This window comes from Copadichromis virginalis, linkage group LG1, assembly GCF_057382275.1.
Source record: "Copadichromis virginalis isolate Kocher_CV1m ecotype Utaka linkage group LG1, C_Virginalis_male_GT1.1, whole genome shotgun sequence".
NCBI lineage: Eukaryota > Metazoa > Chordata > Actinopteri > Cichliformes > Cichlidae > Copadichromis > Copadichromis virginalis.
The window spans coordinates 28,782,266-28,926,444 of NC_140618.1; the positions used below are offsets into that span (position 1 = coordinate 28,782,266).

Here is a 144,179-nt window from a genome sequence, read left to right on the forward strand (position 1 = left end):
GCTGATTTCTTTAATTATTGTTTTGTTTAGTTTTTAAGAGCTAATTCTCATTTCTAAAGACTAGCTACCCTTAAGAGGGAAGTAAAAAATAGACCCTATAAATAAAAGTTTTAATAACTTCTTAAAGAAAAACAATTGAGGGGGGATTTCTCTAAAAGTTATCAGTACTATAAAAAAGTTTTTGCAGTTCCTGCTGATGGTGATGTACAATGACTCAACTAGGCCCGTGCATGAGGATGTGATAATTAAAACACCATTACACCCTGAGGCTACTTTACACTGGCTGTTAACACATTTGTCAAAAGCTGCTGGAAATTGAATGTATACAGATCTTTATTTTAAATTATAATTTAAATTCTTGCATGCTGCTCGATAATCTGTCTGTTCAGGCTTTGTTCTCTTTTAACATAAATCTAAGATAGATAAACACGGCTCGCCTTAAGGGTTTTTGAACTGTGAAAAAAAATTGACAGATGAGCAGCAGGTTGCATGTGAAAAAACCTCAAGAACAGCAGCTTCAGTGTATTTTTAGCTTGATGTTTGTCAGTATTCACTCATTTACATCCATCTTAATAACTTAATTCTCTCTAGCTCTTCTTAATGTTATTAAGCTCACAGATGTCATGGAGATTATTATGACGAAACATTTTTTCCTCGCAAATTTGCAAGATCTCATAAAGATCTGTCTGGGCTGCATGTAAAATGTTTTCCATCCTGATCGAGGGCAGAAATGAGATTGGGGTTGATGAGACTATTATGATTCATTTGCTATATCCCACAACACCTGCAAGGAACAGCCTGTGATCTGTGATGCACACACACACACACACACACACGCACTGAAAACAATATTACAGAGAGAAAGACACAGTCTCTCTACAGTAACAAACACACACACAGTCACACAGACAGTGACTTTGCTTCTTGCAGAGGTGCCGAAATGATTTGTTGCAGGTACTGATTAGCCTACCAAGCAGCTGTGTGCGTGCTACCCTTCCTTTACAGTTTTTTCTGAATGCTTAAACCCTAACTGTGATTCCTGTAGCACAATCTCTAAAACTATTCAGACTTATAGCAAAACCACTCACTGAGTTTGCAAAACTAAAAGCACAAAAACTGCTTTGCACTCAGTTTGCAATTTTGTAACACACACTTTGCAAAGCTGTAGGCACAATTCACTGCACAACACTCAATTACCAAATTTCCAACACACTCCTAGCAAAAGTATACACATGTATGGCTATCATTAACACTAATTTGCCAACTGTCTGGCACACTTTCACATGTCAAAACTTTCTTAGATAATTAGTTCACTTTGCAATCAGCCTAAGCACTATAATACAGGTAAGCTGTGTGTGCGGAGTACAATGGAGGGAGCAGAAAGAGTGAGAAGTAGAGGAGGCCGAGGAAGAGGACGTGGAGGTGAAGAAGTAGGATGAAGAGGACGACAAGGACAAGGAGGAGCAAGAGGAAGACGAGGAGGGGGGAGAGGAAGGGTAGGAAGAGTAAGAAATAGAATTACTGATGACATCAGAGCTACAATAGTGGACCATGTAATCAACCGTGGAATGACCCTGAGGGTAGCTGGCCAACGGGTCCAGCCTAACTCGAGCCGCTACACTGTAGCAAGTACCATAAGGACATCTTGAAATGAGAATCGGTTAGCACAGTCACTCCGCACAAAGATTTGTAGCACTGCCATATGCCAATGAGAAACACACCAATACCATTGATGTAAAAATACTGAAATTGTTACTTTACAGAATTGCTAGATGACCAGATGCTGGGGGCAGAGGAAGCATGTTCACTGCAGACCAAGTAACCCATATAGTCATTATGGCGATTGCAAATAATCCTATACTTGGAAATGAACACTTGTGTTTGTTTTGATGTGTTTGACTAAACACCAGTACTTGAAGTTTGGATCCCTCTATGCTTATGGATCTATGACAGAAGTATGAGCTCAAACTGACATAGCCTACCTTGTGCACAGAGAAAGCAAAAGCCAGATGTGTTTTGTATTCATACCATCAGTGTGCAGTTGGCGCATTGTGTGCTTAGTAGATGATGGCTTGTGTGTACTGTTTGATACGGAAACACCATTTTTACGAAGGTGTGAAGAGTTAATCTAGCTGTGTTTGCTTTTGCAAGAGAACTACAATGTTTTGATGATTGGGTGACAGGTTTTCTTATTTGTGTGAAGAGTTTTGCAAAATTAGCCAATAGTTACAAAAAATGTGCTTAAGCAATCAGAAAAAACTGTAATACCCTCCCATCTCACTGTGATCAGCACCATAAGGCCCCAAGAGGTCGCATCAGTCAAGCTGAGACAGATACTCTTATTTTGATCGTGTCACTCTCTTGTATCACTGACACACAGCTGACTGTTGACATGCAGAAACTGCACTGCGCAGCTGAAACTCTGCACACACTGCCTGTTTGAACACAGTTTCTTTCTCAGCCCTTTTTCTTTCAAACATTGAACAGTGATTGTTCAGCGTGTTTGTTGATTGCTTCTAGCAAAGCAATACAAGCTGAAGCATCTCAGTATGAAATGTATTAGCCACTTTTGCCCAAAGGCAGAGCAACTGAACATAATGAAAAGACTAGACGCTGAAGATAAAGATCAAATCACTGTATTAGGTGTTACTGCGCCCTCTCCTGACCAATGTTAGTGTTACATAATTGCAACAAGAGATGCCTTTTTTTTTCTTTTTGTGGCTGTCGAAGGGCAGTTTTATCACCCACTCAGAACAATTTCGAGACTAACGATGCCTTATAGATCATAAAGTCACACATGTTAGATCTATTGAAAAGCACCATAATGCACCGTTTACTGGAGTAAGTGAATCATCTCTTGCTTGTTTTGCAATTAGACAAAAGAGATCTGGTTACTTTGGTGTTATCAGACTTGCATTGGTTGTCTGTGGATTATAAAATGGCACTGTTTGTGACGACATGACTTCCTGATACTGTTTATCTGCTGTACATAGTTGTTGGTTTTTTTCAAGCCTGACACAGCGTGCTGAAATATGACAAGTCTTTGCCTTATAGCTCTTTGGGAATCACCTTGTTGGTGCAAAAATACTATTTCATGCCTGTCAAACTGTGTTATCGTTTGCATTTTTCAGAGATTCACAAAAGAAAAGAGAACAATGAGTGAAAAAGAAGTGTCCAAAGAAAAGCATTCAAAGACTTTCAGAAGGTCTGGAAAACTATTCCTCAAGAGCACTTTAAAAATTACAAAAAATTTGGCTTTTTGGAAGAAATAATATTTAAAGAAATAAAGGCTCGCTGAAGACTTTTGCACAGAACAGTAGGGGAGTTAGCTGTTGTGTCATTGTTTGGAATTAAAGTGTGTGGGTGCAGAGGAACTCTGGGAAAATGCCTGGTTTTCTCTCGCTTTTTTTCATGTGCAATAAAAATTTAAATGAACTTACTTCTCAGAGTTGGAGTAGACTTAGAATGCATCGCTTTCTTCTACTTATTCTCTGTGTAATAACTTGTATTTACATTCCCCTTTGCTTCCATTGGACTTTGCCTTTGCTTTTGTTTTTTTGTAATAAAAGGACAAATTTGAAATCCTTTTTCATTTTCTGTGTTCTTAAATGACAAACGCACATTTATACCACATTTAATAAATTATTAATCGTGTGATTAGTTCAATTTAGGTGTAAGATATTTAAAAAAGGAGAATGAGAAAAATGTGGGGTCAAATAAAAAAAATACAAAAACAAAAAACTGTGAACTAAATATGTATGACATGCAGACAAAATGATGAGACGACAACACACATTTGTGACACAATAATCTACATTTATTTCAGTGTTAGCAGGTTTAAATGTACATTTCACATCATGCATACAGTTTGAGTACAATTACAATCTTTGCGTATATCAAAATATAAAGGCTAGCTTTGTGTCGTTATAAGATTATACAAATTAAGTATACAAAAGTACAGGTACAGCTAAAGGTTCGGGTCTCGGAGGGTTTGACAGTTGCTTCTCTGCCTGGGTAAGAACCTCATGTGGAGATGATCAGCCTCTACAGGCTGCTGGGAAAGGTTGTTGGTTTGTGTGAGGCAGTCCAGGGTCGGGCCCTCGTGAGTACAAACAGAGTACTGAGACAGCAGTGTCACCAAAATGGATTTCATCATCAGCATGGCGATGTGCTTGCCAATGCACGAGCGAGGGCCTGAACCGAACGGCTGAAAGTAGCGCCGAGGAACCTGGAGGCAGAACAAGAGGACCGATGAGAAAAAAAGTAAAAGGAAAGATGTATTTTCAAGAACACGAAGCTCAGATGATCTGTGTGGGTGTGGCTTCATCGGGCTGGACTGAAAGATTCTGATTGACGTGTTTCTAATTGCTGACTGGTGCAACTGGAACAAGTGCCAGACAAGAACAAATAAGTGTGACATCATCTTTTTCAACCAAGTTCCACCTCTTTCTAACCAGGAGAAAAAGTAAAGCAATGAAAGCACTACTCACATTCTTTTCAAAGTTTTCCAGATTAAATTGATTGCCTTTGAGGAAAAACTCGGTGCGGTGCATTCGGCTTGTGTTCAGAATGATGTTTGTGCCCTTCGGTATCCTGTAGCCTTCCATGATGTCATCAGACAGGGCTCGACGCATGGTGCATTCCACCACTGGGTGGAAGCGCAAGGATTCATTGATGAAGCTCTCAAGCACCTGCAGCTTGTGAAGATCCTGGTTCTGAAGCTGTCTCTCACCTGTAGCAGCAACAGACTGTTGTGAATTCAAGTTTTTCAGCCTGGAGCAAATGCAGTGAAATGCAATACTCCTGAGTTAATGAAGGTTATTGTGGCCAGGTTTTGTGGTTTTGGTGATATAGTTGGACTTATTCTTTTAAATGGGGTGTGTAAGCGTAATAGTAAGAGCTGTCAGTGTAGAGTGAAACAGTGCCAAGTGTCAAAATGTATCTTTGATGTGCAGCAAATCAGTTATAATTGCATTTTTTCTTAACTGCTGCAGCCTCTTACCCACAACAGCGTCTATCTCCTGTAGCAGCTGCAGCTCCACGTGTGGGTTTTGTTTGAGGAGCAGAAGCATGAAGAAGAGACTGACGGACAGAGTGTCCGGAGCTGCGATCACCATCTCCAGCACGCACTGCGTCACATCGTCAGCAGACAGCTCGCCGTGGTTCTGAAAACACAGTTGAATGCAAATATGCTGTCTGACCTTACTTGGTAGGCGGAAAAGAAATCCAGCATTTCACATGCAAAGAGGAACTGCTGAGACAGCTTGAAAATGAAAAAACACAAGTACCACAAGTGAAAGGTTTTACTTTAAATGAAAGTATATTTGCAGAAGGAGAATACTTCGTAGACTGACTTGTGCAAATATGAGCTCTGCCGTGAAGTTGATGTCGTCCAGCTTATCTGCCTGCTCCATATTTTTCCTCTTTTGATCTACAAGATGTTTAATGGCATCGTGTAACTCCTGGCTGTGAGATAACAGATAACACATATTTAAAAAGATGAAACTAAAGGTGGGCTTATGTATGAGACTGAGTGACTCACGCTGCTGTCTTGTGCCTGTGGTGAATCCAGCCGAACTTGAAGTAGATGTCAGGTTTGATAAGCACATCCTGCCATGTGTGAAAATACTTTAGAATCTTCAGCAGCAGCTCTTTCTCTGGATGCAAGGTAACATAAATATATTAGCATGCTAAAATCGTTCCCATATCTTTTTGATCCACTTCTGGAGACAAGAAATTCTTTATGTACAGCTTGCATGATAACGCAAGTAACATATTCATGCATCCTATTCACCATTGAGAGGTACGCCCAGGAAGAGTCTGTTAGAGATGTCCACCACGGTGCAGCGCATCAAACTGAGGATATCAACGAGTCCCAGGGTGTCCAGGTGGTCCAGGTGAGCCTTTGTGGAAGAGATGCAAACATCCACCGTCTGCTGCAAATTTGGGCCTGACAGAGCTGACAACATGAGATGGTTTTATGATTTCGTTTAGACAAATATTTGCTGTTTAAAAATCACATTTGAATAGCTGACTTTGTTTTGAAGTTCATGAAAGAGTTCCAGTTTTACCTTTAGCAAAATAGGTGCGTATCTTTTTCCACAGAGTTACGTTGTTGTTGAATATGATGCCTCTCTCGTTCATGCCGATGCAGCTGAGTCCCTGAATGCTCCCAAAACGTGAATTGTAGTTTCCGTTCTTCAGCACATGCTGCACTGCTGAAGCTCTGGTTTAAAAAAAAAAAAAAAACAATAACAAAAAATCCACTGAAGCTTTTCATTTTACTTCTTGACTGGCTTGTTTGGTAGCATCAGCACTGACAGATTGAATGCAACTAACCTGCTTAGTATGAGCGTCTCTTCTCCGTTGATCCAGACTCTAACAATGTCTCCATACTTGTTATTGTAGTAGTTGCTGGCTCTGCCTATGCCAGTCCAGATAAATCTCAGATATGACAGAAGTGGGCCCAAACCCAAACAGAAAGAAGGACCTGTTGTATTAAAAAAGCAGAAAATATATTTCAGCTCTCACAACATTCTGTTGTAAAAACAAACAAACTCCTAATTAGAGCAACCTGAACCAACCTGGCGCAATTTTCTTGTCCGTGTGACTCCAGGCAACCAACAGCAGACAGACGAGCAGTATCAGCGTTCTGGTTGCCATTGATATTCCATGCGATTGGATGGCATTTGAGGTCACGGACAGATCTGCCACCACGGCGTCTAAGCCTACAGGACCCATCGCCTGTTCACAAGTAGAGATCAGATCCACGAGAAGGGTGATGATGTAGAGCAGCCTGCACAGACCTGAAGGGTCCGAATGCTCACATCTGCCTTTTTATAGGCGGTCTGAGCTGGTTACGTGCCAGGTCAGGGTAATGCAAAAGCCACAACACTGCAGGAAAAAGGTAAACAATACTGTGGCAACCTTGAGGGATTGGGTTTGTGCTTGTGCCCTTGGGTTTACAGGACCTAGTTCAGCGGTTGCATGTTGGCAAATATGAGCTCATATTTGGCATTTTGTTGATGAGAAGGTTTTCACCTCCTTTAAACTTTAAAAGAAGTTGCTTTGCCTGTGAGAACTTGAGAACATCAGTGTTATTTGCTCTAGCTGCCTATTAAAAATCAGCTTTTCAATAAATGCACATTTTTCATCTGTTTTTATTAAACAAGCGAGACAAGGGAATGGATTAAATGTTAATATTGACATATGTAATTGCATTTGAATTATATTCTTCATTACATTGATTCTAGATTTATGTTCAAAAGCTGACTTGGATTTTAGGTGATACATTTTCATTCAAAATCAGAGCTATTTGTTTTAATCAGAGCTGCTATGTATTCATATTGTACTCACACATGTGATCATATTACAGTAAAGTCTAAAAAATAGGAAAATGCTATCCATTTAATCCTGGCTTCCTGTGTTTTAATTTATTTGGCGTTGCTCTCAGATCCAGTGAAGCCAGGAAATAAGTTACACATAATACCAGTGTTAAATGCAGATACCATATTGTATTTGTTTATTTGTTTATCAGATGAATAAATGAAGATGATATGCTCTATGTACTACAGTAAAGCTAGACTGATCTGTTCATCTCCAGCCCCCAGACAGTTTGAAGAAAGAGTGGATAGCTGTAGCTAATGGAGAGACTGGTGGAAGAATTTTCCTCGCCAGAAAACAAAGTGGAGAAAAAAAAAAAGGTCATCAGTATTAAAGCTGGTCTGTGAACTAAAAACATGGAACAACTCGGTGAATATTGACATTATCTGTGACTTTTAGCCACTTTCAGTTCTCCGCTGAGCATTATAAATTCTAAAAATCCTCAACATAACCCATGCTGTCTGCTCTTGTGCCTGCCTTTGTTTCCTTGGCTCATTCTGCATAAAGAACCCTGCAAACTCACCGCCCACACTCCAGTCCAAGAATGTGCACACTTCAAATGACTGACTGTGTGCTGTGCCCCTGCCTCGATAACGATGCCCTGTGTGATGGCGTAGACCTAGATTGTTCTGCATGATTAAGCGACGACAGCCCCCTTTGTTTCTCCTAAAAAGTAGAAGTGTGCGTAACCTCGTCTCTGGGCTTTGAGTTGTGGTCAACCGCATCTTTATCACTAGTATATGTTTAGGGAGTTATTCAGAAACGAGCTGTTGAAAAGGTTTTTGACATGTCAGAATATGTGTTATATGTAGGATTATATTATTACATCACATATTTAGATAAACATAAAAAATTAAGTACACCCTCTTTCAGCTCTAATGCTTTACATACTGCACAAGGGTTACACACAATTTACACAACCTATAATTTATCACCATCCACAGTCATTGCAGGAGTGGACGTCCCAGCAAATTCAGACTGTGCAGTGCTCAGAAAAACTGAAAACCTCAGCTAGCATCTTAAACATCAAAGTTCAAGACAGTACAATTAGAAATAGACTGAAAAGGTATGGCTAGTTGTTTTGTCCACAGGTGAAAGGCTGTTCTCTCTGAAAGATCACTGGCACATCTAGAACAGTCTCCCTGAAAGAGAGATGTCCTCAAACCTCAATGAACTCAAACACTGCTTTAAAAAAAGAGTGTGCTGATTTATACCACGTGTTGTTGTTCTTCTGAGGTTATATTTAAATAGCCTGCTAAAATCATATATATATTTTTAATCACGTGTAAAACCTCAGAAGTTAAAGAGGGTGAAGTTTCACTTTCAAACTAACAGAACAGAAGGAGAGACTGATGATTTTGACCAGCAGCGAAAGAAAGCAGACTCTCAGCTTTGTGCTGCCCGAGCAACCTTGGGGAATTTATCACATGATTCACATTTAAAGCAGCACTGGAGAGTTGGTCATGAGATATGATAACACTGTGAAGCTGAACTTGCCTTCCCCACCAGCTCCGCCGCTGCACATTACAAGCTACATGCAACAGAAAGTGTTGCCTTTACTGTTTGACATTACACGCTGAACTCCACTTTATTCTTTTCTGTTGACACTATGAGAGGACTTACCTGCAGTACAAGTAATCCCTCACTTTTATTTCTGTAGTAGTCCTAATAAATTTTAAATTTCTGAGCAGGAAGAAGTGGGAGGGTGGATGAAGTCTTCAGGAAGGCTGGCCATCTGTCTGTCCTTGGGCAGGAGTCCGAATTCGAACATGGACCTGTGGGAAGAACAGAGATAAAGCTGCTTTCCCAGCAGCTGCAGCTTAGGAAGGAGAAAAGGCTACAGGAGGGAATGTCAAAATATAGATTTAGTATGAAATAATTAATAAGCCTTTGCAAAAAAATATATCTGGAATGCAAAGAAAAGAAAAGAAAAGAAAAGAAAAGAAAAGAAAAGAAAAGAAAAGAAAAGAAAAGAAAAGAAAAGAAAAGAAAAGAAAATTATTATAAAAACTCATATGTACATGTCTGGCTGGAGCAGTTCAAGCTGTCCAACCACTGGCCATCAGTGACCCACACTACAGGGTGAGCTCAGGGCTTGAATCTATGTTGCTTGGCTGATTTCTTCCTCTACCTCCTCCTATGCTGAACCCATGTGTGTGTGTTTGTGTAAAAGGGCTTTAACGCGGCTGCAAGAGCATGTAGGTCAGCGACATGAAGTGAGCAGTGCTCTAAAACACCACAGATGCCAATTAACTTCCTCATTAAAGCACTATTAAGGTAGTCACATCTTTGTTTAAGCCAAAGCAGGCTGTACCAGCTACCTTTTGCAGGGAGAAAAGCTTCAAATGCCTTAATTTCTTTTCTGCTGAATTGTCACCTTTCCAGTTAAATGTCATTTTTCAGTTCTAAATCAAAGCTGTGGAAATGGGCCATTGTTGCGCCTGGTGAATGGAAGCTGTGAGGATGTGACAAGGACGAGAGCCGGGGGGAGAAATTCAAGGATACAGGAGGTGGGAAAAAGGAGAGAACTCAGTGGAGCTATAGTGGTAATATGTAATGATGTAATGTATTTTCTTTTAATGCCATATAGGCCTAACAACAACAACAACAACAACAACAATAATAATAATAATAATGTAATTGTGTAATAATGTAAATGTACCAGTGAACAGTTGTTTTTTTTTCTGGTGTATTCGTGCTTTCTTGTAATGTGTTTGAGTCCTCTTGTGTGTTCATCATATATGTGCGCGTGCATGTGTGTGTGTGAGAGAGATGTCAGTCTGCCCACGGCGGTGCAGTAGAATGGGTTCAGATGAATATAAATCAGGTGACTGAACAGGCGGGGGTTTCTCCCCAGACAAGCTCAGAAGATTGTGTAATGCCCACTCCTACATCACTGGTTTGCATGTACACACACACACACACACACACACACACACACTCACACACATACATAACCCCATCTCCACTTGGTGAACAGCCACTGTATTTACCAGTCTGCCTTCAGACAGACCACCAGTGTTGAGCTCAGATACTGAAGCTGACTAGATTTTATTTAGAGATTTCAAACAAGCTGAACGAGAGCTTAAATTTCCGCTAAAGTCTTCCTGTCTCTTGGATTACTTTGAATTTTAGATGTTTTGATTTTTGTTGGGAGCACCTTGTTCCATAAGGTCATAGAGCTAACACATCCTCTGTGCTGTTTCACTGTTCTTTCATTCTCTTTGAATGCTGAGGTCAGTGGTTGACCCCCAGAAGAGAGGAGGTGAAGTGGTGACAATGTGGATTCCCACACCCAGCATGACTCTCCCTCAGCGGATGGTGCTGTACGGGACGTGTGTCGTGGCACTGATGAACTCTATAGGCCTTCTGGTGCTCTTGGTCCAGCAGAATCAGCAGTGTGCCAGGCTGGAGCAGACAGAGGCACGGCTGATGGAGGTGGAGCAGAGCTCTGTGGTGGAGTTTCTTCAAGAGGTGCCCAGAGGAGCATCAGGGCTGCGGGCGAGCGTGGGGGAACAGCCACAATATCAGTACCAATACTCCAGGAACAAGAGGAGCAAAGAAGAGGAAAAGGAGCTACAGCAGGAGCTGCAGGAGATTCGCCAGGAGGAGGGAAAGGAGATCAGTGAGCAGGAGGCCAGCCAGGAGGTCGGAGAGGAAACCGACAAGAGGACGAAGCACGAGAAGCACAAGCAGCGGCACAGCCAGCACTACCACAAGGCGCAGGTGCAGGACGACATGATGATGATGATGACATACTCCATGGTCCCGGTGAGTCTAGATCCTTGAATGAGAGAGAGAGAGAGAGAGAGAGAGAAGGCAAGCCAGGACATTTAGAGCAGCTCAGCCTGCTTCCTTGTTTTGTGATTGCTTAATAATGCTGTCGCTAATGGTTCACTGGACTAATGGCTGAAAGTCGTAACGCTCATGGAGCCTGACGAGCTGGCAGCGCCGAAGGCTCCAGATCCTGTTTGTGGTAATATGATTACAGGAATTTTAGTTTAGATGTCCTAATCAAACTCCAACAGAATATTTCCATTTATCAAACTACTTTTTTGTAAACACACTTGAAGTTTAATTTTGTACCATTTTAAGCTTCTACTCAGCTACATTTCACAGAAAAACTGTAGTTATTTAACATACTGAGATTCTGCATTCAAATCATGCTCGTCTTATTGAATATGACTTACTCTAGTCACTGCCACAAAGTAAATATTATTACATATCAAATAATAATAATAATAATATTCCTCGCAGATAATTATGTATATATCTTAAATATTATTCTATAGATAGTGACTTAAAAGCACTATACAAAAGAATTTCAACCAATGTGAATGACTGAATTTGAGCCAATGAATGTTAATGTAACTTAAAAAAGGAAACATTCCTGACATTCTCAGTAACATTGAACAGTCTGATTTCTTTGGAAACACTCTGTGAAACTCATTAACTAGCTTCTGATGACTCAGAGGGTAACGGTAAGGGTTTGGGGGCATTATGTGTAGCTGGCGGATTTCAAGATGCATAATGGATGAAGTTAGAGCCACAAATTCAACTGTGAGACAACAGCAAATCAGATTTCAAGCTAGCACTTCAGTCAGTGCAGTCCCCTTTTGCTCTGAACATGAACCCTTTACCCTTCTGCAATCAAAGCCTAGACGAGTAAAACTAGTCAGTAGTTTTTGAACTACAAAACAGAAACTGGATGTTCTATTCTAGAGACTATCATATAAAAAGACTGGAGTTAGATTTACCCCATACATCCAAAGAAAGCGACATTTAATCTTCCTTTAGAGCACCTTGCCTCAGAGCAAAAGTGTGCAGCAGTCAGAGTTATTCTACCTGCACTTTAAAAAGGTGATGCCCGCTTTGCATGAACTAGGGTCAGCATCAACAAGCTCTTAATCTCCATGCAATATTTTAGCTCCTCTTGCTCTTTTCTCTATAATAACCAAGCTCAGAGTCAAATGTAAAACATTTAATACTCAGACTGTAGTAACATTTCTCATCTACCAAAATGATCAGTCAGTTTAATGTGTATGTCAGGCTCATGTTCTGGCCTGTGCACAGAATGCTGACTCATACCTACTGAGTGTGAACACCACACAATTAACACGATGCTAACTGCAGTTTCCTTAATGGCCGCTGGTGTCTTTTAACATGAAGGGGTTTCTGAAGTCTACACAGATAATCTTTAACTGGCACGTTAAAAGGTGCAGGGTTTTTATTTTTAATAGAGTAATTTTAGGTAAAGTATGCTGCTAAATTTACTGCATTAATATTTTTTCTATTTCCTCTTTTACTTCAGATCAAAGTGCTGATTGATATTTGCAACAGCACCAGGGGAGTCTGCATAGCTGGTATGTTTTACTCGTATGAATCATGTGATCATGTTCAGAATATTACTTTTAAAAAATTCTCTAACATTTCTAAACTTTCGTTTACAGGCCCTCCAGGTCCGCCGGGTAAGTCAACCCACAATTCCTAATCCAAATTTAAAACCTGCTGTAGGGTATGTCTCCTTTGTGGTTTAGTGACCCATATTCTTGATAAGTCTTTTTTTAATGTTTATTCTTTCGTTGAGTCCACAGTAAAGATTTTTTTGTGTTACTCTAGGTTTGCCTGGTGCAGATGGCCTGCCTGGACACAATGGGACTGATGGCATCCCAGGACTGAATGGACTTCCTGGGGCTGATGGGAAAAGAGGAAGAAAAGGTAAGGAATTAGTGCTTTCACTCGGCATCCATCCTTATTTTGTCCTCAGGCAATCTTGGCCATTTAAGCATAGAAGTACTGGCACAATGTAAAAGTCAAAAGGTTGAGTATAACCTGCAGAGAAAAGTATTAAAATAGCAAAAAAGAAGAAACAGCCACTTAAACTCCTTGGCATGCACACACACACACACACACACACACGCACAGACTTCTTTCTGTCCATGTATCACAATGCAAGCAGAATTTATTCACATTTTTGCTTCATGAATGAGTGAAGAGTTTGAAACAGCTTTCTTCCCTTGCCGATATTATTCATCTCTGTGGCTTTGGGCTTCAGCTGAATGAACTGGAAAACTGTCTTCCAGTATTCTCCCACTTCACTCTGCTCTCCTCCACAGTGGATGGCATGATTCATGCCAGCAATTCAATGGGACAATTCATTTCAACAATGGGGCAAAGTGTATTGAGGTTACGAATACAATGTTCTAGCTATTTTGCACGGTGTTCTCCGCAGGGCCACCAGGTGAGAAAGGAGAACCAGGAGAAAGAGGGGAGCGAGGAGAGCTGGGCCCACCCGGAGAGAAGATCCAACCATCCAATGATGCCATTATTGAGGGTGAGTAGAACTTTATTGACTTGAACCATTTTGCAGATGACCTGAAATAAAAATAAATTTAAATGGATAACATTTAGACATTCTCTCCATTTGAGCAGGTCCACCTGGGCCTCCAGGACCACCTGGGCCTATGGGTCCTCCTGGCCCGCCGGGGCCTCAGGGGCCTCCCAGAACAGGGCACCGCAGAGCTCACCTCCAAGCTTCTCATAATCAGGGTGAGAGATCAGTCATAGTTTGCAGGTGACATTTGTGTTCCTAAAAACAGTTGTTGACAAAATAATTTTCAATGCAATCAAAGCTCTCGGGAAGAAGGTTCAAATTCTCTCTCTCTTTTTAAATTCAAAGACCCCCCCCCCCCCCCTCCCCATAAAGTGTCTAATTGAAACCTTCTGACAAACTAGTCCATCAATGACATGACTAAAACAGGATGAAACTGCTTCTAACAGGGCTACATGCCATTCCAAATGATGAAACCTCACCTGTAAAGGAGACAGAAAAACTACACGAGAAGACTGCCAAAAGGAACGGTACGTTTCCAGAGGAGGTTGTGTTCATGTGCAGTCATGTGACCTGTGAGTAAATCCCCTGAGATTTTTTGTTTTTCCCCACAGACTGCCTGATTAAGTCTCTGATCAACCCCAGAAATGTGACAAAGATGAAAACCACATTTGGCACATGGATGAAGGACACCGCTCAGCTGAACGATGAGCGAATATGGGTGGCGGATCACTTTTCTGGTAGGCTGGTTACAGAGTGTCGCGCATGTGCTCCTGTCCCCACTTTTATAATCTCCACGTCTTTTAGCAGTAAAGATTTTGCTTGTTCTTCCCCAGGTCGCATGCTGAAGGAGTACAAAAGCATTTCCTTTTTCCAGAAGAACAGCAGCGACACCATAGACGTTATAAAGTACTATCAAGGCTGCGGCCACATCGTTCACAATGGCTTCTTTTATTATCATGCTGCTGGCACTCCCAGCATTGCCAAGTAAGCCTTAAAGCCACTCGATGCACATCAAGGTGATTTTTTATGACTTCCACATCCTTCATTTAGCAGCTTCCTGCTTGTGTGTTCACAGATTTGACTTCAGCACCAAAAGACTTCAGACTCTCACTATTGAAAACTCTTTGTACAACAACCTCGCCTACCTGCTCCCCAACTCTAAGACCTACTTCAAGCTGGCAGCAGATGAGAACGGCCTGTGGCTGATCTTTGCATCCAATGTTGACGAGAGCATCATGGTGGCCCAGCTGGACCAGAAGACCTTCTCCGTCACATCCTACGTGAACACCACCTATCCTCGCATCAAAGCCGGCAACGCCTTCATCGCCTGTGGCGTCCTGTATGTCACCGACACCAAAGACACCAGAGTCACCTTTGCGTTTGACCTGCTGAAGGGAAAGCCGGTCAATGTGACCTTTGACCTGAGGTCTGCTGGTGAAGTGCTGGCAATGCTCTCCTACAGCCCAAAGGACAGACACCTGTATGTTTGGGACCACAGCTACGTCAGGCTGTATGTGGTCCACTTCATCTCTGATGAGTGAGAAACATGATGTCCGAACACGACCGTTACAGTAAATACTGAGAGCAAAACGCCTGCAGACTTTCATCTATTCACTGCATCTGAAAACTGATAACACAAGAGTGACATACACTGTGTGTGTCGCTGTTTTAAATATATTGTCCCGTGTTACTTTTGTGTTAAGTGAAATTGTAATTGACCGTCAAACTATTTCACTAAAGTAAATATGGTTTTGGTTAACAAGACGTTTGCGCTGTTGCCTCACAGCTAGAAGGTCCTGGGTTTGAATCCGCCACCTGGCCAGGGCCTTTCTGTATGGAATTTGCATGTTTCCCCCGTGTAGTCCAGCTTCCTCCCACAGTCCAAAGACATCCAGTTAGTGGGGTGAGCTCAACTGGCAATTATAAATTGCCCATAGGTGTGAATGTTTGTCTGACTATCTGTTAGCCCTGCAGCGACTGCTGACCTGTCCAGGGTGTATCCATCCTTTCGCGGAAGAAAATGTATGAATGGATGGATGAAGGAAGTGCTGTATTTACTGTACATGGAGTTTTCAAAGGACACAAGATTTACTAATAGTGTGAAAACTTATCATTTTGTATAAGCTGGCAGTTTATGCCAATCAAACCTATAACTCAACTTTTGTTGCCATTTGCGTTTTTGCATGGTGGGTCACCACTGCTTGATTTTTATACAGATGTAACTCGTGATGTCCCTTCCCCCTCTTTTTGTACATATAGACAAACCTGCCTTTGTAAGGAAGCAGCACAGCTGTCTGGCTGCAAAGGATAATAAAAATAAAAATTAAAAAAAAGAAGAAAAAAAAAAAGCGCCAAATCATCCTGATGAAATAAAAAGAATTTATTCACTTTACAAAAGGTAAAACTGACCATGACCTGTTCTCTTACACACCTTCAGGCTCAAGTACCCTAATAGGCCTCTACTCATAATAATGGCTTCTTTTCGACTGTTTGATGTGCACGTACGCACACGAACGCGCACACACACACACACGACACCAGTGGGACCATTGGGGAAACACTTAAGATGCATACAGTACACACAGAGGGCAGAAAGAGAGGGAGAGAAACACAAATCTCTTTAATAAATACCATACATACACTTAACAAAAGTTACAACTAATCCAACTGGTATGATACAAACCAAAAATAAAGAAATGCCTTCATGTTTGTACAAGGTTGTTGTGATAGTTCATATATATATATATATTTATATAATTTATATAATAAAACTATTTCAAATGTTGTACTAGTAGGCCAAATAAAGCCAGACATTCATTTGTATATAATCGTTTCCTCTTTAATAACCTATTTATTTGAAATAAACTTTTAGTGTCTCCAGAATTTGAGTGCAAATATCTATTCCTTATGGATGAAACAGTAAAAACAACTAGTGAGGTAAACACACTTACAGTAGACTGTTGCACATCTCCCAGTCAGATTACAGTAAAACCCCTTACATTCCTAAAATAAAAGGCAATAAGATAAATAGTTTTAGAAAGGAATGGTCAACCAAATGAACACAAACATAAATAACTTAAATAAGAAAATCAACTCAATTAAAAAAAACAACAAATAAAATAAAATCTTTGTGATAAAACCAGAAGTGAACCTTTGTGTTTCTGCTCTGGGGTGAGTGGGTGGGTGGATCTTTAGCGTTGTACCAGACAGATGGAAACACTGAAATCACAGTCACAGGAGTAAAACACACAGTCTTCCAAACAGGAATGTTCTAGCAGTGAGTCTGCCGCACAAACAGGCATTTGAGGGCAGGTGGGCGCGCAGACGTACAGATGGCAGACACAGCAGAGTGAACACGCACGCAGAGGGCCAAACTGGAGCGGGCTGAACCCAAACCATTATAGGCCAAGTGAGTGATGGGCAGCCAGTGGAAAAAGAGAAGGGGGGGGGATACAGACAGGTGTCACTATCAGGACCAAATGCACCATCAACTCTTCCACGGAGCTGAGAAAGCTGGGCAAATAAAAGGCAGGAGGGTGGGGGGCAAAAACCATCGAAACAAAATGCAGATTCCAACAACTCGATTCACACTGGAAACCACTGACTTAATAACAAACCACGGTGCTGGTTACAGTAGATGCTAAGAGATTTCAGCTGTGGGCACAAAATGACAACAGTTACACACTTTTAAAATTTTTGCTTGAGCACTTTTACAGAGCACTATCAATAGACCTGTGATTGCACCGCATAACGAGAACAGGACATGCATAGCTTCCCTATGGACACACTCTAAGAGTAGAGATTCTTCGATAAAATTACAATAAAACTAGCTTTAAAATCAAGTATGATACCATTTGCTTGTAACTTTGTTTTCAGCCTTTGGGAAAATAAAATGTTTGCAGCTCCGTTTTTAATCGTTCTGGATACGGCCAACAGTAAACTCATGAACACCGTTCATGCTGAAAGTTGCCAACAGCGTGGTAATCTTTTGACTAACTCTTCCCCCAGCAGCGTTTCTATTAATGCCTACAGAGTGTTACAGAAGCATTTCGGTTTTTTCCTCCACTTTCTGACCCTTTCCTCTTAGGACCCTCAGAATTACAAAAAGCATTACAGGGCATCAACCAAGCTGCTGGGGATATTGTAGCGGTCTGGGAGGACCCTCATCTTTAGGGTGCCGTCTGCTCCGCAGGTGAAGATTCGGTTTCCGGGTCGCGTCTCCACCTGCATGACACCTGCGCCGATGTTCCGGAAGATGGACTGCTTGGCGTGCTCTATGCTAAAAGAGTGCATGAGCCCGTGGCCGGCTAGCTTCCACACCTGGGTACAAAGGAAGAGAGAGCGAGAACAGAGTATATAATTAGTTTCTCTTCCCAGGGTTTTCTGGATGGAAAAAAAAAAAAACAAACCCAAACAGATCATTTTTTAAATAATGAAACTGGAGAAATTAAAAACTATTTGGCTGGGGACACCACTTGTTTGGCATTTGTGATCAATTAGCATTTTTCCATGTTGTTTCTACAAAGAGACAAATGTGCTTTAAGGATCCAGACAACCCCCCCCCAAAAAGGTGGTTGCTGGAGGTTGATGGCAGTAGCAGGAAAAGAGAAAGAGGTTGGACATGGGTATAGAGTGCTAATCTGTGTTTGCTTTTGTTTCTAGCAGGTTGACGCAGTTGCCGGTAGTTTGCATACCTTGACTTGTCTGTAAACACTCGCCAAGCAGAAGTGAAATGATTGAAAGTCTGATGCAAACAAAAAACAGAAAACAGACACAGTCTGCGCCCTTTCAAATGTGTCAGTTACAGCGATCAGGCACAAATTTTACTTTGAAGGTGAGCAGCCTTAATTTCTGGTTTCCTTAAATGTTTTTACATTTCACAACATGTAGAGTAAATGGCGAGTATTTCCAGACAAGTTGGTGTCTTCCATGAAAACTACAGGTGATCACAGCAATTTTTATTAGCCAATCAACTAAGTCAGAATACAGAGAACACATTTATCAGTAATAAAAATAATTCTCAAATATTTCAGGACAGTAATTTCAACCAGTACTCCATGTGATTGTGCCAAACATTAACACACTGCTGCTTTGACTGTCACTGATAAATCCGAAGTCAGATTTGAATATATAACATACAGTAGTCTGTGTTTTAGTTAGTTCAGCCAAAGTCATAACAAACTATTTTTAGTGACAAGAAGAACAAGGCTTCCTGCAGCAGACAGTATGGCACCCACAGAGGCTTTATCATCAAATCAGTCTGAGTTTACATTAAAAGATAAAAGAATCTGAGTTGATTAAAAGCAGCATGAAAGACTCACTTCTCTAAATCTTTTGCCTTTAACATTTTCTTGTTCCTGCTTATAACATCTAAAACAAGAACGCAGTCATCCCGGCAGTGCAGTGTTGACCTTTAGACCGTATCACCTCTGTGTTTTAAGTCTTTGATCTCATCACCTTATACTGGAATACTTAATAAACAAACCACAACAGCAAAGCCTGAAAAACTAGACCTGGAATCTTAAATCCAGGGACAAAAGTGTTGTTTGAAGGCTAGAGAGCTGCACCAAATACTCCTCCAGTTTATGGATTAAAAAAAACAAACTTGGAATGAATATAAAATAATTCTCAGTAGTTTTGATGCTGAATGCTTTATACAGTGCTTATGTTTAATAACATTCACTGACACAAAAGGATATTATTCCTCAGCACACAATGTGAGCGTGTATCAGCAAGGAAGTGAGTGAGAGAAAGAGCATGCGTCACCTTCATGTTGCCCTCTGCAGAGCCAGTGACGAAGAAGTCCTCAAAGGCATCCAATGCGAGGGCCTTGATGGCTGAATCATGGGCCTGGAAAGTGTGGAGCAGCTGCCGCTGTCGGATGTCAAACACGCACACAAAGCCTTTTCTGCCTCCAGTAATCAGCAGCTGCTGTTTAGGAGCATACTGAAGCACAGTGGCCCCGTTCTCATGGCAGGGAAAAGCTGAAGGGGGAGGTAGGAAGTAAAAGTGGATAAACTTGAAATATAGGGAAAAAGAAAATCACTGAAACTCACTTATTAGAATAAATATGGATTTCTCACCATGCACCATAGTATTGTTAGGTGAAATCAGAGTGTCCCACAGGCAAACATTTCTATAAATAACATAAAGCAAAATATTATGCAGCTGGAAAAAATAAACAAAAAGAAAGAGAGCAGTGTTTGATTAGTCGTCCAAATCTGACCTGTTATCATTGGACTGTCCGGCCGTGGCGATGAGACTGGAGGATGTGATGAAAGCAAAATCCCCGCAGGTCTTAGTGTGGCATTGCCAACTCTGAGAGCAAGAACAGGAAAATAAAAGCACATTTTCATTTGAATTATACAGACCACTCATATTGTGTGTGTGCTGCGACTGTGAATAAGGAGGTGGGAGGGAACCTTACCAGGTACGGTTTAGGGTTGGACGATGTCTGGTTAACCTGCCAGAGACTGAGGAAGCCCTCTCCATCAGCGACTCCACACTACAAGAATGTTTCAGAGGAATCAGAACAATGGCACCGTACACACAAAACACAGTTGCTACTTTGTGTGTGTACCTTGTTGCCCTGGGAGTTGAAATAGAGACGGGTGACTCGAGCGTTGCCTGCTTGTCTGAAGCAAATGAGTTGCTGAGGTCTGTTCCATTCAAACATCCTCACGCTACCATCCTGAGCCCCAGTCATGTCTGATACACAGCCCCACACACACACAAACCAGGAAAAGAAAGGGAGAGAGATGTTGGGGAAAGAACAGGAATACAAAGCAGGAGAAGCTATATAATTTACTTATACGTGTTAAACGTGTATACTGGTGAATCCTCTCAAAGTAGCACTCACAGTACTGATATATGGGATGGGATGTCATTCTCTTCACATTGTTTAGATTCCTCTTCATAATCTGAAAGACATCAATATAAACATACATTTATCTTGTAATTAGCTTAAATTAATTGGGCAAACAATTAAGTTAACTATCTGAAAACGTCAGGCCTGAAGATCAGCCTAGTGAGTGGTTGACGACCCCCTGAGCAATAACTGTTGCCCGTTTGGGTTCCACTCTTCACAGTGTCACTACCACTTAGCGTGCATTTAGCAAGTTTTTGCAGACAAATTGGTTTACACATTAATCAAAGGCGACCATATCAATCTGCTACCAGCCAAAGCAATCGCAAACAGCTATTCAGTGCAGCGCCGATCATCAGTGGTCATCAAGCAGTCTTTAGGCATTTTTAAGTGGAGCCTTGGGCTAACCTAAGCAGTAACGTGATTGGATGATGGGCTGACTGAGGCACCGTCTATGTGCGCAAGAGTTTAAATCACTTTTATCGAATCTTCTTCTCAGACACACATGACACTCGTTCAGGTGTGCACTCGTTCAGACTTATACGTGACTATGGTAAATTACACATCACTTCAAACATCAAGCAAATTTCTGCAGATCGCCTCAATATTCCAGCTCTTTTAGTTAAAACTCATTCCTGCACTTTCATGACTTCTTCAGCATCAACAATATCTTTAAAGTATTTTACATGCATGTAATTTCACATTTTGGTCATGAAAAAACTTTTTTTCTGACCACTGCTGTAAAGACTAATTCTAAAACTGGACAGATAGTAGCTTTTAGACAGATGAAACAGCAAACTAATTTACATGAAATACAAGTGCAACTAATTTTGCTGCACATCAGAATATGATAATTGAATATGTTAAGAGAGCCCTCCTCAACCTTCACATTTAACAAAACCCCTTCCACAGTCGTTTGAACCTCTATGACACCCTCGGTCTTGTCCTCCTTTGTGTATCACACTAAACATTTATCACCGTGGCTGGGACACTGAGAACCTATCTGCGTGTTAGTCTGACGCAAATCTGTACCTTGGCTAGCCGTCTGAAAGGGCTTCTGATATCTGTGTTTATATTTGGCCATCACTGCCATGCAGACACACCCCCAGTCTGTATCTGCATCTACAGACTCAGCAGGCCAGCTGTTTAGTCGGCGTGGTTCAGCAGCGATAACAATAAAAAACAAACTTTGCCTGAAAACGTGCAAGCCCGGCAGACTGCTGAATAAAATCCCCAAATTAAATTGATTTTTTTCCAGAAGCAGAAGTTTTAAATGAAGCGTTTTCATTTTGTAAAAATACATCTAAATCTTTACTAATGAATATTATGAAATGAAACGACTGCAGAGTCATGCCACCCTTTCTATGAGCCCTGAAACAGAACTTAATCACCCCCTACTGGTTATCGCTAAATACTGCATATGTACTGCTGCCTGGTTTTGCTGGATTCAGGTTGCACAGCTGTGTAGATTTGCAGTGAAGAATCGCGTACCACACTGGCTCCCATACTGGTCTGACCACTACCGAGCCACGGCATGGATGCAGAGACTGGCATCTGCGGTGGTGCAAAGGGGACGGAGCTAGCCTGGGCAATATTGGTGTGCGAAGAACGATGATCTACATCATCAGAGCTGTAAAACAAACAAACAAAAAAACACAAGCTATCATTTAATCGGAGAGGAGACAGGGAGTGTGCAGTCCAGGCTCGGTGAGATTTGAAGGAAATCATATGATCTGCTGCTAGTCTGACCTGCGAGACTCCTTATCAAAGTCCTCCCCAATCCACGTGTAGGGCTGGACAGCTACTAGACTGGACACATCAACCTCTTGGACATCATGGGTGGAAGCCAACACTATTTCATTAGAGTTAGCCTAGGAAAGTAAGGAAGCACGGTGGATAAGGCGAGACAACACATATCACTAGCTTCTCTGAATTCCCAGAAAGTAACTGCCATGTATTTGCTACTTAAAAAAGATTTCTAGAAACCTTCATTCAATATAAATCTATCTAATAATCCTGTCTCCATGTACAGTGTCCTCAGAATCAAAGGAAATTATGAACCACAAGTTTTCCCCAGTATTTTACACAAGTTAACACCCACAACTGACCTTATTTATGGCAAATGCCATGATTATATCAGACTCCTTGTGGATGATTTTAGCTTTTCCTCCAGGGTAGCCCAAATCAGCCTCCACCTGGAAAAGACAAAAAGAAAAGGAAAACATCAAAGCTGAAGAGAGAAACACTAAAATAAGGTTCTCCTGGGTCAGATTAATGGTATGAAGGAGATTTTTTTTTTTAAATAAATAGACTTTAATTTCCTTCTAGTAGGATAGAAAACAGAAAATATTGACAAGTATGACTACTGAGCTTCTGGGCTGACACCCTCCAGTTAGAAAGCCTCGCCACCACACCCTGACAGTGAGCATGCAAGTTAGTAGGTTTAAAGTGTGTGCCATCTCATTTATGTGATTTTGAGTCCTGCAGAATCAGTCCAGCTAGAAAGGATGTGAGCTACACAGGGAGATGAGTTATTGATAGGTTTGGATATGAGGTTATGTGAGTGGATAAGTGTCCCAGTGAGAGGAAGAGATTAGACATTAGATCTAAGCCATAGAGCTTCGAGTAGATTTTATGCCAAAAAATTACCAGAGCAGTCACTATCAGGCCAAGCTAGAGAGGAGACATGCAGTGCTTTACCCCAGCATGGCGGGATCTCAAAACAAACTGCAAACCAAACCCTGTGCAACTGGTGCAAGATTTCTTTTAGTGTTTAATGCACTTGCTCCTTCAAGCTTGGCTTCGCAATGACTCTCCCAGACAGAAAAGATAGACAGATGCTCAGACAGAGCCAGGGCCTGGGCTGGTACAGTAAATGATACTACCTTATAGGAACTGCTAGCTCCTGCTTTGCAGTGTGGGCTTATACGGTCCGTATGGTTCTCTACAGACTACACACACACAGAGGCAATATAGACACAGGACACACCAACACAGCACGACACAACACACATGCACAAACAGAAAAATAAATCATGAAATGAAAATGAAAAAAATTAACAAAGCTGACAGGATATTGTATACTTGGTGATAAAATGGGAGTAAGTCAGACATGTTGCAGCAGGTATGGAGACATCTTACTATTACAGCTGAATTTGACATGATGTTATTCCAGTTAGCGAAAAAGGTTTTAATTATTAACTAGGCATGAGGACAAGAATCTATAGGAGGTTTTTTTTTTTAAGTTCGAGCTGCATTGGCAGTCTGTCATAAAAGTGACTGATTCAGACATCACAGAAGGCAGTGAACCATCTTATACTTGATTATATGTTAAAGGAGTCAAAGCAAAGATAAGAAAAATATTAATAGTGATAAAAATGCTCACTCGGTGCTTTAAAAAAAAAAAATCAAGGGATGAATTTAGATACATGACTAAAAAAAATTACCAAATTGCCATTTCCAACTAATAGACTGCAAAAATATTCCAAAGAAAAGATCTGGGAAAAAAATAAAAAATATCTGGACAACCGAGCATCTGGATACCGTTTTCCATTTTTAAGGGAAAACCTACTGTGGACATGCGGCACACTAAGAACTAAAGTTAAATTAAAAGGCATATAAAATATGTTATTTTTGTAAAAACTGTTCGGATACTTCACTTTGGTAGGGCTAGTTGTTTGATGCCTACAAGGATCATAAATCTCTGTTTATAGGCGTCGTGTCTTTACGTGTGGTTAACCTGGGCTAATGTCAGCAAATCCACTTCAGAAATTTTCTATGACAATCATGTGTTACACTAAGATGAGGAGGAAAAAAAAGAATAAAAGAAAAAACCAACATAATATAGTTGCTGACTAATGTGATGTTCAAGTACTTAAAATTCATAAAAGAAATTATAAACTTCATCTAAGGAAAAAACAAAAATTAAATGCCATGTGCCGACCTCGCTCTGCTTCCTTTTCTTTGTGAAGATGTAACGGATTAATGTCTCCTGAAGAACTTCCTGTTTGACCAGGAAATGCCACAGACGTCGGGCTGGAAAGGACTGGTGGTTCCTTGTCCTAAAGAAAAAAAAAGTGGATGAAAACAAGGTGATCACAAACAGGCTGTTTGTGACTGTCACTTTGAAAAATCAGAAGCAAAGAAACTAACAGAGTAACACAAATTCCTGTAGTCTGCATGGAAGAAAACTGTCTTGTCTGCAAACACTTGCCAGCAATCTTTAGCAAGTAAAGCCTGAAAAAACACAAAAGCTTGAAGAAATGTGATGTGAATCTGGAAAGAAAGAACAGCCATTTTCAAAATTCAAGTTATGCCTTCTGGCTGAAACCAATATGTTTCTAAGGGTGGAACTTGTTTTCCATTTCCAGTCGATTTACACTTATTTCACTACCACTTGTGAGCAGTTAGCGAGTTGTTCGGAGAGAATACTGTTTTTTCCCCCCAGCAACCTTTGGTCACTAACTGGTGTCTACATCTGTGCTACTGAGGCCTTATCTATTTATCTGCTGTAAGTACAAAGACAAAAATTACATATAGATGATGTAATACTCACTTGAAGGGTGTGTTGTCAGGCTCCAGCATGGCCTTATGTCGCAGTATTGCAGGGCCACCTCCTGTGCTGAGGTCAGTAGGGTAAGTGTTGATGTAGTTGGGAGGTGGGCCATCAAACGTATTCATTCGCTCCAACAGAAGCTGCTCCCAGGTCTCCAAAGTCTTCAAGGCAGCATTGCTCAGAGGGGACGTGACTGGCAGCTCTGTGACACAAACACATATACAAATTTGATATTCAGAAGCAAAAAGCTATGAAGCGTTTATCTGTGGATTCCATATGATTAACAAATTATTGTTGAAATGTCCTAAAATATTTCCATGCACCTTCATAAAGAATGCATCGCTTACGTTTAGAGAGGCGTTTAGGATCGGTCTTTTGGCGAGCATGTACCTGTAAAGTCCAGGCCAGTGAGAGGAATGAAGTTCTTGACATTGTGATAAGCCAGTTTCACCATGACCAGGCGGATCAGAAACCAGCTACATAACCCACAAACACACAAATAATTAAAATATGAACCTCAATGAGTCTCAGAGGAAATAAAGAGAAAGAAGCATGGCTGGCTGTACCTGTAAGAGTTGGGGTCAGAGTGCTCAGTCATCTGTGTGTCAGATAGGAAGGCGTCATCATCATCTTCGTCATCCTCGGCACCGCTTTCGTCTGAGTCATACAGGGCGTTGCTGTCTGACAGCGGCAGGAAAGGCTGAGAGGGGAAATGATCAGCAAAGAGTAAATGAAAGGCTTAAATATGTATATTGTTTTGTTTTGTTTTTTTAAACCTTAAATCTGAAGCAAAGATTCAGTTTGACAGCTTTACTCTCTTACTTTGGCCACAAAATAGTCCCACATGCTCAGCTCTGGGGGAATGAACTTCTCCCTGTAGGTGGGTCTTTCAACGGGAACAGGAGGTGGCGTGGCAGGTGTCTCCTTTACAGGGCGTCCAGGAACCAGCATCCTCATGTTGAATCTGCGTCTGTATCGGTCCACATCCTCTGCTGGGGGCTGAGGGGGAGCCACTGTAGCAGAAGAAGAATGAAGAAATGGTATATTTCAAACACAAGACAATTTGAAAAGAGGTCTGCAGTGTGCTGCATTTTATACAAAGGCTGAAGATCAGCTGAAACTCAGCATCACTTTAAATCCAAAAAAGAAGAAAGAAATAGATCCGGAGGAAAAGTACTGCATCCACATCCTACATAAAACACATAATACCTGAGAAAGGAGGCTCCTGTCTGCACCTAACTTCAGTCACAAATGACACGTCATACACTTTTGGAAAGGAGAAATACAAAAAGGCACAAAAAGCACACGTTTGGGATGTAAGCACAGGGCAAGAAACACTCGCTAGTACACAAACCTGCACCATTATCCAGGATGACCATCTCTGGTATCGCACCAGACAAAACAAGACAAGACACAAACCAGAGTAGACAGTGCAGTTAGACACACAGATACTGCACAGTCCATTACATAACAGAATCAGTGAATATTTCATGTGTGGGCACAAAGAACACATCAAACGATGGCAAATTTCTTCAGCGATCATGTGCTAAGCATTTCCTCATATCCACAGCACTTAATAGGCAAACAGGATGAGACTGGCAACTACAGTATGTTAAGGTTAAAATGAGTTAATTAGAACATGACAGTTGGGCATCAGCATGTACCTTTTCTCTAAAGCTGTGTGACTGTGGCATGCATGCAGGTTTGCCGCGGCCCTCAAAAGGACAATTTTAACAAGTGATTTTTATCAACAGGCTGGCATTTAAGATGGCCTGTCCTCTAAAGGAGCTCTTCAAAAGGCCCCTGGCCTTGCTCAGAGCTGCCTCAAGCTCTAGAGATGTGGAGTCTAAATGCCAGTCCCCATCTTCCTCCCTCACAAACACAATGTGAGCACGGTATACTCTGGCCTGATGAATATGGATGAACAGTGTCAATTTCAGCCAACAGTGACACAGTAGAGCTGTGAGCACTTTGGGAATGGCTTAGTTTTTGAAATAAACAGACAAACACCTGAATCATGTCACACAAGCGCTAGTATAAATCTATAATGCAGTAACTAACTCAACTGCAAATTACTTACGTACACCAACTCCATTTGCATTACTTCAAAATACAATCCCAGTTTCAAGAGAGTTGGGATGCCGTGTAAAATGCAAATTAAAAACAAAATGCAATTTTTGCTAATCTGTTTTCATCACAGTAGATCATAGAAACCATATCAAACATTTGAAGGGAGATTAAGTACCATTTTAAGAAGGATATTAACTCGTTCCCAATTTGATAGCAGCAACATGTCTCAAAACAGTTGGGGCAGGGCCATGTTTACCCACTGTGCAGGATCCAACCTTATTTTAATCTGTACAGTCAGGACTGTCTGAGCAGAGCAGCTGCTGGACTTTTGGGAGAGGAATGCTGTCCCATTCTTATCTGATATGGGAATGCAGCTGCTGAAATCTGCAAAGCTTTCCCTGAAAAACTAATCTGAATGGGAGCACATGTTCCTCTAAAACCTGTACATACCAGTCAGCACTGATGGTGTAATTCCAGATGTGCAAGCTGCTAGTTCCATAGGTACTAATACAGTTCCATATCATTTCTGAACGGAGCGCTCTCCTCTTTAGTCTGGAGGATGGTGCGTCCATGTTTTAACAAAAAAAAGAATTTCATCTGACCACAGATCAGTTTTTCTAGTTTGTCTGAGTCCATTTGAAATTAAGTTTGATCCAGAGAAGAAAATGGTGTTGCATTCTCTGGCAACGGCCTTGTCCTTTGTGCACAGGGAAGATTTCTCCAGGTTCCTTGAATCTATGAATTTTCTTGAATTTATGGACAGTAGATGATGAGATTTTAAAAGTTTTACACTGAAGAGGACCGATGATCTTCAGCTCTTGGAGATGCTCTTTTTTTTTTTTTTTTTACAAAGCAATCATGTTAGTGACATGTTGTAAATGAACCTGATTAATTGCAAAATGTTACTTTTCAGGCCTTTTGTCACCCTGTTTCAACTTTTGGTATTTGTTGCTGTCATCAAATTCAAAGTGAGCAAATATTTTTCATGAAAGAGTAAAATATCTCAATTTAAACATCTGGTAGGGTTTTTGTGTTTTATTGTAAATAAAATATAGGTTTAAGAAATGTGTAAATTATTACATTCTGTTTTTGTTTAGATTTAACACAGCACCGTAGTGGTTTTCTTGAATTGTGGTTGTATTTCATTCTAAAATCTGGACAACACACAAGTAGATATTTAGCCTGAACGCTACAGGAAGCCTCTGAAAGTGTACCTGGTTTAGTCTCAGATTCACATATAGTGGGCTGCTCAGCATTGGCCTCTGAATACTCGTTGCTAGGCCCAGCTGGTGCTTCAGTGACACAAAATGAGCACAGAGGACGTTACAACATGTACATGCAATGCAGTATACACACACACAAACACACACACAGCTGTTGGCTTGTCATAACAGTAGTGGATTTTTTTTTTGTTTTGTTTGTAATGCTCATTCAGCAGTAGCTTCACGATAGAGTGGTGGGTCATTCAAGCAGCTGCAACAATGCAAACCTTTACAATTACCATGCACTGCAATTCTGCAAACCAGCACTGCAATCCACCAGCCCAGTTACTCACAGCTGGTGTTAGCTGCAGATACCACAGTGCCCACCCCCTCGTCCCTTAAAACAGGAGGAGGGGGACGTTTAGGGCGCTGGGTTTCAGTAGGGGTGACAGTGGGGTTTGAGGTGAAGTTGCTCTGCTCTGGTCTTCCTGTCTCTTGAGACTCCTCTGGCCTGGCTGCCTCAAAATCAGCTGGCGCTGGGACACAGGGCAGAGGGCACACTCACACAAGACGCTACACACGAGTAGCAGCAGCATGTTAGGAGCATCAACAGGACAGTGCTAAGTAAATATCTATGCGATAATACCAAAAGTGGAAGTGATCAGAGATGTTAAAGGGAAAACAGACGTGGGAGGAAAAAGGTCAACTTCATGTGCTGAATCAAGGGATAAAGGCAAATAATTACAACCATGAACAATGTTGACATGGTAAAGATAAAGCTTTTAGATCGCCAACTACCAAATTGTCCTTTTACCTGGTGGAGCCTCAGGCCTCTTTGGCTTAATGACGACTTTGGCCCCTCCTCCGAAGACTGCGGCCCACACCCGGTTATTGAGGGGATGTGCTGCCAGGCGGAAGAGTTCATTGCTGCTGTGAGTGCCCAGGCCATGGATTAGCAGGGAAAGATAAACTGCCACAACAGCTTCACACAGGAGCACACTGAGCTTTGGCTGGTCCTCGTCCCTCGCAGATGTCAACAATGAAATCAGGGACGACACACCTGCATAGAGGGGAAGCACATCCAACGTGATAAATGTGCAACAGATTACCCCCTAATTTACACAAATAACTTCCACAGGCAAACAAAAACACCATCTCAGCACCATCGAGAACCCATTTATGAAACCTTTTCAGGATGGCGTGATCAGTCTCTTTCTTTCCATTTCCTTCCCAGAGGCCACTGAGCTCCTATTATAGAACACCATCTGCCCCTCTGCATAAACACAGACTGCCTGCTTTGCTCTGCTCTCTCTCGCCCTGCTCTTCACATTTTCACAAAATACTGTCCTTGATGTTTACACAGAAAGCCATTTTCCCCATCCTATGCATCTGTGAGGATCCTCAAATATGACTTCAGTTTCATTTTGTAAAACTACAAATTAGAGCAAATGTGTTATTATATTCTAATCCAAATCCTCTCTTCAGTCAGAATCAAACCAACTCCCCAAATACACCACTGGGTAGCAAAGTAAGAGGTCTTATTACCTGGCCACTGTGCAGGTGCAGAGGTGGGAGTAATATGCTCTTCAATGCTTTCTGTGCGGAGTCGTTTCCTCTCACTGAGCAAAAGGCCCTGGTAAACCATCCCTGTAAACTGGTTGGCCTCTGTTTGACTGCTGCAACGCAACCAAAACATTAAACGATAAAATCACAACAGCCCAAAACATGCATGTTCAACATTTTGTTAAATATATTTATTCTTCTTTCATAGTGTGAAACTCAAAGATACAAATGTCTGAACAGACCTGGAGTCAGACTAAGCTACACAAGCACAGCATCAAAAACAATAGTTCTCAACTACTAAATAGCAATGAGCGCATACTTTGAGCACAAGGGTAATGTGAAGCCAGTTTTGGTTTCTGGATCTGTTGCAATGCACGTGTTTACCTGTAGCTGTGACTGTCACAGAGTGCTTGATAGATGCAAGCAGACAGAGATGCTGCTAGCGTGTGCAGAGCGTTCACCTAAAAACATGAACATCACTTTTCATTATTCATCCCCAAACTGAACAACCAGACAGTAAGACTTTCAGTCATCTTAAAATGAAGTTAGAGATTTGTTTTTAAAGTACTGACCCGATCGTCCATGATGTCCGGATGTGGTGGGGTCTCCATGAGTGTGATGGTGTAGAGGATGTCGTGTATGTGATTGCTGAGGTGGAGAACAGGGTTGGCTATGACTGTCTTGGTGGGGGCAATGTAAGCAGATAACAGGGGCAGTGTAGTAGGCAGAGGCAAAGGGGACTGCAGCTGCTTCACTGTGGTCTCCTACAGAGTATGACAAAAAGTGAATTTGCCTTCTCTGTAAACTGTTTTGTACTAATAAAAAACAAACATATATAATGACATATGTATAAAGGTGCATGCATACCTGCTGGCTCTCCTGCAGGAGGAACAGAAGCTCCATGCGAACAGAGGTGACTCCGCCTCCCTTGGCTCCATGAAGGCTGCAGTAGGATAGAAACACTCTGAGCAGGGCCTGGTTCTTCCTCAGCCATGCCTTGCGCCTCTCAGAGTGCTGCTGTTTGGCCTGAAGCCGGCGGCGCTCCATCTGATGACGCTCATAGGCTCCGGCGTCTGTTCGCTCCAATACGTCATCTGATATGTCCACCGATGTTGAGCGTTCTCCCCAACGCTCCACCTCTGACTCTTCCTCCTTTCCTTCCACCTGAGTTGATAACGTTTATGGTAAAAAAAATAAAATAAAATAAATTACAATGAACCAGAACTGAAAAACATTTATAGAAACATTCAGCAGTTTTTAAAATAGGCTAAAACAACATCAAATAATATTAAAGTCGACCTTGTAGTTGCAGATTTTATGCATGGCTGCTATCTCCTTCTCCAGCCAGTTGTAGAGCTGAAAGCGGAGCTTCCCTCCGTCCACCTCAAAGCCTGTAGCCAATGTACGCAGCTCTGTCATGAGGATCTTCAGACAGGCACGGAACTTCAGCTGCTCTGCTATCACGTCGACCTCCGACTCGCCCTGAAATACATGCGAGTGACTTAAAGGACAAAGACCGTGCTTTGTAGCCTTGAATTTTATATTTGGGGCCGACCCAATTTGCAAATCAAGCCCAAAAACACTCTCTGACACCTTTGCTGCAAGTTTCCACCTTTTGGAGAAGACCCCACCAGAAAAAACATGTTTTTCTTTTCTCATTCAAGAACACTACATCTGAATGAGAGTCGAACCCTCACAATTGTTTTTTATTATAATAACGATTAAATTACATATCCTAATAAACATTATTCTCTCCCTGCTGAGTGTTCAGGCAGGTCTTCTTTGATGTGTTAACTCCAAATAAAAATCCTTTAAATGTAACATTTTGGTTTGTATCTGTCGTCTCCTATATGCCAGATAAGACAGTAAAGAAACTAGACAAGGATGTGCCTTCATACAACATCAAAATGAAGTTATTTTTTTTTCCTGTTTTGGTATTTTAACTGTGCAACCAAAGGAAAAAAACACAATAAAATAAAATCTGAGATCTCCACAATTACTCAAGGAGATTCTAGATATTATTGCTACCTGTGAGTCCTCTCTTTGCAGTTTCTGGCTGCCTTTTCCTGAACCTTCCTCTCCTTCGGTTTCCAGCTCTGGTTTCTTCATGGTCAGACCACCATCGTCCTCATCCTCATCATCTTCCTTGACATCTCCCCAGTCCAGCTTCAGCTCATCTTCCTCTACCTTCACCATAGGCTGGCTCCAGTCCAACCCACCAGTGCCATCATTTCCTCCCCAGGCCTGTGTCGGTGCTGCTGGAGAGCCCCAGTCCAAACCTCCCTGAGTGCCATTTTCCAAGGGTTGGCTTGTGTTTAAATTGGCCTTGGATGAAGCCTTGCTGAGAGGCGATGAGCCAGACTTCTTGCAAACCTTGGGGATCTTGGAAAGTACTTCCAGAGCTAAAACTGGGCAGCCCACCTACAAGATTCAGAGATTATATAATATGTATATGAACTTTTGTTATATAATCTCGGCATGCATGCTTTTGTAGTTATCAGAATGATACATAGGGGGATGGAAGTGATAAATTACAATTATCTTTCTTATTGTAACAAAGTGGATTTTTTTGTCTACAATGATGATTATGTAAAAGGTATGACATCAAACAGCAACAGCTAAGGCCTAAATCTGAATCCTAAATTCACAAACTGGTGGGTCAAGCAAAAATGTTAGTTTCTTAGTTACAGCTTATCTAATTTCCTTCATTTCACACTCAATGACATCCTGGCTGGGTTAATGCAACATGTAATTGAGAGCCTCCAAGTATAGTTTTTATTCCAGTCTATTTTTTCCTGTTATAACACTGCTACATTTCATTTCCCTTTAGAGGAGTAGAAAGAGAGCAAATTCAGCAGATCTTCATGGAGCAAAAATACAATAATGTTCTGTGATCGAGCCCAACAACAATATCATGACTTATTACTGCATTTCTGCTAAACTACAAGGCAAAAATATTCTTTCTCTTTCCCTGCAAAATTGTATGCGACTGCAGTAAACTGCGTGTAACAAATTTTGCATCCTTTGATAGTGGAAGTTGATTCTTGTGTAAAGCTGTTTGCTGTGTTTGTGATTTATTTATGAAGCTCATGAACATCACGGTTTCACCCTATCCTGTTTACCCTAGTCCTGCGATTTCAGAGGAAGCAGTCTGGACATTAAAAATTGATCATCAGTTACAGGCACAAGCAACAAAGTGCACTTGAATTTATAGGCTAAAAATGTTCTTTGCTAGTTGTGTCAGAAGGCGATGATTTCACTAATCTTTTACTCTTGTCCTTACCATTTTAAAGTTTACTTCAATTGTAACTGCCTCACTTTATACTACATATTTATACTTACACATATAATGTACAAGTTCCCAACTCCATCAAGAGAACTGGATTGGAGTAAATAGCTAGATTAGTATGGACTCACCTTGAAGTGTGCATTGGCCGTAGTGAAGAACAGTTTGCGCTCTATGAGGTTGATCTCATCTGCGCTGCTCTTTTCAGCAGTGAGGCCTACTGTTGTTGCTGTGCCCGCTGGATTTGCAAAGTGGCGGCGAATGATCAAAGGGTGTGTCCTTAAGTAGTTATAGAAGCTAAACACCACAGGGTTGCAAGCCTTAACCATCACATCTGATGCACAAAAATGGAAAGAAAAGGGAGAAAATATTTATTTCAGGTGAAAACAACATGAATAATGCACAATGGAACGTGCCGTTTAAAAATCACTAAAATGTCTTCAACCAACTAACCAGGGTTCTCATCGTCCTCTTTTGGGATTCGCTCCAATAATGTGTCCAAGGCTCGCGTGTAGTCTTTCATGATCCAGTAGGCTATGCTGCGGAGGAACGGATCGGGGTGCAACCTGGAACAGTGGTAACCACTCCCGTCCCTATTGCAGCCCAAGACCTTCTCATAAAGGAGGCCTTGGCAGGTGGATGAATTCTCAAAATCAGCCTCATACAGCCTTGCTACTATCATGGCTAACTGGAGATCCTCCATCTTCTCCAGCAATACCTAAACACCATGAAACAGCGTGATGAGTTAACGGTGCAGGTTTTTTTCTTTAAAGAAATAACAAGCCAAGTGCAAAAAGTTAAAGATTTCTGCAAGGTACAAACAGAAACTCACACTTCCTTTTCTGCCCATCTGTATATTTTGACTGTGTGTTGAGAAAAATCTAGGCCAACAAAGACTATGTGCTACTGTTATGCATCTTATTATTTATATAATTTAGGCTTCTCTTTTGTGATTTAAAGGCTGAAGACCCACTCTGTCATCAACATATTTCTGTACCAATATCACCTTAAAGAGAGACGACTTTATGATATTGCTGCTGCAAGTTACGCTGAAATATGCTACTGGAGTAAACACAGCGTCAGTAAGTTGTCTGTGCACTATTAAAAGTCCTCAAACCTCTATGGCATCTTTGAGGGAACCAGCCAACAGGAAGAAGGCAGCCGACTGTTCAAAGCGCTGCTTTCCCAGTAGGGAGAAAGCATTTTTGAGAGCTGCCTTTCGCCAGCGGTCTTCACTGAAGTTGTTTTTGAAGAACTGAGTCATCTTCTCGTCATGCTGAGACCTGAAAGAACAAAGCCACAGAGTTTGGTATCCATTCTGCTTTAGCAAGAAAATTCACTTAAAACCTCTTGTTCTGAACATTGGAAAAATTATTCAAATTAATGTGTTTAGAGAAAATGTCCAACCTGAAGAGTCCCCACAGGACAGCTTTCTTCTTCATGGCCAAGTAGAACAGGGCAGCATCTAAAGGGTCATTTTGCCTCTGGAATGCAGCTTTTCCCAACTGATTATAAACAAGCAATAGTCGTTATTTAGTTATTTCTAAAGAGTTATCAATATTTACCAATTGCTTTGATTCATAAAGTCTTTACAGTAACTCCTAGCTGTTCCTAGCTCCTATTTACTAGAAATGGAAAACTCCTGTAGGAAATTAATTACATTACAGAGTAAACTGGATGGTAAGTTTCCTTTTCTAGTTCATATACTCACCTAGAAACTGAGGCAGATATTGCCATAATCAGAATCAGAATCAGAATGGGTTTATTGCCAAATGTTGAGCAGGTTTACAACAATCAGCATTGTAATCAGCATTACATTTTGATTTTTATGTATATAAATACGCATATTTATTCTGGTACCTTCTCCACCATTTTCCTCAGAGTGTTGATGTTTCTTATCCACCAACCCACACCCACGGCCCGGAGCTCAGACCACTGTGGGTCGCCTCTCTGCATTGCTGGGATCATGTTCAGCATCTCTTCCTCTGCCTCTGAGTGGAACGCCCATGCAAAGTGACACGTTGAGAGGCCTGCAATAGAAGCAGATAGTTGGATCGGGATAGTGAATAATAGGGATAGTGAAAGGAGCAATATACCCCATAACTGTCATACAAAACGTTTTGTATACTCGTCTCACAGCAGCAGCACCATGAGCAGAGTACTTTACCTTGGTGGAGCAGCTGCATGCGGTAGAGTGGGGGCAGAGAGGTGAGCAGGCAGGTATGAAGACGCATGGCGAGCAGGTACCTTAGTCCACACTCATCAAGAGCCTCGCCACCTACACAAATACCAGCAGTTGATCAGTTTTCCCCCCAAAGACCACTCAACAAGAGGGCAAAGACCTTTAAACTCAAGTATCACTTGAGTTCATGTGATCCTGTCACACAATAGGTCTCCAGTCCTTGAACCTTCTTACCCTCTTCTCTGCTTACTTAGCACAGGAACAACCTGCTAATGTCTTCCTCACAAAAGACTAAATAAAAAGAACGAAAAACCGAAGTAAAAAAAGGCAAAAGATACTGAAAAAGAGAAAGGAGCAGTTTAACCACCAAGATTTGATAGCTGGCGAATGACTCAAGAAAAGTATTCCTTTCCTGTTTGTTAAAAACATTTATTTAACTTTAATGCAATATTGGACCGATTTGCTAGGTTTCAATTAAATACCAAGACTTAGAACCAATCTGCTTGCTAAAAATATGTAATCAACCTTTACTGCAGCAGTGCAATATCAGTAAGGATGCTGTTATGACTTCTTTTTAAGGAATACAGTGTTTATGCCAAATGTCAGATGTATTATATTGTACACAGTCTCCTGTACATATCATAAGTACGACTGGAACACACACAAACTAGACAGACCTGTGTACTGTTGATCAGTGGAGCTTGCGACCTCAGCACTTGTGGTTGCAACAGTATCAGCCAAGGCCACCAAGAACATCTGCTCTAGGCGGGTCAGGCCTGGAAGGCTGGAGTGCATGAGGTGACTGGACAGCACCTGGACACAATTGAGAAGAAAGCAAGTGAAGCAGAGAACTGATAAACAAATATTACTTCTCCATAAGTAGATTTTTATGTAAAGGGAAGCCTATTTTTTATTTCATTTTTACCTGAGCATGTTCTGGTCCAAAATAGGTAGGCCCATATTGAGAGAGGTTAATAACTCGGGATTTTTTCTCTGGTTTATCTGTGGCAAAGTTTACAAAGTCATCCGTGGTAACTGTTGGCACCTGTTAATGCAGGAAGAGAAGAGTTTAAAGTCCTTACGTGCAGGTAAACCTTTAACAACAAAATCTGTTCAAGTCTCAACTCTTCCTACCTGGAAGAGGTCAGCATACTGGTCCTCTGTGGACTTTTGGGCTGCCTCACCATCAGTCCCTTTAGTTCCCTTAGCATTCTCTTCAGGTCCTTTATAAGAGGTGTCTAGATCAGCCAACATGAGGGAGTACAGAGGCAAGGGAGGGATGGAGTTGATCTCTGTGTAGTCCCTGCCTCCGTCACGGCCCGACACTATGGTGTCTTTTGCTGTGCTGCCAGTAACGCTGATTGTCCGAGACAGATGTCTCCTGGCTCCGCCCTCACCTGCCTCCACATCCCTAACCACAGCGACTTCTCCAGCAATACATTTTACCAGGTGGGCGAGGATGGCCTGACACACACAAAAAAAGACCAAGACTTTATTAAAATCAGCTAATCTGCATCAAATCGTGTAAAAAACACTGAATAAAAACTCACTAGATTTCACTTGGATGTTTTCACTACTGAATGAGGTAGAAATGGACTCACCTTGGCACGCCGAACTCTGCCCAGGTCCATGAGTTCCAGCAGCTGGGTTGGATGGTACTGAGGAAGAGTTGGGGACAGCGAGTGAGCTGCTTCAAAGAGTCCTCCTTCTTGAAGTCCTGCCGGGGCACGAAGGGCCTCATCTACTGCAGTACTCCCCTCAAACACACTCTTTGACCTGGCCCTCCCTTCAAAGATCGAGGAGGACACTGTGCTTTGACCTCCGGCTATGTCTGCTGATGAAAGGTTGCCTTCTTCTCCCTCACCGGGCTTCTTGTCCTGATGCCACTGTGCATACACATGCATTTCACAGTCCATGCCCACCACTAGGATGCCATCCCTTACCCAGGAAAGGGAGACCGGCAGCGATGGGGTGCCATCCACAGATGACAGGAGGTCAATGGTCCGAAGCAAAATCCAGCGTGAGCGGATCCCCTGTTTGATACTGCCCCCTAGAGGAAGGGTGATAACAGCCACACCCTCCTTGCTGCTCGTCTGCTCATTGACCACACCAGAGATACGGCCATACATAAGAATGTTGGAGCCCACTCCCACAGTGAGGATGTGCGATCCATCCTCCTTTGACAGCCAGTCCAAGTGCACGTAGTGCTTAATGTTGGGTGAGCTATGGTCTCTGCTCATGTACAAGTCAGACCTGAGGTGAAGAAAATGAATAACCTATCAGACATACAAGCAAAACACTTACTCTGACAGAATATGATAAACGTAATAGTTCCTGACCTGCTGTAGACAAAGAGATTTGAGTCCACACTGACTCTTGGATCCAGGGTGGAAGAGGGTCTGGCGAAATCATCCAGGTGGACAGTTTGCTCTAAAACCCACTCTGAGCCACCAGTAGACTCACACTCGTAGATGGACACATGCATAGAGAAGTCTTCTATGGAACTTAGACTCTGAGGACAACAGAAGACCGTTTGATTTAACATGACTGCTGTGACAAATCAGTAAGACAGTAAGGCTCTTAATACTTTTTACATGCACCTTAACACTAAATACACGGACTTGCTTATAAGCCAGACTGCTGATGTTAAACCTGAACTTATTTTCACTTCAGTGACATCTAGCTAGTTTTTAATCCCTTCTCACTAATGCTTATCATTTGTAGATGCAGCCCAAATGCAAAACTTGATCATTCTCCACTTTACATAAAAGTAAAATAATATGCTGACACAGGGCATTAGTATGCATTAATGGGAGAGTCCAGGGTCCAGCCAAATGATGTTTCTTTGCCCAATTTACATTTTTATTGCATTTTTCTTACACTTCAAGGTAATTTACACAATTTCTATGCTGCTAGTTTTTTTTGTGGTATAATACATTCACAATACAAATACAAAGCCAAATTCTAATTTCCTACCTGTCCTTGTCGTGGCTGTTTGAAAGCCACAGCCAGCCTGCCAATGTAAGAACACGACACAGCTACAGGCCGGCCTGACACACACACAGCACTGTTGTTGTCCTCCTCTTCATTCATCAGAGCCCAGGGCTCCCAGCGGTACACCCGGTTGTCCTCGCCATCCATACCATTCCCATCATCACCCTCCACAGCACAGTGCCAGAACCGCACTCGGGAATCAGAGCAGGTTGTAACAATCAAGTATGGAGCCAGGCACACGGGGTAAATAGAGGAGGAACTCAGATGTCCTGGTAGAAAGAGGAGACAAAATGAAATTTAGGAAGATTTTTCTTTAGCATATTCTTTCATTTAAACCCACCAGGAAACTAATTTCCTCAAAACTGAATGATAAAGACACACAACCTATTGAATATACTGTGTCGACAGGCATTGAATTATTACAGTAAGTAAGGACAGGTGAAATGATGCATTAATTTATGTGTAAAAAGAAAAAAGAAAGAGTTTTTACTAGTGCTGTCAGCGTTAATCTGTCAGCTGCACGGCGTCAACGCGTTAGCGAGGTTAGCTCGTTAATGCGTTAGCGCTGTGCAGCCCCACGCATAGGGCGACCCGCGCTAACTCGCTAACGGAGATTTACCGCGTTAATGCGGTTATGGCGTTAACGTCATTTTAACGAGATTAACGCTGACAGCACTAGTTTTTACACATCAGCAACAACAGCATGGTTATACTCATAAGTTTATATTCCAACCTGCAGATGGGGTCGCCCTAGTAACCTCCACCCCATGAGGAAGGTCAAGGCGTTTGCTGTAAACCAGCTTCGAGCTGAGGATCAGTTTGCTAGCAGATTGCAAGTTAGCTGTTGAAGTTGACCGTGGCAAGGGTCTGACAGGAGACGTCTCTGGAGATGAGTCAGCATTCACAACTTGATTGGGAACCATCAGCTGGCTCTGGAAGCTGTAATCTGGGCTTGGCTCATCTGCACACAGAGGCAACACATCAGAAGAGACAAGTTAATCTAAATTTAAAAAAGCAGACTTCACATTATTTTTCATTTTCACCTATAAATGCTTTGCTTCACGCACCAAAACACTTACCCACACAGGCCTGCACAGACTTAAGATGTAGATGCCACATCTGCAGAACAGAGTTCCTGTTGAGATCCTTTTCGATCACCACCAGGAAAAACTTCTCAGAGAAGGGAGGAGGTTGGTAATCTGGATAGAGTAAAATGCAGTATTATCGTCATCTAATGACAACTGGGCTGTAAAATAGGAATAAACAGACCGACACAGAGTTTAACAGAGTGCTATACCTCCCCCAGGTGGAAAGGCTGGTGTGTTTGCTTCTGGTTCTTTCTGGGGCTTGTAACCTAGAATGAAGTCCTCTTGGAAGACATGTAGCAGCTGTGTACTGGCTCCACACTGGAGGCACATGGACATAGCATCACACAGTTTACTATATCTATTGATCAGGAGGTTTCAGTAGTTCATGCCAAGAATTTTGGTCTGTCATTGATCTGAAGTGGGTGAGAAAAAATACAGAGCAGCTGCTAACCTGGTTTGTAATAGCATCCAACTCTATGATACAGCCGGGTCTGGCTGTGGACTGCTGGCTGACGATATTGAACACTTCGCCCACGAGTTTCTAAGAAGAGATATACAAGGAAAAAATAAAAACACAAAAAACACATAATTTACTTTGTATTTCATCATACTGCATTTCATTTAAAACCATTGGAGTGGTAGAAAGTGTTGCATAATATTTTTTATATTGTACAGAGGAATGAAGTCTGGAAATTGTTATAAGGGCATGAGGAAAACACATATTTTGCTTCAAAAACAACATGGCCACATGTCCTATAAATTCAGGATCTGTGTGACTGATGTAATAGTTGTTAGGTTATTTAAAAGCTGGCCTATAGCAAAAGTTAACATCTGTGAATAATGTGCGTATTTGACAGCTGCTGTTTTATGGTTGGTGTACACCTTTAAGCCAAACAAAGCCAACAAAGCAACACATAAGCCTGATTTTAACTCAGTTCTTGGTCCCTCATGACAAATTCTAAAGTTCCGCAGTGTGAGTAATGAAAACCCAGATAGGTCTGTGAAGGTTCTCAGTCATCCAGGTCATCGTAGTCAAAGGAGCTTGCAAAGAAAAGCATCTGGACTTCTTTAAGTTACTTGAAGACGTTTCACCTCTCATCCGAGAAGCTTCTTCAGTTCTAAGGTCAAATGGTGGAGAGTCCCAGATATAAACCTAGTGGGAGTTTCCCCCCACAGAGGGACAAAAGGACCCCCTGATGAGCCAAGGTGTGAAAACGGCTGTGGGTCCCAATCAGCCAGGGTTTCGGGTGAGCTCATTGTGAAATCTGGCCCCACCTTATCATGCGAATTCCTGAGGTCAGATGGCCCAGGATGTGAGTGGGCGTTAAGGCGTCTGGGAAGGGATCTCAAAACTGGATTATAGATGGCAGACAGTTGGTGTCGTAAACCACCGCCTCTGTTCAAAGACGGTCGCTCACAGTGGACATAAATGGCTTCTTTCACTCCTCTTTCAAACCATCTGTCCTCTCTGTCCAAAATGTGAACATTGGCATCCTCAAAAGAGTGTCCTTTATCCTTAAGATGCAGATGGACTGCTGAGTCTTGTCCTGTGGAGGTGGCTCTTCTGTGTTGTGCCATGCGCTTGTGAAGTGGCTGTTTGGTCTCTCCAATGTAGAGGTCTGGGCATTCCTCGCTGCACTGTACAGCATACACCACATTGTTAAGTCTGTGTTTTGGCGTTTTGTCTTTCGGGTGAACCAGTTTTTGTCTGAGTGTGTTGCTGGGTCTGAAATGCATCCAAGGATGTTATGCTTGGAGAAAAACTGGTTCACATTTTGGACAGAGAGGACAGATGGTTTGAAAGAGGAGTAAAAGAAGCCATTTATGTCCACTGTGAGCGACCATCTTTGAACAGAGGCGGTGGTTTACGACACCGTCTGCCATCTATAATCCAGTTTTGAGATCCCTTCCCAGACGCCTTAACGCCCACTCACATCCTGGGCCATCTGACCTCAGGAAATCGCATGATAGGGTGGGGCCAGATTTCACAATGAGCTCACCCGAAACTCTGGCTGATTGGGACCCACAGCCGTTTTCACACCTTGGCTCAGGCGATTAGAGGATCATAAGGGGATCCTTTGTCCCTCTGTGGGGGGTTACTCCCACTAGGTTTATATCTGGGACTCTCCACCATTTGACCTTAGAACTGAAGAAGCTTCTCGGATGAGAGGTGAAACGTCTTCAAGCAACTTAAAGAAGTCCAGACGCTTTTCTTTGCAAGCTCCTTTGAAAACCCAGATACATTCACATAAACCTTAAACGAAAACTATCACATTGCAGTGAGCAATAACAAAACAGTGCATATATACTCACAGATGTTTCAGGATCTGACAGCTCATCCAGTAGTTTCCTGGCATCCACAACAGCTTGATAGAGACGCAGGTTTTTACCATCTGATGCCACGAAGCAGGCACTGGCACTGTTACAGTAAGTTCCTGTTAGACACAACACAAAGATTGCAGGCTTAATATTGGGCAATGCACATAACTCTGAAGGACACTCATAAATGGAGCCATCCAAGAAAACTTCTTCAAAGAGCAATAATCGGGACAAACTAGATTGAGAATGGGTTTGAATTAGAAAGGGTATATTTTTTTTTCCTTTCAAGACTTATGGCATCAGTATCAATAAGACAGAAGAACACTGCATTTTGACCGCAAAGCTGGAACATACTGCTGATTCGTTTGCTACTGCTGGAACTGAGTAGCTGTGACAGTTGTTCAGTATTTCCTGAGAAATTCCGAGAGAATATCCTCCTGCCACCTGGACAAAAAAAATAACTAAGTGCAGCAAGAGTCTCAGCAAGAGTGAAAATGTCCCTCTTAATCAAAATTCTTGTTATTAAGCTGCTGCTGCTGCTGCGCCGCCGCCACCGCCACCACCACCACAACAACAACAACAACAACTCAAAAATCAGCTTTATATAAAAATGTACGGTATATTTACCAAGTACAGTGCTGGGTACTAGCGTGGGTAGCCAAGCAACATTGCTGAAGGCAGAGGTGTGCAGAGAGTTGATACGGGCCAATTCTGAGACGCCTCCAGTGCAGGACAGGGGTCCAATGTGGTCCACTCGCCACAAAATCAGCTCACTGTAGATGGCGTTGGGGTCATGGAAGGTCCTTGTAGCTGCATTACGAAGCTGCTTCCTTAATAATGGATAACAGTTACAATTACTAGCCTATCACCAGCAAACTAAACCCATTATTGACGGCTTCAGTTCTCTACCTCTACTTCATGCTATACCTGGGAAGACCCTTTGGTAGGGGAAAGGTAGGAGGCTGCTCTCCTTCCAAACTTCCAGGGGCTGAGGGAGGGGTGAGCAGGGCATTGTGGTGAGAGGAGGTCAGCAGCAGCGGCAGCACTGTGTGACAAGCTTGGTCATTCAGATGGAAACGATGGCCGCAGTACCGAAACTTATGAGATACTGTCAGTACATTGGAGAAGTCAGAACGCTCTGCAAATGTCACAGCCCACTGCAGACAGAGGAATCAAAGCTTTTTGTGAGGGAAACAGAATATGCAAAAAAACATCAAATTATAGTGTGAACTGCAAAATGATAGATTGTCTGAGAATTGCGTCAAGCCTGTGGAAACATCTTGGGCTAAAGTGGCAATTTATCAAAACATGTGAGCAAAGCCCTCAGAAAGAAGAGCGAGGTTAACCTCAACCTCGTACCTGGTTAAGAGATCCATCAACATGCTTGGAGACCATCATGACAGCTGGACTAATGTGAGGGTTGGGAGGGGAGGTCACAGCAGCAGAACTAAGGCCAGCTGAGGCTGAAGCAGAGTGGGACACATGTTGGACTATCCTTCCCTGCTTGCCTACTCCAGCGCTTACACCCTCAGTCAAAGTGCAGGCATACATGAGGATGTTTTTACTCAGTGAGTTGGCATCTCCTGTGGGAAACGCCACCGGAATACGGGAGGAGAAGGACACCTGGAGGAAAATAAAAAACAGTTGCGAATATTTTCTTAGTGTCTTAACCCTTAAATCAACATAATAATTCAGCTTCCTAATGATATTCCTTTTGGATTACTCATCTGTGCTAAACCAACTCAAACACGTATTTAACTTGTATTGTGTAGATATGTTTTAATATTAGAGCATTAAAGTCTTTTCATACTCTACTGTATTTTTGCAGTCAATGCAAAAGGGATATTTTCGAACAAATGTAAACATCTGTGCAGCTGAAGCCCAAAATTCAGTCCTTTTAAATTTAATATCCTGTTTGGTCCTCCTTAGAGGAGTGCTGAAGTGCTGCTCTTTCTAGGACAGCCGGATGCTACAGTGCAAGCTTCTCGCTGCATATCAAAGTGAAAATTAGGTGAAAAATTACTTGGGCTCTAACTTTATTAAAATGACAAAGACTTCCTTCAGTAAGTTATAACAGCTTTTGCTAATTAACATTAATTCTGTGGGTAACTTGATAAAGCGCAGAGTACTCTCCATAATTCTCTATTGGAGAAAATGAAAAAAATATATTCTGAATGTCAAATACAGCTGGAGGAATGCTGAGTCAATTTATATTTGAGAAAAAACAGTCACACAGTTTGTGCTGTGAGCAAGGTGTGTACGAGCAAGTAAACGACTGAATTCAATTTAAAACAGAAAAGTTACAATTTAGGAAAAGAGATTATGATTTGCTTGAAAAATGTTTTTCATATTCTGAATTTTTGTGCACACCTGAACCTGTCTGAAGATGCCCTGGTTGAATTCGTCCAAGTATTTTACATGCCAAACCAGGAAAGATCCATCCAATGGATGGATGGTAAACAGCATGTCTGGGCTCTTGTTCCACTCTGTGATCAGAGTCTCCATCTTCCTCTCTAGCAGCATGGAAGGCAGAGGCATGCTAGAGCTGGATCCTGGGGAGGATGCCTTGGTGCTTCCCTGCTCCCCTGACTCACCCTCTTCTCCTTGCTCTGAGGATGCTTTGTCAGACATCTCATCCAGGTCTGGAAAAAACAAACAAAAACAAAAAATTATTTAGTCTTACACGTGCCCTTTAACATGGTAGGTTTTAAGCAGCCTTATATATTGTTAGCCTGGTCATACCAAAGTCAAACTTCATAGGGGATCCTTCAGGATCCAAGGGGTCCTCAGTAGTTTGGTCCAGCTGTTGTTCAGAGAATTTACGGAGTTGCAGCATAAAAAGGTCCATGGATGAAGTGAAGCTAAGATCCTTATTATTGAGCCAGTGAACCACAAAGCCTCCGCCACCTGTGCCATCGTCTGGGTTAAACACTGCAGAGTCAGCTAGCACTGATGGGATATCTGACAGACAGAAACATGGCAGGAGCACAAATATTACACAAGCTTAGATTAAGTTTACAGCTCCATTCAATGTGCACATTGATTCATTTTAAAACCCAGTCCAACAAAAAACACTACCTGTGTTGGGATTAATACTGGCCGAGATATGGAAGTGACACAGGGCATTGGCATGATGAGTGATGTGGCGGTGAGTGTGTGCATCCTGTGTGCCCAGCTGAGAGGGCAGCAGCTCACTGTGTGCCACTAAAGCAGAGGACCGTCGCCGGCCACGGCGCAGATGTTTTAGGTGGTGGATTGACTAATTAGAGAGGGAGCACAGGAATAAAGGCAAGAGAACAGGTCTGTGTTATTCCTTTCTGAGAAATATTCCATTTTTTGGTCATTTATGAATTATTTCTGCTGAGATTGAACTAAGTGTACCTCCAAAGCATGTTGGATCTTGTCCTTATTGCCTGCCAGGCCTGGCAGGCTAGAGCTGAAGGACTGTGTGTTCTCAGTGATCTGTCCACCAAGCAGACTGTCTTCAGGTAACAGGGTCTCCGACCATAATCTACACACTCCATCCTCACAAGATGTCAGCAACACATTGCACACTGAACCCCTAGAAAATAACACAAGAATGTAATCGTCCTTCAGTAGTTCTTTTTTTGATTCATTTTGCCTTTATTAAAAATGTTCAGTCAAAACACATTTTAGGGACACAACAACAATTTCTTAGAACAAGAGTTAAGTATGCATACCCCATGACTAAAATAAAATTATTGCTGGATGCCCAGTTATTGAACCACGTTTTTAACCAAGTGCGCTGAATATCGTTCTGGCCTAGTAACGCATCACTCAAAGGAGGCAAAACCTCATTTTATAGCCAAAACATTATGTCTGGCTTTAAAAGACAACAAGCACGCACAACAAAAGTGGACAAATAAACACGTTTACAGCATATTATGTGTGTGATCATGTGTGCTTTCTTACTTGGGCATGTACTTGCTGGTCTTCCTCCAGGACACACCAGTGACCGAGCGAGGATGAGCCAAGTAAACAAAGGAGAAGTGAACAGGAAGAGGCTTTTTATCAGACGGGTCCTGGACCACCACTGCGGATCTCCAGCCAGTAGTGGGATACCAAACCTTGAGTAAACAGTCATCCTGTACATGTGCAGAAAATCATTATATAGGCAAACTGAGGTACAAAAAAATGTTTCAACAATTTGCCATTTATAAAAAAATGTTAACATGAATCTTTAACCTTTCCAATTGTGGCAAAATACTCTCCATCAGGAGACCACTTGGCTGCGTGGACAGACGCAGCGGTCCTAAAAGAAAAGGAAAAAGAAACAAAAACAATATCAGCTATTAAGGTTTCTCATGTGATGCCAAACACATTCCTCAAGAGCTGTTCACCACGTTGGACATAATGCAATCAATGGTTGTTAGGCAATAAGATTCTCAACTGGCAGGAAATAGAAGCTCCATCAGATTGAAAGCTCTCGTTGAGTGAAATCCGTCACAAAGAAAGTGCTATAGCAAAACGTCACTGAGCAGTCTATAGCAGCGGTCCCCAACCTTTTTTGCGCCACGGGCCAGTTTATGCCCGAAAATATTTTCACGGACTTGCCTTTAAGGTGTTGTGGATAAATACAACAAAATAAAACTAATACCAGTACCGAAAAAAATATTTATTCATAACACACGTGAAAAGACCCAGGAAAACAGAGTTAACGATGAAAACGATAACAAAATAACGCTGAAAACCGATAAAAACCCTGAAAACCTGAGCCTCAACTCTCGCGGCCCGGTACCAAACGACTCACAGACCGGTACCGGTCCGAGGCCCGGGGGTTGGGGGACCGCTGGTCTATAGGACTGCAACTGTAACTGAGAGCTTCAGCCATTATTTTCCCCAGCAACCACTTCCAACCTTCTGGGAAATACTCGTTTCCCCCCCTTTGCACAGGTGTTTGCCAGATGGTCAAGGATCGATCTCTATTCCTGTGTGAGTGGGGTTTTATTCACCTGCTCCTACACTGTCACCATAATTTTCACACGTTCAACGCAGCAAAAAGTTAACCTCACATGGTTAGTGGTCAAGCGTCAGCAAAACCCTTAACATCCACTTCTCCATGGAAACAGTCTGTTTCTTTGTGCACAAGGTACTGTTGGTCGCAACCATTTCGTAGTTTTCTGTTAGTCATCATATGACAGTAACAGATGTGGTTTCATATGTCTGTGTCTACTCACACAGCTTAAGGCGTGAGAGCGGCACTGCCTGCTGACTCAGAAGACTAGTCTTCGTGTAAGGCCAGATGTGTTTGATAATCAGTAACTGACTGTAGGTTTTATGAGGGAAAGGGAAGATTACAGAATGTATTCTGCACAATGAAGTGATTAACTCTTCACTGCATAAGAGAAAATGACCAAAAAACGTTTACTTCCAAAGTAATAGTGAAAAAATAATGTATGCAAAATATTCAGCTGTTGCCTCAAAGGTACACAAACTAGAATAACTGCCTTGTTGCAGCCGACATCCATGTCTGGGCATGCTCATCATATTACACTGTGTGTTGTAAAGTGTTTTTGAAGAACATGATGGTCTGTGAACATTTGTGTGTGTGTTTTTTTATATATATATATATATATATATATATATATTTTTTTTTTTTTTTTTTTAAATTTTATTTCTGTTTAATGTTATCATCGATGACGATTTAATTCAGTTACGACCAGAAAGGGTTTTTTTTGTGACCTTTGACAAACAAAATCTAATCAGTTCCTTCCTGTTTAGATTGGTGCCAAATTTGAAGAAAATCCCTTTCTGCATTTCAGTTAGAGCTGGGCGATATGAGATTTTTTCATATCACGATATGTTTTTTTCATTTCAGGCGATAACGATATCTATCACGATATAAGCCAAATAACTATATTTGTAAGATTTAAATGTGCCGTTGCTCACAAGTAAAATGTGAAATAATCAGCAGCTTGTTTTTATTTAAATATTTATTTCCCATAATAAGTTCAACAGGGTAGATGTACTTAAGGAACATGAGACTTTTTCAGATAAATAAAGGCAAATATTGCAAACTACACAAAAGGCAGCCGCTAAAGCGTTTAAGTTTCAAAATAGAACAAACGAAACAGACTAAATTGTCAATTCCACTTAGAAACAAAATATTAATTCTAAAAATAAATCTTAGCTTGTTTTACAGAAGAACAGACAAAATTGACTAACTTTTGTCAATATCAAATAAACTGAGAACTAAAAGGAAATTCTCAATCTCTCCTTGTTGTATAGCTGAGCTTTTCAAACAGTTTTAACAGTTACTTTAGTCTGACAAAAGCCGAATGACGAATTAGCGCTTCCAGTCAGAGACTGAGGCTACGTCCACACGTACACGGGTATTTTTGAAAACGGAGATTTTCCGTTTTCGTTTTAAAAAATAATCCCGTCCACACATAAAGGCAGAAATGAAGGAAAACGCTGCTATGAACATGCCAAAGCAGCAGGTGGCGCTAGATTCCTAACCGTGCAGAAAGGTTGGCCAATCAGAAGTCTAGAAGCCTCGGTGGGAAAAAGTAAACAAAGCTGGGGCATAGAAGCAGAACCGAGTCGTATGTGTGGAGGGACAGTAACTGTGTGTATATGTAAGCATTTAAACACTGCAGAGAGTAGAATTAACAGTATTGTAGAAATTCATTTCACTGAAACAATAACGTGGCGCACAGTGTGACGCATGCACCAGTTTATTGTATTTCCAGACTTGCTTTCGGCACAATTTACAGTGCACGCTACTCTGTTTTTTGTCAGACTTGAAATAGCCGAAATACCTTCACACTACGGAACTTCTATGGCTCTTCCGTTCGACAATCTCTCCGGCATTGGAACCACCATCTGTTTTCTCTTCGGTCACGCTCGGTTGATTTTTCTAGTCGGCACACTCATTTCCTCCATTACGCGCTGGCTCCATTACCCGCTGGCTGCTTCCCAAACAAACACACGTGCGGCTTGGCACTTGTGCTGTACGTAACAAGTCACGCGACGTGACGCTGCGGCTGTGATTGGTTCGGCTCTGCGCTACTTAATTTGGATTGGCTGACCTTTTTTTTTTTTTTTTTTTTTTTTTTTTTTTAAGAGGACAAGAGCGGAGAGGTCTATCGCGATAGCTTAATTTCTCTATCGAGTAAAAGTTATATCGCGATACATATCGTTATCGTTCTATCGCCCAGCTCTAATTTCAGTGTTATCATGTTTAAAAGGATGGGGCAGGTAGACAGACACAGAACCCAAAAATATAATACCTTTTCAGTGCAGAGGTCTAAAAATCCACCTCAACTTTCTCAAAACGGATTTTAAATAATTTCTAGATTCCACTTAAAATTAGACAAACTTGGCTGAAGAAAACATCTTCAATTCCACAAAAAGAGATAAGAGGAGGTGGGGAAAAAGTAGCTTTGTAAGGCGCATCACCCTGACGCAGCGAGTTTTGTTTTTTAATAAAACAGTATATAGAATGTAAGCCAAAACGCACTTGCACTGCCAGACACAGTTCCAGTCACTGAGGACAGGGTGGGGCTTGTCGTCAATCATCTGCCCATCCTCCTCCTCAATCAGGGCATCCGTCAGTGGAGGTGCCCACAGCTGGAGTCGCTCGGTTGCTGCTAGGATACGGTTCCCTGAGGACACAAAAGCACTGTGTTACACACCTCATGTCCCACGTTGACTACTACACTACGCAGAGCCACATACAAACTGTGACTCTTACATAATGCACATGCTGTTTCAGCCAAATCAAAGGGTGGTAGGAGAAGGAGCTGCCTTTATCTGGTAATCATAGAAAGCATTTGTGTACCTTGTGGGTCCCAGGCCAGGTTGTAGGTGATGGCATCAAGGAAGAACTGTCCTGTCTTTTGCCACTGATAGTTAAGCTGCTGTTAGTGGTGGGAGAGCGACACACACCATGCAGTGTTAGTGGAACAAAGGTGTAATTAAATCTGCTACAAACTGATTTAAATCCTTAAATCTGCCTAAAAAGCTGGCGCTGGTACTCACCTTGTGGCGTTTATTTGGGTTGATAGAAAGAGGTTCAAAGATGCAGACTGTGTTTCCGTAGGATGCAGCAATCTAAAAATAAAGAGCTGTGTTCATCATCACAACATTACTCACCCCATCAGTGCTTTTGCACAGTCACTCCCACAGGAAAAAGGAAGGTGTGGTGTGGTGCAGGAGAGCGAAATGGCAAAGGAAGACGAGAAGTTGAAGACAAATGCAAACGAGGAAAAATTTACCTCTTTCCGCTCAGCATAATTGATAAAATCTTTTAGCCACAGGACAAAAAAAACTAAAGCTGTGTGTGGGAGTGTGTCTCTGTGAGCATTTAACACTTACCCTGCCAAGCTGGTGGGAGCACTCCACACAGCCCACCTGTATGTTTCCATTTTGAGCTCCCGGGATAATCTGAACACACTCAAAGTCACTAGCCAAGATCACTACGTCGCATCCTGAGCCATAGGCCTGAAAATACCAGAGTATAGGAAAAACAAAATCACATTTTAAGTCATTCAACAAATGTAATCAAGACACTGAGATTTAAAATTACAATAATTGCAAAATGTGTCTGGAAGCTGGAGATCATTCTATATGCAAATCTTTTCACTATGCTATTTTTACTACTTCAAATATTTATATGACTTGATTTTAACTACATGGACAATATATAGCCAAGCATATACAATATCTGCAAAAGCTGTGTCAATCACATGAGGCATGAAAGAACAGCTCAACAATTGGAAAGAGGCATCTACAGGAAATTACATTCGTAGCTGAATGGTGGGGAGAAAGAATAACAACAGCGTGACTCTGCAGTCGCTGAAACAACCTCCTGATCTGTTTCTATTACACGCCGATATTGGTCATTTTTGGTTTTACCATTTATCACACTGAAAAAAAATTATTTTCCTGAAAATAAAGTGCATACACAGGACTGATCAGCCACTGCAATCATAATATCATTTAATGCACATATGTGGTGATTTTATAGCACTATAGCATGATTTCACATGATTTATTGAAAACAGCATTTGTGAACATCATTCTCATGTGGCACTGAATGAAAAACTGAGCCTTTAACAGCACATGTGACACTGCATCTGAACGACCTGAGCCTTGCCAATGCAGGATTTTTAAGACCAATGTTTGGGGATTTAAAAAGCTAATATTTTGGTACTGGTCAACATTTTGTTTTGCTTTTTAGATACATGAAACATATTCCCGACATTTGTTGGCTAGTTATTTACTAGTTTATGCTCTGCCTGACTGCGCTTAGAACAGCTGCTTGTTGTTTTTGTTGCATTCAGCACTGTTGCAAACAGGAAGGTTGCAGAGTGCCCTCTGGTGGACAAATCTCCACATATTCGAAGGGTGTTTCTCCCATCTCTCATTTAATTTTCATTTGTCAGCAGCTATAAATGCCAATACTGATTGAACTGAAAGTAGCTAATATCATCCCGCCAATAAATCAATCAGGCTCTAAAACAGAAAAGCATATGAGGCACATATCCCCAGCATCTAAGATAGTCTAAGACACATTTTGTGGATCATATTTCACACAATATTTAAAGAAAACTGATAAACATTGATGAGACAAAAATTTCACTGATCACATTCACCATTATATGCATGCTATCGCACTGCCGAATAACTGCTGTAAGACTAGTTTTAGTTACTTCTCATACAAATCAAATAAAACCAATTCCAGACAAGTTCCTTTCCACCTGCAATACTTAACCATGGGAGGATATCCATGGTGTAAAGTCCATACAGTGTGCATTTTTTGTTTCCTTTTCAGTTTTGCTGAACAGACAAACGTTCATAAACAAAACTTCTGCTTTTGCTCTCATCTTGGCAGATGAACAAGGGCGAGCCACAAAACTAAGTAATATTACATTGTAACTGTCACACTTTCAGTCTCATTCATAAATAAAACCAAAGAGGAGCTTAAAAAGTTAAATTAAATGTTCAAAATATTTACATTTTGTGTTTTAGACAGTGCATGAGCAACAGTCTAGCAGCAAGGATTTTTATACACTTGTGCAGACCCGGTGTAATACCTACAATATAAAGATTTGGAACATCGACTGGAAGGTAAATTGATATGATGCTGATTGCCAGCAGCTGGCATACATGAGCAGAATGACAGCGGCACCTAGGACACCAGCAAACTGGTCTCACAGCAGCAGTACAGTCAGGATGACGGCTTGTGTCTTTCATTATTCAGGAGAACAGGAGGAGACGCTGAGAACCACTAGGTCACACAAAACACGCTATAGCTAGTTATATAACACTGAGTGACGATCAGGGGATGAAGTTATAGTGAAAACTGTCATAGGACCATACTTGAAATACTATAATTTAAAATGTGAGTGACACGTAGAAAGGAATAAGGGAGGTGCAGTGTGTACTTCATTCTTACTGCGACACTTCCCTCTGAACATTACAGCTGGAATTAAAAGCGGTCACCGTCACACGCTGTCTAGGACTGCTTTGCACCCTCACATTCACATTTAGACACAACAGGACCTGGAGCTAGTGAGCTTAAATATACCCAAGTTAAAGAGGGTGACCCATCGTTGTTGTTTTTTTAAATCATCCTCAAATCCACATAGAGGGTTGGCATACAAAGGACTGCATTTTTTAGTAATAGAAATTTAATTCTGATATTCATGGTAAAAAAGCCAACACTTGATGCATTTTAATATAGAGTACTAAGCAAATAATATTTTTGTTATATATGGTGCTTTGTACTGCTTTGTGATTGTGTAGTGTGATAGTCTGTGTGGAAAGACACTATTAAAACATGGCGTTAGCACATCATACAAGATTAATAATCATCGCAGTGTGTGCTCAGCTTTCAAAGCTTATCCACATGCTATTGCTAACTGACAACTGATGCACTGCCAAATATGATCCAGGTGGAACTTGGCTCTAGAGTATATAGAGCCAAATAGATGGTGTACCGAACAAAGGAATCATTCTGAATTGAATGTCCCACACTGGTTTGGGACAAATACATGTATCGTTACCCTATGACAAAGACTGGCACCGTGTAACAAACAGAGAGAAGATTTAAATGGATAAAAAACATAAAAATACAACAGTGTCACCATCATCAGGTAAGAGATTCTCGGTCAAATTATACCTCAGGTTTGTCTTTTATTTTGGTGTTTTTAAAGACTGAGATATTCCACGGTCACATCTAGACAATCACGTCTCCTGTCTATAGCATCTTTGGCCTCTGACAAGCATTACCTCTGATCTGTCTGCACGGCATTATTCGTGTGCAGAAGGGAAAGGATATTAGAGAGGCAGGGAGACAGATTCTAAGATTAAAGTAGATCAACTAAGAGATGTGAAACACTATGACTTAGTCAACAGTACATTTATTTAAATGGCAGTCTATTGCAAACACCACCGTTTGCTGAAAAGTCTAATCAATGTAATGCCCAGCTAACTTTTAGGATAGTAATTTGATTCAGTAAAAGATTAAATTAGGCGGCCACTGATTGTGTCTGAATATATTTGGATCATCACACTCAAGTATCTACAGCTTCTAAATCCACCGACTTAACGAGTGTGACCCTGATGGAGCTGCATTTCTTCCCTGTCAGACATATAAGCTGCTTATATGAAGAATGTTGCCGCCAATGGATAAATATCGTCTGTCTACTGACAAAAGAGCTGCAATCAAGCAAAGAAACAATAAACTGTCAGTTTTCTGTTAAATACAAACTAGAGCTGGGCGATATAAGATTTTTTCATATCACGATATGTTTTTTTTTTCATTTCAGGCGATAACGATATCTATCACGATATAAGCCAAATAACTATATTTGTAAGATTTAAATGTGCCGTTGCTCACAAGTAAAATGTGAAATAATCAGCAGCTTGTTTTTATTTAAATATTTATTTCCCATAATACGTTCAACAGGGTAGATGTACTTAAGGAACATGAGACTTTTTCAGATAAATAAAGGCAAATATTGCAAACTACACAAAAGGCAGCCGCTAAAGCGTTTAAGTTTCAAAATAGAACAAACAAAACAGACTAAATTGTCAATTCCACTTAGAAACAAAATATTAATTCTAAAAATAAATCTTAGTTTGTTTTACAGAAGAACAGACAAAACTGACTAACTTTTGTCAATATCAAATAAACTGAGAACTAAAAGGAAATTCTCAATCTCTCCTTGTTGTATAGCTGAGCTTTTCAAACAGTTTTAACAGTTACTTTAGTCTGACAAAAGCCGAATGACGAATTAGCGCTTCCAGTCAGAGACTGAGGCTACGTCCACACGTACACGGGTATTTTTGAAAACGGAGATTTTCCGTTTCCGTTTTAAAAAATAATCCCGTCCACACATAAAGGCAGAAATGAAGGAAAACGCTGCTATGAACATGCCAAAGCAGCAGGTGGCGCTAGATTCCTAACCGTGCAGAAAGGTTGGCCAATCAGAAGTCTAGAAGCCTCGGTGGGAAAAAGTAAACAAAGCTGGGGCATAGAAGCAGAACCGAGTCGTATGTGTGGAGGGACAGTAACTGTGTGTATATGTAAGCATTTAAACACTGCAGAGAGTAGAATTAACAGTAACAGTATTGTAGAAATTCATTTCACCGAAACAATAACGTGGCGCACAGTGTGACGTCAAAAAATGCGCACACCTTTGACGCTGCGTTTTCTCCGTTTTTCTAGCCCACACGTAAATGCAAAAACTGAGTTTTTAAAAATCTTCGTTTTCAGTGACGAAAAACGCCGTTTACGTGTGGACGAAAGGTGCAAACGCATAGAAAAATCTGCGTTTTCAAAAATACCCGGGTACGTGTGGACGTAGCGCATGCACCAGTTTATTGTATTTCCAGACTTGCTTTCGGCACAATTTACAGTGCACGCTACTCTGTTTTTTGTCAGACTTGAAATAGCCGAAATAACTTCACACTACGGAACTTCTTTGGCTCTTCCGTTCGACAATCTCTCCGGCGTTGGAACCATCATCTGTTTTCTCTTCGGTCACGCTCGGTTGATTTTTCTAGTCGGCACACTCATTTCCTCCATTACGCGCTGGCTCCATTACCCGCTGGCTGCTTCCCAAACAAATACACATGTGCGGCTTGGCACTTGTGCTGTACGTAACAAGTCACGTGACGTGACGCTGCGGCTGTGATTGGTTCGGCTCTGCGCTACTTAATTTGGATTGGTTGTTTTTTTTTTGTTTGTTTGTTTTTTTTTTTTAAAGAGGACAAGAGTGGCGAGGTCTATCGCGATAGTTTAATTTTTCTATCGAGAAAAAGTTATACCGCGATACATATCGTTATCGTTCTATCGCCCAGCTCTAATACAAACTATGTATTTTTGAGCACTATCTACTTGAGAGTAGGGCTGCACGATTAATCGTTAGAAAATCGCGATGTCGATTCATACTTATGTGCGATCTCATTTCCAAATGACAACGATTTAAAAAAGAAAAAAAAAGAAAAAAAAATGACGAAGATGCCGATTGTACCGAATTTTGATCCGGGACGTAATCTGCATGAAAACAAGCGCTCACTCTTCCTGCTCAACAAATGACAAGGGCGGAGCCTTATACCACGTGATACAGAAGCTGTGCCATGTGATGCTAAAATTAGCAGGGAAAAAAATAACGGAGAGCACGTCAGGGATGACGAGAAAGTGACAGGAGAAAATCCGTCCCGGTCAACCACCCAAACATCAATAACGGGACCCTTATACAGTGCTTCCCTATACCCGTCGAACTCCCGCAGGCACAAAGAAATTACAGAGGCTATCACTTATCACCTGACCAAAGATATGGCTCCCATCAACACTGTGCAAAACGAGGGATTTAGGAAAATGATCAACACCCTAGACAAACGCTACACAGTGCTGTCCCGCAACTATTTTTCTATTGTTGCACTACCTGCTCTATACACGCAGTGTCGAGCAACGGTGGAGACGGAATTTCAAGCAGTACAACATTTTGCGGCAACAACAAAACGTGAGACATTAGTTGTTTTTATGTTTATTTATTGTTTTTATGTTCACTTTCAACTGTTACGAAGTTGATGTGCAGTTAATAAGTGCAATAAATATTTATACTGGAAAAGAAAATCGTGAGAGAATCGTGATCTCAATTCTAAGCCAAAAAATCGTGATTCTCATGAAAGACAGCGCAGGTATCTATAACATGTGTTATTACTGATAAGAGCTAAAGAAACGAGGGACATTTTGCCAGTCTCATTTTAAATGCTATTTGCATAATGACAGAGAGGTATTTGTTAATGTCTTTTAAAATAAAGGAGTGAATGTAATTGTGTTCTGTGGTAATGAAAGTAGATATGAGGAACAAAGTGAGAGATCACTTCTGCCTTCATTACATCAAATGCCACTTTTACATAATCACGTGATCATGTTCCAAAGCCCCAGCTGCTACCATCTGTGGCATATTTGTGCAAGCTAGCAGGACTTACAGTAAACATAAAAAGCTTTTGGTGCATTGTTTTCTTTAAAGGATTGATCAATTCTGACTTGCAGTAACCTGGTAAGTCTATCAGTCTGTAAGATGTTAACCCTTGCGAATTGTATGGCACAGACCTGTACTTTGACTCTTCCACTTATAGTCACATGGCATGGTCTTTACTGTTCTCTGCAGCAAGATTGCAAGAAAACAATGAATGTTTTAATGCCAAATACAACATCTAGATTCAATCATTCTTCATTCTCTCAGGTAGTCATAGCATATTCAACTGAATCAATGTAGCCAGCCAGGCAGGTTGCTTTTAGAACAACAGGGGACCTGTTTTAGTGACACTTTTTCTTCATAGATACATAATTAACAAACATTTTTTGGCCAAGATTTATGTAATCTTAGACAATCCTATCCATCTTTGATCAATGTGCAGCACCTTCTTCTATTGCAGTAACTATAAGAACATTTTCAGAAATATGGAGCTTTGGGAGGGAGTACGTGCTCCTCCTCTCCTTGTGCTTAGTTTACAGATGTATTCTATTTTTAGCAGATCACACATCTGCAGATCTGCATATCAAACCCACTAGGCTTTTTACAGATATTAAGACACCGACTAAGGCTTAAGAATCACTTTAATAGACATGAAAATGATCTTTCTAACCAAACTTTACAGCTGTGTGTTAGCCACAGTTAACGACAGAAAAAACAACACGTGATTATTAAAAATCTGCCAATATTATATTTTTAAATATGTACTGTTCCCTTTAATTCCGACTTATAGATCAAACTGTTCTGGTTTCTCAGCACATAACCACCATCTATCAGGCCACTGCACAGAGAGAAGGCAACATCTCTGTTTTTCACTTTCCAACTCTATTTAAAAATATCTCTTCTGATTTCTGTCAATATGTCAATGCTGATAGTTTAGAATGAAACACTGCAGACGCCATGCTGAAGCTGGTGCCCTCATGGCTGCTCTAGATTAGATATGTACGTATGTGTTCGTGCGTTTTGTCAGGATCTGGCCTCCGAGCCCTAAGGGTCAGTGGGAGTGTAAATGTGTTTGCTGGACATGAAGCCCAGTGCTCTTCAAATACCCTCTCAGACACTGAAAGAAAACACCAGGCACAGAAACTGGGCCCTTTCGGCAAAGCGATATGCAATGCTTTAGCTTCAAAATCATCTTTGTCCTTTGCTGTAGCGCATATTTGAGGATACTGAAAGACGCAATGACAAAACACCACCTCATTAATAGGCAACAGGAACAAGCCCAGATCTGGCAGCTGTAATAAGCCAAAATAAAGTACATTCATCAGGCTATCAGTAAAGTCATCATTCCTCTTCTGCTATCGATTCAACACCAACACAGAGAGCAACAGTTTTGGATTCTGCTGCACGTTTACTTCAGCCTGTCAATTTGTTGGGGGTGAAAGATGACTGTGTACTGTGACATTACAGATTCTTGCCATGTCCTGTAGCACAAAGCGAAATATTGACTTGTCTATGTATTCGGGGTCGACTTGAGATAGATCTTAACATATCTTTAACACACAACACGCAACAGAGGCAGACTCAGCTCAAGATAATAGCGTTTGATCAAGATGCCTAAAAACCCATCAAGTCTATGTGACTGATGTCCGACTGCCCCATCTAAAACTGTAAACCTCTAAAGAACATCAAACACTTGGTCATGAAAAATGTAACTCATTTATAAGTCAAAGCAATGGCAAATGTCTTCTGATTATGCTCTTCCCCAGTGACAAAACACGGCCATTCAGCCGCCTAACTCATGTATCCATATAAGGCTCTCTACGTCACGGCTGGCGCAGCTGATGCCAGGATGACAGCGAGCTAACGATCTGTGAGGAGGATTTAACGCCAAATGGGAGCAAGCTAAGCTAGTTCTGCAAACACACCAAACACAGCGTTTTCCTTCTGTGAAGGTGCGCAACGTCGTCAAACCCTGACACACAAGTCGCCCCTAATCTGCACTGCAAACGAATTTCACCGGCGCGTATCCCACTGCAAATATTTGCCAATAAATGTTATGGCTGCGCAAAGGGATTCCCTTGCAGTAATTCTAATGTTACGAGATGCAGCTAAAGGTCATTTGAGTGGCTGTTTTAAAATTTCTTGGGGAGAATAATGTCAAAAACCTTCACGTAAATAGCTAATGCAAACACCGCAGCGGATCATGTACTCGTGGGGTCCTGCTTATCGGTGACTGACTGTCACGGTAAATTAAAAAAGGAGCTCGTGACACGGATGCCCCGCGTAGTCTCAACCCACTGTTTGTGAATCACTCGGTGCGGCAGTTTGGCTAGCACACTACCCGGCTAGCCAGTGCTTTAGCTCGCTAGCCAGCCCGTTTACAGCCAATATAACGCTGGTTAGCTAACTACCCAGCTAGCTAACTTAGTCGCTAGCTTCAATGGGTGTCATCTTTGAGCAAACAATATCAAAATAAAATCTTACCGTGAACTGAATGTCGTTCACACTTCCCACCGAATAGCAGCAATCTCCTGGGTTCACAGCTCCCGTCAGCACCTGGTGCAGATGCATTTTCCTTTTATTTTAGCAGCAGACGGGCTCTCTTTTTTCTAATTATTTATAACGAGTCCACCCTTTCGGTTTCTCCATCTAGCAGCAGAGACTGGGAATTCCATCATTAACATTAACGTCGTCCTCCACAAACGGTGTTGTTGCGGAGAACCTGACTTGGACTTGAATAAATAAATTTTATCAGGTCCTGACATTTATTTAAACGTGTAAAAACGGCCGCCTGCTGCCTCTCGCTGTCAACACCATCCCGACGATTAATCGTGAGAGCCGAGGCAGCGGGATCTCTGCAGCGATCCTGACATGCGCATTCACAGCGTTGTCCAGGCACGACTGAAAAGCCCTAGATAGCTCAACCTAGACTGGAAATCTTTACTGCTGGATATGTGTGCGAGGCATCACTGGGCGTATTTCTCACTGAGAAAGGTGTGTGCTTAAGCCCTCCTATCTATGTTATAGAATGACATAAAGTTCATATCAGTAATCAACTGTACTTTTATCTGTCATGTTGTTCAGCTGTTCTAGTAGCACTCTTCTGTATTTAAGGGACTCCATCTTTGTGGATTTCAATTTATTGCTTGTAAATGTAGGGTCCGGGGTCTAATTGAACGGGTTAAATCAAAAGTGGGTTTTAATTTAGACAATATGATGTGTATACTGCGGACAGAAAACATTTAAAATACAACAGTGAGGGCATTTTATAACTGATCAGACACACATTCATAGAGCTCTGTGGCTCTTCTCCTTTGTGGTTCGCCACTGCCAGCTGAAAGAAGGTGGCTAAGATTGCAGACATACTGGTTACGGTTAGTTAGTTAGTTAGTTAGTTAGTTTCTTTTAGGATGCATGTGGCACAATGTTTCAGTGAAACTCCTGCTTTTTCTTTAGAGAAAAGCTAATAAATCTAGAGATGATCCAAACGGAGACTTTTCCTGTTTAATTTCACTTCAGTTTTGTAAAATAATGTATTTGTCTTTTGGTCTCAATGTCACAAACAATTTCTTTAACATTAGAATTTCCAGTGTTGTACAAAAGTCTTGAGTCACACTTTATTTCATGATATTTTGCTTCCAATGAGCACACATCTTGCAATTTTCAAAGTGGTTTTGAGCAATAGTTCTTCACGTTTTCTCAAGGCCTTTCAATTTTTTTCTTTAGACTGCCTTTTCATGCATTTTCAGTCCAGTTTTTGTACCTGGGGTGTTAAACGCATGTTTGTTTGTTTGTTAAGCCACTGACCAATGGATCATTCAAGCATAAAAGAAGCACATAACCCACGGGATGAACCACTTTTGTGTTTGTTAAGAACCCATTTTAAATTGTATATTTAAGCAATTTGTTACTAGCAGCCTGTTGCAAAAGCTTCCAATTTTTTAGTTAAAGCTATGAAAAATACAACAGTTTGATATTATTTTGCACCAACAAGGTGATATTAACTGAAAAGCTGATAGTATGTATATGAACGAAGAAAAAACAGAATAAAATTTGCGCTGCCATTCAATGCCATCTGTAGGCATCTGATTGGCAGCACCTTCCTTTTTCAGCATATCAATGATCCCAAACACACCGCTGGTGCATTAAAATCATGCACACACAGAGAAACACTATCGGTTATGGATTTGCCTTCCCAGAGCGCAGACCTCAACATTATGAAGCAGTGTGGGATCATCTTGACAGAGAACAAAACAAAAGGCAGCCAACATCCAAAGAAGAGATTTGAATGTCCTTCAAAAAGCCTGGAGAACTACTCCTGAACACTAAAGAAATGACACAAAGGCTCGCCTGAGAGAGTTCAGGCTGTGCTGAAAAATAAAGGTGGTCCAATAACACTGTGGAAGCATAATATAAAATCAGTGAAGAAATGTTCTAATGAATAAAAAGATCACATGCAACTGTCCTGCCTCTTGTTTGTACTTTTTGGATTTTGAGACTCACTCAGGCACCATTTAACAGAGAACAAAGGGAGGTGAGCAAGACCTGACTGAGCTTCAGTGTAACTGTTCCACATCTGTTTATCTGCTCTAATTCATCTCACTGATGAGATTTAACAGAACGCATCAGCATAATGCTGTTTATCCTCTTTCCCCCTTAAACTCCCTTTTACATATCGGCTGTAACACTCTCCTTCATTGTTTGTAGAAAAATGATGTGAACGATCTGTGGGGGATGATATGCAACCTACCATCATGGCACTGGCCTAGTTATTTAAGCCACACTGACATCATCAAGCACGGCCTGCCTGCCAGCCACCATGACACACAGGACATCAGAACAGAATATTGTGAGGCAGAAGCCCAGAGAGAATGTGACACATACGCATAAACAGTGTCAACAACAATGGCGGGGCACACTCATTGTGTCGTATGTGTCTATCCATTTAGCATTTGGTGACTACCATTTTTTAAACTTCAAGTGTCAGACTTTACAGCTGTTCTGCGTTCATGGACTGGTCATAATGACTGATGATTAGCAATAGGTCCTACAAAGAACATAAGTCCTCCATCAAAAGAGTTACATTTACAGTTTAACCTTCAACATCAGGTTATAATTTACGCTGTCGTAATCTTGTGTAAATTAGAAACAAATTCACCAATTACATAACCCAGAGTGCCATCCACGAGCTTTAAATCCTGTGAGACTTTACCAAAAATGCTCTCTTTTGTTTGTTTTTGAAATTTTTTAAGATTGCAGAGAGGAAGTGTGACTAAAACCTTGAGTGCATTCCTTCAGGATGAAGTCTCGATGAGTGACTGAAAAAGCAGTCTAACCTGTTTATACTAATGCACGTGTTTGCATCTTATTTTGAGATAATGGAAGATATCTGCTTTAGATTATTAGGAAAAAGGGAATTGGTACCAGATATGTTGTTCAGTGACTTTGGTTTGCAGGCCAAGAATACTGAGGTCTCTGAGACTCCACTGCTGCAGCACACTATGTGTGAAGATAAGAATGTATTTAGAGCAAAAAAGAAGGAATTGTGCAAGAATGTGTATAGTAGGTGTTTGACAGGGTGAGTAATAGGTACTGTATGTCTGAATATTGCAGGAGGGTTTGATGAAGGTTGATGCAGTGTTTCTAGTCCCTCCAGTACCACTAAGAGACACTACCTTGATCTACAGAGATGAAAATTAAGTGCATTATAGATTTTCTCATTTCATGGATGGCTGCTAGCTGGAGGGAGTTCCAATCTGGGTCTGAGGTGCAAGACATTCTGCTTCCCAGCACAAACATGTAATGGGGTTTCATCACCATTATATGTGATGGGAAATAATAAAGAAAGAGTGTTCGATACATACTGTTAAAATAGCATGTGAATGTCTCAGCATTGCATCAAGAGGTGTGCAAATAATAACACTTTGTGTAGTTGTGAAGAACTAGCAGGTAGTAAATGGTTACAGAAATAAAGATTCACTGGATCTCGGAAATTGTGTTAATTCTGAATAAAACTTCAAGATACAAGATATAAAAAAGCAGCCAAGCCTGGACGCTGAGCCAGTCAACCTTCTGCATCCTTTGGTTCTATAGTCTGAGCTTCATCTGTGCTGCAATGAGACAAATATAGTGTGTTTACATGACCGCACAAAGTTATAATTTTTCTTTATTGAACCTGTTATACATTTACAACATATCCATTGGCAAGCTTTAAACTTTTTTTTTTTGGAGGGCAGTGACCTCATCCATGGTGTACTGGCCATGAATATCATATGCTTTACAACTGCAAACCGTAATATGGAACTCTCATGAAGATGTCACAGAGGATACCTATACTAATTTACAACTTCTTTTACAATGTTTATTCTTGAACTCTGCTAAAGCAGCTTTTCATGATTCACAGTTCAGAAATGATCCTTATTCACCTTTTACTAGGCCTCGGCACAGCCTCTCAGTTCATCATCTGCCTGAGACAAGCTATTCATTTCAGCCACCTTCCGCTTCCCTTTATGTCTGTTTCTTCTGATTTTCTCACCTCACTAGAATAGATTTGGACAGCAGTCAGGTTTGGCTTTTGTATTTTATTCTGATCTGGCTGTGAGGTGACCATACATCTGCTATCACTGACATCACACAGAGCCAAGGCCAGATAAATATAAAAAAGAAGAAAAAAACTGAGTCAGAGACAGATCAGAGATTTCTGAACTATGACTTTTTGGCTCACAGGAATTGCTTGGCACTCATTGACGGATTATTAGAAACCACGTGTGTATGAGCATATATGTAACAGAGCATGCATATGACATATAATTGGTAAAAACATAGCAGACTCATTCAATATGCTCCAGTGGTTACTTTAAGCCTTTAAATGTTACTTTAACCTCATTAAGGCTGCCTTTGGATTCATCTTCTGATGTGCGCCCACCATATTAATACCCTATTTTTAGATAATTTGTCAAAAGTTTGATTAAGCTCTCTTTTAGAGTACTTAAGAGTCCTGAAAATGAATTAATATTACACTCAAAATAAGTGATGGTGTTCTCCCGAATATGGATTAAAAAAAAAGAAAAGAAAACAGTCATTAGATCAACCTGTTTAACTGCTTTTTAAACTTAAATAGCCAATCAGGTGGCATCGCATGGCAGAAACTCAGTGCATTTATTCATAAGATAAGATAACCTTTGTTAGTCCCACGTGTGGGAAATTTGTTAATGAAGACTGTTCTCCAGGTAAAATGCTTTGAATGCACATTTACACAACTAAATGGCTGGAAGATTCAACAAATCCCTTTAGTACGTGACACAAACAAAAGGAAGCATTTCTATAGACAAAGAAACCCCTCCACTTGGTTCGACCTGCTGATGTCATGTGTGACTTCATCAGGACTTTAAAATGAGTAAATGCTAGGCAGGCGTTTCCCCACACCTGACCCACATGAAGACTGAAAAGACAGAACAAAGTAAATATGAACAAATGACTTAATCTGTAACATAATAAAATATAAAGAAACATGTAACTGAGTATTTGCCTGAATTTGCAGAATGTTTGATTTGCCGGCAACAGAACGCTTACAAACCCGAGACAGTGAGTGCAACAATGTTACTCCACAAATAGTAAATCACAGCAAATAAATAGAAACAAAATAATGTGTATAATGTGCAAAAAAAAAAAAAAAAGGTCAACACATGGGACAAATGGAGAGCCTTGCAACTGCTCATCCACTTTGTCACACCTGCCCATCCCTTTATGACCACAATGTAAGCCATCTTCTGATGGCTGTTTTCAGCAGGTTAGTGCTCCATGTAAAGCTAACTTGTATTTGGTACATGGTGTCATACCTGGGGAATATTGTAAGTTGATAAAATTGTTTCCCTTACTCAAGTTTTAGTATTTGTAAAGAAATTCACCTGCTTTGGACTTTTAAAAAGACTATTATGTGTCTGGTATATGAGGAGCTTTAAATAAAATATCAGTTCCCTGTAAAACTGTGGGTTCTACAGGCCTCCAAGTCTGTTTTCAAAGATCAAACATGCAAATATTCGAGGAACTTAAAGCATCCATCATTCTATCTTAACTTGAGCTCCGCGTCTTAGAGTGCATATTGACAGAGCACAAGGGCCACATATTTGATGTGAAAAAACTGAAGGTCCCAGCTCAAACATGCTCAAATGTTGAGCAGAAAGTATTTTTTCTCTCCAAGAAGAGAAGTGTCGAAAAACTCTCCTACTTTTATTTATTGTTCTTCTTTTTTTTGGGAATAAAAAGTATAATAGTCACAAACCCATTACACCATATTTGTTTTCCAGCCTGCATTGTGAAAAAGATTTTTTTTTAAATCATCTATTGATCTATTATCTGTTAATATTTAGTATTTTTGTCCTTAGTTGGTGGTGACAGATTGTTTGAGCTTGAGACTGAAGGCTGAAAGTCAGGCTGTCTGACACTGGAGTGAGTTGAGTAGGCTGGAAGATGCAGAGCTCTGCTGTAGTGAGCTGGCAGGTGAGCCAATGGATTGTTGTCCTGAAACACAAAGAAGAAAATTACTTTGGATTTATGCAAAAATTACTGAAGACCAGAGAGTAGAAGGTCACCATCCTTAGCTGTACACAAATTTCCACACAGATATGACAAACTGGCAAGGGGTGGACAACCAGCTTGGGTTCAAGTGCTGCAGACCTTAATTGTGGATGGGTTTTACATGTGTAGACCAAATACACAGCAGATCAAGGTTGACTGCCACGCCCAGACCTATACACACAAATACATTCACAGGAGAAAATGGAAACACAAGGAAACAAAAGAACACTCAAGAGGAAAGAGTACTGTAAAAAAAGTAAACAATGTTTGAAAGTAGCACAAGACTCACTTCTTTTAGCTGAAGAAATAATTGATAAAATCATATGGTACATGAGCAACATGTGTGCAGGTCTGCTCTTTATGTTTTTCACATTAGAAGACCTGGTGAACTTGTACTATTGTCTCCATCATATCTGCTTCAAATTGAGATTAAATCTAATTTAATGATTCGATTTAATGGCTGAAAATCAATGCTGCGTTCAAAAGGACAAGCTTCTTGTCAGCCCGCTCAGCACGAGCGCTAAAGGATACAGAATAAAGGAAAGATTTGGAATCAGGTCCTTAAAAGTTCAAATATCTAAGCTAGTCATGAACAGACATGTCCTACATACCTGCAGTCACAGATCCAGACATGCAATCTCTAAATTTCTGGCTTTCTCAACAGTTTCATTTACTGTAGCTGATGGTGTTCAGCACAACACGTTGCCAGTGACAACAGCTTTTAGTGATAAATTGTCAGGTAAAAGAAATTAAACACAGAATTTTAGAAAATTCAAAGAGCAAATGAAACGCTAGGAAACATTTATAGCACAGGAACTGAAGCAGTGGCAAAAACAACACAGAGTGACATCTTTTTGTTCTTAATCTGTCAGAGGGATTAATCCTATTGCAGATTTTTGTTTGTTGACATCAGTCAAAACTAAACAGTGAGGTAAGACAGTCTATTCACTGTAAGAAGATGTTCAAACAGCATACTGCAACATAAGACTAACTAAGAAAAACACGTTAAACCTTGATGTTAAGTACAGTTTTCTTGAAACCTGGACTCCTGATGGGGTCGGAGCCTTTTTTGTCCACTTTTTCAGAACCTTTCATGTGTGTGTGGGTGCATGGGTAACACGCACCCACACACACATTCAGTAGATTTTGAATCCCACATTGACATGTAAGATATCATATCAATCAACGTGGTACAAAAACTTTAGGTTTTTTTCAGGAAATTCTGAATTTTATGAAAACTGGAAACAAATGATTTGGTTGCTGAAAAACAATAAAAAATAAGATAGAAAAATAAAACTACTGTAATACTACACTTATTACTCTGCATACCTTTGTAGATGCTGAATTGAGTGTTATATAAGATAAATGCTGCCCTCCTATAGCAGCAACATCTGTATTCATTTCTATGCTGTTTTCATTTTATTCTTGTGAAATGTGTTTGGTTTGTGTTGGACCTTGTAATGACAGGATAGCTTAGATTGTTAATGTTTCTTAAAAAACAGAAATATGCACTGCCACAGAAAGGTGGAAAATCCTGACGGATCCTCCTTAATCTCAGTGTTTGGTAACAGCACCACTCAATAAGGCAAAACTGCCACAGCAGCCATGGATTCTGGGTGAATAGATGACAATTTATTTTCTTTCTTTAGGGACAAATTAAAACCACACACAACAGTGTAATGTGGTTTTGTATTAGTGCTTCCTCATGCCCCTAGCCTCAGTAATTTTGTACTCCATATTTGATTTTGGAGTTACGCAGCTACACTGTAAGTGTCATTGCTTTCTATCTTCTGCTCCTCCTCTATCTCTTTCTCACACATGTCTTCGGCTCTCTGAGATTTCTGTGTCTGTAGCGATACTGAAGATTGATGACAGCTATTTCAGAGTATCGTCTATGTCTTTGACACCATCCCTGATTCTCTCTCTCGCTTTCTCTCCACACTTGTCTCACTCTCCCCTCCTCTTCCCACTCTTTAGAAGGTCAGCCTCTCTTACTGTGGTTAAACTAGTCCATCTGTCTCTCCTGCATTCCTGTCCAGGCAGCCTTGAGCCAACTGATGGATCTCTCGCAATTGCAGTTGTTTCAGGGATGAATCACTGTCTGTGCCAGTGTGTGTGTGTGTGTGTGTGTGTGTGTGTGTGTGTGTGTGTGTATAGACATAAAATTAATTATTTCCTTTCCTATTCACTGGTTTGAAATTCTGTCGAGGTCCTCCTGTGTTCAGTAGTATAAGTAAATGTGTGTACGTGTGGGTACACTCATCAGAGCATTTGTGTTATGAACTAACCTTTTTTCTCTAACAGGATTATCTGTTCCTTCATTTTAATGTCAATGAGCTTTACTTGGTCTTGCTATGTCTTTCTCTTTCATTCATGTCTGACTGTCTGCCGTTCCATTCTATTCTCAGCAAGCAAGCAATTAATTAATTATACACTTAATTATCTTATTTTACAGCTACTTATATGATAGATTTCAGAATGCATTCGTTTTTCAGACATGTTCTTCTATGCGACGCACAGCATATGACCAGAGCAGACCGGACTAGAGCAGATGGTGGGTGTGAGCAGCTTTGTGAGGTCACTCTTGAGTGTGAGGAGAAGATCAAGGGCTTGGCACACAAACACCCATGTGCACACAAACCCACACAATAGCAGACCATACTAATGTGTGTAATCTCAACAGAGTCGCAACAGGTTTGCAAATGACTGTGATAAACACTGATTAGTGAGGAGGAGAGAGGGTATGTGGAGAATGTCTTCATTACTATTTGTTTACACTGTCCATTTTACTTAATTAATGCATGTGCTTGAGATTGGTTTTACTGGAATATACTGGTACATGCCAATCTGCTAAGCTGCCCATCATACCTTATTTTTTGCATTTGGAAGCTTGCATATTATAATTTATTACATGTATTCAGAATGGTCTCTATATTTCAAAACTGTTCTAAATCCCTGGCTAGATCATAAAAAAGAGTGGCATGCATGTCTGGGATGTTGACAAAATCAGTGTGTAGTCACTTATTGGTATTCAGTTTGCATAGCAGGGTCAAAGGTTGGAGTCAAGCTGTGGCCACTGTGCATGAAGCTGGCTACCTATCAGCAAGCATGATTGAATCACAGAATGGGAAATGTGCATACGTGCGATCTGTAAGTGTCCTTTAACAGAGCTGTTTTTGTTAAACACCAGAGAAGTACACTGTGCAGCAATCAGAATTTTATTCAGTTTTGTTAGATCGCTCGAAATACTTTCAAATTGGGTTTCATAAAAAAGGGTCAGTGGCATTAATGGCCTACTGTGCATATAAAAGATTACTTTCCATTTCTGTAAATAGTGTACTCTCCCCTTTACAAAGGGAAACATTTTGTTAGTTTTAAAAAGATGCTTATTGGATGTCACCCAACAAGTATCATTCATATACGCTAAAGTGTTAATGTAACAGGATGGGTCAGAAGCAGAGGCATTCTAGTCTTCCAGCCAATGTTGTTGCAATCAAATGAAAACCTATAAAATCCAGTGAAAATGGACTTTAAACCTTTTGCCTCTGTAGAAATCAAAATCATTTTTATTTGTTGTTTCTGTCATGTTTAGATGAGATTATGTCAATGGACTGGTACTTGTATATGGTGCCTTTATACTCCATACGAGCATCAGTCACAAACACACAAGTGATTATTTTATATGCTCTGTTGTCTCTGCTCACACTCACACTCACATTCAGTATCTTGTTTGACATGCAGGTTTGCTGGGATTTTGCCACCAGCCTTTCAATTAACAGTCACCTTGCTGTTCTTCTGAGCCACAGTGATAACCTAATGAATTTGCAGCATTGGTCATCTCACAGTTTTAATGTGTTTCACTCAGTAATTGTATAAAATATTTGTTTTCTAAAGTATTTTGCTTTACTGTGAGACTATTTATAGTATTGATGTCAAAACAAAGACTAGAGAAGGTTTATATTGCAATGTGTATTTTAAATATGTGGTTGTTACATGTCTCACAATATTTTAATTAATACTTGATTTCTTGAAATTTTGATCTCTTATTTTAGTCTAGCAAAAAAAACAACATTTATTATATGCCTACCAACATCTAATAGAATAGAGAAGTATCTGGTATGACACCTGAAGGTTTTGGGTGCTTAATAAAAAATAACTGTAGCAAAGAATGTGGTATTTTGGAATCTATCCATCCATCTAAATGGTTATTCAACTTCTAAGCTTTTCATCGCACAGAAATAAGCGGTTTGTCATACTGTAATTACAAATATTAACCAGAAGAGGGCAGTGTTGACTGGAGAGAACAAATCTAGATGACCCTCAGAACTGAAGCAGCTTCTTGGGGAATACATTGCCTGAACACACTACACTATTTCCCTTATCTCAGTTGGTGGGTCTTGGCAAACACCAGCAGTTCTATCTGTAGTAACGGAAAGATGTCTGTGTGTCCATATGCGCATAAAAAAATGTTACTGCTACCAAATTAGTGCATAAAGTGCACAGCCATCTGTGTTTGTTTGCAATACATTTGCAGTGTGTATGTGCATCATACTTCCTTGCATGTATATATGTGACATAGATTTACACGTGTACTATTGGCAGACGGGTGAACCCCAGGAACAGAAGCCTATAGAGTGAGAGGAAATGATTATGCCACATGGTTCCACTATTGCGGCTGGGCAGCTCAACCCCTCCCTTCCCCCCAGCTTATGCAGGGTTCTGTTGGCTCAGCAACCTACAGTGAGATTATCAGAACTGTATCAAGACACAGACCAGTATGGTAAATAAAAAATGAACACACGGTAGACAATAAGATTAGGAAAGCTACCCCACCCAACAAAAAGTGTAGCTTAGAATTCAGAATCACAAAATTTTGCACATATTTCATGCTTGTTTACTATAAAGTAAAAGAAAATATAAAAACTAGATAACATTTAGGTTTTGATTTTGTCCAAATTACCCAGACATGACCTCCTACTGTTGGACATTCTGATTCATTAAGAGGGAACTTGGCACTAATCCAATCACATTACCTGTTTCAAAGGATATCATAGTGTCATTTCTACCATTGTAGGAATGACACTATTTTGACGAAACTACTTTAGAGTTGGGACTTGTAATCGGGTTTGAAAAGGTGCTATTCCCCAATGAAAATTAGATACGACAGAAAATGAAGCAAAAAGAAAGAAAGAAAGAAAAAAAAGAGAGGGGAAAAAAGAAAGAAAGAAAGAAAATGTGTCTTTGAACAGTGGCTGATTTAAAAGTGTACTTTTGTAAATGGTCCTGTCTGTGTGTGTCTTTGTACTCTGGCTGATCATTAATCTGAACTATCAGGTCTGATAAGATGTTTCTAAAGAGAGAAGCAACTGAAAGATCACTTTCAGAGTGATAGGTTTGTGTGTGTGTGTGTGTGTGTGTGTGTGTGTGTGTGTGTGTGTGTGTGTGTGTGTGTGTGTGTGTGTATATGTGTGTGGAGACAGAAAGACAGACAGAAAGGTATAGTTTAAAGGACCTTGAGTTTGACGATGGTCATACTGCAGCTGCAGCCCTTGTAAATCTTACAGGAAGCTCATAATAGACTCCTTATCTGCACAGGAGACAATGAAGCCTATCAAGGGAGAACAAAATAAAACGAATCAGTCTGTGAGGTGGAGAAAGAGTATTCAAATGAGCACCTACAGGCATTGGCAGAAGAATTAGCAAGGTCTGGTCAGATGACATTCAGACTCACATGCACATCTAGAAATGTTAAGATGACACCTGCCTTATTTTTAGTTGTTCATTCCTAAGTTAAAGAGAAAAAAAAGGATAAAACTTAAACGTGAGAATTGTTTGGTTAAGACTTTTAAGTCAATGAACTAATGTATTAAAATCCTGCCTATTATATTTGCGTATTATATTTCATATTAATTTACATATTGGAGAGACTGGAGAGAATGCGAGTGTGTCATTTGCCAATATGACAGGAAAAGAAAGCAGGAATAAATGCAAGTTAAAGGTTATTTGTTATTAAATACTGCATGATTAAATAATAATAAATGATTAATGACTCCAGGATGAAAAAACATCCCTTTGTCAGACATCCTTCATTATCACCTTACTCATTCTGCATGACACGTTGTGACTGTGGGGCTGTTAGTTGAAAGCACCAGGCTTAGTCAGATAATTTCCCCTGACAGTGGGTGATATGAAATGAGGTCACCCAGCAAGCACGGTGGCACAGATTCTGCTGTTTAGCTGATTCAAGTATATCATATTTAAGAGTTGGGGAACAGTTCTTCTGTCCTCTACACATCTATGTGTTATACCAGTGCTAAACATGTTTTCTTTGCAGACATCTGTGAGATGCTCTTGAGCATAAATATAGTTTGCAGCACTCCTTTTTTTAATTTATCTAGAATGACACTGCCTTTATGTAACCGTCATAAAAAGGCCAGTGGTTAATGACATTCCATACTGAGTTCACATTTTGCTGCTACACTGATATAGTTCTTTACAGTCAGTAGGGGGCAATAGAGACCAAGAAAAATGCTCATCTGCAAATAACTTGAACCGTTGTTCTAGGCTTGACAATTCTTGATCATTCTTGCACCTGAGATCAACCTATGCTATTGAAAAATATGTCATTATAGAGATAATAAGAGCAGCTGCTGCTATGAGGATTTAATCTTCAAAAGCACGCAGAATAAAGCATACAAATTGCTCTGTGACTCCACTAAAGATCGAGAAAAAAAATGTGTTCATGAATAGAAACATGCTCACATGTGATCGATATGATTTGCAGCCCTTTCAGATGTTTTTTATTTCCTCTTTGTGTGTATTGAATGACTCTCTTAAGATTGTCTGTAATAGTTTGTGCTAGTGATACATGGGAGAGGGATTCAGCTGTCCCGCACTTTTCTCCACTCCGAGTATCACTCCTTTCCTGTAAATGGCAGCTGTCAGAGATGCTCTTGAGTGTATGAGTGCACACATGAAAGAACACGAATGCCTGCATGTGTGTGCTTGACAATGTGTGTGACTTGATCCAGATGGACATGTTAACAAGAGCAAGCATTGCCCTCTGGCAGCAGTTTATTTCTGTGATTAGATTGTGCCATTATGTGATTTCTTCCATAATCAACTCATAATCCCCTCCCGTCTTCACCAGTCACCCTTCCTTTGGCTCCACCTCGTCACTCTTTCCTTCCCCTTTTGGTCCTCGTGTCTCTTTTCATCCTCATCGCACAACGTGTTTGCCATATGTCTCTTAATGTAGTGCATCTTCTCAACCTCCTGCCCCCAGTGGTTGCACTTGGCCTATAATAATGAGCAATGAGTGAAAGGAAACCGTTGAGCGCCTATTGGCTCAGGGCGCACGATAGCCATTATGGGGCTAAAGCACTGCCAGCGTGCTTGATGAGGGGGAACAACGGAGCCTCACCCTGGGACACTCCATTAAACTCCCCCTCTTTGTCTTTCTGTCTTTGGATAATACGAAAACACAGAGTAACACACACGCACACAGCTCCAGTGGCTCTCCCGTGTGTTCTTGTACATGACCAAAAGCCATGTCTTCAATCTTGCTTTATAGGATAAGCCATCACCTGGCCAATGGTCTTTGCAGCACCATCTTCTTCCTTCCCCACCAGCGTTACTCCATCCTTATTGCTCTTTCCTTAGCCTCCTGTGTCTTCACATAAGCATCTCTCAGGCAGCAATATAGGCTTTTAAAAAGATCCGACTGCATAATATGGTAAGAAACAGCCGTTGGCTATTTTAGATTATTGTGGGTCAAATCACATGAAATTGCCAAGGAGCTAAACACAAAGAAAATGTTAAAAGAGAGAGAGGCTTTTTATGGCACTCAACCATACTCATAAAACTAAGACAATGACAAAATAAAAATCAATTGAGCTTCGGAGAAAAGCCGGGAGGATCACTTTTCATAGTTGTGGATATTGATCATGAATGATGCTTGTTTGCAAACAGTAAAGCCAGGATTGCTAAATGTGGCGCCTTTATTACACCGACTGTATCATTTTTCAGCAGTAAGTTGAACAAGGCTTGCCAGAATTTGTTTAAGTGAGAAATATGACATCAAAATATGTCTCAACTATTCAAAATGCATTCCTTGACACTACAATGACCTTTTGGGGGTTGAAAACGCTTCTTTCTGTATTGTTATTCATCCGAAGTAATTAGTATGCTAATGGGTTAATAAAAGTCTCCTGGTCCTAGGTTGCCTTTGGAGTTGAAATATGACAAAGTTCTTTTTAATGAGGATGTGCTAGTGTTATTGCTTTTTATTGGACTCATCTTTCATCGTAAAACTTTTATTGAAAAACTTTTGCAGAGGGCTTCTATCTCGCTCTCTGAGTGAAATAATGGAGTTCGACCAACAAGCAATCATAGATTTAAATTATACTTTGAGGGAAAGTCTTAACACAGCAAGGGAATATCTTTAGACAGGTTTTTAACAAAGAATTGAAGGCTATAGTTCACTGTAGTGTCAATGCTTTAACACTCAATCTTGCATCATGAGAGCTGAAACTTCATTGAGCTTTTTTTGAAGAAGAAAAATAGACACCAAAGTATTTATTTAAAAAGTTTCAAACTGTTATAATTTTTGTGTGCATCATGGAAATGAGAGAGAACTTGATACTGGATTGGAAAGTGATACCTCATTCTTTCACATGAAAGTAGCTTAATGGTGACGGAGTTAGGGGACCAAAAAAAGACATTCCAAGATATGCTGTCTAAGTTCATGGCTTCTACATGAACTCACACAGAGAACTGATATTGTTTTTAATGTTGTTGATTACATGCCTCTCTCTTTTTACTACCAAGTAATTGATGATGCAACAAGCAAGTGAAAATAGTGCGAGGCAGCTTTATGGGTCAGTTGAATATAATTAAGTTGAATATAATTAGTTTTTTAATGCTTTTACAAATTTGTGTATTTGGTTATGTGCAGTATAAGTAATTTAAATTTGAATAAATCTGAACTGTGGAAGGGAAGCTCTACAAGCCACTTATGTTATATCCCGGATAAACCCCCAAATATGTTACGGTTCCCAAATCCACAATTCAAAGGAACCTAATATTTTTTTTAAGATGCCACAATTCTGCTGCATTTCCAATAAACCTTTAATAAATATTACATAAATAATAAATTAATAATAATAAACAGACAATTTAAAATTTTATCTTTTGGTGGTTTATTACTAGCAGCCTGTCATAAAAACATATATTTGTTCCCATTTCTTTAGTTGAAACTATGAAAAATTTGAGAGCCATAAAATAGTATCTTTACAGAAACTGAACAAGAAAAATACAAAAGAATTTTTTTTGAGGAAAGTCTAAATAAATGTGAATGTGTGAATGACATAAAATTGTCCAATCAATTTTTTAAACAAGCCAGGTAATCTATGCTAATTGGTCAGGGAACAAAATTGTGCCCCAAGAGGCGAATTCCAAGATCCAATTGAAACTCAGCCTCAGACCCTCATGAGTTAAAAAAAAAACTTTCCATACACTACTATTTGGCCAGTGTCCATATAAGGAAGTCGAAAAATAATTATATATTTCACAAGGACCTCATGGATAATGTAACGTAAAGTTCGAACACAAAATGCATTCTGGCAGGTGGGTTCTGGCAATCACACATAGTGTATGAGCAAACTGTACTTGTAATGTAATGTATAATTTTAATGTATGCCATATTTCTGTAATTAATTGTTTATGATGGATTTTTCTCTTCCCATATTTTTATGAGGGCGGCACCCTAGCACCCTCTACTGACGAGTCGCCACTGATTTCAAGGACGGGGTGTTGGAGGTTTTGACAAAACTGATGGAATTATGAATGCACAAAAGTACCTTCATGATTGGCAACAACTTAATTTTCCAGCATAACAGTTGCCCCAAACACACAATCAATGCACTAAAAACCATACCTGGATTGAAAAACACATAATAGGAAACTATCAGTCATGGATGACCTGGACCTCAACATTATAGAAGCAGTGTGGGATCATCTTTACAGAGAATAGAAGAAAAAGCAGCCAACATCCACATAAAAGCTATTCTGAAGACTACTTAAAGAAATGCCAAGAAAACTTAGTTTAAGTTAGTTCAGTTAAGAGAGCTCAGGCTGTGTTGAAGGATATAGGTGGTCATACCAAAATAGGTTGTTAGAATTGTATAAACTCAGTATTTGAATTATATACTGCATTTCCATTTATGTTTTCATGTTTTAATCAATTGCTACAACTTTTCCCAGCAAAATTAGGGTTCACATAAGTCATTTGCAGAGTACTGTATAAAATGGCATACACACTCTCGTGAGCTGAGATGTCAAATTAATCTTTTCAAAGTACACCAAAAAGGTTTTTTACAAAATCATTTTTGCCATCCAAATAATCAGCTGGCACTGTTTCTGGTCTTTTAAAGAGTAACCACTAAAATTATGCCAGTCTTAGAAATGGTCTAGGTGTCTGCAGGTCAAGCATAGTATAGATGAGGTTAGAGTGGAGTGCAAACACCTGTTACCTCTCACAAGCAATCACCTGGATGCATTGTAAGCAGAGCTTGTGCACTATTTCCCATCTGGAAAGGACTCAAGGACAAGGTACAAAAAAAGAATATCTGAACAGTTTGTCCCCAGTTCATTTCACAGTACACGATGACAAACTACTGAAGCTGAAAATTATAGAAGATTAAATATGTATTTCACATTCTGTCGCATTCTTCTGGATAACATGAGTGCAGAATAGCCTACATATATCACAGTGATAAAAGATATGACTGTAGGCTGTGAGGCTGGTCCTGGGTATAATAAAGTAAAAATCTAGGAGTCTATCTAAAGTTCATAAGAAGGTGACTGATGCATAAATACCCCCCCAACCTGACTGGATGTTACAAAAGTAAACTTATAACTCACAAGCATCACACCAAGCTCTACCTCAGTAGTCAATATAAAACATTCATCATACAACAACTTAATACAGAACTGTATCTTTGCTTTCATCAGTCATGTCATTCACACTACGTACATCCCACATTCTGTTGTGTGTTTACTTTGATTTAAAGATAAAAAAAACAAAAACAAAACAAACCATAATGATAGCAAAGTGTGGGTAACAAAGGTTCAAGTGAGAAATATAAGATTATGATTGTCCCCCTTGTCAATATGATGGAAAAACATCTAAAATTGAAATTGATCTGAAAGATATTCAGATGCATCACTTAGAAAAAAGTAAAGTAAAAGACTCTGGAGAATGTGCTGGACAACTTACATATTTCCTAAGGTGATGGCTGTAATCTGACACTCATACACTGGGCACAAAGATGTGGTTTTTCATTACAACCTGTGAGGTCTGAAAGTAATGTACACAAAACAGAAGCACCCAACCAGTAAAAAAAAAGGAAAAAAAAAAGAATAAGTGCTTTCTTGGTGTTGTAATCATAGCTGGATGGGCTTATTGATTTGATGTTGGAACAATTCCTGGTGTGTGTATTTGTGTGGGTGCATGAGCTTATATTCCTACGCTTATACTCGGGCTCTGCTCTAATTGCGTGTGATGAGGAGATATACTTGTGTTCTCAGAGCCGGGAGAACGTAAAGGACATCAGAGGACATCACAGTGTTCTCGCAGACCCTTATCATCGTGCAATGTTTCATTCTAAGTGAAGAGTGCAGTAACAAAATTGCCACCATCTACCAACACGAGCTGTTTCTCTTATCATAAATAATAAAGGTGCGAGATGGCTGCGTATAAACCAGCCTTGCATAAACTGGATTGCACAAGACAAGAGTAATATGCACGGAAAACAGGCCAAAAGCTAAATGTTCTTCGTCTGGCACTTGCTGAACTTCACGTAAAATTATAAGACTCGAGAGAAAACACATGATGAAATATCTGACCATAACTCAGCAACAAAACCAAACAAAGGAGCAGAGGTACTAGATCCTCCTCCTTCTCGCACGCTGACATTACTTTCTATTCAGATCTAAATAATTCTCTATCATGAGTGCACCTGGGTGAGGATGGGTTGCTTTGGGAGAACCCATCTTAATCATCTTAGAGCTTCTCCACTGATGAAATATTAACTCCAGGTTAACAGGAGCAGAACCATTGATTCTGACCACAGCTTTGAGTGTGCAGCATTTAAAGCAGCCCTTCAGGAAAGCATGGCATGACTGGCATGTTAGCAAGGTTCCACATAAAAGGACATGGAGGAATTTGCATCGCAAAGTGCTGCTAGTAGCTCTCCTCCAAATAAAGGGGAGTGAATTGGTGTTTGACACATCAAGCTGACAGCTTGAGGTGAGGCAGGCAAATTCCTGTAATCTCTCTCTTTCTCTCTGTATGTGTATGTGAGTGTTCAGGAGAGTCTAAAGAGCACAGAAGGGCCGGAGAGGTCCCCTTGGCATCTGCTGGCTCAACAGCCACCAAGGCCCTCTAATGAGTATAATGAGTCTTTGGCACAGAACTCCTGTCACACTCCCTTCATTCATATTGATTTATGTATTGTTTCTGCAGTGACATTGTCTTTGATGTGGTGTCAGGGGGAAAACGAAGGGAAGAGAAGTCATTGTTAAAGCCGTGATTACAACACACACTCCATGTGGGTACAACGTGATGCAAGACAGGACAAACACTTTGGATTTGAGGAACCCCTGGCTCATTAAGATTTGGTGTCATGTCAGATTTAGGAGCTTTTCCTAACTAATCAGCTCTTTTTCCTTTCTCCTGTATAACCCATGACCTCACTTTAGTTTACAATTCATATTCTTTAAACTATGATTTGAAAGGGGGGGGGGGGGGTATAAGGATAATGGAATGTGTGAGTGCAATGATAAACAGAGGAAAACATAAAGGAAAGAAACCTTCTAGACCCCCTTTTTCTGATTCTAAATGATGTTGATGAGCTGCCCTTTGGCAAAAAGTGAGAGTAATTTATGCAATTTTCAATCATTTGCATTGTTTGAATTGCTTCATACACATTCGCTTTTGGCAAAAGTACTTAAAAACCATTATTTACAATTTGTTTACTGCAATGCTCCATTTACATGTTTTCACTTCAAATACACCCACACACCACATGTGAATTATAGATGACATTTTGTTTTTAAACTCACTTTTAGCAATACAAGGACCCGGGGCTCTACTGTATGAGCTGTTTTAAACATATGCATTTAAACCTTTTTTCTTTTTTAGCAAAGCTATTAATGAGCGGTGAGTCAAACCTGCATAATCACAGTGACCACAAGGGCTCCATTCTTCACTTGGTACCATAGCATGTCCCTGGTGTTTTGCCTCATTAGCCAAACATCTATTCCAGTTACTGACTGGCCCATTCTAAGAACTATTTGGCTTTATTCTGCAATTTCACTGCTATATGGCTCTCACCTTCCACCGATTATAGATGGAAGAGGTTCTAAACAAGGATGGCCAATTAATTTTCCCAAGAGGCCACATGAGAAACTGGGAGTGCCATGGAAGGCTGCACCAAAAAGCTCGTAAAGACACAAGATTAATAAACTGAGTTAAACTTACTGGTGCTTCCCTCTACAAGAGTCGCTGTTAAGTATGTGGCCCCTTGGGAAAATTAATTGCCCACCCCTGAATCTGTGAGACTATTGTGTCCTGTTTTGTTTCATTTTTAATGTCTCATGAGCATCTAAACACTGTGCAACATTAAGTGTAAGGACCTTTTTTATTACACCATCCATTTATTCTTCTTTACTATCCTCTCTGCCATACATCCTTATCTTCAACTGGAAAACACACAAGGATTCTGTTGTGTTTTTCTCTGTAATCTACACAGGCCATAATTGTAACATAGAGAAGTTGCTTGGAGAAAATTTAAAGCTTTATGCATCAGATATGGTTAAATACTCCACAGTCTGGATGTGAGTGGCTTACTGCTTGCTAATATTCTTGGATGGCTGGAAACACTGCAGGACCCTAGTTTCAACATTTTGGCCAAATTCAAGGATATATATATATATATATATATAACTAAATGAAAATTCTTGTGGGGATAGGTTAATTGATTAATCCAAATTGCCACTAGGTGTGAATGTGAGTGTGAATGGTTGTCTGTCCCTATGTGTTGGCCCTGCGACAGACTGGCGACCTGTCCAGGGTGTACCCCGCCTTTCGCCCTATGACAGCTGGGATAGGCTCCAGCGCCCCCCGCGACCCTGAAAAGGATAAGCGGAAGCGAATGGATGGATGGATAAATGAAAATTCAGTCTCATTCTCTCTTCTCCTGTAATTAGGCATTTCCAGCCTCACCTGTATGGACCGTACCACTTATCAAGGTAAGGAAGGTGCCATAAAAACAAAGAACCAAAGTATACATACACATATTACTAGCAATAATCCTGGTTTCTGCTAACACCTTTACATATGAGTACTGATAGATATATTAGATATTCTAATGCACGTATATATGTTAAAGGAATGTCAGCTACATAAACACTCCACATGCTTCTTTTAGCTAAAATCTCAGATGTTGTTGAACATGTTTTTTGGAATAGGACCCACCCACTTGATTCCCAGGAATACAGATGACCCATAAACAATTGTGAAAAATCCGGTTGTTCAGTCTGTCATCACTAGCCGTGTCTGGACCTAAACTCCGCTGCAGGTCCATATATCAAACGATCACTGTGGCATTACTGAGAGTTGAAAAACTGTCTAAAGTCTTTCATCTTTAATAAAATGATCAGCGTTCTGCTCTACCAGGTGTAACAATTGAGTTTAACATCCAGGCATCCATGAAAACGGAATTTATGACATTTAACGGAGTTAGAAGTTAGCAGGGAGTTAGCTCGCTAGCTTCTATCTAAATACAATATAGCATGTCCTGACTGTGGGGTTTTGGAAACAAATTAAAACGTACAGCTCTGTTATCACTTCCAACATAAATGAAGACAGAAAGCTAAACAGCAGTGACGTTTGTAGGGTTACTGAAGTTGGGCTAGCTGGTATATAATGATGTGCTACGTGACCACTAGCAACACAGACCATCTCCGAGGCAAGCTTTCCCAGATGAATGTGCCTGATCCCATCTGCCGGTGGATCACTGACTTCCTGACGGACAGGAAGCAGCACGTGAGGCTGGGAAAGAATGTCTCGGACTCCCGGACCATCAGCACCGGCTCCCCTCAGGGCTGTGTTCTTTCTCCTCTGCTCTTCTCCCTGTACACCAACTGCTGCACCTCCACCCACCAGTCTGTCAAGCTAATCAAGTTCGCAGACGACACCACCATCATTGGGCTCATCTCGGACGGGGACGAGTCTGCCTACAGGAGGGAGGTTGAACGTCTGGTGTCTTGGTGCAGCCACAACAACCTGGTGCTGAATGCCCAGAAGACAGTGGAGATTATTGTGGACTTCAGGAAGCACACAGCCCCACTCCCCCCCATCATCCTGACTGACACCCCCATCACCTCTGTGGACTCATTCCGCTTCCTGGGTACCACCATCACCCAGGACCTGAAGTGGGAGCCCACCATCACCTCCGTCATCAAGAAAGCCCAGCAGAGGATGTACTTCCTGAGGCAGCTGAAGAAATTCAACCTGCCAACACGGACGATGATGCAATTCTACACTGCAATCATCGAGTCCATCCTCACCTCCTCCATCACCGTGTGGTACGCTGGAGCCACTATCAGGGACAAACAGAGACTGCAGCGTGTTGTGCGCTCTGCTGAGAAGGTGATTGGCTGCAGACTCCCATCTCTGCAGGACCTGTACACCTCCAGGACACTGCGGCGTGCAGCCCGGATCTCAGCTGACCCTTCTCACCCTGGACACAGTCTGTTTGACCTGCTCCCCTCAGGCAGGAGGCTCCGGTCCATTCGCACCAGAACCTCTCGCCATAAGAACAGTTTCTTCCCCTCTGCTGTTGGACACATGAACAATAACCACATGATTGTCCCCGCCACTAACACATGACCCTACGCTGTGTCACTGCATCATTTCATGTTTGGCACTGATCACCACCTGCACTCATGTATATATCTTTCTACGTAGCACTCATAATTCTTATTCTCATGTATATATCTCATGTATATCTCATGCACATATCTTTCTTTCTACATAGCACTTTAATTCTTATTGTCTGCACTGAAGCACCGCAGCAATTTCCTAATGTTGTAAACCTCAACATCTGGCAATAAACCCATTCTGATTCTGATTCTGATTAGCATAATATAAACAAGCTAACTTTTTTTCCACTCGATAAACGTTAACGTGAGTGTTCTCGGTGGTCAGGAACAAATGTAATCGTATGGCAGGATGCTGTAAAAGGACCAAACTTCAGCCAGGAGAATAACTGAGATAATCCATCCACAATACGAGGTTAGTCATTCATATACTGCTGCATGGGCTGGGCTGTAGTTACATCCTAAGGTTTTAAAAACTGACCTTAAATAAATGATTAGTGGTAATAAAAGCCGAGGGAGGTCAACAGTGATCACTGACTGTTTTAGGAGCTTTTTGAGATCAAATAGAAGAAAATACATAACATTAAACATGCTAACAACACAAAAGCCATATTAAACGCAGACTGCTTTAGACCCGGAAGTAGGATTCGTCGTGTCATCCCTGAACAACTGGATTGCAAAACACTGAAATTGAACTGACCAAGTCAGCAACTAAATTAAACAGAAAGTCATGTAATCAATAATGAAACACTACACTGATACTACTGGGAAATGGGCACAATGGAAATGGGGAAGGAGTGACCCCTGTCAAAGGGAGAATGGACATCAGTGTAGTCCACACATTAAAGATCAGACATCCGTTTTCCATTGTTATTTGCTTGTGTATGCCTTACCCTTACCAAAGAGTTTGCTATTACATTTTGTTCCTCATATTATAGCAGCTTTAATAGACTGGAAAATGAACTCGCAGTTGGAGATAGCATTTGAATATACAGTATGGAGAATACAGTAATTGAAAGAGGTAATAATATTATAGCAAATGCTTAGACTTCATTAGCAAGTGTGTTTAAAGTTCAGCTTTTTTGGACTGCATTAAAATGTGTACTTAATAAATATTAGATCAATCTAAAAAAAATTGACATAACAAGATCAGATATCTTCTACTGAAAAAAAAAACAGGTACTAAAAGCAAAAAATAAATAAATAAAAAAATTAATTAATAATCTCTTATTCTGTTCAGGGTTGCATGGGGCCTGGACAAGTCCTGGACAGGTCACCAGTCTGTCGCAGGGCTAACACAGAAAGATAGACAACCATTCACATTTACATGTACAATTTAAAATCACCAATTAATGTAACCCCACTAGCTGTGAGAAGAAGTCGGAGTACCCAGAAAGAACAAACACAGACATGGTGATAACATGAAAACTCCATACAGCCAGATGGTGTATGTAAGCCCAGTACATTCTTCCTGTGAGGCAACAGTCACGAGTGGACTGGTAATATGGCATACTGGGCATTTTCCTGTTGGGCTGATGGACCGGCTTGAAGCCTGCTGCACACCAGGCGTACAAGCACTGACGGCAATCGATTGGTTCATTTTCATTACAGACACTAGATTGCCCAATCAAATGTCTTAATACGACTGGCCCCTCCCCTACCTTTGCTCTGCAAAACACGCAGCTTGTAGAAAAAGTTTAGCATAGAAAAAGTGGTGAAAAAGGTGGAGCTGAAAAGCTGATAGAAAACAATGAAAAGAAACCATTTATTTTATTTTATTTTATTTTTTTGAGCGATCATAGTGGGATGCCTGGACCAAAAATGCAGGGGCTGAGTCCAACCCTGGCAACAGTGCTAACCACTGTGCCTTAATTTAGGAATCCTAGATCAAAAACAAGTGGCTTCTATTTCATATGCTAATCATAAATATATTAAATGAAAAAGCAGGTTTGAAACTTAGTTTTGAACTACAAGAGCAACTCTTAAATATTAAATTAAGTGTACATTTCTTCTTGTGCATAATATGTTTGTGCAGGAGTGATGGATTTGTGAAGAACAAGGAACATGTTGGAAGAGTGGTTTAGAAAAAAGGAAAAACCATTACAGTACATACACAAACCCCCATATCAAGGAAATACTGACAGTAATATAAATAGCAGCAACAGTAAAGATATTAGAAGGGCACTACCAAGATATCTATGTGTCTACCCCTAGTTAACATAGTGTGCCATCAGCTGGTGCAAGGAGAGGCCTGTTTTCTTATTCAACATGGCTGCTGTCCAAGTTGGACTGGTATTATCATGCTCTGAGTCAGCCTCAGACCTGACAGGGGGGATATCAACCCACTGTACAATTTCCTCCAATAACAAAACAGCCCCCAGACCATAAGAAGGAATCCTGTTTGGTGTTAGTCTAGACACTTTGATGTTAATTGTAGTTGAGAGGGTGGAGATATAATAATCCCCAGAGCATTCTACAGGGTGGGCCATTTATATGGATACATCATAATAACATGGGAATGGTTGGTGATATTAAAGTCCTGTTTGTGGCACATTAGTATATGTGAGGGGGCAAACTCCTCAAGATAGGTGGTGACCATGGTGGCCATTTAGAAGTCGGCCATCTTGGATACAACTTTTGTTTTTTCAATCAGAAGAGGGCCATGTGACACATCAAACTTATTGGTAATGTCACAAGAAAAACAACGGTGTGCTTGGTTTCAACGTAACTTTATTCTTTCATGAGTTATTTACAAGTTTCTCTATGTTCACAGCAATTGACATGTCGAAGAGGTTAACATGTGAGGAGCGGATCGAAATTGTGTTGATTTCTGGTGAACGCAGTAACCGGGTCATTGCAGCAGATTTCAATGCAAGACACCCTATGAGACCCATCTCCCATGCTACAGTCAGCAAAGTGCTTGCTAAGTTTCGTGAAACTGGTTCAGTGTTGGATTTGCCAAAATGTGGACGCAAGAAAACTGTCACTAATGAAGAAAAATCAGTGGCTGTCCTGGCTTCATTCAGCAAGAGCCCACAGCGTAGCACTCGCCGCATGTCACTGGAGAGTGGCATTAGTCGAACATCCCTTCGGCGGATATTAGCTACTAACAAATGGCACCCTTACAAACTCCAGCTACTGCAGCATCTCAGCGAGGATGACCCAGATCGGTGCACAGAATTTGCAGAGTAGGCAAAACAAAAATTGGAACAGGATCCTCAGTTCACCCAGAAGATTTTGTTCAGTGATGAGGCAAACTTTTATGTGAATGATGAAGTTAACAAACAAAACCACCGCTATTGGTCTGACACTAACCCACATTGGATGGATCCCTCCAAGACTGTTGGAACAACAAAAGTGATGGTTTGGTGTGGTATATGGGGTACAGCGATAGAGGGTCCATTCTTCATCAATGGAAACCTCAAGGCCACTGGATATTTGAAATTGCTACTTGATGATGTGTTTCCCTCTTTGTGCACTGAAGCTGCACGTTCCCTGAGTTTTTCCAGCAAGATGGTGCACCACCACATTATGGGTGCCAGGTCCGAGCATTCCTAGATGAAGAGTTTCCTGGAAAGTGGATTGGTCATCGTGGGCCAATTGAATGGCCCCCAAGGTCTCCCGATCTGACCCCCTTAGACTTTTATCTTTGGGATCATCTGAAGGCAATTGTCTATGGTGTGAAGATACGAGATGTGCAGCCACCATGGTCACCACCCATCTTGAGGAGTTTGCCCCCTCACATATACTAATGTGCCACAAACAGGACTTTAATATCACCAACCATTCCCATGTTATTATGGTGTATCCATATAAATGGCCCACCCTGTATATATGTGCTCAGGTTCAGAGACCAACTTTGTCTGATTGTGTGACCATGAATTTACTGACTTCTGGATCCAGAATCCTGTCCAAGTTCATTTTCCATTATTTTAACAACACTGTCTTGAAATGCAATAGAAGAAGAACCAAATGCAGCCTGCCGAGACAGACTTGAAACGAACAAAAGGCAAGTCCAAAACAACAAGAGAACACTGCACGGAAACACACTGCAAGCAAACGAGTCTGGAACACAGTATGACACAACAGAACAGAAGCAAAATGCAGCTTTAAAGACTCACAGGAGGCAACCAGAGAGCGTACCTTTGAACATCTGTATAGATTTGTTTAATTGCACTGTAAACTATGGAAACTGCAAAATTTTAGTATACAATAGCACTGTTTTGGTTTTGTTATTTTTCAGTGCCAGCTGAAATCTTATAACCTTATATCTTATAATCCAGTTACTGATACAGAAAATAAATAAAACAACAACAAAAAACAAAACAACACTGTGCTCTAATACAGTGACCCAAATCAGTGACTCCTGATTTGGGCAACAGTTTACCAGCTTCCACACCACTGCTGGCAACCAGTGTGAAGAAAACATTGTAAGATAATCCAGAGAAACCCCACAAACAACACTCTTTGAGTTATTTTATTGGCACGGCAGGTAAGACGCAGGCGAAACACAGGCAAGGCAGCCGTTCTCAGAATAGGCTGCCATGACAGTGGTGGCGGAAGATTAAATTGTCATAATTTTAAGTGTGACCAGAATGGCAGAAGGCATCAACAAAGGCTGCGGCTGGAGACAGATTCCAGAGAGCAGCAGATCCCAGCAACTAGTGGCAGTTATTGCTGTTCCGTCCACGATGGCTGGAAATAAATGGGCGGCCACACTTTAGCTGTTGTACAACACGACCGAACTATCTGGATTAACCTCACAAATTGCGGAGAGCCAAAATCATGGCGTGGAGAAGGCGAAGGAGTTTTGAGCGAGACGTGAAGCCCGGGTGAATTTATGCTGACGGAGACACAACCCCGCAATTAAATTGCAGGTGTGCTTCCACTCTGCACAACAACAAGACAGAGGAGGAGCGAGAGAAAAGAAACAGAGCAGGGAGCATAACCTCCCTGGCTACAAATAGGAAACCATAAAACCACCAATTTAGGAGAACTCCGAGTTAATTTCTAAGGGGCTCCTTTGGCTTTTCCTTTACACCCCTAATCCATGGATGTATTAAGAGTATTTTTAGATGTTTACTAACTTACCTTCTGCCTGTTTATCACAGTCACTCTGGGTATTACATTATATTACATTTAAAATCCCCAGGGGGGATTTTAAATTTATGAAAGAGTAAAAAAATAAATAAATACTGTCTTTGCCTTCGGTCAGTATCTCTGCGTCTTCAATTTTTCCCAAATACTTTGAAGTTTCTGTGGAGCAGATGATATCTGGGGGAGATGGTTATGAAGATCAGCATTTAGTTGGTGTATTTGTCTCAATTAGTCTTTGCCAAGAGTGTGAACATGTTAATGCAGTAGCTCATGTGCTCTGTGTTCACTGTACAGGTACACACACACACACACACACACACACACACACACACACACACACACACACACACACATACATTCCAATTATTTTCCTCAACACATTATCTATTGCCCCTTAACCCTTCTTCCCTCTTCGCTAATAAAAACGAGTCGACCCGGCCTTAACATAAATTTTGATGCAATCAGAACTCAGAGCAAAATATTGCAAGTAGTTTCACAGAGAGAGTCGAGAACTGTTTAATCAGCCAAAATTAAGCCGCGAGAATACAGGATAAAATATCTACACAACCTTGTTTTATTTCCCCCGACGTCGTGGACACATCTAAAGAGAGATAAGCTTTAGAAGATATTTTATCTTGTACTCACACTTAGCAGACTTATTTCAAAATATTTAAATGTGAAATATCACACTGCGTTTGCACTTTTTTCCCACATTCAAGGAAAATCACTTGTTTCATCACAGCTTGTGCTGATAAAAGTTGTAGCATTTGCAATGTAAGGAACTGTTTCTTTTTCGCCCTCCTCATAAGAGTTTCAACTGTTTTGGAGAAATCCTTAACGTGTCTTGTACATGTAAAGGGGGAGAGACTTACAGCTGCATATAAGCCTTTTGGCTTATTTCTTTATTATCTTGGATTCTAATAGTTACCTGGTTCTTCTGCCATGTGCCGAGAGCATTTTTTGTCCTGCTGAGATGTGCTCCCAGCTGTGTGCTGACAGGCTAAATGCAGAGTCATATATCTTAAAGGTCTTTTCCCTCCAGATGCACTACGTGAGGACGAATGGCACAAATTTCACTCTGTCTCTGTGGAAAACAGAAGTCTGCTTTCTAAAACTGTACTATCTTTATAAAAACTGGACTCAACCCCTTTTAAGCGTACAAAGTATGGTAAAGACATATGAAAGTTTTCTACTCTGCCTTTCCAAATGAAACACATGCATGTGTGTTTACATAGTGATGGAAAGAAAGCACAGGTAAAAAGGCTTGCGTTGTCAGTAAAACACTAATAAGGCCTTCATTTTACAATAGGCTGCATCATAAATAAGACATGTGATGGCGTAAGCATCAAACTCAATTATTTACCAGGCTGAGTGTCTTGAAAATGGGGCTGATGATGCAGAGGTTTAATTTTAGCTCCCTATAATTTGCACTGTAAATGGGATGTTTCTAAACAGCCAAACCTCATTAGGAAACGCCATCATGACTCACTGTGGAAAAAGAAAGCGAAAGGCAGATAAAGATGGTGGTATCCTATGATTTGGCTGCCGTTACTGCGTCTGCTGCAAAGAAACTTTTAGTTGTATTTTTTCAGGCTTCTTTTATTTAAAGAACCGTCCATAACAATATGCCCATGAGAGCTGGAGTATTACACTTTGATGGAAATTAAGATCTGCCTTCACTTCTGAACCGCATCTTAGAAACGCAGAAGCATTGATACAAATGTTGTGATGCAGTTTTAGGAATCAAGCTAACAACCGTTTAGTGCAGAGAGTGATCTCTAAGAATCTAAGAAAGGTTTTAACTGTAGGTTCATTAGATTTTGCAGATTCTTTTAAAGATCAGTTTTAACTCAGTAATAAGTTATTGAATATTTTCAAATCAAAGTAGAAACAAATCCCAGTTCTAAAAATTCTTGAGGGTCACAAGGTAGTTAGTTACGTTACTTTATATATATGTGAGTCTGATTACAGAAAGCACCTCATCTACCCTCACTGATAAAATAATGTGCATTTTATATTATCATTATTATTATTTATGGTGGCCATTTAGAAGTCGGCCATCTTGTCAGTTGTATCAACTTTTGTTTTTTCAATAGGAAGAGGGCCATGTGACACATCAAACTTATTGGTAACGTAACAAGAAAAACAACGGTGTGCTTGGTTTCAACGTAACTTTATTCTTTCATGAGTTATTTACAAGTTTCTCTTGGTTCACAGCCATTGACATGTCGAAGAGGTTAACACGTGAGGAGCAGATCGAAATTGTGTTGATATCTAGTGAACGCAGCAACCGGGTCATTGCAGCAGATTCCAATGCAAGACACCCTACGAGACCACCCATCTCCCATGCTACAGTCAGCAAAGTGCTTGCTAAGTTTCGTGAAACTGGTTCAGTGTTGGATTTGCCAAAATGTGGACGCAAGAAAACTGTCACTGATGAAGAAAAATCAGTGGCTGTCCTAGCTTCATTCAGCAAGAGCCCACAGCGTAGCACTCGCCGCATGTCACTGGAGAGTGGCATTAGTCGAACATCCCTTCGGCTGATATTAGCTACTAACAAATGGCACCCTTACAAACTCCAGCTACTGCAGCATCTCAGCGAGGATGACCCAGATCGATGCACAGAATTTGCAGAGTAGGCAAAACAAAAATTGGAACAGGATCCTCAGTTCACCCAGAAGATTTTGTTCAGTGATGAGGCAAACTTTTATGTGAATGGTGAAGTTAACAAACAAAACCAGCGCTATTGGTCTGACACTAACCCACATGGATCCCTCCAAGACTGTTGGAACAACAAAAGTGATGGTTTGGTGTGGTATATGGGGTACAGCGATAGTGGGTCCATTCTTCATCAATGGAAACCTCAAGGCCACTGGATATTTGAAATTGCTACATGATGATGTGTTTCCCTCTTTGTGCACTGAAGCTGGCACGTTCCCTGAGTTTTTCCAGCAGGATGGAGCACCACCACATTATGGGTGCCAGGTCTGAGCATTCCTAGATGAAGAGTTTCCTGGAAAGTGGATTGGTCATCGTGGGCCAGTTGAATGGGCCCCAAGGTCTCCCGATCTGACCCCCTTAGACTTTTACCTTTGGAGTCATCTGAAGGCAATTGTCTATGGTGTGAAGATACGAGATGTGCAGCACCTGAAACTACGGATACTGGATGCCTGTGCTGGCATTTCTCCTGCGGTGTTGCTATCAGTGTGTGAAGAGTGGGAGAAGAGGGTTGCATTGATAATCCAACACAATGAGCAGCACATTGAACACATTTTATAAGTGGTCAGAAACTTGTAAATAACTCATGAACGAATAAAGTTACGTTGAAACCAAGCACACCATTGTTTTTCTTGTGACATTACCAATAAGTTTGATGTGTCACATGGCCCTCTTCTGATTGAAAAAACAAAAGTTGTATCCAAGATGGCCGACTTCTAAATGGCCACCATGGTCACCACCCATCTTGAGGAGTTTGCCCCCTCACATATACTAATGTGCCACAAACAGGACTTTATTATCACCAACCATTCCCATGTTATTACGGTGTATCCATATAAATGGCCCATCCTGTACAATCTAGCACCCATTCATGCATGCTGATTTTACAAACATTTGTATTAACGTAAACCTAAATGTAAAACAACTCAAAGCAACAGTAATAAAAATGAGTCAGGTCTCAGATGAATTTCAGTCCCCTCAGAGAAAATCTTGATTTTAAACCAATCCACCATCATACTTTTTCTAAAGTGGGCATTTTATGTTCCTACCTTACCACCAGGGAAATTAGGAGTACAAGACTATCCAAACTCAATTCCATTTTTTGGCTTGCATGTATTCATAATGTTACATACCATCAGTTCATAAGACAGCTTAAAGACACGGTGGTATAATAACACTGTGACACTTAAACTTCTGCTGCTTAACGAGAGCAGACTTTTTTGCCCCCCCAAAAAGACATCACAAAATGGATATACCAAACTCCTGAGCACACTGCACATGCTGTTATTTTTCCATTAGATGTACAACTTGTGTTGTTTAATCACTAAACATGAGTAATTAGCAGGAAAAATGTTCCTCAGCTTTGTTAGCATCTCACGGGACTGGTATTATGACCACAATCACTCACAGAAGACTATGAGTGATATGTAGCTCTCGAGGTTCTGCTCTGCTCTGCTCTGCTCTGCTCAGAAAGAAAGAAACAAATACATTTCATATTCCCAGTGGTGCACACCACCACGCTCACATCCATTGTGCCCATACATGTGTGAAATTAAACCTATCCCGACCTTACATCTGACTGAGAATGCTATTTCTCTTGATAAAACATTTTAGCCGCAGAAGTATCAGTGAGGACACATTTTCTTGTTTGATGGCCTGCAAGTCACAAGGGTACTGTAATGGCAACAAGATGCATCTACGTGTACTGTAGGCGATGTCGACAGAAAGAAATGACGGCTGAGTCGATGTGTGCGTGCGAGCGCGTGTGGGTGTATGCAAGTGTGGACAAGCTAGCTTATGTGTATCCATATTCATTAGAAGTGCTGAAGAGAATCCAATAACGGTTGTGTCAGTTGAGATTAAAGAGATTGACCTTTGGTGACTTCAAGTGGAGCATGGGTTTGTGAGTGTGCATGTGTGTTTGTGAGTGTTTGTGGGTATGTGTGAGACAGATGCAGGGTAGATGAAGATTTTATGTTGACACTGATGTTGGGGAGAAAAAAGACAATAACAAGATGGAAACTGAAAAAAAGGGTAGACGAGTCCATATTTGTGATTGGCCATATGCTGCAAATACCACCTCTTTCATGTTAACACAACTGTTGCTAGATCAGCTTGTTATATCAAGCTGATGATACACCATTGTGGGAATGCTTAGTCTGATTATCATCTAAGGATACAAATATCCTGATTTAGGCTAGTTACCTAAATTTTACCTGAATAGGACAAAATCCTGCTCTGTTTTATCTATCAAAACCAAACAAAACTAAACAGGAAAAGCCTCCAAATGGCAAAAGCAAAACAGAGGATTTGTCGAAGCTATTTTATTGATGTGAAAACATGTGTCCAGAAAAGCTGGAACCAAACTTGTGTGTGCACATGTGCATGTGCCTCTACATAAAAATAGCTAAAAGCTAAAAGTTGTTAATTTTCTATGGAATCAACTTAAAGCATGTCCTCCTCTCTACTGTAAACAGCCTGTTTTAAACAGCTTTGAACAAATAATGAAGTAATGGAAGACATAGTCATCATTTGTGTTAGCCTCTGTGAGAAACACTGCGTTCGTGTCGTTATTACACTGGTTGCCACCTTCACTACTTTACTTTTAAATTGATTTTTCTACCTTTTCCACTTTTCTCCATAAACACCACAGACGATGGAGAAAGTGAGTCTATTTTGGGAACAGGTAATGGAGTTTCGGCTTGGATCCCACTCGGAGAATGTCTGAATGACATTCTTTTCCATCAGAGAGAAAGTACTTTGAACACGCTGCGTCTGGGCCAGAAATGGCTCTCACGTAATCAAGGAGTCTCTATGTGTGTCTGAGACTGTTGAGGGGGGTGGAAAAGGGTGGTCATTATGTTGTGCTTGTAGAAATAGAGGGAATAGGAAGAAAGGAAAAAAGACACAAATGGAAGATCAGTTTCTCTACAGGGTGATTTTTAGTAAGGTACAGTAACTTTGCTGTAAATGCTCCCCTAGGTTCTCCTCTGAACAATAACACACAGGCAGTCAAATGCACACACACCTTTAGAGACACTTTGGAAGTTCACTCAGATCCCGTGTTTGTTTGCGAGATGATTTGCAGTCTCTATTGTATTTTTACCATGAATGGCCTCTGATAGCATGTCTAAATACAGTATCTGTGCTGCTGCAGCTGGAGCTGACTCTCCCCTGACCTTTACTTGGCCCAGTCTGCTGTTGTAGAGTAAGAGTGACTGGTGAGAATCAATGGTGTCCTCTCAGCGCGCACAGACACACATTGACAGAGAAGCCTGCACGCACACACTTGCTGCCATGATCATCATCCTGATGTCAAGGGGACATGAAGTCAGCCCTTATCCTCTGGCGTACCTCCAGAAGCTGGTGTGTCCTCACCGGCTTCTGGAGCCGGACAGCCTGACATTCAGCAGTAAGTCATCGATCCACATACAACCGGAGAGAGAGAGAGAGAGAGGGGGAGAGAGAGAGAGAGAGAGAGAGAGAGAGAGAGAGAGAGAGAGAGACTTGGGGTGAAGGGAGAGAAGCTGAGGAGCTTGTGGAGGAGGGAGAGGATACAGGGCAGGGTTGATGGAATGATATCTAGTTGTCGCAATAGATAGCATCAGATAGTTGATAAAGAGCTCAGAAATAGAGTAGGGGGTAAGAGGTGCTGGAAAGCTGACTGACTGATAGACTGATGAAAGTGGGATATCCTGCCACTGGGCTGACAGAAACTCTGTCAGCTCTGAACCCACAGTTTATTGGAGTACTGAGAACTACTGGATACTCTGAAATGGTTTGGTTTCAAATCTTGGTGATGCCTTTTGTCTTTGGTCTGCACTGTGTGTTGGCATGCAAATCTCTGAGGTGCTGTCTAAGTTAGACTGAATAGGATTTGAAATGTGAAGGTTGTAAAGAAGCTTAGCTTTGTTTATACAGAGAGTATTTCTGAGTAAAATGAACACTGTACATTCTTCAGTATTTGGACGCCAGGAACTACATGCAGTGTCTCAAATCCTTTACGTGCACATTTACAAATGCTGATTTGAGAGAAGAAGTGCATTCATAATGACAAAATTTGACTACATGAGATGTAGGTACTTGTAATGGACTAAATTATATTGCTGAAGGTGTGTATTTGTCACCTACAGTGGTTACCATCTTAGCTGCATGGTGGAATTTTAAAGATATATTATCAATACTGATGGCAATGTCAGTGCTGCAGCATTCTGTCATAAAGCTTTTCACCTGGTTGTATCCGTCCTTGACACTACTGTCATTTTGTGACTGCAACTGGCTATTGACGCTGAAGCGTCGCTTGGCTTGGATGCCATAGGAAACTGTAGTGTGTCTCCATTTCAGCAGTGTGTCAGTCTCCCATAAACAATGGCAACAATGACAAGACAAGCTGCTGCTGACTTAACAAGATAAGTTTTCTTTTATAAACCACCTTCGGTAACGTGCAAGTTAGAGTGTGTCAGGGACCAAGCAGTAAAGCATAAAGGACACAGGTGGTTTTAATTCAAAAAACGGGTTTTATTGACCCAAAAATATGAAAATATATTTAACAAAGCCAAAACTTAAACAGGCAGACCAATAAAAGAGGTCAACTCAATAGACTAAACTCAAGATCATAATTAACAAAACCTCAAACAAACATATGGTAAACTGACCTGCTGAAATGACACACAGGGGGACTTAAATACTGGTTTAGCTAAACCAAATGACACACACGGGGGAAAACAAGATGGCTGCCATATAACCAACTAATACAAAACATTTAAACAAACATGAAACACCCCCCAGGCAATGAAGCATGTGGTGCAATCCAATTAGGCTGTCAGCAGTACTTCAGGTCTCCCAGCCCTTTGCCACACCTTTTGCCAGACAGGAGGAGACACCAACCCCCAGGTAACTCAAACAAAGAAAGATGTATTAATATAACATAAAACAGAACTTTGACCTTGCAAGGTTAATATGTGTGCACGCCATATAAACATTGGAAGGTGTGATGGAAAAATGAATACATTTAATAAAGAAACGATATTGAACAATAAATAGAATATTTTAAAGTAGTGACTGTAAATTAAACTAAAGTGAATCAACGGGTGATGAGGTGTGGAGCTTACCATGTGTGGCATGCCATCACAGAGTGCAGTTTAAAAAGTTTGAAATAACTCCTTTAGCACATTAGCAAGGGAAGCCTTTGATGATGGAGAGATGACATCTTATCTGGTTTATTAAAAAAGGCAAATAAAAAAAGAGGCTCAGGCTCAGCCAGCACTTAGTATCTCTGAGAAATCCCTACTATATTTAACCAACTGTTTTGCCAAAACGGCACCTTATTTTTAAGAACTCCTGCAAAAACTGACAGTTTGCACATGCACATATAAATATACATAACATCTCTCTCTCTCTCTCTCTCTCTCTCTCTCCAGATAGATAGATAGATATAGAATATGTTGCATTACTGTAAATGAACAGAAAATACAATGTTTGAAATTAGCTCAGCCTTAAATCTCATCATCAGAAATATTAATCCATAAAATACTGATAGAGAACATTTTTCTGCAGAATAATTACTTTTACTTTTATGATTTGTCGATAACACAGTTTTGTCGTCATTAGGTGTTTTCATGGTATTTTATTGCTTCTTTTACTACAAGAATGTTTCTAAAAATCCTCCACCACTCCTCATTGTCAAATAATAGTAAATAATTCTTTGCAATCAGCATATTTAAAGGTAAAAGATAGGCAGCACAAATGGTTTTTAAATCTGGTTTGATTTGCCTTGTTAAACATTAGAACAAAACTTTTTTGTGTCCCTCTGATTGACTATCTGTAAAACTCACCCCACACCACTGGTGGAAATATATGTGTTATCAGAAACTTCATTTGTAAATACTCAAAAATGCAGAAACTAGAGTTACAAATATAGCTGACTCATCATTTCTGCTCATATAAAACAACTTAAGTTTTGTTTTTTGTTTTTTTTAAATGAAACACTACTCTTTCAAAATACTGCTATAATACATAATGACAGTCTGAACACAGGTCTATTTGGAAGTGCCACACAAGCCATTTGAAATGAGATACCACTGAGATACAATCTCGATGCCTAGATGGAGTCGGCTCTGTTCTGTCATGTGGTATAATGTCATCATAATTCCATTTTTAAAATCTTTTAAAACTGTTAGTATTTTTGTAAAAAAGGAAAAAGGGAGGCCCCTTTTCCATCAGGCAGTGAGCAGCAAAAACAGGGATGACAACCAAGTAGTACAAAACCCAACAATTATTTTATTTACAATAAAGGGTGCAGGGCATTTAAAAGCAAACCAAACAAAAAACTAAATCAGAGCAACATAGCAGTCCTGTTGTATATTATGTGCATGGGTGCAACAGTTACAAATGTTCTAGAACAAACTCAGTGTCCCACTGGAAACTGCCTTTTACTGGGTCCACCTCCGCCTCCACAGACAGTGGAGGCCCAGGTTTCCTTGATACCCATGTGGCATGTCTTTTGCAACCCTGCTGTGTGTCGGCTCTCCTGACTGTGTTGACCTCCCATCTTTTATAGCAGATGACTGAACAGGTGTTGATCATTTCCTTGATTGGGAAGCTGTGGGTAGGAAATTAAAACAGACTTTTTAAAATAAAAGCATACGAAACAACAAATAAAAAACATGCTAACTATGAAAACAAACTTTTAAAAAAACACACACACACAGAGAATAAAACATAAAAATTACTTCCACCCTATGACATTTACATGGTTTGCTGTACTGTTCTTCAGTCATCCTTTGCTCATTTGCCTGTTTATTGCAAACAGTTTTGAATTGAATTGTTGATTTTCACTGACACAAAAACAAGACTGTTTTTGCCTTGATTTCCATGTGTGGCCAATTTAAACATATAACCATCGTCTGCCCTCCTTTTTGTTCCTCAATGGTTCAAATACAGAAAAGAAAACAAGAAAAAAACAAGAACACAATCAATTACCAATTCTGAGGATAAACAACATGCAACATATTTCACAATGTCAGCAAAAATTAAGCCAAAAGCCTGTGTAAGAAAATGTAAATGTAAAAAGTACAATGCATCCCCCCCCCCTCAAAAAAAACGAAACAAAAAATCAGATACACAACTACAGTCTTGCATGACTGTCTGTGTGTGTGTGCCTTTGACACTGAAAGAAGCCCCCCCAAGAGTCAGAGGCAGAGAGCGAAAGACCCAGGAGACCCAGACTCTGCATAGCTCCCTATGTGTACTGAAGCTTCAGTGCCACACATCTCAATGACAACTGCATGCCAACCCCAGCAGCAGGAGAAAGAAGGCCCCAGATGGCGTATCAAGGCCAAAGGGCAAGAGCCCCAGAGAACCATAACAATGCACTGCAAACCTCAGCCATCCCCAAGGGCCCTGTTCTTGACACCAGAGAACTGCCTGGTGCCTGGGGCAGTAGGCAGAAGAGCACATGGTCAACACAATGACGGTAAGGTGCCCAGGTCCTCTGACTGCAAAATCCCCCAAATCATCACTCCTCCAACTCCACTGTTTGACAGTTGACATGAGGCATTTGGGGCTGTGTTGTTTTTCCAAACGTCTCTATTTGGTCTCTTTTTCCAAAGGAAATTGTTCTTGTGTTTCTTTAAAATGCACTTTTGCAAACACAAGCCATGCTGTCTTGTTCTTTTAGAAGGACAAGGCTTTCTCCTTGGGGCGATCGTGCCTCAAGAGTTGGGCGTTTGTCTTGTAATCGGAAGGTTGCCGGTTCGAGCCCTGGCTCCGACAGTATCGGTTGTTGTGTCCTTGGGCAAGACACTTCACCCGTTGCCTACTTGTGGTGGTCAGAGGGCCCGGTGGCGCCAGTGTTTTTTGAGCACTGAACAGTATGACCTTGCTGGGAATTTGCTGGGGCGGCCAGTCCAGGGAAGATTGATGACCGTCATGTGCTGAGTGACATAAATGTCTTCCACTTGTGAATAATCTTTCTCACTGAAGAATGATGAACCCTAAACTGTTTGGAAAGGGTCTCCGAATCTTCCCAGACTGATATTTTTCCTCTTTGACATTATGTCAACACCCAACCGAATGCTCCAGATCAGCAAACTGCTAAAATGTTTGCATTGATTTCCAACACCTGGCTGCTTCTTACCCTATGAATTCCTATGGAAGCAGTAGGGGTGTGCTTAGTTTTCCACACACTGCTTCTACATTTTAGTTTTTGTTAAATAATTAATAGTTGTTACCGAGTCTGTGGATTTGCATATATGCCTAAACCCAATTGTTCAGGTGTGGTAAATTTCTATGGTGTCATTCAGTACTGAGACACTGCAAAGACTACTGTGGAAAATCAGAAGCAAAACAGCAATGAATCTAAGGGTGCAAGTAGACGCCTGAATAGGAATTTCAGCAGAAATCTCTTATCTCTTATGATATGCAAGTTCTTACTGGCAGTTAAAATTAAGTTGGTAACCAGAAAAACCTAAACCTGGGGTAGATAAAACAGTAAATCTGCATTCTTTACAACCTTTATAGCCTTTGTCCTTTGAACACGTTTATCTTTTGTTTCATGAACCTTTTTCTCTGACGTCCGCACACACAGAGTCCAATGCTTTGTCTTTTTAGCATTAGGACTGTTTGACTTTATTTCCTGTGATAATTTTTAATATCTCATAGTTGTTACCGAGTTTTTCATCATGCTGATTCCAGTTATGGTGTGAATGGTATTATACTTGCAGGTGTGTCTCAGCTTGTTGCCTTGTTGTTGTGTTGTCTGACTGCTGTTTCTGGTGAGATGTGTTTAGGCACCCTTTGTGTTTTTGTCTACTGCTCACTCATTGTTTACACCCTTTCCTGTCACTGTTATTTACAATTTCTATCTGTTCAGTCATATTTTTACACCCCTTGTTATTTTCACAAAACAAAGATGTGTTAGAGGGGATATTAACTATGCACCTAGAATATATTGGTAGGGGTGGTATTTTTAAAATATACACACTCTTGCCTTTTAGCAGACACCCTAGCTGTCGCTTTTTGAATTGGAGTAAAAACTGTGTTCTTGTCATACTTTTTTTTTTTTTTTTTAGTTTGGTTCCAGACAGAAAGCTGCTAATGACTGCTGCTGGTTCCATTCACAATCATCTGGGGTGATTAGGACTGTGACCTTTAGCAGAGTCAGATAATTCAGAGCTTAGAGATTTTTATCCCCCTCTAAATTCTAAGAGAGAGCCAGAGAGAGAGAGAAAGGAGGCACTGTTGGGCTTATCAAAAGGAAGGAGAAGCACATCTGAGAAACGAGGTGCAGGGGAGAGGATGAGAAGAGACATGAAGTGGAAGAAGGGGTGGAGGCACAGAAAAAGGTGGGAGGATCACACTTTGCAGCTCACCCCAGAGGTGCTGACATTATCTGGGAGAGACAAGCATCGAAAAGAGGTGAAGTCCATGAAAGGAGAAGGAGGACGGGAAAAAGATGGAATAAAGAGGAGTGAAATGTAGCTTCTGACGTTCTTCAGAAATACCTGACATTTACCTGGTTTTGGTGTGTGAAGTCTAGACAATTGGAGTCCAGTAAAAGGCCACCCGTCCTCTCTCTCTCTCTCTCTCTATTCACTGCTGAAAAGAGACTTTCTAATATCCTGAGCAGATCACTCAATGATCGGGATGTAAAAAAATATTGTTTGCCAGACCCAAAAGAATCAATTCCTTATCCAAACAGTGTGTGTTAATATGCAAGTATTGTGTGGCTGAGATTGGCTGGAGACCAGAAGGTTTAAAAAAGAAAAAAAAAAAGTAACAATTGTGAGACATCAGTGAAAGTCTTACTTCATTAATTGCATCAAATGGTCTGATTGGTTTCACTGAATGGACATGTGACTTTTCCTGGCAAAAAGTAATGAAATGAAATATGTGCAGCTCTGAAATGGGGAAAATTAACAATTTAAATAATCTACAGAAGAGGATACGAACCTGGACTATAAAGCAAACAAACATTTTTTGTTGTTGTGAGGGTTTAAAACTGGTTTATTTTCAGCCATGGAAGTTCCAAAGCTTTGTGGATAACAATGTTTCTCATTTGGGCCATCTGACAGTTGGTCCATCGCTTCGCTTCAGAGTGAAATATCGTAACTAACTAATGGATACCCATTAAGTTTGGTACAGATGTCTTTACTCACCAAAATGATGAATCCTATTGATGTTGGTGATCCCCATTAACTCTGGTACCAGGGTTTTTGCTTTGACGTCTAAAATTGTATTCCATGTTCCATAAAAATTGCCACAAAACTTCGTAAACACATTTCTAGTTCCAGGACAAATCAAATGATTTTAGTAATTCTATTGTTTTTCATTCATTATCACATTTAGGTTCACATTGGTGGTGAAAGAAATATCTCTATTATGGAAATATATTGGATAGGTTGAAAGTTTATGGCATCAATGTAGCGATGAATTTTTCATCTATTGCCATCGTCACAAGAACATTTAACACTGCAAAATAACTTAATCAGTGACAAAATGCTTGTGAATGGGAGTTCTAATAGTCTTCATCCCAGTTTGTATTATACTCTTATACTCTGTCATCTACTAATCAATGGTTGGTGGTTTGAGACCTTAGGCAAGATACCGAACCCTGAGTTGCCCCAGATGCATCCATTGGAGTGCGAGTGAGTGTGAGTCTGTTAGGTTAAAATGAGGCTTGTAGTATGAAAAGTGTTCTGAGTGTTTAAATAGAGTAGAAAAGCAGTACATAAGTACCAGCCCATTATCAATGATGGACATGAATTTTCAGGTTTTATGTTCCTCAGCATGACTTTTCATCAGTCTGCTCGCATGTGTGCTGATAAAATGGTAAAAAAAAGACAGCATTTTTAAGTTGTCCTCACTTTCCTAAAAAAACAAGCTAGTGTGATACACATTGCAATTTTTTCACACACTGTTTGATTATATTAATATTATATTAATTACAAATATGTTGCTTGGTTAGCTTTAGTTTAATGTAGGCCTTTAAAAATGAATCAATTAGGTTTAGAAAATATAATAATTTAGGTTAAAATACAACCGATACAAGTTGTTTTTTTTATATTCGTTTGCCATGGTGACACATTTTCTCTATAAATAATTTATGTGCTTCTGACATGAAATATGTTTTCTACTGAAATGCTTTGCTTGAAAATTCATGTTCACTGACACAAAAAAATAGATTCATTTTTCATTCACTCCCATGAGGCTGTGCTGTAGTGTCAACTGTACACTTCAGTTCAGTTGAACTTAAAAACGCCAACACTGCCTTTATGCATACAAGCAGCGGTAAAAACATTTTGAATTAAAGCAAAACCCAATCTAATCGTGGATTCAGTGAAGTTGAATAAAATTGTTACTATCAAAAAATTCAGTGGCTGATGAGCAAGTATCGGCAGCTGCAATTGAGTGAAGAAATCAATCAATGTTAAATGCAAAGGTGACAAAAGTACAGACATGCTGTACTTTGGTAGAAGTAAACATACTAGTATTAAAAATACTCAGATAAAAGTTGAAGTACTGAGTCAACCAATTTACTCAAGTAAAAGTGAAAAAGTACCGGCTCTGAACTCCTTAAAGAACATTTCTAACACCTAATTTTGTGCAAAGCGAACTAAAGCTTGTGCTATATTAATGTAATAATAAAATAATATTAGTAGACAGAAATACAAACTTTATTTTTGTGTAAATGTTAATTCTAATAAACGTACTCAGCTTGAACTAGTTAAGCAAAATATAAAATGAAAAATAGGAAAATGAAAAATAGCTTGTTTCTGTTGCCTACATTGTAGAGGGTGGCTTTGTCTCTAAACAGGAAAATGAATGAATGGTTGAAGTGGGATTCAGCAGGTGGGGAAATCACTTGTAGTGGCTCAGTGTGGGGAAAAGAATGACAACAATAATTTCTATCGAGAGCTCCGATAGATTTCCTTAGTGTACAGGCTGTGATCAGCTGACCTGCTGCTCTTTGTGGATTTGCACACCTGAATTTAACCAGATGTCAGCAGATGTTTAATGAGTTGTCCTGGCTGATTTCCATCCTCTACACTGACAGTACACACTGTTTATGCTGTCTTATTTTCTAGATAGTATAAAGTTGGTATGAAGGTTGAATTCAGCGAATGTATCTCAGCATTATTAGTTTAACTTCATATGAATCTCTGCTACACACTGACCATGAAACCACAGCCGCTCTGAACCAGTCACACACTGTTCTTTGCTTTAAATCCATCACAGTGCAGCAAACTAACCTGTTTATCCTGCACTAACCTGCAGATAATTTTCATGCAGCCTCTAAATAACACAGTTAGTGTACCTCAGTTTGATTTGCAGGACTTTTCACAATATGAAAATATAAAGTGTCACATCTACAGACTCAATATCTGATTTAAAAACACAAGGACTTACATGTATGCTTTAAAGTTATTATCTTTAAATATGACCTCTCTTCTTCCCCGCCTGTCCCGTGTTTATGAAGTGAAGTTAACTCGCTTTCTTTTCTCTCCCTGTCAAATACAGCAGCGGGACCTTCAGTTAGAATCACACAAACTGCACACAAACAATTTGTGTGATTGCTAATGTTTATTAAGCTGATAGAAACGTTGCATTTGAAATTACCTGCCACAACACGTTACTCCGCTTGTCTTCTGTAGGGCTAGCTAGATTTTAGATAAGTTCCACAACCACAATTTATGGACATTTGAAGTTGTTCCGATGTTATGCAAGAAAAAGAAAACAAAAAATAGGAACAAATAATTTTAACCCCTTACAGTTTTGCCTCTTGCATCTCCTTTTCTCATCTCCTGCTCATTAATACATGAACAAAAATGCCTTTCATGAGTTACAGCTTCAAGTCGGTTTGATGTTTGGAGGTTAGCAGTGACATGAAATAACAACTTCTTTCAAATGTATCAAACCAAAAGTAATGAGTCTGTTTTAAAAATGTAAGGAGAAGAAAATAGAGAAATTTGTTCAAACATGCAGGGAGTGAAAGCAAAAAGCAGTCAGAAAAATAAATTACTCAAGTAAAGTACAGATACCTGAAATTTCTACTTAAGTACTGTAACAAGGTATTTGTACTTTGTTACTTCCCACCTCTGGCTAAATGACAACATGTCTGTAAAATATAGACATTGAAAAGAGCTAATCAGCATTAGGATTTGTCTTTATAGCTTATTCAGTATTTATTGCAGTGGGACTGGTCGTTAAGGTGACGTGCCAGACTAAATTAGTGACTTAGAGGACAAATGAGACCCAGGAAGGCTAGATTAGAGCGAGCCTGAACTTATCTTGGTCAGACTCCTAATTGGGGATTAATTTAGCTTAGCTTTTTAGCACTCTTTATGCAAACAAGAAACAAACAGGTTCCTCTTTAGGTGAATGGGATCAAATGAAGAACAAAAAATTAAATAAGGAAAAGGCAATCCAGTGTGGCATTAGGTGTAAATCATTAAAGTGAATGAAGTGAGGTTCGGTGCCTATGTGTGCTTCATTAAATACAGAACACATGCATCCAACCGAAGCCTTTACTCCTTCAGCTGCTTATGTGAAAAAGCCACTGAAGGTGACGATATGTGGAGCTGTATTATTAGTAGCATGGTTAAAGGAAGGGACAACTAACCGCTGACCTCCACGTCGATTTCAAATAACTTCTTATTATAAACACCCACAGCAACTCAATTATTTAATCACGCCTCTAGGCCTGCTAAATCAGCACTATCAATGAATCTGTGGAAGAATACAGCTTTGCACCTTGCCAGGGCCGTCATTTCATCATGATTAAAACTCAGTGGTTCGGGAACTTGTCAGATGCCGCACAATTACCCTGTTTGGCAAAATGCCAAATGCACAATGTGCATTCACATCCACAGTTGTGTGAACATGTCTCCAAGGTGAACCTGCACTATGAAGGTAAATTTGCATTATCAAGCTCAATTATTAAAAAGAAAGAAAAAAAAATCAATTATACAAATCAACAAAAAAAACACAAGGTGCAGAAACCATAGCTATTTTTTGTTATTTTTTCAAATTGACGTATAAATACCAAAAAAAAAGGTAGTTACAAAACAAATGTGACACTTTTTGTGTGCATCTCTGTTTACAAGGGCAGCTGTGGCAGATAAAATGATCCTTTTATTTGAGCCACAAGAAATGAAACTGTAAAATTTGTGTCTCTGGCTGGAATCGAACCAGCTATCAAGGAGTTAGGTTCAATAAGTGAATTAGGTTAATTGGCAACAGTTCATTAACATGACAAGGTATGAAAAGAGCATCTTAGATCAGTAAGGATGGTGACAGGTTCACCAATGTGCAACAAAAAGTTAAAAAAAATTATTTTATGATGAGCATGATGCTGTCAGAAGATTTTAAAATCTTTCTGTGCTAGACAAAGATGCTGATGTTGTGCATTGGCAATATATGAAACAAACTGAACTGAATTGATTAGAAATATATTTCTGGAAATGGCTGTGGTGAAAAGGATGTGCATCACAATTTTTAATCTTTTTAACAGGGCAATTCAGAAAACACAAACACACACACAAGGGAATTGCAAGCATTTACAGGTAGCACTGACGTGCCAGCTGTTCTCTGCAAGACACCAAACATCGACTGCCAGTGACACAAACACTTGAATGCAGTTTCATTTTCCTTGCACAGTGACATCTTGATAAAGAGCTGTTTTGCATCTCCCACAATGAAATGTTCCTATGCAGGTAACAGGAATTTGCATTTGTCACCCAAAAAAGATAAAACAATAAATACATTGGATAGTAAAATGACATTCAAGATGGAATATGAGATTAAATAATGGTGTCGGAAGACAGAACCACAGGAGAGATTAGTGTAGGTCAGAAGGAAGTGCAGTGGTTTTCCTGAGATCTCAGCTGACCTGAATGACTGACTGCTGGCTAGATCTATCACTCCAGGAGAAAAAGACATATACTGTAAAAAAAGTAAACAAAGTCTAACAAAGTCTAACAAAGTTCTGGATTTCCTGTTTTGATTTCTTGCTTATTCTATTATATTTTGAGGCTTTGATCCATAATCGTGTTTCTATGTGTCATTATTCTTGTGATTTTATTTAGTCTGTTGCTGTTTTTAATTTCTGGCCACCAGCTGTCACCCGACCACATTTTATTCACTTTGGTAATTTTTAACTTGTTACTGTCCGACATGTCACAGAGGCCTGTCTGTTTATTGAATGTTTGCCTATTTGGCATTCCCCAATGAAGATGTCAATGACACAGGAACTGTTAGCCCAAAATGCATGTAGGACACATTACACAGATATTACCTCCTCGTGTCTGAAAATAAGTTTGATTTTTTGGTTACTGATAAGGTTGCTGATAAGCTGGGGAACCATTTATGGAGAGCAAAGAAAGAGTACTCAGTGCTACAAGTTGGTGGAACCACTTGTCCGGCACCTGTACAATGAGAGCTGTCTGAGTGTTTATTTGCTTTTTATAGACAAAAGGAATTATTTTTTTTAAAAACACCAGAAAAATATCAATATAATAGCATGACTAAATATCAGTTACAGAAAAAAATATCAGTCCATGGCTTTACCCGGGCTTTAAATACACCGGATACTTATTTTAGCCCTCACAGCGATTTGCAACAACATTGTTGCCTCAGTTGTGCTTTGATACTTCTTCCACAGGCCCAATCTGTCCTGTCCCCTGAGTTATGGAGGCCTGTATTTGACTCAAACAACAAAATTAAAGAGGAGACAGGAGAGCTGGCTAATTAGAGCACATGTTGCATATGTCTTGGGAGAATTAAATATATTGCACTGCATAATAACAAAACTTTTTTGTGTTTGCTGGTTAACTGAATTGATTCCTGAAAAGCTGCTTGCTCGATTAAGCCTGTGTGTGCTCTTCTTTTGGCAGGCGGGCCTGCTTCATCTTCATTCTGCAAAATAAATGTTGTTGTTTTACGGTAATTTATTCATGTGTATGTAACACTAAGGCACATTTAGAAGCTCGTGAGGATTTATACATGGGGACTTAACTCTTGGCTACATTCTACATGTAGCCAGGGTGAACTGAAATACTCACAGAAAACTGCTCATTTATCAGGGTTTCCAATTCCAGAATAATCACAGCAATTTGTAAAACTATACAACGGTTGCATGGTAATTTACACCAAAAAGGTCAATTCAAGAGCTTCTTTCTTCATTCATTCCTTCAGGGGGAACCATACACGTACAGAAGCGTCTTAGAGTGTGTGTGTGTGTGTTTAAGCGTAACCTCAGTGGCAAGTTCACTGTGCTCTGCTGAGGTATGTTTCAGAAGAGAAGCCAGAGGAGGGTAGAGTCAAATATCTGCTCTGACCTCGTATGTGTGGGATCTGTCTGTGGTCCCGCAACACTGGCCCTCTGCCAGGTGAAACAGCCCACACAGTGAAATCCTGCGAATGTTGTGAGTCAAAATTGTGGATATCTTCATTTCAGTAATGCAGGGATTATACAGTCAAAACGTCATCCCTGCTGACCTGCCAGGTGCAGCAAAGTGAAGTGAGAGCTATAAAAGATCTTATGTAATTCCATTTTAAAAACTGCACTTTTGAGAGGCAAAAAAAAGTTTGAATATGTTACTTGCGGAGTGAAAAAGTCACAATCGCAACAGTTACAATCCCCCAGTCCCCATTTAACTTTTCCACTGTTATCTTTCAAAACTGGGTGCAGTAATAAATGGTTCCCAACCAAAAAAGTAAAAAAAAAAAAAACCCCGTCTTCATTCTGTTTTCTTTTTCATTTCACTTGCACTTTTTTTTGTTATATCGCTGCGATTTCGCCAATGCATTTCTCGTAAATCAGTTTTTGCTCACGGTGCTCGCAGATTTGAAAAATGACATTGAAAACATTGAAGCACTACGTGTCCTTCCAGATAATCTGCAAAACACGCTGTGAGATCAGTCAGTGTGACAAGCAGAAACACAAACCTCATTCCGTGCACCCTCATTGTGCTGGGCTGACAGGCGCAGTCTCGGGTAACTTAAAACTTTGCAGGGCATAGTTTATGGTTAAGGAAAGTTATATGTAGAGGCAAAAATGTGCTTTCTTTGTAGTTTCTTTGAAATGAGTCTCGATATTGTTTGATAAATGACAGAATATTGATCTTTCTCCCTCCAAAATACCATTTTGAATATATCTGATTGTAACTACTTAGCAGAGAATAAAACTGAGAGCTTCTGCATATCACAAAAATCATTTATGAGTTAACATTACTGTTACATATGAATATTATATGCCTGGTGAAGCTGGAGAGAACCCATTTATGCATTTGTTTTGCACATGATACAGCAACCTGTGTCATGTGCAATCTGAGTATATGTATTGGGAAGGCGTCGGAGGATAGAACTGAGAGGATAATGCAGCTGAAATCACTGGCACGACTTTGTCTTGGACTCAGTGTCATGGTTTATTAACCTCTGACACATGATTGGTTAAAGATGGCTGTCTGTCAGTTCGTTATTACCAATTTCCCCCCCAATGAGAAGCTGTTAGCTTCCTTTCCAGCAACAAGTTAGCTGCCATGGTGAGATTTCACTTCTTTCTGCTCTGTTCCCTAACCTTCCCCATTACTGATAATTTGGACTATTAGTTAGGGAGTGCCATCTGGGTACTCTAATTATCCTCTTATGTTTCCCAGCTTCTCTTAACTACGTCCTGTCCTTTCCCAGACATCTTTTCTCTCATTCTCTGACAGCTTTAGAGAGAGAAGTGAACATAGTAAGGGATAAAAGTTAAGGAGTGCTGAAGATGAGAGACAGAACGTTCCATTAAAAAGGATACTGGGAAGTGGAAAAAAATCAGATTTGATGAATTCTAAATGAGAAGAGGAAACTAATCTTTTTCACCCCCTTTATGTTGTCTCCTCACTGTCTGCTGTGTTTGCTTACAGCACTTCAGAAGACACCGTACTTCAAACTATTTGATAAAAGAGAACACGCGCTGTGATTTCAAATATTAGAAAAGTTAGCTTTTTATTGCCGTTCTATGTTTTTCTAACCAAACGTTTGTTCCAGTTTCAATAAATAACCACAAAAAACCCCCTTTTAATTTAAATAGTCGTCTCTTCTTAAGTGTGTTGCATAAGTATTGTGCCAGTGGGGCTCAAAATATCACAATAAGCACACGCGCTCACACGCAAACAAATCCAATTACCATATATCTGTATCCCTCTCTCCAAATGTCATGCAGACAGCTGCCTGAATTATCACTGAACAGCAAATCATTCGCCATATGTTAATTATAAAACTAATAAAAAGCAATAATGATTCCGATGAACATTTGGAGAATAATGTCAGTGACATCACACTGCAGGCCCACAATAATTAGCACATTGCTTCCAGTACATTCTGTACAGTAGGTGATAGACAGTTAATCTTTTTATAGAGATTTTTGCCTCGCTTTGCTTAAAGAAACTAGTTCTGCATCTGGAACTCTTTTGTGCTGACACAATGTATTGGCACAGGGGGTCATTATCTGTGACAAGACTAAATACAATTTAGCTTTACGTAATTGTATCTAGTGGCTCACACATTCCCCTAAAAAGTGAAAGAACCCCGGTTTGACCGCAGGAGGAGACACAAATCCCTTCGGGGTTGTGCCAGGAAGGCCATTCCAGTGTAAAAATCTGCCAAATCAAACATGGGGAACTACCCGCTGTGGCGAACCCTTGTTAACGAGGGAGCAGCCAAATCACTCCTGCACCATCCTTTCTATATTCTCACCGAAATGTCTTCAGTATCCAGTCTGAAATACCAAAATACAAAAGGTTTGATTTGGTCATTAGATAGTTGAGAAACACTCATTTTGGCAGTGAAACGAGCTGTAGACACAGACTCTTTTCATAGCTGATATTTTGACTCAGTGGAGCAACCAAGAACATAGAAAGTTGTTCTTTTCTTTAAAGGGGAATCCACACAGGAAGTGGCTCGTTTATCGTGCATCACTTTATCGCTGATGATTGGTTAGAAGCACCTGAGACATTGTGGTTGCCTAGGTAACTGTGTAATGTATTTATCACCCTTTCATATGTCAATCAAAAACATTATTTTCCGTCATTAGTAGCTTCTTTAATTATTTGCCAAGAAGTTGAATAGGTTTAGCTCTGGACCCACGCACTTTGCGTTGCAGTGGCTATTTTGCCTGTCTCGAGTTAGTACTTTGTTGCAAATCTCTCCCTGTGTGGATGCACTTTAAATATCTCAGTGTAAGCCAGTATGCACAATATCAGGAACCTAAAACTGAAGCATGGAATTAAATATTCAATTTCATTTTCACAGAACTAAAAAACATACTTATCACTTTTTATAAAGTGTAATGTCACGTGCCTTCTGTTCACTCTAACAACTCTGGTATACCAGCTTGTTGTGGATGTTGATTGTTTGGTACTTGGGAAGTTGGTGTAATGAGTTTCAATTACCCACTTTCATTTGTTGATGTTAGAATATTGATTAGTGCAACTTTATGTCGTGATAGTTAATAACTCTACAAAGATAATATTTGCACATATTTTCACATGTGTGTGAGAGCCTCTCTGTTATTCACCCATCTCAATAACTGCTCGTTCAATCAACTTCAAGCGTAGTTAAAGTAACCGCAGTGTAGAGTTTGAGGTCGATTCAGATGAACACTCACCCCTCACACAGAAACTATTTCTCTGTGTGAGGGGTGTAGCAGACACAAACATTTCTGTCTTTGTGAGGACGATCATTGCCATAATGTGTTCAAGATGAATTCCCTTTTAATTGTCAAGCAGCTGCCTTGCAGTTCCTGCATTTTGTGTTCATTAGCAGGACACACACATGTGTTTAGCATACTTGAAAAGTTGTCTACTTTTCAAACCAGCAATGTTATATGTTAATCTGTTAGCTTTCACAACTGATTGCTTACATGTGAGGCATTTAAGGGACATCTGTAACTTGTAGACTGAAACCCTGATTAAACAAAGAAAGTTCCGGTGTTCATGAGTGGTTACTCATGTTTGTATGTGTGTGTATGTGTGTGTGTGTGTGTGTTTCTAATGTCTAATATCCCTGTTTTTAATAGCAAATAAGTTGTAGTCAACAGGCTTTGGCATGCAGGTGAACATGTAAAAAAATGGATCCTGCATTATTATCCCTTTTTGGGGCGATCGTGGCTCAAGAGTTGGGAATTCGCCTTGTAATCGGAAGGTTGCCGGTTCGAGCAGTCTGGGTCGTTGTGTCCTTGGGCAAGACACTTCACCCGTTGCCTACTGGTGGTGGTCAGAGGGCCCGGTGGCGCCAGTGTCCAGCAGCCTCGCCTCTGTCAGTGCGCCCCAGGATGGCTGTGGCTACAATGTAGCTTGCCACCACCTGTGTGTGTGTGAATGGGTGGATGACTGGATGTGTAGGATTAGCCAGATAATCTGGCTAATCAGATAATCTGGCCTGTAAAAATGGCCCGTATACAAATACAGGCCATTTTTTGTGTTCACATAATAATGATGCCAGTTCTTTTAGCCAGTAAAATATAATTAAAGAACTTTTAAAGGTAATTTTGACAAAACCTGAATGCAGCTTCTAAATTTTATGTATGTTGCAGCCTGGCATTGCTTCAATTGATGGCAAAGGGACACTTAGTAAGAAGAAAATAATAACATCCCATTAGCTAGCACTACAGAAGAGTAGCGAGCAGAAACAGAGAAACATTTTAAGTGGCCAGAAATTTCATATTTCAACAAATATGAGCGAGCGCACAATCTGTTTCTGTGCAGTTTGTCATAAAATGTATCTGTGAGCTGAATGTACAGCTGCTGTACATCCTAGAGCGAGTAAAAAAGTTCATTTGTGATGATGACAGATGGTGAAAACTGTCAGAAAGAGAGGACGGGAGAGGAAGATGAAAGATTCTTTTTAAAGCTAAGAACTGCTCAGCAAGTGCAGTTTTACAAAATGTTCTACATAAATTTACAATGTTCTGATTCATTTTAAAGGTTTTAGGTAAGATGTTGGAAGCAAACATGTTGCTGAATCATGTTTTTGAGAAATATCCTGCAAAAAAAATACACAGATTTTGTGTTATAAGCTGTTATAATCTCGTATATCTGAATGCAGGTTATACTGGTTAGTTTACAGCACTGTGCTATGCACCTATGTTGGACAGCTGTTGGAGCAGGCCATGAAGTATTATCAGTTAAATCAACGGCAGCAAACATGAGATCCTATCTTTCATACTCATGAAACATCTGCTTATGTCTGGTTGAATTCTGTTGGCTAAATCCACAAAGCGCAGTGAAAATCAGAGTAGCAGCACAGGTCAAATGATCACAGCCTGTAAACAAAGAGAAATCTGCTGGAGCTCATAGAACAAGTTATTAGGTGATTTAAGTAATTCTTCCCCCATGCTGCACCACTGGACTGTTCCCCCACCTGCCAAATCCTGCTTTAACCCCTGCCTCTAACAGGCTGTGTACTACTGTATTTGGAAACACTTGAGTGAGCCTTTATATTCTTTCCATCTTTCCTTATTTCCACTTGCCCTCTAGCCACACATCCCACCTTTCTTTCAGCAGTCCCTCCTTTCACAAAGCACTGGATGGTAAAATCAAATACCTCTACATGGCCCATCTAGTAGTGCCTCGCTACAAGGTTATCTGGCAGCTTTACTCTTTGTACTGGGTTTACAGAAAAGTGATGATTACCCCTAACTGCTCAGTTTTTATAGATAGAGAGAAGAACGGTATGAAAAATTCAAAATCAGAATACAAAAATCGGTGTACCAGGAGTATTTGCTGTCTTGAAGCCTGAGAAAACAAGCAGCTTGACCTTTCTCTTTCTCTCTCTCTCTAAAACTAAATGGACAGGGGAGAGAGGAACAGTGGTGGATCAATGTGGTGTGTAGGAAAAAAAGAATAGGGAATGAAAGTGATAATGGTAGAAAGCACACACACACACACACACACACACACACACACACACACACACACACACACACAGACACTCAGACCGCACTCTCAGCAGACTTGCTGTTCTTTTCAATTGCACACACAGTACTGACAGCTTGTCAGTCCTACACACACACACACACACACCCACACACACACACACACACACCCACACACACACACACACACACACACACACACACACACACACACACACACACACACACACACACACCCACACACACACACACACACACACACAAACAGAGAGACAACGTTTCAGTCTTGATTTAAGCTGTTTTGTCAGTTTCACAGTAGTAGATTTTTCTTCCAGTTTTATGCTGCCAGGAAGACAACAACGCTTTTTATACCATGCTTTATACAGCTGTCTCTCCGACACACACACACACACACACACACACACACACACACACACACACACACATACATGCAAACACACACAATGCTGTTAGAAATCACTGATGAATTCTCTTGGTTGAATTATTGCACCTGCCAATCAAATCCCCTATTATTCTTGTGAGTTTTGCTGTTTTTTTCAGAGCATTTGTTTTGTGTGGGTGGATGAAGAAATAATCTTACTTTTTCCCCTGTGTCTTCTTTGTTTGTGTTTCTGATTTACAGTGAACTAAACTCATGCGATCTATATGTCTTTTACCAGCTTCCACCCAACATCAAGGCTACATGCTTCTTACTTGCACCCTGTAGCAATGACGTGACAATGTATATCTGTCTCTCCACTGTGAGCGGGTCATGTACATTTATGAATGACTGTACATGCCTGGATGCCATTTTATTCAAGCTACCTCTCAGGAGTTTTGCTTTTTTCGCATGGTGACACTGGCCCACGGCCCCGGGAGACCCTCCATGTCAGAGCTCTTTCTATCTCCGCAGATATATACATTATTTAACAGGGTTTTTTTCTTTTATTTTGAAAGGGTCACACCATAAAGAAGTATGGAAGATGGAAAGTTCAGCAGTGCGTGAAAAGCAAGTTTTGAGAGCAAGAGGCCAACCTATCCTGTGCTGATCTGCACAATAAGGAAAACAGATAGAAAAAAAACAGATACATAGACATGACAGATCATTCGAGACGAGTTATTACTGAAGTGGCATCTCTCTGCAATATGCGTTCATTTGCCAGTAATGTTTAGAAGATCTGAGCTGGTCACGTCTGCTCCAAAAATAATGGATGAAACTAAATACACATACATTACTTGACAAAGAATGCTTCAGCTTGAGACCGACAGCATGCTTTGTGTAGGTTCTCTGTGTGTGTAGAGATGTTTGCCAGGAGTGTTTCAGGAATGTTAACAGAAAGTATTTCCCAGAATCCACAGTGCAGAAGGCTTTAGTTTTCAGTCTCATAGTAATTAGTATGTAGCTATGTAGTTTATATTGTGGTGGCCCCAGTAAGCTATATTAAGAATGCTTAGCTAACAAAAATGTACTCAATCCACCTGCTGTAGAGTTATTCTAAAATATAATGTTAGTTGCTCTAATTGAGGAAGTTAGCAAACGCAAAGTCTGCTACACTGTGCGGCTGTCACTGGTAGCAGGCACAAGCAGGCTATGACTTAGCTATGACTTGTCACCACACGAACATCAAACTGATCACTGGATTCGCCTTTAGGATCCTCATTAGCCTCTGCTAAACTTATGGCGTATCTTAGCTCCTGAGGGTGAGTTATTAGGAGTGTGGACACTGCATTTAATCAATAGTTATTATTAATCTCTTCAACAGCGTGTCTTTTGTGCTGTCTTCCTCCCTTTAGCTCCAAAAGGCCGTGGCAGATGGCCAGGCTAAGGTTGGGGCAGGCTGCCCTTAAAGGCGACTGCTGTTGTGATTTGGCATTGTATAAATAAAATTGAATCGAATTAAATACCTGAGTTTGGGGTCTTTAGTAAAGATAGGCTATAGCACTGATAACGATTTGAGGTCACTTTCTTGCGACAGTGAAAGCCCTGATAAGCTCCTGGAACCAAAATAACAAGTGCTGCTTCTTAGAGGAGGGAAGATGGCAGAGGACAGTTAAGACAACAATGGTTTGGCTGATTTAAAGAGCACAAACAACCTGACTGGATGCCTAGCAGAAGCAGGGATGAGGGGGTTGTTGCCCAGTAAAGGTGGGGTTGTGAAGCTGTGTGGTTTATTAAAACATGGCTTGTGAGCTAAGTGTGCCTGTGCAGAGCAGGAGATAGAGCCATATCTCATAGTTCCAGTTAAAGAGGCATGATCAGTCACTGCCACTGGCTCGACTACACTGCCAGAACACACAGCTGTTGGCATGTAGGTAAGTGGGAGATTTTGTGTGTTTGTAAGCATTACTGCTTGTATTTTTGGCAGCATTTGTATTTTCCTCTGGCAGAAATATGTGGCTAACCGTACTGTTATTGAGAATTAAAGCATCTCTTGAGAAGGGTCATGAAAACAAACCTGGTAGTCGGAGGGCTGAGTTCAGAGATGGATTCTGTTGGTTTGCTGCTGTTCCATACAGTATCTGTAGCAAAAATATAATCAGGGTTATGTGTGCCCTCTGGGGCTCTTAGTGAGGGATGTTGCCATTCTGTACGGAGCAGATAGAGCTGGTTTGGCCTGAGATGGCCTGATCATTTACATTGACACTGATGACGCCATTAGCCAGCTGCCAGGAAACCTGTCAGACATGTTTCACTAGGCAGAGCCGCAGACACCACACGTCATGTATCAGGCTTTAAAGCGCAACCTCTTCCTATCTGGTTTTAATGTTAGTTCGTTCAACGATTTAAAGGTCAGGATTCAATGGAAATTGCTCAAAATTGCTATAAGGAAATGCACAGCATTATTAACTGTGCCAATAATGAATTGAAATGAAAGCACAAGTCTTATTTGCAAAGTTCCCGAAGAATATTGCACACGCTCCTTACTGCAGGGGGTATGTCCAGCTGATCTATTTGCATAAACAAATGCTCGGATAACGGCTTTAGTTTGAAGAGACAGTAAAATGGCAAATATGTTTGTAATAACACTTCTCTGCTTAACTGTGAACTGTGTGAACTGCTGAGGGATTCTTTGACGTTGAGAAGCTGAAATAGTTTCAGACAGATGTCAAACTCACACTACACATCCAATTCACAAAATGCAGGCTTGTGTAAACCAAACATCCTAGCACCTTTTTTTCCTTTAGCATAAATGGTAACTCTTTGTTCCCCCAGTTTTCACATGATTCACTCAAAGAAAAAGTAAGAATCTTCTAGAGAGCACACAAGGACACACACACACAAAATATTTCAATACTACCTCATGGCTATTGTGGTGTGATGTGGATAAATGCAGTGCTGCAGGCCTCGATTACCTTTCCTAGTTATGTCTCAGCAAATGACAGGTACACTCAGCACTTCTTCAGATTTTCTTTTTAGCAGGCAGAGATGATACAAGTCAATAGCTGTGCTCCTGCAGTATCCTTTTTATACAGAGAATTGATACTTAGCAATTGTTATCTGTATTGGAGAAGAATGATACTTAATATAATGCATGAAGTATTCAAACCACATGTTATTATCCAAGCAATTACTGCTCCTGTCATTCCGGAGCTGCAGTTCGCTATTATGACTCATACCTCCTTAGACGATCAGAACATAGTTTGTGTAGTTTTATTTAGTTTGAGGTTGAATAGTGGGAGTTTGGAAAACATGACAATTTGTTTCAAAGTAAAATCAAGATGATTATATGATTTATTTGTACTGTAAACATATTTTTTGTTATCCTGTCAAAACAATTTTAGGCAAAATAGATATATCTGCAGTAAAGTGCACTCATGGTAAACGGTTGAGGTGGGTTCATAAAGTGGTATGCAGAGGCAGCAGCAGAAACTGCAGGCCTATGTGGGCTGAAACAGTTTAAATAGCACGCCCCATATACATTTTGCAAATAGGATGTGCATAAGGGTAAAGCTTATGTGGGCTGGCACTGAGATCGGCTGATCTGCCAGGATTTCTGGCAGAGCTCGACTTAGTGATCTCCCAGAACTAAAGCTATGCAGCTATGCTGGTATCACTCATTCCTGACAACACATATGAAACACCAACTGGTTAGCTCAGCTTATCAATAACAGTGGACAACAGCTAGACCTGCATCTAAAGGTAGTCCATGCCAATCAGTACTGCTGCTCAATGACTTCTGCATAAAAAAACAAACAAATCCAAAACAGTTTGGCATATAACACTTTATGTCTAGTGCAAAGATGTGTGAGAGTAACAGTCCTCATATTTAAGCCCCTGAAAGAAAGCACAGTGGCCTAGTTCCCAAACAAAAGTCTGAGTTTAGCTTTCTTCTGTATATAGAAGAAAGCATGCCCTCATTTAAATTGACAGCCTCAACATACTTCTATCACTTTCTGTTGTTTCCTTCTTCCTGTAAGTGAGTGTAAGTCACATTTCCAACACTGTAAATAGACACTCATTTAATTACAAACACTGCAACCTTTCTAGGAGGATTTGTGTTTAATTTTAAAGAGATGAGTCATAGACCGTGTTATTTTTTTAAAAAAGAAAAAGGAATTACTATAAGCATCAAGTTGGCTTAGGCTCAGTTTAAAAATAAAGGTTTGTTTTCCCAAGTGTGCAGTGGGATGTACTGCAAGTCAGCTTTAAAAAGAGCTGAAGGAGAGGTTAGTGACGGTAACTGTGGAATCGCAGTCAAGTATGAGAGCTTAAACTAATAATGCATTACACTTAATGCATGAGAAAGGCCATAAAGCGATTTGTCACTGCTGCTGGTCAAGTATAGCATTGGTTTTATTGTATGTCTGCCCTGTGGTCATTTAAACTGCAATTAGATGAGCACATCAGCGAATGTGTTAGGCTATGTCTTTGTACCACAAAACAAATGGACTGCCACAGAGTACACAGTATATTTCTACATGTATTATGCATTGTGCTTGACCTCATATTACTACAGGTCTTCCTCCTATGGGAACCAAACTGAACGTTCTCATCTGCTGTAGTATGTTCCGTCTAAATGTAAATGGACACACTGACATGCACAATCCACGAGGCCAGCGGGGGCCACTGTCCTCCTTTCTAGCCCATTAAATGGGGACTCCATTATCTGAACTCCATACTACACAAACATACATACAGACGACAGCAACACAGACTATAGGCACATAAAGCAGTCCTCCTTGAATAGCTCCCGCCATGCTGCGTCGTGCATATTTTATAACATCCAGCATTAAAAGCCAAAGAAATAAGGAATGCCTAGGCAGGCGGGCGGGTTAGCTCTATGCCCCACTTCTTTTCTAGTTCAGCTGGTTTTTTTTTTTTGCAAACATAAAGAGAGCTGGACAGAGGCAGTGTTGTGGAAAGTGGAAAATAAGATCGCTAATTGTGTGAATGTAGAGTTGAAAAAGAGATTACATATGCTAGAAAACACGACCATGGGACAGTATTCCATAGGTGGCCGGCTGGATTTCACCAGTGCTGGTTTTCTCGATGACCTTTTGCCCTGCATCTTTCTACTGGGAATTATCCAGGCTTCCACTTGAATGACAATTTATTGCAAAGCCCAATAACAATTAGGTGAAAGAAGCTTGGTTTAGCAAAGAAACTGATACTCGTCAGTATATAATTGGCTGATAATAGTGTGTTTGTTTTGAGTGCATATTCTCTCTTGTGTTTATCAATGTTTGAGTGATTACAGCACAAACTACTGGATTTTTCTATGTCTGTGTTTGTTTACATGTGTTGCTGTATATCAGACTAACACCCTGGTAAGTCAACATCTTTTCCCGTCATCGCCGCCACTGTTATGCAGACACCTCACACCGGGTCACGCAGGCAGGTTGTTGTGTCAGTGTAACACGCTGAGTGTTGCAGTCATCCTTTACTTTGTCCAGCTTTTCCTCCTCCCGATGGCGGTCAGCAGAGAATTGTGGGGTCAGGTAAGAGTCGCTTCTGTCACACAAACACCTTCACGACTCACACGGTTGTTCTCTCCTCCACCTCATCTCTGAGAATAAATATTTAATTGCTGTCCTCGCTTTTATTTATCAAGTGCTTACAGACTCGAATGATCAGCAATGTGCATCGTCTATGTCAGTGTGGAACTTCACAGCTGGAACTGTACAGTCGGGTTAGCTTGTTTGAAGTGTTTACTGTGATTGAGGCGACTCTCTTTAGTTAGTGCTTCAACTGTGTGGCTGTGCCGCCCTTCCATCAAAGCCTGTGCTATTTTGGTTTGTTGTATTTGTTTATTGTGATTGGTGGTTGTCCTTACATGTGGTCTTTTGCTTGATCGAGGCTTCTAGAGCTGCTTCAATCATCATCCATCATGGAAAATTTAGGTGAAATTATGTGTTTTTAAGGTCAGGTCTGAAAGGTTTAGAGTTGCTCATTTTTCCTAAACCAGTGATGGTCTTGGGTTTATGTGTGGTATTTCTAGAGCAGTGTTTTTCTGTGCCTTGTTTTGGAATTTTATTTTTCTCGTAATCATACTCCTCGTTTCTCTATATTTTGCTAGAAAACCTAAAAAGCTTTTAAGTCATTATTTTCTCTCTCTTTCTTTCTCTGAAGGACATTCAAAGCTCATCTTTGGATAATCACTGCCTTTTGTTCAATTCTCCGTCAAAATGATCAATAAATAATGTTCATATTGAGGTCTGTACTCTGGGGAGTCTGATCCATGACTGATATTCTTCTTTTGTGTTTTTCCACCCAGGTATCCTTATACTGCACTTGCAGAGTGTTTGGGATTATTTTCATGTTGAAAAATGAAGCCACTGCCAGATGCTTTTCAGATGATATTTCATGGTGGATCTAAATCTCCTGATGATGATTCAAACCAAAAATGTTAATTTGGATTCATCGCTCCATCAGACTTGCTGCCACTGATTTTTATTCAAGGTTTTGTGTAATTTTGGCATACCTCAGTCTTTTCTCCCTATTTTCCTTCCTTAATAATGGCTTCTTTGGCAGCCACCCTTCTACTGAGACCATTTCTGATGAGACTTCAGCAAACAGGCGATGGATCGACTGAAGGGCCAGATGTATCTTTCATGCACTGTTTCAGATCTTTGCTGTTTTCTCACCATTTCTTACAGACAGGACTTTCACATACAGCACTGTTCCTATGTTGTAGTTTTTTTTAGGCCTAACACAACTTTGGCCATAACTTGTCCAGTTTCCTCAGTTTTTTTAAGGACACACCACACCAAGATATACCAAGACATCAGCTAACAGCTCTTTGAGAATCACCTTGTTAGCACAAAAATCCTATTTTATACTTGTCAAAGTGTCTTTGGCATTTTTCATATTCAGCTAACAAAAAATGAAAAAAATAACTGGTAACTGGTTCTTTCACAAGTTTTCTGTTATGTTTAGACACAACACTGTGGTTCATCCCTTGAGTTAGGTGGCTTTTTAAAGTGGAATGTTTCAGTATTACATGGCTCGGCAGCGAGTTAAATGCTCAGTAGCCAAAAAAGAACTTTAAAAGACCATCAGAAAACCTGAAGAACTATTGCTTCAGATAGAAGAAAGTTTGGCTCTTTGGAAGTGCCTGAACCCTGAAGTACTGTTATGGTGTTCTTGTTATGGATAAAAAGTGTATTTTTTTGTTAAATATCTGATCTGCACTTTGCCAACATCTGTCAACAAATATAATTCTAATAAAGTTGTTCTATATAGTGTGTTGATATGGCACACTGACGTCTGGGGGAATTTTAGATGGCACTCATCTTCAGAAAGGTTGCCGACCCCCCGGGTTAGAGTGTTTCAGCTGTGTGACCGTATTTATTTGTTATTTTGGTTCGTTGCTTTTGTTCAGTTTGTTTCATGGTTATGCGGGATGACTATTTAAAGCATCTTGCATTCATCACAGAAGTTTTATAATTAGATTTATATGTTTCAGATCAGCCCTGTGACAAACTGGCGACCTGCCTAGGGTGTACCCTGCCTTTCACCCTAAGACAGCTGGGATAGGCTTCAGTCCCCCTGCGACCTTGAAAAGGATAGGCAGAAGAGAATGGCTCGATGGATGAATGGATGTTTCTGATCATGTTCAGAGGTTCAGAATCACTCAGTTTAACTAAACCATTAACTGAATGTACCTTTTTTACACTACTGCATATTTTACAAGAACAGGTGTATATATATAAACTTGATTTGACATTGTAAAACTTAAAGCAAACTGTAGAGTAAACATAAACAGTGATTAGCTTTGTGTGTTGTTGGGCTCGATTATAAAGAAGCAGAAAAAGACGCATTCCAGTTTGGTAAGGTTCTGTGAAGATTAAACAGGCGGTTGGCCATCTTGGAACACCGCGCCGTCCAAGAGAGCTGTAACCTGGCAGCAAGAAACTCCAGGATACAAGGCCCTGGCTCTTGAGGTGTATGCACACATGTGTGTTTTTGTGTGTGTGTGTGCTTAGCTGGCATGTTTGGTTGCCATCTGCAATCTCCAGGGATCCTGGCTAAGGTGGGCACACATGCACACAGACAACCACAGAAAGATAGGCGTCGCATACACGCAAGAACATGAACACTACACACTCTGCATCCTCGCAGCTGTGGCTTGCTAAAGTTTGGCTGCCAGCGTGTGTGCACCAAGTGAACTATAATCATACTCAATGCAAAAGATCAAAATCCTATTTCGGGGAAAGCAGGCGAACAAAACCTCCAGGAAATTCTTTTTTTCTCTCTCTTACTCTCTCTCACACACACACACACCCACACATGTCCTGGGATATTAAGGAATGTGATATCACTGCAGGCGATCAGTTATATTGGCCAGCACAGATCCACAAGGTGCTGTAATATTCACATATTTTACCACTCCTGTGATCAGCTGAAAGAAATGTATAAAACATGAAATATAAATGTCAGGGATGTAAATGAGGGGTGATGTTGCCAAGGGGACAAAAAAGTTCATTATGAACGTTTTAGTGATTTGGCAGAGATCAATTCTTCAATGCCAGCGCCATTGTTTAAAAGTCCAGATTAGCTCTTTAATACTGCAGGTCTATTGATAGTGATTACGAGCTTAACTGAACAAAGAGGTTGGTGATCATACAAATTTAGGTGATGAGGATGTTGCCAGGACAGGCCACTCGATCCGAGCCATGTCCTCGTGTTAATCTATTGCCGCCCTGTTACCACAGATACTGGGAATCAGAGCATAAATCCATATCCAAGCCAACATTCCTGCCCCTTCTCCACTCATGTTCATGTTTTGTAATAGTGTCAATTTGTTTGCCCAGGTGCAAAGGGAAAGAGCAGTTATAGATCATATTTGTCGAATACACTGAAGCTGATTAGAGGGGATGAGTTGAAGGCCTAAAGCTGCTTTTCCTAATCCCGAGATTAGTAATAATAAGAGGTCTGTGTTTCTGCTCACACTCACACAGAGACAAAACAGTGGTTTTGGCTCAATCCTGAACACAAAGCTGGTATCTGCACTCTCTCAGAACACTCCCTTGGCCACAGTAGTGACAGTCCCAACTGGGACAAGCATAGCAAGCCAGTAAGGCTCACTGCCAGGCCAGCGTTTCCAGTCTGAGCAGTGCCTAGAAACCTGCTACTGTGGAGTCCAGTGTTGGGCTGAAGATTAACCTACTAACACAATTGAAAAAGTTCCAGGCCTTTTTCTTTCACACACTTTGTTGTGTTGCAGTCTCCCTCTCCCTCATCCAGGGTTCAGTTTTTGGTATTGGTTCAGCGTACACACCTAAACTTGCACACAATTTTAGGCCTAATTGCAAACCTCAGGGGGGCACTTTTCTGTTGCATCATGAAACAAATGCTACACGAATTAGCAAAGGTTGCATTTAAGTGAGTGGAACAGCTACATTTTTTTTAATCTAAGAAAAGGCTTTCCTCGCTTGAATTAGAAATGAAGTGCAACAAGACCTCCTGTAGGATGCTTTGGCGAAAAATCAGATAAAAGATTTATTAGACATTTCGAAAAAAAAAAAAAAAGATTCCGATGATCAAGACAAATACCAAACTGAAATACATTCACAAGCAAAGAGAGAAGCAAAGCAGAAAAATAGAAAATACAATTATCGGTGTCTGTTTGACCCTGGGGAATTCACAGTATAATGCCACTGGATCTAATTCACTTGCAAAAGAGTTGAGCAGGATGTAAAGCACGATTCACACTGGACTCAGACCATGAAAAAGCCTCTTTTCCTCCAACCTTTCACGCAGACAAAAAGCCGCTGCATCTCCACTCCATGTGAGACTCGCGGCTTTGAATCTGCATGTGGGACAAAGGCGCCCGGGCTAAAAACAAACACTCAGCATGAATAAATATATACGTTTGCTTTATACTGAGTATCCTTTCATGCAAACATTGCGAGAGAGGGACGGCCAACATACGGTTGCAAGGACCGGCTACTTGCTTGACATCAGAGGGAATTCAGGGGAGTGCATCTACGTATTAATGTATTCTTTTTAAAAACTCCTACTCAGTGGACCATGAATTGAGTCTTTTCATAGGAGCCCATCTCATACTGGTGTGAAATGAGGTGAAAATAAGCAGACTTAAAAGAGACAGCTTTGCAGGAAGTCTTCTCTGAATGTCTATGGAGGTTTGCTGAGGTGACCCAAACAAATCAGCTTTTGAAGGGAGTCAAGGGTGAATTCAGCGCACTGGGAAACAAACACACATGCAGGCAACGCTCGCTGTCAGCGGATATGCATGTCAGAGCTAGTGCTGTCATTTTCTCATTGCAAGGCTTTCCTCACGTGGTTCTCTGCCTTCTGGGCCTTGCACTTGCAGGGCTATCTAGTCCCTGGACTGCCAACTGTAAGCACAACATACTACAGTCTGTCAGACTGATTGTTATGCACACACGAGGCTCACCAACAAACACTGTCCTACTTTTCAACTGAATTGTAAACTCAAAATACACAAAATATTCATGACAATAAATAAATTCTGAGGAACATAATAAACTAAATGGCACCTCTATCTGCAGCAGAGTGCTGTTTTATGCGGGGGCATCTGTGTGCTGCATATTTATCAAAGTGACAGCAGGCATCAGGGATACAGGGGCTCCAACATAACCACTTACTCACTAATGGCTTACACAGCCACGGATCATTATCCCTCACGGCACAGCACAGCACAGCACAACACTGCACTGCACAGCACCATGCTGCACGGCAACCCCCTCAGTCCCAGCATTACATTGGCTTGACTGCAGTGTGAAGTGTGTAGGAGGCTGATTAGATCTTTTCCCAGAATGCTTCCTGAATTTCAGCATCAAAATGTTTGCAGGGATTACTCGTTAGTGTAACAGTTTGAAGCTACCGGTCTTTCCTGTGTTTCCAACTATATATTTGGAAATGCCACGATTAAAGGCTCGATTGATTTGTGGATATGGTTAAAGTAACAATGTAATTAACAAAGTAATTACTCAGATCAGTGGATCTGAGTGGTCAGATAATCAGATCATAAACAACCCAACAGTTTATACTTCTGTTCTAACCAGTTTTGCCAGTTTGTTCTAAGAGTAAACTTAAAATATTATTTTACCTGAAGACCGAGTGCTTCAGCAGTTTTCTGTAATTATACTTTCCTCACATAATACGTAGCAAATTGCTTAGATTTAATTATTTACTTTCTTCTTCCTTTCAGCAAAAATCATCCACTGAACTGGAAAATGATTATAAGCATGCAAGAACAAAAGGTGAACCTTTCACCAGAAAGTCAGTCTGAAAACTGTGACAGATGTGACTACCGTCTGAACAATGTAAGTGTTTCTGACACGACGAAGCAGGAATGTCTGATACCATATGTGTGGGAATGTTTTGTTTTAAAACAACTAAAAGACATTTAGAGTGAGGAGGGGTGGTGGGGGGCACTTTTAACCAAGATACAGGAGTTTAACTCTCATCTGGTATAAGTTTTATGTTTTGCATGGGGTCCCTCTGGGTTCTCCAGGTTCGTTACACAGCTCAAAGACGTGCAAGGGTTAGGTTAACTAACCGTAATTGTGAATGATTGACTGTCTCTCTGTGTTAGCCCTTCAGTAGATTGGCAACCTATTCAGGGTGTACCTTTCACTGTGGGACGGGTGGGGGAGGGGATCCAGCTCCCCCACAACCCAGGGTTGGATAATTGGAAGAAAACAGATGGATCATTGTTTACTTTTATTTTCACTGACAGTTCTATTAGGCACTATTTTTTAAGTGATCTGAGACTATCATGGTTAAAGCAGTTCCTTTACCACTTTAGCAGACTAAATTTCTAGTTTATCAGGACACCTTTTTGTGTCCTATCTAAAAGAAGTAACACAGTAGAATACAAGGTTAATTTAAAAATGTTATAAAAACTGCTTGCCTTCAGAAACCACAGCCTCAGTTTCTAGGTGAAGGGATTGTCTCATAAAAGCTTTGACCTCATAACTAAAAAGATTCCTCAGAGAATTCAGCTCTAAAAGTATGTTTAAGCATATCATACAATAACATAGTAATAAACAACCGTAAGCCTTAGACAGCTGTTGAATACAGTCCACAATACACAGCGTGGATGTTTTTTTTTTTATTCTCACTTCCCTCTGAGTATTAACAATGCACCACTCCAGGCTGTCTCTCACTCTCATGCAAACAAATCCAATCACACATATGCACGCATCCTCAGACAGATGTCAAAGCAAGCACTTAGTCATGGTTCTTAGTCAAAATAGAGTTTTCACTGAGGGCTGTAGTAACTGTCATGTGACTCTGTTGCTTTTTTTCTGTTGTTTTCATTTGTTTGGTAGCCTGTGACTGATTTTGAAACGTTCAATGATACCAGCTGTATCACTGAATACATGCAGATATGGGGAAAAAAAGACAAAAAAGCTGTATTCAATAAAAACATTTAAAACTTTTTACAGATGCATTTAGAACAAAAGTCGTTTCTGTTAGCTGATGGTTGAAATGCTAAATTACAGCTGCGAAACTGTATTATTTTATACTATTGGTAGGTGCCATCTCAAACTAAACTTCAAACTCCACTGTTGTTTTCCCCCTTTGTGGGTAAAGAGAAGTATCAACAAATACACGTAAAAGAGGGACGTGCATGAACTTTGACTTGCTGGAACAAGTCAAAGAGGCGCAGTGAGCCTCACAGGTAGAAAATTCATGATGTAGCCGTAGAGCCACTTCAGTTCATTTATGCAATTTTATCATCAGGTATGAAAATTTGGTACCAGATGTTCCTTGTAGTTAATGTTTAAAGGAAAAAGGCTTTGTGGATTATTGGAATGAAGAAAACACCTAATTTAGTCTATTTATTGCATCAAAAAAGCTTTGATGTTTTAAGCACACCTGCTGTTCATCAAAGCAGATGGAGTTGGATGGGACTGACCAGTCTTTATTTACGCTTTAAATATGGCCTGATCTTCATCTAATTTGCAGTTATAGTCGAACACAATCTGACTACACTAATAACGCATAAACAGCGGTTTCTGAGCACACTGAGTAATTTCCTGTTGTTCAGGATACAGAAAAATAAAGACATTTAGTAACTCGCAGGTCCTGCTGTAGCAACAACTAGCCTCAGATGTTTCATGTAGCTGCATGTGAGACTTGCATGGCAATGAGGAGATTTGGACACATTACTCCTATAAAAACACACATATTTCTGGGACTTCTTGATTGAACAGCGAACTTCAGGTCATGCTGCAGCATTTCAGTTGTGGTAATGTTAGGATTTGTTATGACCGTTGTCAAAATCTGTGTTTTCTTCAAAAGCTCTGCTGTTTATTCACTTGCCTGCTTGGGGTCATTGTGGTTTGGCTCAGCCTTTGGTCATGGGTTGGTGCCATGAAATAAAATTTCTTGATACAATAATTCTATGCTCGTAGTTCCCACATTGACTGAGAGATAACGAAAAGCAAATCAGACTACAAATGAATGCTCCCATCCATTTAATTTAATTAGAACGAAACATTATTATTCAGACTTTTAGTACAAGATTTTAAAGCGTAAGAACATAAAACCCCATTACATTACAGATAACACAAGTAGAGCCGGGAGGCAGACAATCTGATAATTATATAGAAAGTGAGTCAGTCTCCAGTATTTTAGCTGAAGTGTAAAAAACTTGGTATTTCCTAGGGTTTGAGAACCTCAACAGTCCAGGCAAACATGATATCCATGGGTAAGGCACATTAAAAAATAAGAAATATGAATACATGTAAGAAATACCAACATCTCATATAAGCTGTGTCCTTTTTACAGGCCACAGCACACTGTCCAAAATTTTTTTTAAGAATTAAAAAGAAATATATATCCAAAGATAGTTTTTTAAGGCCCTGTAACTTCACTGGCAAACGTTTTTGGTGGGCTGCTTTGCTCTGAAAATCGATGACCGTGTCTTTGGTTTGTGTAGCATTTAAACTGAATTTAAATGCATAGAGCCAATGAAAACGGAGCAAGAGAGCGAGAGAGAAAGCGGCAGTGCCCATCTGTTTGCTACAGGCAAGATAAATAGTGATGGATTCATTGTTCAGTCAATTAGAATTCAGGGAGACAGAGGGGGGTGGGGGGTGGTGGTAGAGGGAGGGCCGAAAAGAAAAAGAGAGAGCGTGGCGTGTTGAAGAGCCCCTGTGAAGAGAGTGCGATTTCACAGGCCAAGTGTGAATGGCTAACACAGCTGAGTGAGGGAGGTGAGAGCATACCCCGAGGTGAGAGAGGGATGTTCTGTTGGATGAAAGCCGTGGGTTGAGGGGTGACTGGGGGTTAAGGCTGAGGAGCCGTGCAGGGCTGGCACTCAGACCACGACTAACTTTTTTCTCCCTACATTTAGAAACCCAAGCAAAAGAAAGCTGAAGTGTCTACGTAGCTATAACGGGCTAATTACTACATTTTCCTGATTCTACCTTAGTGTGAACAGGACAGCAGGTAAAAATGTGTTGATGTAATTTAATTTTTTTAAACTTTGGGAACATAACTAGAAACCTCTAAATGAACAAGCCCTACAATCCTGGTTGCTGTTTTGAACACTAAGGAAGTAAAAAAAACCAACAGACTGAGACTGAGTTTTACATCAGTGTCATTGGATCAATCAGTCCTTCTGCTTGACCCTCTCCAATTAACCTAAACAGTTATGTTATAAACTTTGAACATTTATAAGTATTCTTATGAAATTTTAGTTTGATACATCAAATACTTTTCGACATATATATATTTTTTTATATATATATATATATATCGATTTTATATATTTTATAAAATATATATCGATATATTTTTCTGAAATGTGGTAACTCCGTCTTTCAAGACTTTTTTTTTTCACACACTGAAATCTGAGGCCATGTTTAAACATGACTCAGTATCTAAAATTAAACTATTAAAGATAACAGCCTGAAATTTTAAGAAACATTTTGCATAATAGAATCAGACTGCTTTCCTTTTTTTTTTTTGGCATATCTGAAGCAATGTCTGAACACAAACATTACCAAATCTATTTAAAATAAATCTATAAATCTATTCAAAATCTTTAAAATGAACCAGAATGTATAATTTGGGATATATACATCAAAAAATACAAAGTATTATGTAGTTTAAATGTGACTGATATTTTAAGCTATCCTGTAGTATTCCATATTTGCTGATGAAATGATACATGAGGAAGTTGGAAGAGTATGTATAAGTGTTGTAAGATAATGGTGAGGTATGCATTCAAAGCAATAAATGTTTTTAAGGTGTGATTACAGTAAAAGTTGGATCTCGACTAATAATTAAGGTTGATTGACAGGCTGACAGATGACATCAGGGTCCTGACAGACTATGATGAAATCTGGGGGATAATGGGTATCACGAGAGCAGGATACCAAAGATAAGGCTGCAAAGCATAAGGAAAAAGAACATCCAATGAGAATGGGGAAGGTGAGAGAGAACATGCAAAAGAACCAATGCTGAACTTTTCATTCAGACTCGGACATAAACAAAATGACTGTTGTTACCTCGTCATATTAAAAACAAAATCTCATTTAAATCTCCTCGTCTACTCAGTTTAGTGCAGTTCAAATGCAAATACATTCAAGTGGCTTCACTTTTTGATGTCATTTCAAGTTTATTTCCAGAGCTGAGCATCTTTGGATAAACTGGATAAAGAAGACTTTGGTCCCAGAAGCTCAGCGCTGTGAGGAAAGAGGAAACGGGGACTCGGGGTGAGCAAGAGGGTGCTAGAAGACGATGAGCGTTTCTGCAGGAAAGACACTTGAAAGAGTGAGAATGGCAATGGGATGTTGAAACAGAGAGAAATAACAGCCCAGCCCTGCCTCTGACATTTCTGCCCGCCCAAACGACCACAGCAGGAACATAACGATGTATGCCTCCCTCCGGGGCCACTGTTTACTCCTACTGCCGTCCTGCTCTGCAACAGACAAACCTGATTGCTGGCTTGAGCACTTTTCTGCTGAGACTGCCATTTTAATTTAATTATCCAGGCACGTTTTGGAGGCTTTACAGCACACATGCAGATGCAAAGCAACCTGCTCATCTAACATATGAATTCAAAATAATTATATTTGAATCATGATGCTCACGATGATTCTCACCCCTCATACTCCGTGTTTTTAATTCCTTCTGTCAAATTGGAAATAAAGTTACAACAACTCTTTGTCCTTACAGGTCTTCAAGGTCCCAAATTCGTGGGCAGTGACAACAAATCCCTTTCTGTAACTAATGAGCCTTAAAGAATAGAGAGTATGACCTCTGAGAGCTGCTTAGACATAGATGGAGGACAGAGAAAGGGGAGAAGTAAGAAAGAGGGAGGATTTAAATCAAAAGGGAGGAAATTTAAAATGATCTGGACAACGTGAAAGCCAGCACCGAGAGGATGGGATGTGGCACACACTGAGTTACTAATAAGACTTGTCATGCTGATGGTGGTTGAAAAAAAAATCAAATATGGGCTTAATTTTTTTTGAAATAGCTGAAATGTATCCGACTGCACAGTTTTATATCTCATTTATATTTTTATCATTTTAAGTAAGTGAGTCATCTTTATAACATGACATTGTTATGCAGTAGAGCTCAACTGCCTACTCATACTGTTCTTCCTGAAGTCATAGCAAAGCCAGTGAGTCTCCAAGATGGCAGAGCAATGCTAGGCTGTCAGGCCAAAGGAATGAGCGTGTTTGGTTACATTAAATAAGAATTAGATAACAAACTGTTGTGTTAATATGAACTTTTGAGGTGGATGTGATTGCAAGGGTTATGTTTTTGTCCTGATAGGCAGTCAGCATCCCAGGCTGACTGTGGGACATGCTGTTTTGATGCAAACCACAGTGAATCCTGTCACACAGATGGACACTTTCATAACTATCGTTTAACCCTGTCAACCAGAAAGTAACTTTCCCAGTGATAAAACACTTTCTTTAGACATATTCTGCAGTGAGTATGTTTCTGCTCTGTTATTATGATTGTGACAGACTAACTGTCAGAAGGATGTTAGCATCAGCAAATGTAGATGTGACGCTCTACAGAGATTTATTTAAAAGCTTTGAAGTGGTGACATCACATTTAGGCCACAGATGATGTCTCAGTAGTCTTGGCCCTAACCTTACCCAAACTCCACACAGAGTACAAGACTTCCAAAATCAAACCACTATCTGCAATGTATTTAAGTGGAACCGCTGGTTTTGTGAAGTTCACTCTGATATGGACCCTGTGAGCCGCTGTCAAAGCAGAATTTGTTGGTGGATATAACTAAAACTGTATTATTGTGGTCCATCGTCTGTGCTGTTAGCAGGGAAAGGCTTGAAAACTTGGAAACGGCGATAGAGCGGACTTGATCAAAGAGAAAAAAGACAAGGGAAAAGGGATCTAAATATGGGAGAAAACTAATTATAATGCTCCAAAGAATTCAGTGGCACTTCTGAATTCTGTTTGCTCCTTTTGTTATTTTGATATCGTTACCAATTTCATCAATGCAGCATTCCCATGTGTTACTACAAGAAAAAGTATGATGAACAAATAATACCAAACTGAAGTCACCATAAAGGCATATTTATAAATCAGTTAATAAGCCCATATTAAATGTAAGTAATTATTCATTATTAATTATGGATTCACCCTTTAGTTAGATGCACATTTACATGTTACTGTTAGGATAAAAGTTAATTGTTTGTGTGTTAATAGAGGTTTTATAAATACTTGCTTAAGGTGGAATTTGATGTTTAATTAGGGCAGTTATGAGTTGTTAATAAAGCCTTTTTTTTTAACCATACAATACCATACCAGCTTTATCTATAAAGCACTTTAACATAAAACCAGGGTTCACAACGTGCTGTCCATATACAAATAGCATAAGCAAAGTAAAATAAGATAAAATAAAACATGAGTGACCTCGTCTAAAGTCAGTTAAACATAAGGCCCAGGGGCCAGTATTGACCTGGCAAATACATCAATCCAGTCTACTGGACAGCTTTAGAAAATGTAAAGGAAGACACAAATTTTGGACTTCCAATTGTATTTTCACAAGTTTTAGAGCTTTTCCTACTGATAAAGACCTCCCCCATGACCATTCATAATACACAAGAGTTATAACTGAGTTATAGACGTCTGTATTTACTTTAAATTTACTTATTATAATTTAATCACAAAGATTCACGCTGACAGATTTCTGTTATTTACTGCAACATTCATTTATCATGTAGAAAAAGTGAGACATACTTATAGTATCTCCTGTTTTCTTAATGATGAATTCAGTGTTTACAAATTTCCTTATTACCTTACTGTTTATCTTAGTATTGATTTATTTACCTTACTAATGCTTGATAGAGTGTAGTTATTATAAAGTGTTGCCAAAACTTCACTCAAACCCTTACCCACATGCTCATCAATGCCAAGTAATGCAAAGAAGTCTGCTTTTAATCAAACACCCATCAACGAAGTGCGAGTACAGGGTATAAAGCAGTGACATGAATATGCAAAAACTTACATGTGTGGTCCTTTATTTTCAATCATTCCTGGAGAAGAAAGATAGACATTATTTGTCCAAATAAATCGTAACAGCTTCATTTTATAAATAAAAAAGACTGAGTCATTTTAATAAAATAAATGTCAACTGAGCCAAGCACTATGTGTGTGTGTGTGTGTGTTTGGTATTCATTTATTTATTTATTTTTCTAGGGCATCCTCTAAAGTCAGTCAGCATTAAAAATGTTCAGTCAGCCTTGTTTAACCTGTAGGAGATTTTGAAAGCTCATGTGAAGTGTTTCATCGTCACAGTGGGGATAAATTCATTCAGCTTAAATTGGACTGCTGGCTGTACTGGCTAGTTTAAGTTTATTATGTTGCACTTGTCTCAGTTGACATTTTTAATATAATATAATATAATATAATAACTGCAGGCAGCTCAGTCTTTTTTTATTAACAAAATGTAGCATTTGAGCTAAACTTACTTTCAGAATTATGCCAAATAGGCCTTTAATTTTTTCATTTATTTATTTAGTTTTTGTTGAACAGAAACAGTAGAAAAATCAGTGGCTTGATGCAGATCGGTGTATTTTGTGACTGTTGTAAGTCTGTGTGCTCTTTAAATCTTTGTTGAATTCAAGGATCATCAGTGACAACACCACAGTATTTTAGCTTTGTTAGTGATTTTCTGTATAATACCTTCAAGCTAACTTATGATATGAACTGCATACATTTAGCCTGAAAAATGTCACTCTGCACTCACATAATTTGAATACTACTACTACTTGTCAGCAAAACAGTTAAAGTGTTGTAATCCGTTGAACTTGTGCATTTTTCTTTCATTCATTTATTTTTTTTTTGTTGTTGGAACAACTCAAAGTTCATAACAAAATCCAAATAAATGAAATGTTTTTAAAGTCAGGTATAAATCTCCATTTTGTTTTGGTAGTTTCATGATACCTTGTGGTGTACTTGGTGACACAGAAGAAAAAAGGACGACAGACAGACAAAGACAGACAAGGGCAGTGACAACAATAGACAGAGACACTGGAGAAGGACGAACCGAGCCACGGGGGGGTTGACACTCTGCCCTGCTGTCCTTGTGTGATGCTGAAAGATCATCTGTATCCACTAGCAACAGTTGAGAAACTCTTCCTCCTATCGTCTTCCCACACACATCAAATGGTCAGCTAGATGTCCACTTGGCCTGCAGGACACCCGCGATCAATGCTAGCGAGCTCAGGCTGATACTATTTCTGCAGTGACCACCATGGCAACCAAGGTCAATAGGAACATGCTGGGTGGTAGTAAAATTAATTTTCAATTAATAATCAGTGCTGTTTGTGTAATGAGCTCACACAAAATCATGCCCACACTGATATACTATATGGACCGTATATATTCATGCATGGGTGTGTAAATATAGGAAAAATTAAGTTTGTGGGCTCACATGGAGGTCATGAAAGGTCACACAGTACACATATCTGTATGACAGGTCACAAAGGTGCACAGGTAAACACAGTCATATAAATACGCATGCATGCACCAGCACATACACTCACTTTGACTCTTTCGCTTTTTATCTCTCATGCTCACAATCACAGACACACACACGCGCACATCCGCACAAAGATCTCTTTATCTGGTGACCAATCTTAATTGCAGCTGCTGCGCCCGTCCGATGGGGTCTCCCTCCTGTCTCATCTCTCCCCTGCTCCATCGCTTCCCCTTCCATAGTCTTCTAAACATTTACGCCTTGTCTTTTTGTCCTCTCCCCACCTCCACCGTCTTTCTATTTTGGCTGAGTTGAGCCGACCTTTCTTATTGTGTATCTGTAGGAGAGCCAGAGTTCTCATCAAACACGACCTCTCAGCGTGGCCTCTCCCTGTTCTTTCCCTCTCCAGTTTTACTTTCTTCCCTCTTCTCCTCTCCTTTGTCCTTTTCCAGCACGCCTTTGTTCTCCTCTACATCAAGTAAGAAGGACAGAGGGTTGGGACCTGCAGCAGCGGGTGCTGCTGAGTGGAGGCTTTGATCAGACAGAAAGCCAAGAAAGGTCGCTGACAGACTGTTAGAGCTCATCCACAGCAGCCTTAACACGTGAACTGTAACTCAATCCATTAAACATACACAGTGGAAAGCTGTGCATTATAAAGAAAACTTCTCTGTTCTTTTAAGTGGATAATGATGTACATCATTTTATTCTTTCACATATTGTCTGAATTACTTTGTTTTTATTGTTTTACCACATGCAAAACAAATGAGGTATACTTTGTGCGTTCACTGAAACTTTTTAAAATGTGACTTTTACAACTGACAAACTTGAAAATGCAACTGGATTATTGTGGGGAGAAAAAAGCATAAAAGCAAAACCTTAACTTTAAGATCATGCAAGGTCACAAACTATTTCCCTTTAATTCTACAATTCAACCGTGGTGCTGCTCGTTGCTGTGGACTGTTTATGTTGTATTTGATATTGCAAACAGTAATATGTACCAGTGATTTTGTAGCTACCCCTGAGAGAACGGCCAACAACAATAATTACAGCCCTCAACATGTTTATTACTCACAAATCTGTAAAGAAATGTGATGACGTCTGGGTGTGTGAAGAGCCAAAAACGAACACAATTAAGCCAAATGCAGTGATTATCTTACCAATTATCCAAACTTAGTTTCTAAATGAATGACATAAAAAATTGCCAATCCCCATATATGCCAAGACCCATACAAAAATGTTTACAACACTATTTATTGTGACTCCATGTAATGAGGGAGAGGAGACACAAATCCCTTTGGGGTTACATCAGGAAGGGCATCTGGGTAAATTAAAAAAAAACAAACTGCTATATTGAATATAGGTCGCTACCCACTGTGCTGACTCCTTGTCAAAACAGAAGACAACAGCATGCTGACTGAATATGGGGAACAGTTAGCCCAGAGGAGCTGGAGAAAGCCAGCATTTAACCTGCTGTTGTTAGCTTGGAACCATTCCTTGCCCTAACAATGCCCACAATTATTCACACAATTAGAGATGCTAACCTGCAGCAATCTACAAATTAAGCCAACACAGCAGGTTCAACCAAGATGAGGGGGTGGGATTCTTTAGGCATACAGAGTGGAGAAAGCTCTGCTATAACAGCACATTATCAGTGCATGAGCTCAGGTTATAATATAGCTAAAAGTTGGAAAGTAAGGGTCATGAAGGTTACTTACTACAACAAATGGCCCTCTACATGCCTTTGAAGTTATTTGTAAAACAAATATTGAATACTCATATTGAGCAATAATATCAACTAGATTGCCATCATGTCTGCACAACACAGCATGAATGAATGGGATTCACCCATAGACCCAAACACAGGTGGCTGTTTTGTTTTTTTTAATACTTAAAAGTTTAATTCTGTAAGGAAACACAAAAGGAGCCTGGTGTTTTCTATACTAACAGCATTAAAAGGCTGGTTGGCACTCAGAATCAGAATCAGAATCAGAATCAGAAACTTTATTGTCATTGTCATGAGAACAACGAAATTAAGAATGGTCCCCCTATCATTGCATCATCCCTAGCAATATCAAAATATAAATAAAACAATAAAATTCAATAAATAATTTAATTAAGTAGTTTGCTTGGAAGGTAGACAATCTAAACAGCAACTAATCAAAAATAGATTGTACCTCAAGGTTACAAGTTAGTAAAGAACTTTTTGGATGTGGAAAGCAAATTTAATCTGCAGCTGCAGTAAACACAATTCTGCAGTCTCACTTTGAGTGATTATTGAAATAAACAATATGTCTGTCTAAATTGTAATGCAGTAACTTCTTTGTAAGGCATTAGTACAAATGCCCTACAAAGAAATATGACTACTATGATATGAGGACAGTCATGACGTTGGAGGAATCCCTAAACATGCACTTAAAAGTACCCAGATAATTAGTAACCTAATTAAGCCATGACCCATGAACTGGGATAATCACTGCCTAAGATGAAGTTGCACTCTTTTAAAACTGAAAGATATTTTCAAAATTAAGACGTTTCTGTTCCAAGTCTGCCTCAACAGCTGTTTTTAAAGTATTCTTGAACACATGAGCTTACTCTGCTGGAAATAACCCCGTCAACTTCATTTGGGAAGTATAGGTCAGTGGCAGTGTTGTTAACATACAGTTAGGGCCCTGCGTTTTAGAGAGTGACACTTTATTTAGAATTTTGAGAATAAAGTGCAGACCTTTAGCATTAATTCTAATTGTCTGCAAAAACATTGCATTAACTGTTTAAGAGTTACAGGGATTTTTATACAAAGTCCTCCATTTTCAGAGGCTCAGATGGGTCGAACAAAGTCTAATGTGACCATCCAGCTTTTTAATGTAACCAGTGGTTTGCACTTTCTGTATTTACGTTAATAAATAATGAACAAGATTGTTGATTTGGCCTTTTCCAAAGTTTTTTGACATATAGTGGTTCCGCTATAATGCGGTTCACCTTTCACGGTCTCGCTGTTTCGCTGATTTTTTTTGTGCAATTTTGCATTCTTTTTAAAAAAAAATGTATTTATTTATTTATTTATTTATTTTTACAGCGCATTGTGTTCTGCGTTCCGATTGGCTATAGACCATTGTCAATCAATCTCATGTCTCCTGTACAGTACAGAATGCATTCAGCTTGTCAAATTTACCTAAATCTTCGATCGCTAGCAGTGTGACTCTGTGCTGTACTGTAAGTTTGTAAGTTTTCTTCAGCAAACACAAAAATGCATTTGATTTTATCTATAATACTCGACTTATTTTTCTACGATGGTTTGAACTTTTAGAGTGTTTAAACCATAGAGAGAAAAGTGTGGAAATGTTGGAGCCTGTCTGAGAAAAGTGTATCAAGTGTGTAGTGAGGAGTTTTACAGCCATAATACATCTATAATAATTGTAAAAAAATAAAGTTAGCTACTTCACGGATTTCACCTGTCGCGGGTTATTTTTAGAATGTAACTACCATGATAAACAAGGGACCACTGTACCTGTATTTTTGGAGGATTTCAAGCTAATGATCGCTGCATCAACATCTTTTTGAACCTCTTATTGAGAGTCACATTAAACGGCCTGTCATGTCATGGAATAACATGGGAACATGAAACAGTTTATCAATCAACTGTCCGTTTACTTTTGTGTCTCTTAAAAATGGGAGCCTATGTTTAAGAATGGCAGTGAATGCAATAGATTTACTCAATGTGTTAAATTAAAACTGAAAGTATGCATTTCAATCACATCTTGATTATTTGATTTAAACTCCACGGTGATGGTGAACAGAGGCAAGAGTGTGAGATATCTCTATCATCAATTTAGATATGGGCAACAAAGGCAACCACCCAGGGCAACGTCTTGAAAAGCATGGCACAGTTTGTCGGCCCAAAACAAAACAATTAGGAGGAAGGGTCAAAGTGTAGGAGGGAGGCAACGTGCTGCTAGGCCACAGCTGGATATAGTCTTCTCTCATGTGGTGCACATACACTGTGTCGCTGTGCATCACACACACACACACACACACACACACACACACACACACACACACACACACACACACACACACACACACACACACACACACACACACACACACACAAAACCTGTTACACAATGCTCCCTGCAGATTAATTAAAGGATGACTTACACTCCTGAGAAATTCAGATTTGGTGTCTTAATGAGGCCATTGCGGCGAGGCAAATCGAATACGTCAGTATCTGCAACTTAGAATTTTAGATGAGGTCATAAATGATGTTTTTAGTCATCTGTCATGGAGGACTTTCATTGATTCTTGTGACTCGAGGATGGAGGCACAGCTGCTGCTGCTAGGTGTCTCCGGTAGAGAATAGGAGGATAGCGCGTGCTGTTCTTTTGTTAAATGTTCCGTTATGAATTCAAATAAGATCTCACTATGCACTGAAATATTTCTGCTATTCTCATTCACCTTGTTCCACAGGTGTTACTTTACTCTTAGCTTCTGTCTGCACCCACCCACATAGTTTATTCTTATCAGCTTAGATTTCATCAGATCAAATCATACTACATGTTAAGCTTTCAGATATGCATGTTCGACTGTCTCCAAACACTTTATGTATGGCCTAATGGGTCATATCAAAATATTAACATCCCTGGGTATAAATCAGACTGTAAGTATGCTAACTGAACTACATTTTACTCACGTCCTGTATTTCCTCATCTCTTCAATTTCTTCGACAGATCTTGTCCCTGCTACTGCCCCCTCGTCTATTCCTCTGTCTCCATTCTCAGCACGTCTGTTTGCAAGAGTGGACCCATCTACTTATGAACTAAAAGTGGAATCTTTCTGAATATTAATTGCGCCATGCATCAGTTTTGCCCACTCATTTCATTGCAGCACTGACAGCGATGCCCTGCGGAGCACGTCACACAGGGGTAGCTTCATTCAGATAAAGGGACAGATAGACAGAAAAAAGCTGGATTAACGTGTCACCCCACACTGATTTGTGTGTCTTTGCCTGCAGTTAACATATGTGCACATGTGCACGAGCGCAGGGCATGAGATATGTTTCTAAGTCATAGCTCAGAGGCGTTTTTACGGGTACAGATGTGTTTTTCAGCTACGCAGGACAGGGAATGTGTTTGACCTGGGCACGACACAAGCTAGGATAACAACTGTATGTTTAAATAATACAGATGGAGTCCACTAGAGGGCATACCACGGGACTCAAACTGAAACAAAACAACCAAAACATTATATTTAATTATGGAAATCTGATCTCAATATGGATTGACAAGCTCAGGTGTTGACTGCTGGACATAGAACTGGATCAATCAGAACTTTTTAACATGACATTTTTTAACATTTTTTTGATGATGTCTGGTTTGTTTCACATATTTAGCTTTGTTTTTTCAGGTTTCAGGTCTATTTGATCAGGTTTTTCTGCCATTTTCACAGATGTGTCTATGAATTCTGTTTCAAGGTCACAATACCCCAATACCCAAGCCCTATATCCTTCTACAGTACATGTAGATCTTGTGAACATAACGCCTTCATGTAGCTGGATTATAATGTTGTTCAAATAGTTTTACTGGATCCCATATCTACCTTCTTTGAGCCACTATAATTTCTGTTTTTTGGGGTTTTTTTTTAAGTTTACTGATCACAATTGGGAATAACCTTTTTTCTACCAAACCTTAAGTGAAACTGCAGCCTATACTCTAAGTAGACTGTACACTATTACAAAATATAGATTACAAAGAAGAGAGAGAAGTTTTGCCCTTGGGGCTCTTAAACTTTAGAATGACCAGCGAGACGAGCTTCAGCAGTTATGTATCACCTCTTAGTAATCAAATCCTCAAAGGAGCATTAAAAATAACATTGTTGCTCTCACTGCACTATATGGCCATCTGCAGGATTTGTTTGGGTTTATTTATCTCAAAGAACTTCAAAGACAGCATCTATGTACTCTGCAAGGGAAAAAACACAAACACAAGAATCGATGATAAAAAAAAAAAGGTCCAATCTCTAAAACCTTGAGTAGTGATGACACTTAAGAATTTGTTTTTACCCTAGTAAAAAATTGCAATCGTTATGAAAAAAAAAAGAGTATATTTATTTTGGTTTTGGGATTTTCTGTTTTTAAGAACACGAATGTGTATTCAAAAGCAGTAGTTGGCATTTTTTTTGTTCCCATACAAAGAGGCACTGACTTCACATAAACCTTGGGGCTATCTGTCTAGAAGCACCTAAATACCAAATGAATACCTTGTGTGCTGCATTTGAGAGCGCGTGTGTGTTCGTACAAACAAAAGACATGCTGACGCTGTAAAAAGCAGGCCAGTTGAGACCTGCAGAAGTTAGTTGCAAGGTGGGAAAAATGAGCACGCTGAGAAAAACATCAAGAGGATTAGAGAGAAAATTTAGTGAACAACTGGAAAACAAGAGAGAGAAAGGCTTCTGTGAGAAATGTTTTTTGAGGGTTGCTCTCCCACAGGGCAGTTGGAGCTGAGTCAGGAGGGAGCACAGGTGAGTGCTGGCCCAGGTGAAGCTGTAATTTCCTGTCCGTAGTGTGTGTGGGCTTTGCACCTGCGGAGAGGCATCCTGAAACACAGCTGCTCATCCTCAGCAAAGCACAGGCAACTTCGGTAACAGAGATCCTAACAGTATGACTAACACATACACACACACACGCATGCATATTTAGCTTCAATCTGGCTTTTTATCTGAACTGTAAAACCACCCTGTTTCCAGGGTGTGCTTAGCTCTACATTATACTGCTAGTGGGCTTTTTAGTTCAGCAGGCCAGGAAGGAGGACAAAAAGAGGTGCCACACCAAATGTTACATTTATACTAAATAGCAGAGACACATTGGCCTTTTGGTGAACATTAAGCAAATGCTTTGAACAGGCAGTATAAAAGAAACTGATCACAGTTGGTGGTTTGAAGAGAATACTAATGACTAGGCTCGACTATTTGAACATCAGTGACTGATCTAGCAATGCCTCAAGAAATCAAATAAAAGGATACTTGAATCTGAATAGCAGAGGAGTAGGTTTTTCAGTGCTTTGGGGCAATTAGAATGGGCTGGATAACTTACATCATTAAAGTGTTTAAGATTTTCTCAGTCTCTCAATTACCTTTTGCATATGTAAATGGAACATATGTTTAGCCAGTAGCTGCATCTTCTTAATGTGCTGTTATACTGAAGTGCTGATATATTAGCTGATGAGGCTTCATAAAATTATTATTACATTTAGTTTCATCCAGAGCATGCTAATCACCACACAATGTTTTACAACATCTGGGGGAGAATGTCAAATGGTATCACTGCACAGGCCACTTTGGTGAGTCTTCCCTGGTATGAATATTAAAGAGACACATCCACATGATAAAATAGTGATGATTGAGGGGGAGTCTTAGATGTAGCTAGTGTCAGGATTGTCAGTTCTAGATTGGGGAAGACTGTAGGAACATCAATAGACAATGGCCTGAGGTGGGAGTGAATAATTCAGCATGAGGAAGCGACGTGTAATGTTTTCTTTTCTCCCCATTAGGGAGACACACAAGCTTGGCTGAACTGACTTTGATCATCTTCTTTTTCTGAAGGGAAAGCAATTAAAGCCATTAATTAACATGAAGTTATTTCGCAGGAGTGACTGCTGTTCATCCTGCTGGAGATCTTAAACGTGATGGGTTTCTACAACCATGTGGCTTAAACAAGGCGCTAAATATGAGCTGCAATGGAAAACCCTGGGCGTTGTGTCATTTCCTGGCAGACTGCTGCAAAATACAAAACATACCGTGCACGGTAACTCTCACTTATCTATACATCCTAAAGGGTAAAGAACATTTTATTTTTTCTATTATTTGCTTACTTACTTAGGACCTCAGAGGAGAGGAATTCTTTTCCAAATCTGTTTCCAACTAGTTTATCTTCCTCTATTTAAACAGTTTTGTCTTGTTTTGTTTTTGTTGACAGCAGTTTGTTCAACTGCTGGCATCAGAAAACCAACATTTTCCACTGCTTGAGGCTTGTACTTCATTGTTTCTGTTTCAAAACAGCTCATTTTTCTTCATTCAGAATGCCGGAAACAGTCCTTGGACATTTGCTCATATTAAAATGGATAAAAGGCCTTTACTTGTGCCTGATTATTCTTTAAGATTTTTGAATATTCAACGTATATTTATGGCATCTTTTGGTTGCACACAAATTTTTACACACCCGTACACAAAACCATGATCAAGCTCATAAACATCATTTTGTTACTTTGGAGAAGTCTTGAACTCCAATGTGCTACGAGAAAGAAAATCATTATGAACGACTTCAGTGTAATCAGCAAAACAGCCTTTTGTTTACAGTAAGGAAACCTTTACTGTATGTTACTGCTGCGATCACTGTATGCATCTGTTATGTTTTATACACATATCACACTGATGGATGATCAGTCATTTGTCACGTAATGATCTCATCATTCTAATGATGATGGAAAAATGTCTATCACAGTTGGATCTTGGACATCATGCGAACATTTGAGTGAAGTCGAGGCTGAAATATCTTTATAACTCTTAAACAGAAATGTAGTAAGAAGGCACAACTGGTTGATTTCTGACTACATTTCAAGTTTAAATTTGTTTACAGATTGAAATTCAGTCATTAAATGATGGAAAACAACATTTTGTGGTGCAAAAAAATGGATCAATGGGAATTCAATTCAACTCCAGTTAATCCCCAGCTCATCCCATCTTGATCCGTTTTGGAGACATTCATCTTGTATTTCTTAAAATATTGTTGCCTTTATATTCATTAGAGAAAGCTGCCCTACATTTTTTGAGTTAAATGTAGAACAGTTAATATCATCTATCAGTATTTTTCTATAAATCTCAATAAGCTTTCTTTTTCTGTTTTTGTAATAGTGGCATAAACTCTTCACGAAAAAGTAAGGTTGTTACATCGCATCAGTATATTAAACTGTTACTGAAAACTATTGGAAAGAGAGCTTTTTATTGAATAAAAAACTGTCTTGAGGACAGATGCCACTAGAGGTTATTGCTATGCAGATAGCTAATATCACAGGTCCATCAGTAAAGCATGTCTGACCTGTTTCTTCATATTTTTATCTTCACTTTCTGTGACCTACAGTTCTCCGCGTCAGGTTACAGCTGAGTAGTCAGATTTCAAATCTTATTGTTTCCTTTGTTGTTGTAATTTGATATATTTGTCTGAAACTTTTCTCTTTTGTAAATGAGACATTGAGGAATCACATGTAATATTAGGATTGAATGAAAATTTAATCTGGGTGAATGATGGCTACACACAGTGTAAAAAATTTCTATATTTCATATTAAACTTTTATGCCGTCTATGATAACAACAGAATGGAACAAGCTGATGACTTTTTTCTTTCCACCAGTTTTTTAAGATATCCCGATCCAGTCGGACGCATTCATATTCCTTGGTCCACTCAATTAAAATAGACAACTTGCTCCTTATTTACCTGTTGCCATAGTGAATTGTGGTATTGTGGTATCCACTGATGACACCTTTCTTTCTCTAGTCACGCATGCGCGTAGCACAGGGTGAACATTCGCACAGTTAATTGAAAAAGCTCTGATGAGCCTTTTTGTAAGTGAAAACTCAGAGTTGATGAATTCAGAGTTTATGAACTCAGAGTTTATGAGTAGACTCAGAGTTTGCTGAAAATGCATCCTACCCCTCTATGGCATTAATTAGAGAGTTTTAGAGAAAACAAAAATTCACCCTACTTTTTTGGAGCTTGGGGCTCCTTGTTTATATATGAATCAATAAATTAGTCCCCCCCCCCCAGAAATTGGTTAGTTTCTCTCAGGCAACACTGCACAATAAGACAGCTTTCTGTATATACTCATTTTTGAGAAAACAACTAATTGATTCAAAATTTTCATTTTCAGTTAAACAAACATCAAGTTCGTTGTCATATAAGTGTTTATTTCAGCAACTAAATAAATGGAGAACAGACTTTTTATATTGTGATTTTGTTTTCTACTTCAAAACGTGCCAACGACATGACCTTTTCTACGTCTCAGTTCTTTCTATCTAACATTCACACACATGTTTACACTCTGATGAACACATTGGGAGCAACCTGGGTTCATTACCTTGGCATGCAGACTGGAGCAGCCAGAATCGAACCACCAACCTTCCGATCAGCAGATGATTTGTATGCTTTGTGTGAACTTGGGGATAGTTGTGGCCCAAAAGGTGAGCTACAGCAAACCCCAAGTAACAAACCCCAAACAACTGTGTGTGTGTGTGTGTGTGTGTGTGTGTGTGTGTGTGTGTCTGTGCCTGTGCCTGTGCTCACACACTGGTTATGTGTAAGAATAATTTAGAGATAATAGTCAGAGATTTGAATCTAATCCACCAGTTTTAGGGTGGAGCCTTTAGTTATCAAACCCGAGGCAAAGAGAGCAAAGGCTCAGTCATTAAAGAAGTTAAAGAACCATTTGTGTCAAAGCAGATAAGATGAGAAACATGCACAATATTATTTGAGTCTCTTAATCACATAGAGGCTGCCCACCAAATCATCAGGCACTTAAAGTATCATTATTCAGTACAGACACTGGAAAATCACCCTGCCATGCCACAGACCTGTACATGAAGCAAAATGGTAATAAAGTTCTTTTATATTAAAGAATTCATACAAAGCCTCCCTTTATTATGCAGACTCAGCACAGAGCATCGTGTACCCCAATTTCACGAGTGGAGAATAGTTTTAGTCTGTCACATCATTGTAGTGGCAACCATCCTGTTTACACCATGTATACAGTGGTATGAATCCTGTAAAATGCTACCATTCATATCAATACGCTCTGTTTACAATGTCCAATGGCGTTTTTTAAGTGTCCTACTGCAAAGCACACAAAGCATCCATGAAATACATGAAAAACTACTTTGTGAAAAATAACTTTTGTTATTCCAGCTAACTGACAATTTGCTCCCTCATTCTTCCTGTTCTTGTTCCTGTTCTTCTCTGTCGTCTCTTTCTCCATCCTCCTCACTCAACTAGAAACTAACAAAAATATAAATCTTATAATAATTATTACAAGAGTAACTGGGGGATCCATGATCGACAACGGGATAACACACTGCTTAGTTATGTGAAAACATCATCAATGAATGTGGGCAAACAAAAGCTTTATAATTTTTGGTGAATTTAAATGTTACAGTGAATAAAACACAAACTGATCCACAACTGAATAGAGGCTGCTGCTGGACATAGAAAGGTAACATCATTTTGACTTGCTGTCACCTGGATCTGGAGCTGTAAGCAAACACGAAGTCACAGCAATGTCCTGTCAGAACAGTTTGAACTTTTGCTGTATTCCAGTTAAAGTGTGTTTCAGAGGTGGATATCACTGTCACCTGATCCAGCCCTAAAGATGCACTTTATAAAAATGTAAAGTTTTAAGAATAATCCTAAAAGTGGAGGTGGTCTCTTCCTCCCGATTTCCAAACTGGGAGCTGGTTCCACAGAGGAGGGGCCTGAAAGATGAAGGCTCTGCCTCACATCTGACTTTTAGATATCCTAGAAACAACAAGTAAGCCTGTAGTGCTCTATTGGGATGATATGGAACTATGAGGTCTTTAAGATAAGATGGCGCTTGTTTATTCATGACCTTGTATATGCGAAGAAAGATTTAAAATTCACTTCTGTATTTAAAAGAGAGTCAGTGAAGATAAACCAGTATGGGAGAAATATACTCTCTTCCTAGCCCCTGCCAACTATTTGTAAAATCAACTACTTCCACTGTAAACCTGATTATTATTTTTATGTAAATTTGTAGATAGCTCATTAAAGGCATCTAAATATCAAAAAAAGGCACATTTTATTCACTATAAGAAAGAATAGGGCAGTAATGGCTGGTATAATAGAGTATTGAACAAGTTCAAATGACTGACTTGCTTTATGTGTGAAACAAATTTGTAAATAACATGTTTTTGATCCAATCAACACATCAAAAAATGACAAAAAGATTCCTTCATATCTTCCCTACCCTGGCTCTGAAGTAAAATGCCTTTTGGCTATCTGGATATATACACTTATCTTGCATTTAAACATTCTAATGAATAAAATACAAACATTGAAGGAAATAAGGCAAAATACATATATATATGTGTGTGTGTGTGCATGTGTGTGTGTGCGTGTGTGTGCGTGTGTGTGTGTGTGTGTGTGTGTGTATTCTTTCAATGGGCACAGTGAGTGAGCAAAAGATCTCTAACAGGCATGAAAAAAGGTAAATGAATGAGACAGATTCGAGGTAAGTGGGTGTAGAAGTAGCACATGTGGCAATCTGGGGATAAAGATTAAAAAAAATTAGGGGGTGACTCTGGGTAGAGGCGGTGGGAAATGGGTCTTGAAAGGGTTAAGGGAGGTAATTGGCACAGAATGCAGGTGCAGCTGTTTTCTCAACTTCTCAACTTGAAAGCACAGGCACACCTGCACACACACAAGCACGTGTACTTGACTACAGTCTTGTAAAAGCCAAAGCCAGCCCATGCCAATTAGCTGGTGGTGAAGGTCAGTGAAGGTTAGTGTTTGTTCGAGAGAGATAAGTTTCCCATTAATGGGTCAGTACCTCTACTTCAGTGTATAGGGTCTGAGTCACTTTAGTCTCTCTCTCTCTTACACACACACACACACACACACGCACACACACACACACACACACACACACACACACACACACACACACAAAGGAAAAACACACATACACAGAGAATATTTACTGTGTGCATTCATCCTAAAATAAACCTCCCTGTTATCAATCAAATGTGTTGCTTTTTTTTTTTCTTTACAATCCCATGCCACTTTAATGTAAGTCACAATTTGAAAAATATTTGGCACAATAATGTAGACCATGGTTTATTTTTGACTGATAAAACTGTTAACCCACGTCGTGTTTTGTTTATTTTTTACAGCTTATAGTTCTTACTTTTAGCTCACATTTTATCTGACAGTATGTTTCCTTTTTATTCTAAACTTGGATGGAGAAAATATATATTTTTATATTTTGTTAAACAATGATTTTAATCAAATTTCATACCATAAAAGGTACTCTTTAACATTAAAAAGAACCTTATTTGAAACGGTGCTTTAATTCTTATTTTTTCATTTTTATCTTCTAAAAATTCACAATGACTATAATAACAAGTTCATATATTTTACTTACTTTCTTTGTT

The 144,179-nt window shown here is 40.1% G+C and overlaps 3 protein-coding genes across 6 annotated transcripts; 1 reads left to right on the forward strand and 2 right to left on the reverse strand.

Moving 5' to 3' along the window:
- Positions 1–3,841: 3,841 nt before the first annotated feature.
- On the reverse strand, positions 3,842–6,765 carry cyp19a1a (cytochrome P450, family 19, subfamily A, polypeptide 1a). The gene is made up of 9 exons (XM_085458125.1): positions 6,585–6,765; positions 6,340–6,490; positions 6,072–6,226; positions 5,795–5,959; positions 5,543–5,657; positions 5,355–5,466; positions 5,003–5,165; positions 4,491–4,732; positions 3,842–4,228 (listed from the first exon to the last, which is right to left on the reverse strand). Exons 1-9 carry the CDS (start codon positions 6,739–6,741, stop codon positions 3,968–3,970), a joined length of 1,521 nt encoding a protein of 506 aa, XP_085314251.1. The 5' UTR covers positions 6,742–6,765; the 3' UTR covers positions 3,842–3,967.
- A 3,616-nt stretch (positions 6,766–10,381) lies between these two features.
- On the forward strand, positions 10,382–15,481 carry gldn (gliomedin). Its single transcript, XM_085458133.1, has 10 exons — positions 10,382–11,154; positions 12,695–12,746; positions 12,834–12,851; positions 13,003–13,101; positions 13,616–13,717; positions 13,816–13,932; positions 14,164–14,244; positions 14,329–14,454; positions 14,551–14,701; positions 14,793–15,481. The coding sequence occupies exons 1-10, from the start codon at positions 10,612–10,614 to the stop codon at positions 15,256–15,258; spliced, it is 1,755 nt and encodes a 584-aa protein (XP_085314259.1). The 5' UTR covers positions 10,382–10,611; the 3' UTR covers positions 15,259–15,481.
- An 831-nt stretch (positions 15,482–16,312) lies between these two features.
- dmxl2 (Dmx-like 2) lies at positions 16,313–59,187 on the reverse strand. Of its 4 annotated transcripts, XM_085458129.1 has the most exons (56): positions 58,788–59,187; positions 50,182–50,307; positions 49,846–49,917; positions 49,646–49,724; positions 49,325–49,469; positions 46,048–46,114; positions 45,775–45,947; positions 45,223–45,403; positions 44,920–45,100; positions 44,584–44,802; positions 44,212–44,483; positions 43,201–43,464; positions 42,769–42,998; positions 42,469–42,671; positions 41,836–41,957; positions 39,974–40,063; positions 39,732–39,840; positions 39,514–39,633; positions 39,168–39,395; positions 38,417–38,703; positions 37,780–37,952; positions 37,042–37,693; positions 36,575–36,904; positions 36,366–36,485; positions 36,118–36,253; positions 35,426–35,536; positions 35,119–35,288; positions 34,666–34,763; positions 34,376–34,541; positions 33,712–33,976; positions 33,390–33,592; positions 32,001–32,393; positions 31,272–31,454; positions 30,840–31,136; positions 30,545–30,736; positions 30,357–30,433; positions 29,955–30,085; positions 29,224–29,469; positions 28,763–28,945; positions 28,422–28,499; positions 25,960–26,150; positions 25,704–25,837; positions 25,528–25,613; positions 25,138–25,339; positions 24,526–24,643; positions 23,468–23,533; positions 22,691–22,777; positions 22,332–22,453; positions 22,074–22,212; positions 20,577–20,637; positions 20,298–20,425; positions 20,145–20,222; positions 19,944–20,035; positions 19,801–19,853; positions 19,484–19,701; positions 16,313–18,037 (listed from the first exon to the last, which is right to left on the reverse strand). In XM_085458129.1, the coding sequence occupies exons 1-56, from the start codon at positions 58,872–58,874 to the stop codon at positions 17,828–17,830; spliced, it is 9,444 nt and encodes a 3,147-aa protein (XP_085314255.1). In that variant the 5' UTR covers positions 58,875–59,187; the 3' UTR covers positions 16,313–17,827. The 4 variants fall into 4 exon arrangements, with proteins under 4 accessions (XP_085314255.1, XP_085314252.1, XP_085314254.1 ...); XM_085458126.1 differs by lacking the exon at positions 28,763–28,945 and having other exon boundaries at positions 58,788–59,181; XM_085458128.1 differs by lacking the exons at positions 28,422–28,499; positions 28,763–28,945 and having other exon boundaries at positions 58,788–59,181.
- Positions 59,188–144,179: the final 84,992 nt, after the last annotated feature.

Coding starts and splice junctions, on each gene's coding strand:
- cyp19a1a (XM_085458125.1), bottom strand. CDS start 6,741: ATGGGTCCTGTAGGCTTAGACGCCGTGGTGGCAGATCTGTCCGTGACC. Junction 5,166..5,354: donor CAGAGCTCATATTTGCACAA/GTCAGTCTACGA, acceptor CTGTGTTTTCAG/AACCACGGCGAGCTGTCTGC. Junction 4,733..5,002: donor GGAGATAGACGCTGTTGTGG/GTAAGAGGCTGC, acceptor TTGCTGCTACAG/GTGAGAGACAGCTTCAGAAC.
- gldn (XM_085458133.1), top strand. CDS start 10,612: ATGCTGAGGTCAGTGGTTGACCCCCAGAAGAGAGGAGGTGAAGTGGTG. Junction 13,102..13,615: donor TGGGAAAAGAGGAAGAAAAG/GTAAGGAATTAG, acceptor TGTTCTCCGCAG/GGCCACCAGGTGAGAAAGGA. Junction 13,718..13,815: donor CAATGATGCCATTATTGAGG/GTGAGTAGAACT, acceptor CCATTTGAGCAG/GTCCACCTGGGCCTCCAGGA.
- dmxl2 (XM_085458129.1), bottom strand. CDS start 58,874: ATGCATCTGCACCAGGTGCTGACGGGAGCTGTGAACCCAGGAGATTGC. Junction 37,953..38,416: donor AACAGCCACGACAAGGACAG/GTAGGAAATTAG, acceptor TGTTGTCCTCAG/AGTCTAAGTTCCATAGAAGA. Junction 36,254..36,365: donor TTGGACCAGAACATGCTCAG/GTAAAAATGAAA, acceptor AATTGTGTCCAG/GTGCTGTCCAGTCACCTCAT.